We start from the raw sequence: 144,179 nt of genomic DNA on the forward strand, positions 1-144,179 counted from the left end.
TGGAAACTTTTTATTTCATGGTGCGGAGACCGCCAGCTCGACCCAGTCAATTGGTACAGTTCTGGAGTTCTTGCAGGCCCGACTCTCCACAGGGTTGACCCACTCCACCTTGAAGGTTCATGTGGCGGCGATATTGGCCTACCACACCTCTCCTGGTGGACAGCAAGTGGGCATAAATAAAAATAAAATAAATAAAAATAAAAACAGGGGTGGGGGCGATAAAGAAAGAGGTGTAAGTCTATAAGGTGGTGGAGTGGGCAGAGAAAGGGGTTTAATGAGAGAAAAGAAGAAGAGAGGAACAGGTAGAAAGAGGTGAGCAGAGAGGAAGATGGGAGAAAATGGAGAGGACAAGGAATAGAACAGGAGCATTGTTGACTTGGTGGTCAAGAACAACATCACCAGACACAAAGAAAGAGGCCTATGGAGATGTTGAGAAAGGAGCTTTTCAAGCATGGATTCAACCTTCTGAATTTTTCTCCTATGATGCAAGCGCAGCAAATATGTTGTGTAGATAAAATGCAATTAAATTCTCATTGAGATGTAAATGAAAGGCAAGATCAATAATTCAGGATAATTCGTTTATACAGCAAACACAGCAAACACACGTGATCTATATGAGATAGATATGTACAGTATCTCACAGAAGTGAGGACACCCCTCACATTTTTGTAAATATTTTATTATATCTTTTCATGTGACAACACTGAAGAAATGACACTTTGCTACAATGTAAAGTAGTGAGTGTACAGCTTGTATAACAGTGTAAATTTGCTGTCCCCTCAAAATAACTCAACACACAGCCATTAATGTCTAAACTGCTGGCCACAAAAGTGAGTACACCCCTAAGTGAAAATGTCCAAATTGGCACTGCCTTAACCCTCTTGGGCATGGAGTTCACCAGAGCTTCACAGGTTGCTACTGGAGTCCTCTTCCACTCCTCCATGACAACATCACGGAGCTGTTGGATGTTAGAGACCTTACGCTCCTCCACCTTCCATTTGAGGATGCCCCACAGATGCTCAATACGGTTTAGGTCTGGAGACATGCTTGGCCAGTCCATCACCTTTAACCTCAGCTTCTTTAGCAAGCCAGTGGTCGTCTTGAAGGGGTGTTTGGGGTCGTTATCATGTTGGAATAGAAGGGAAGGGATCATGCTCTGCTTCATTATGTCACAGTACATGTTGGCATTCATGGTTCCCTCAATGAACTGTAGCTCCCCAGTGCCGGCAGCACTAGCCCCAGACCATGACACTCCCACCACCATGCTTGACTGTAGGCAAGACACACTTGTCTTTGTACTCCTCACCTGGTCGCCGCCACACACGCTTGACAACATCTGAACCAAATAAGTTTATCTTGGTCTCATCAGACCACAGGACATGGTTCCAGTAATACATGTCCTTAGTTTGCTTGTCTTCAGCAAACTGTTTGCAGGCTTTCTTGTGCATCATCTTTAGAAGAGGCTTCCTTCTGGGACGACAGCCATGCAGACCAATTTGATGCAGTGTGCAGCGTATGGTCTGAGCACTGACAGGCTGACCCCCCACCCCTTCAACCTCTGCAGCAATGCTGACAGCACTCATACGTCTATTTACCAAACACAACCTCTGGATATGACGCTGTGCACGTGCACTCAAATTCTTTGGTCGACCATGTCGTGGCCTGTTCTGAGTGGAACCTGTCCTGTTAAACCGCTGTATATTCTTATAGCCTACGCCATCTTTATGTAGAGCAACAATTCTTTTTTTCAGATCCTCAGAGAGTTCTTTGCCATGAGGTGCCATGTTGAACTTCCAGTGACCAGTATGAGAGAGTGAGAGAGATAACACCAAATTTAACACACCTGCTCCCCATTCACACCTGAGACCTTGTAACACTAACGAGTCATATGACACCGGGGAGGGAAAATGGCTAATTGGGCCCAATTTGGACATTTTCACTTAAGGGTGTACTCACTTTTGTGGCCAGCGGTTTAGACATTAATGACTGTGTGTTGAGTTATTTTGAGGGGACAGCAAATTTACACTGTTATACAAGCTGTACACTCACTACTTTACATTGTAGCAAAGTGTCATTACTTCAGTGTTGTCACATGAAAAGATATAATAAAATATTTACAAAAATGTGAGGGGTGTACTCACTTCTGTGAGATACAGTATATATACATATCATAAAACTATCAGAAAAGTTTTTTATACTATACACAGTATATATAAAACAAAACTCCCTGTTGAAGAATTACAATAAACATGTATTTTCATTAGTGTATTTGTTCATCTACAGCTGACTATGTTTTATAATTATTAGAGAACAAACCTATAGATTTCACGTTAATATTTACTTTTAATAAACGCATTACTAGAAAAAAATTGCAGCGCTTCATTTTGCAGTAAAGTTGAACTGTTTGGTTAAGATAATTTTGTGTTTGGATGGCTGTGCTAATTGTTTTGAGAACAAGTACATTGCATTGGAGAAAAGTGTCAAATCGATTGAGAAAAACTGTAACAATAATAAAAGTGTCAGATTTCATTTTGAGTATTTCCAGGCTTTTACTGTCATTGAGATGAATGGCAATGCTAACAGATCACTTTCTCCACGTGTTAAAAACCTCCTGCAGTCTGAATCTTTCAAATGTGCGATTCTCATTACTAAGATTTTCTGAAACCCTGAAAATGTTGCATATTGACTAAGTGGCAGTAATGACACCTGTTGAGCATGTGCACCTGTCATGTGGTGTGAAGTTACACAAAGTGCTTTAGATCAGTTGTATGATTCAGACGACAGCTTCTGTCGATTTTGTGGTACAAGAAGCTCTTAATAATTTTCTCTCTTAATGAGACAACTAGTGGCAAGATAAATCATATTGTATTATTTAATTGTTAAGTATTTTCTCAGATATTAATAACTGCCTTTTACGTCAGTATGAATATTGTTTTCCCAGCATTTGCTGTCTTTTTAGGTGAATTGTAAATAAATCAAAACCAGAAGGGAATCAGCACAACATTTAGCCAGGAAGCTGTGATGTTCTTTCTGCTTGCCCTGTTAGAGCTGCATCTCTTTTTTTTTTCCGGTGTCCTGGTTGCAGGCAGAGCTGTGTGGCTGCAACCAGGTCACGTCAGGGTGGCCAGTTTCTTTTCTGCTAGATTTTCTTCGTTCTGTGGCTTCATCTGTATTCTCAGCTCAAGTATTTTCAAAAACGATCCTGCTAACAATGGAAGCACTGGCTGCACTGCCAAATTGCAAATTGTTTTTGATCAGTCAAGACAATTTTTGAAAACTTTAAGGGCATTAGGATTTTATGGACTGTATGAGCAAGAATCATCTGTAAGACATTGAGGTAAACATATGCATTTACATCTCACATGCTTATCTGGCAACAAACCAGTCAGTTAACATTCCCAAACTCTTATGTAAGTTATGGGACTCAGTTAAAATGTAGATGTCCTCAGTTGCCTTGGAAACAATCTCCATGGGACAGATTAATTAATAAATTACACTTGGCAAACCATGAGTGGAGGAAAGGCGTGATTTTTGCACACCATTTCTTTGTAGTATTCTTTTCATTTTAAATTGAATTAATTGAAAATGTGTTTCTGCAATAAATACCATATGCTGTAATAATACATATTCTGAAAAGCAACCAAATTATTTGTTATTTAATTTTTTTGTAAGGATATATTTGACAGATTGTTCTCTACAATCCTGAGGCCTAAAACCACGAGAAGGGCAGCCAAGTAAAAGGACAGAGATGCCCGCCACCATACCCAATGCATGTGTTTCTGACACGCAAGTCAGTTCATGTCCAAACATTCACATTGCCTTCAGACAAAAATGTTTGTTTGCATGCATTTTCCAATTTATTTTTCTTTCTGTCATGTAAAGTGAAAATAAGAAGCATGTTTAATTTATTTTGCTGTTTAACATTTTAAGCACAAACCGCTTTTCTGCTGGAGAGCAAGCCAGTTAGCTAAAACCTGCTTATAGAATCAGCCCTGGGTGTTGATTCAGGGGGGAACAAACTCAGTTGGGGTGACACATGGTGCCCCACATAGATGGCCACAATTGATATTATTTTGGGGAAATATCTAAAACAAAACTGCGTCATTTAATATAATAAAATTAGTATTCCTCAAAGGAAATGGTTCCCAAATGGATCTACCTACACCTAAAGAGCTAAGCAAGGAAACTTATTAGGCCAATATTAAATATTAACACACAATCATTAGTTACTAGGACAGAGACAGAGCATAAGGCTGATTTGGCCTGCCAAATGACTATGTTAAAAATTAAAGCAAGACACCAGGTCTAAATATATACTGAACTTATTATTATCATCACATGCAGGTTCAGACTGTCATGCACAAAGTCCTGTTTATTTTTCTAGGTCTGCATTTATAATTGATGACTTTCATAGTATTTCAACAATCTAAATAATGAACTGAAAACATGTACTGCAGCTACTTTGCCTTGAGGAGATGTTTGCAAAACTTGACTTTTTTAGCTATAGGACGGCACTTATAAAATTCAGAATTAAATTGAGAATTACTTTTACATTACAGTTCAATTTCTGAATTCTAAAATTCTAACTCTAATTTTTCACAAAACTTTGTCAAGTATAACTTTCTTTTAATTTTTTTCATAGCTTGACATGTTTAAAAAGCCCTGAAATGTATAGGTTTATCTGCCTTACAAACAGGGGCAATAATAGAATTAAAGAAACTATTTAAAAAAAAAAAATTATACACTATCAGTAAAAGGTTTAGGATCAGCAAGATTTCTTTTTTTAAAGAAATTAACACTTTTATTCAGCAAGCATGGATTAAATCGATCAAAAGATTTCTATTTCAATTAAATGCTGTTCTTTTGCTGTTCTTTTTACTCATAAAAGAATCTTGAATAAATAAATAACCATAAACCCTGAACTCTAGCATATTTTCACCAATTAATAAATTAACTTTCATGGACCAGGGTGGAAGAATATAGAAGGCTGCAAGATTCTTATTAATAAATAAATCTTTCATTTGACATTGATGCATTTATTTTTACATATGCATTTACTTATGCTTTTAATGAAAGATTTATTTATTTGTTTTATTTTTAATACTGCCAAATTATCGATTTTGAATTTCGCCCAACCCTGCAGGATAGTGTGAGGTTAGGGGTCTAATATAGAGTAATATGACGCTTATGAATTACATTCACTTTTATATCATAATCATCCATCTAAAAACATCTAGCATGAAAGGGACGGAGCATTAAGAGAAACCAGAGAGAAAAAACAAAGCACTCTCTCATATTTTACCCCCATATTCTCTACTTCCCCCACCAGTTGTACCATTTCCAAGTGGCAATAAAACCCACCAGCATCACTCAGTGTAATCCCAACAGAGGGATCCATAACAGCCCCACGCACCCTGATGTCAGTAAATGTACAACAGTGCTGTCTTTGGCATCGCCTGCCAGGTTGTATGAGGTCATTTAGTGCAAGTTGAGTAGACGTACCTCACTGACAAGGCATGTTACCTTTTTTATTTATTTTCCACATTCCCCTTCTTTCTTTTGTCCCTATGTGCTTCCCTTGCTCTTTCTCTTTTGCTGACTTACTCTCATTTATCCTCTGCCTTTTAAAGAGTGTGTCCTCTTCAGCTTCAGAGTTGGACTAACTCGGGCGACTCCCGTGGCTGTGAATAGATAGTATTGTGTTGCTAGGAGACGACTAAGATCAGTTAATCTGTGGATAGTGTGTACAGCGTTTGCCCTACCTGCCCGCTCTGTTGCTCACATCCTGGGGGATGAACCATGAACTGCTGATGACCCCCATATATGCATATCAGAAAATAAAAGAAGAAACAAAACATGCTGTCTTCTCCCTGTACAGTGATAGACACGCTGACAATTACAGATGCATCATATAGCTGTACCTTATTGGCTACTGCACTGCAAACAAATAATTTTTCTCAGTATTTTTGTCTTGTTTTCCAGTACAAATATCTTAACATTCTTAAGTCAAGACACATTTACTCAAAAAACTAAATTATTTAACATATAGTCTTGTTTCTGGAAAATGTATTAAAATGAAGTTAGTTTATGTTTAAACAAGTAAAAAATACACTATTAAAAATAAAGGTGCTTAAAAGGTTCTTCACAGCAATGCCATAGAAGAACCATTTTTGGTTCCACAAAAAACCATCCAGTCAAAGGTTCTTTAAAGAACCATCTCTTCCTTACTTTTTTATAATCTGAAGAACCTTCTTTCACCTCAAAGAATCTTTTGTGAAACAGAAAGGTTCTTCAGATGTTAAAGGTTCTTTATGGAACCATTTAGACAAAAAGGTTCTTCTATGGCATCGTGAAGCACCTTTATTTTTAAGAGTGTAGGAAAAAATTTACTTAATTTCTAAGGAATTGCCATTGGCAGATATTTGACCTTGTTTTAAGCTAAACTCACAAAATGTTGGTAATTTGTTTACAGAAAACAACAGACACTTATACTGGAAAACAAAAGACAAAATTATATATAATAATAATAATAATAATTATTATTATTATTAAAGTTATTAGAGACCTTTTTTTTTTTATCAATGATGGGCTATATTGGCTGATTTTTAATATTTAATTGTGTATCCCCTCTCCCCCCTTTACATTTTGATTACTTTTAATATTTTCAGTGTTTATTCTTCTCATACTGTGTCACAACCATCGTTTTAAACATTAAACGGATATCTGTATTTCATACTATACATTATGATGTTATGTTGTGATGCCTAAATTCACATTTATTTATTTTTTATCAATTTATTGTTTATGTAATCATTTATTTGTAATTGTAGTTTTTAGTGTTTTATTTTTTTATTTATACAAAATGGTACATAATTTAAACTTTTCAATAAGGTTAAATTTGTTAACATTAAATACATATAGCATTTAATAATCTAATGTTAATTTCAACATTTATTAATACAGTTGTAAGATCAAACTTGTATCTGTTAACATTAGTTAACGCACTCTGAACTAACATGAACATTTTTGTTAATTGACATCAACAAAGGTTAAAAAATTAGCAATGTTAATAAATGAGACCTTGTTATTGTCAGCATTATGGACCTGTCTGTGTTGTGTTTTGCTCCCCATGTGTTCCGTGACCCAGTTTCTCCCCAGTCTGATTGGTTATTTGATTCCAGGTGTGTCTCGTTTTGCCCTGATTATCCTGTCTTTAAAAGCCCCAGTTCTTTCAGTTAGTGTTTGTCGGTCCTTGAATGTCTTCCTTGCCCATGCTCTGTGTTTCCCTGTTGGATATTAAAGACTCTCGTTTTGTGAATCCCTCGTCTCCGCGGTCCTGATTTCCTTGACTCCCTGGTATTGTGACAGAAGGACCAACCGTAACCTCCGTTTGTACCCTGTGTTTTGTTTACCGTTTTTACTCAGTTTTTTGTTTCCGTTGTGTGTTTCCCTATGGACCCCTTCCTTCGCCTGGATTATCTCCTTCTCCTGCTGGAGCAGGGGGAGAAATCGCTTGAGGGCCACACCAGACTGTTCCTGGTCCTCACCACCAACCCGGACGACGTGCTCTGTGTGTTCTACGACGCCAGTTTGAACATTGCGTGCAGAGCGCTGTTGTCCGAGGATGGCCCTCGAGCAAATTTTGCCACCTTTGTGGAGTGGACTCTCTGATCTCTGTTCCCTGGCTGTTCCCAGGAGAATCTCGCCAGTTCCACTCTCGACCCAGTGCCCAGCCCACCATCTCCCCGCTGCACGGAGCGCATGCCTGAGCCCACTGCTGTTGGAGAGCCAGAGCCCGTCGTGACCGACAAGCCATCGCCACACGGGAGCGACAGTGCTGAGGATTGCCCCAGAGCCGTTGATGACGTCAGTCATGGTGTGTGAGCCAGCAACAACGCCCGCCACGAGGGAGAATGCTCCGCCCCATGCACCGCCGCTGAGTATGGCGCGTGGACTGTACCACAGCAAGGCAGGAAGGGCTACTGTTTCCCCGTTTAGCCCAGGGAGGGCCACAGATCCCAAGTCCAGCCCTTCTTTGTCTCCTGAGTCTCCTTCATCTCCGCTGGTCCCGTCCAGCTCTGCGCCTCCAGAGCGCCCCCCAGTGCCTGCTCCTCGAAAGGCTCACAAATGCCCACCCTCCCACCTACTCTTGCCTCCTCCGCCGCTGTCATCTGTCAGCCCCTCCGCTCGCCCTCAGCCCCCCCATCTGTACGATGCGAGCCCCACGGGACTGCCATCCTCCAGCGTCGCCGGGGCTGGAGTATCCCTCACCTCCGTCTCCAGCCTCCGAGGCCCGGACTCCGCCTCGACCCGTTGGCTCCACCAAGGCTCCTAGCTTCCCCTCCGCCGTGGCCCATCTGTTTACTGGCTCCGCCGGGCTCCCTTGTCTCTCCAGTTCCACCTTGGTCTGGCGTCAACCATCCAGCGCCTCGGGACTCCACTCCTCCGGCTGCGCCTTGTCACCTTTGGCTCCGTCAGTCTCCTCCATCCCCTCGGCTCCTCATTAGTCCTCGGTCGCCTGGCACCATCTGCTCCGCCTGGGCCCACCAGATCCTCCCTGTCGCCCTTGCTCTTCGGCTCTCCATTTCTGCCTCGGGCTCCTCCTGGCGGCCATTCCTCCTCCATGGCTCCTCCCTCTGTCGGCTCCACCATAGGTCGACACCATGGCTGTGGCCTGGGTCCAGCTGCACTCCTCCTGCTCCGGGTTCCTCCTGTCTCTTCCCTTGCTCCTCCCTCCTTTATCACCTCCCTGGTCTCTGTCAACCAGCCCCCTCCCGGGTGTCCGTCCTCCTTCTGGGCTACCTCCCAAGCTCCCACCCGCCCCTCCCAGTGTTGTATCTACGGTGCAAGGACGCACCTTCCGGGAGGGGGCGTATTGTCAGGATTATGGACCTGTCTGTTGTGTTTTGCTCCCCATGTGTTCCGTGACCCAGTTTCTCCCCAGTCTGATTGGTTATTTGATTCCAGGTGTGTCTCGTTTTTTCCCTGATTATCCTGTCTTTAAAAGCCCCAGTCCTTTCAGTTAGTGTTTGTCGGTCCTTGAATGTCTTCCTTGCCCATGCTCTGTGTTTCCCTGTTGGATATTAAAGACTCTCGTTTTGTGAATTCCTCATCTCTGCGTTCCTGATTTCCTTGACTCCCTGGTATTGTGACCGTTATAAAGTGTTACTGATTAATAATAACAGATATTTAGAGATTATCAGCCAAAACATAATTTCTGCCTAATCCAGATTTTGGCAAAAAATAAATAAACTGCAATATGTGTCCTTGTTGATAACAAACTCTTCACGTACAGTAGTGCAAGCAGTGGTTATTGATACTGTTCTCAGTGTCACTCTTCTGTGTTGGTTGCATTTGTGTTGGATGTTGCTTCTTACTAATACCACCTAATCTAACTAAAGCCCTGTAATCCACTTAAAATGAGGTTATGAGGGTACTGCTGGATCTGTGAGGATGCTTTTATGAGAATGAGTTTCTGTCTTCATGTACTGCTGCGACCTGTGCATCTCACATTGAGGAAACAAAAACCCATCAGGTGACTGCAAAGCACTTCACAATAAATAAATAAATAGATGGTGCATTTGATAGATACATTAATGTATTTGAAAGTCATATCTGATGTAGGGTCTTATAAATATTATCCATCTGTCAGATAAAGTGTAATGTGTCTTACAGATGCATTATGTGGTCACTCCATATCTCCTCCTTTGGTTTACAGTAAATAAATATTCAAAGTGCTAACACATGCGAACACACATACGAACACACACAATCACACAGTTCTTCAAATACGCCCTCGTGTAAATCCCCATATTTGCTGAGATCAGAGTTAGCTGCTTATTTGCTCAGTAAATGCAGCGCTCCGGTGAGCTCACCTTCCCTCAGCTGTATCCAGACAGCAAACACTGCATATCTTTTCATAGAAATCATAACCTTAGGGAGCAATCTACCTGCAAAAAAAGTTATTAAAAATCTATTTATATTGTCAAGGAAAATTTCTTTCCTCTTTGCCATTTGATAATAGACACCTTTTTAAGAACTGAGATATTTAAAAGTTCAAAAATCTATCTATGTTAACATTTATGTTCTCAAAACGTCAGCACAAAAAGTTATTTATACGTTGTTTATTACATGCCTTTTATGTCTAAAATGTTTTAGTTGTACACTCATCAAATATATATTTTTAATTTTACTACTCTCAGTAACATAATGTTCCTATTTAATATTGTTTGCAGTTTGTGTGTGTGTGTGTCTGTATATGTTCCTGTCTGTTTCACTGACTGTCTGTCGATCTGTTAGCAGTTAGCAACAAGTGAGCCTATACATATAATAAGATGCAAAATTTGCATTTTATGTTTATTGTTTTAATGTTTCCATTTTTTTACTTAAACCTACCTAAAGGCTGCTTAATAGGCTGACTATCATTATCAAAAAATGTCAACTTGTTTTCAGTGAACAGTGTCTTTATTTTCTGAGGCAATAATAGCAGTTATTTTTTAATTTTATTTTTTAACTAAACTGCATTTGAAGAGTTCAGATGCAAAAGCCTCTAAGTGCTGTCTGAAATTTTCTCAGGCTCCCATGCATATGTTCATTTTTTTCACTTTAATGGCAATAAAAAAAGAACCTATTCATTGCCATAAAAGTGAAATTACTGAACCTACACACATGAGCTTGAGAAAAATGCTAAATTTTGAAGAAAATTTCGAACGGCACTTGAAGGCTTTCATTTGTACTCCCATAAAATTGGAATTTAAAAAAATAAATATACCTTGAGAAATCCAAAATTGCATAAGAAGTCCACAAAAATGTTCCTCTGAAATGTATTGTTGTTGTTATCTATCTGTCTGTCTGTCTATCTATCTGATGGAACTTTCTTGTCGTTCAAATCCATGAGCTCGTGATGCCTCGCAGCGCGTATCTACTGTGCGGCGCGAGCTCCTTGTATGGAGCGACACGCGTGATGAAGATCGCTCGCAGATGGGTGGGGGGCGTGTGGAAACTGATCCGCCACAGCGCGCACAGTCTAAAACAGACTCTTAACGTACTGCCAAACCGGAGAGACACGGAAACGCCCCGCACCGGACTCCCCCTGCCAGTCTGCACATCTCTGGAGAAACATCTGAACTAATTCAACAGGGCAAATGCAGAAGTAGCTGGAGGGACCAAAAGCATCTGAGATTCATTTGTGGAAGTAACGGCGCTCATGGCGGCAGCTCGGCTGCTTTAGGAGGGTCACCTCAGTGGATTTTAGTGGGAGAAACTCGTCTGTTGGATGTCAGTCAGAAGAATAATGGATGCGCTCAGATTGTCCGCTGCTGTTCTTCTACTTCTGTCTTTATTCAGCTGTGGAAGCGCTATACAGTTCCCCGACTCCCATCTGTAAGTAGGCAGCACAAAACTTGCTATTATTGTTATGATTTCTGAGTTGTTGCACTTATTACTATCAACATTTTTTGTTGGCTATAATTTCAAAATACTTTTAAGTTTTTGTATTCCAAGAGCGGAAGCCACAAGTTGCGTCTTACTGGACACATTATTCGCTATTTTGGATACAGTTGTCGGTAGATACACAAGCGTCAGTCGGTCGTCTTTGGCGGCCGTTGCGTCGCGTCGCGTTGCGTTTCAGTGGCGGCGTGTTAAGTTAAAGGGATAGTTCAAAAAGACATTTAGGAGAATTTCTTTACTATGCAGTGACATTGAATAGTGACTGAACTGAAGATGTCAAGCCTCAAAATAGAACACAAAAATGACCAGAGATGGCAAAAGTACACACATCCTTCACTCAAGTAGAAGTACAGATACTCATGTTTAAAAATACTTTGGTAAAAGTAGAATTCTCACTCATCCAGGCCATCCCATACACCCATAACAAATTCTGAAACCACAAATAATTTTTTTTTTTTTGTATGGCCATCACATTTTAAAAAAGGTTTAAAACCTTAGGCTGGGGCCATGCAAAATAATTAAAGCTTCTCCATCGAACTGCATCTTCACTTCCATTTTCCTTTTCAGTCTCTTCATTTTCCATGATATCTCTCTATATGTTACTTTGTGTGTGTTTACTTTTTTCCACTAATTTTCTTGTACCTGTCAATTTTCCCATCAGCCATCTGCTGTTATGAACAGAACTGTATCCACCTTGTTGCAAAACAACCACCTCATTGTATTCTGTTTGCAATAACATAACTTTTTTTTTAGTTCAATTTAAAGTATCACATTATGACCATGTGTTGTTGTTCTATCTTATAATGACTTTAAATACTATATACTGTAGATTTAGCGAAACTATACTTTTAAATTGCCTAAATGTCAAAATTAGTACAATAATAATTACATCATGACAATATATTTAAAGGAAAATCCTAATACTGTACATGTTATTGCATTATCATGAGTCATATTTTTCTCTTACCAAAGTTAACCATGATTTATTACAGTAAAAGTATAGTAACCATGTTTTTTTTTTTTTTTTGGCAGATTGATTACAATGTTTTAATTTACAACCATAGTTTTACTACACATTTCATAGTTAGACTATAGTTAGTGTAGCAAAACCATGGTTTAACTATAACCATGGTTTTTGGTTTGAATTTTCATAAGGGTTGTGTTGTTATCTGCCCTAGCTCCCTCTCCTCTAAACGTATTAATGATGTTTTATAACATTTGTTTGCTAAATTACTACTGTAACTTTACAGTAGATAATAATGATGTCCTTTATCATACAGTATTTTGAGTGATGATAGTAATTTAGTTTAGTTTAGTTTACAGTAGGCTATTATTAATCATCTGGCTGCTACTGCTAAGAGTTGCTAGTTTAATTCTTAACTAAGTAAACAAACACGAAACTACAGCCTATTTACAGATGAATCTGACCTGCACTTGAAGTCATGAACAGGTCAGTAGTTTTGCCTCTCGGATCCACTCCATCCTTGAGTCTCTTGCATTGATTACTCTGATAGAAACTGATAGAAACCTTTTGGCGGAGACGCGAGCCGAATCGCGTTGCCAGTCAAGACTAACCGATTCATGATTTATTATAGATTTGTTATCCAATGGTGATCCACCAAAACTAAAGTAACGAGCCTGGTTTGAAAATGTGATAAGTCGAAAGTACAGATATTTGTGACCCTGGACCACAAAACCAGTCTAAAGTCGCTGGGTTATATTTTTAGCAATAGCCGAAAATACATTGTATGGGTCAAAATTATCCATTTTTATTTTATGCCAAAAATCATTAGGATATTAAGTAAAGATCATGTTCCATGAAGATATTTAGTGAATTTCCTACTGTAAATATATCAAAACTTAATTTTTGATCAGTATATCAGTATATTCATGCATAGCTAAGAACTTCATTTAGACAACTTTAAAGGTGATTTGGTCAGTATTTTGAATTTTTTGCACCCTCAGATTCCAGATTTTCGAATAGTTATATCTCGGCCAAATATTGTCCGATCCTAACAAACCATACATCAATGGAAAGCTTATTTATTCAGCTTTCAGATGATGTACAAATCTCAATTTCGAAAAATTGACAATTATGACTGGTTTTGTGGGCCAGGGTCACATTTGTGTAAAAATGTAAGGAGTTAAAAGTAGTCAGAAAAATAAATAGTGTAAAGTAAAGTAGTGATACCAGAAAAATCTAATTAAGTACAGTAACGAAGTATTTGTACTTCGTTACTTCCCATCTCTGAAAATGACCACAGATGTATCATAAAGGTAGTTTATATGACACGTTTACAACGTTTCTTGGAGATAAAATATAGGCAATATGTGATGAACAGGTGAAATTTAAGTTGCTTTTTCCTAAAATCTTGACCTATTTCTTTTTGGCATGTTCCGTCAGTGACATCCTATTTATGAATGAATGATTCATTTGAGTCAGACCTTTTAAATGAATCACGCTGATATCCCACCCCCATATAAAATGAAAGAATGAATGAATAAATAAATAAAGTATATGACTGTGGAATATATGTATATATAAAGGGGATATTATGCAGAAGAAAGTCATACAAGTTTAAAAAGACATGAGAGTAATGAAGTGATGCCAGAATTTGTGAGCTGTCCCTTTAAATCATTCATATTATTTTCATCATAAACTGTAAACTGTGTAATCTTTTAACAAATGAATTCACAACATGTTTTGTGGTTTTATAACACCAGCAAGGCTGCTAGTGCCAGACAAGTGGTCATCAAAACCTGATGTGCCACCTGTGTTCTGTGAGTTATTTTTAGTTGAGCAGAGCCTATCACGTGTCCATATTATTTCAAACTCAAGCATGTGAAACCTTAACTTTTTTACCATAGTCACCATAAGATTATGCATTAAAGCTTACCTTCAGATGCTCTACCTGTCCGCTCTCTTGCGAGTGTATCAGAGTTGTTCGTCCGTGCTCTCCATCCTATAGCCTCATTTGCTGGCATTAAACTACAGTTGTTGAGTTTTAGTGTGTTTTACAACATCTTCAAACTGATATAGTCTTTCTCTATGACAGATTGGACACAAGAACAGCTCAAGGCGTAGAAGCAATCATCTGTCAAACGCAAGCAATCAGATTCCACTCTTTGCTTGAGATTGTTTGGGGTTGAGACAGAATTTGGTAATATGTAAATCACAGTCTGATGTCCTTAGGCCTGTGTCTGATCTGTGTTGTGAGCTTGTACCTGATCTAACAAGTTAAAGTTGACATAGAATCAAAATCCAGTCTATTTACCTGCTCTTATTAGGAACGAGTTGTTGGTTTATGTTGTTCTAAATAGACAAAATCGTTATCTTCATAGTCTTTTGTCAAAATTGAATAACTTATTTTGTTTCTAAAATGACTTTCCTTTTTAGCTGACATCACAAATTCTGGTGCATTCTGGTATCAAACACCCATTTTTTTCAAGCAACAATCAAAACCCAACAGATAAACGGATGTTCCAACTTTCATTCCTTCTTGCTTATATCATATTTCACTGAGAAATGTCACATTACATAAGTAAAATGTTTTTTTTTTCTTTATTGTGGTCCCTCTTCCTTTCTTTCTTGTCATTCTGTGCCACTTTTCCTCCTGATCTGTGTGACTGCATCTTTGTGCCCAAACTCTAACCTCCTAATGCCAGAGCCTGTCTGCTTCATGCTCTGTGACTGCACTCTCCTCCCCAGTCTCCCCCATCCCTTCTTAGTGTCTTGTGGCTTTTGCTGTGCTGTGAGGCAAATGATTAATGTCCTCAGATCTGAGGCTGATGTCACCCGTTCCACCCCGAAAGCTTCTCGAGAGAAGCACAAAGCAGGTAGCACCTCTGTGCACTTTTGCCATTATTTAGATGTTATGAATTGTCATCTTTGCTTCTGTAATGGTTTGGGACCTGTCATCCTCCTCCTATTTAACTTTCATGGCTTTTATGTTAATAAACAAACTTTTAGCTGTGAACTTAAAAAAGTTTGCATGGCTTATTTTGAACTGAATTCATTTGCTTAATATTTTTATGCAAAAGAGTGCCATCATTTACACTACCATTCAAAAGTGTTAGTAAGATGCTTTAATGTTTCTGAAAGAAGTCTTTTATGCTCACTAAGGCTGAAATTATTTGATCCAAAATATTGTAAAAACAGGATTATAGTGAAATTTTATTACAATTGAAAATAACTGTTTTCTATTTTAATATATTTTCGAATGTAATTTATTCTTCTGATGGCAAAGCTGAACTTTCAACATCATTACTCCAGTCCTCAGTGTCACATTATGCTTTATAAATTATTCTAATATGCCGATTTGATGCTTAAGAAACATGACTAATTATCAAAGTAAATAAACACAAAAAAAATGTTGTGCTGCTTAACATTTTTTTCAGGATTCTTTAATGAGTAGAAAGTTTCAAATAACAAAAAATATAAATGTATTTACTGTAATTTTTGATCAAGATCATGCATAATTACTAAGTAAAAATAATTTCTGTAATAAAATAAAAAATAAATAAATCTTACTGCCACCAAACTTTTAAATACTGGAGAGCAAAGTACTTATTAAAACAAATTTTTACTAAAAGTGACACAAATGAACAATCACTGTTTAATTCAAACTGGCAAATGTCAAAATGCAACCAAACTTAATGCATGCAGGGGAAGAGGGTATTTTGGACTGTACAAAACCATTTTCCTTGTGCAAGCCTTTGAAAAAATTTAGTTGAAAAAAAATGAAACGTATCATAGTAGAATATTTTCAATGAGATGAATTACTTCTAAAAGTTCCTGAACATCTTTTTTTAAGCATTATGTATTAAAACCAAGAATAATTTCTTTTTACTGCCTTGACTGTCGATCAGGACATTGAGGTTGTTTCTCAGCACATGTGATGGATTCTTGATGTGATGGTTCCCAGTAATGTTTTTTCTTTGGATCTAGAGCCTCATGTTTCAGGTTTCTGGGCCTCTGGGATGACAGTACTGGATCGGTTAGCCTCTCTTCATCTTCGAATCACACTTCTACAACATTTGCCTCAGTGTCCTCGCCATGTTGCACTTTGACTACAAGCATAATCAAATTTCATGCTTAAGCAGTTCGATACATAGGCCTTTCCTGTTTCTAGCCTTATTCCTCCCTTCTCAGAGTGCAGAACTAGCATTATTTGCCCTTTGGAAATCAGCCGGCTCACAGTCTTTGTGGCGTGGGTTTAACTTTGAACTACGGCTCCAGAGTTTTAGATCTTTCCAGAAAGAAAGGTTTTGCTAGTACATTATGTGTTTGTGCTGTGCTTATGTGTTTAGAGGCAGTTTTTTGACACCTTAGTTCAGCATGAAGCCTTTTTGTAGGTATTTGCTGAGCCCTTTGAAAACAGCTGGGAGCTATTTTTGTCACTCAAACACTCAGGCAAAGTTAAAGCTCAGTCAGATTCAGGGTGAATGGCAGAGGACCAGAATGTCCCCATGTGTCTTTCCAATTAATATTCTTGTCCAAACTGCACAGGAGTTTATACTTTCTTTCCACACAAATACATTTATCTAGACATTCAATTGTTCTGTTCCATTCAGTTGATTTGTGTAAAGCTAATTATGAATGTCTAACTGTTTTTGGGAGAAAATTATATTTCTATTTATTTAATTATTACTTTTAAATATTATTTTAATTGTAGTTATTTATTTCTGTCAATATATATGAATTAAATATTTAAGAATGATTGATTTCATGATTTATGAATTTAATGAAGCTCTAAAATCACATTTATCTATCTATCTATCAATCAACCATGAATTTTGAATTTAATAAAGCTGGAATAGTGTGTAAACTCAAATTTGTTAAATGTATTTATTTTTTAATTTGCTTTCATTTTATATTTTATTTTATTATTTTGTCATGTTTTATTTAATTTTATTTTTCTAATTGAAAATTAGAAATCCCTCAGATGACTAACGGGAGTTTTAGACAGATTTAGACAGGTTTAGACAAATTTGTCCCCAGAGTACAGCTAAAGTAAACCCACACAGCAGCAGTCTTCCTGTTCCCATGCCCACATATAATATGTTCAGTCTAATTTTGTTTTTATGGTCATATGAGTGTCATAATTGTATGGTTTCAGACGTTTTTAGTAGTACCACAAAATGTTGATCTATCAAATAACGCTTGATGTTAATAACTGCACACGTAAAACAAATAGAAAAACTTAATGCTAATGGGTGAAAGTTCTTTGTTCAGTTCTGAGACATTGGGCCACGCTGAGGACTCCCAAACCCCTCCAAACCTTCCCCAAAAAGCTAACGGGGAACTTTGTGAATTGCTTGCAGCTGGCTGAATGCCAACCAAGCTCTGTAGAAGAAGCACATCTGCTCTCCACCCCTAATATTACTATGAATGTACAGCGCAGAACTCCACAGGTGACAGCACATATGCATTTACAGAGAGCTTGCTGCTGTTTCTGAGAGTGTATGAAAACTTGTCTGCGGGCTCATATCTCAGAATCCTTCCTCATGTGTGCTAAAGATACTTTAAATAACTGATCAGTCCGGCAGATCAGGCTATTTGTGAGAGCTTGTGGCTTTAAAAACAGGAATTAAGTCTATTGATTTCCTGCAGCTCATAAGTATTGCATTAGAATATTATTGTTTATTCTATATATACACAATTTTATTCAGCAAGGATGCATTGATCAAATATACATTGTTCCAAAAATTTCCATTTCAAACATATATGCTGTTATTTAAACATTCTATTTCCCACAAAAATCTTATGCATTTCTTGTAGGATCATGTAACACTGAAAACTAGAGTAATGCCAATACAGGAATACATTACATTTCAAAATATATTAAAATAGAAAACAATTACTTCAAATTGTAATGATATTTCATAATGTTGCTGTTTTTACAGCATTTGTATAAAAAAGCAGCCTTGGTGAGACCTATTTCAAAAACATTATATGTTATATATTATATTATATCATATGTTATATCATAGTAGAAGATTCAGCAGTGACTATTTATTTATTTAGGTTCTCAGTCTATGTCTGTATTAGAATTAGAGTTGTAATATAAGAAGTTATCAGTCACATGACATTTACGGCTCAGGTGATTGGCTCAAAAATGTTTTTTTGAACTGAGACCCAAAGATGACAGCATAAAGATCTTTTACTTCAGGGCCAAACAACTGCCATTGATTTTTTTTTTTTTTTTTTTGGATTAAGTGCCATTTGTATAACCGCAGTTTTACTTTAAATACTAATTTGGGGTTACCATATTTTAGCTATATTAACCATTGTTTTTTTTTATTTTAGTTGTAGCAAATTCATGGTTAATTTCCGTAAGTGAGGTAGACAGATTGATATCAATTTGACATTTTCCCCCACAAGGCTAATTTCACTGTTTATGACACTGACGCAGGAGAAGCTGTACAAAGTCCATAACGAACAGTGAAGGAGAGATGTGTGTGTGAATTTAGCAATTGGAGGGAAACAGTGGTCGGAGAGAAAACAAGTATATTTAAGATGAGAATAGCTCAAGGAATGAAAGTTGAAAGGGTAGCAAATTAAAAAGATTATCCGAAAAGCATGTTTTGGGCTGTCAGGTTGATATAATGTTATTGAATGAGGACTAAAAGTACATGTCAGTGTATGTTGCCATGGTTACTGTTTAGGGTTGAGGTTAAGTTTAGTTTAGGTTAGAATACGATATGTTAACTTGCATTGGTGAACTTGAGATACCCTGGGCTTAACATATATGTGCATCTTGACGTTTCAAAGACGTGTGCCGTAGTGAGACAGACAGATGTCCTGACCATGAGTGAAGGAAGGAGAAAAAGAGGGACAGAAAGGAGGAGAGATGTATTTGTGGAGACAGCCAAGCTTGCCAGAGGAGATTACTAATGTGTAAAGAAACCCTACACTCTCCTTGATGGACTCACTCACGCACATACACACACTCGGCCCGCTCTCGCAGGATGCACAAAGAGCATATTTAGATTTCGGTCTCACATTTTGCAATTCATTCTGACATAAATCAGTTTTAATCAGAAATTTCAATATCAGCACCTAAGGGAAGATCAGTCCCGGGGGAGAAAGATGCAAATTTTACAAGCTCAACAAGACAGGCATAGACAAAAATATTACATCCACAATATGTATATATATATATATGTATATATATATATATATATTATTGTAGTTTAATTCATTCCTTCCCCTTACCACAAAGACTGACCTTAAAGAGATAGTTTATTCAAAAATGTAAATTTTGACATTACTCACTCTGTGTTGTTTCAACCACAGAAGTCTTATGTTCTTCTTTGAAACACAAATGAAATTGTTTATAAAGCCAGAGAGATTTCTGTCTTCCCATGAAAATCAATTCCACCAAAATTTTTAAGATTCAAAAAGTTCATAAAGACATTATAAAAGTAATCCATATGAATTAAGCAGGTTTATCCAAGTTTTCTTAAGAGACACGATCATTTTATATGATTAACAGGTTTATTTTAGGCTTTTAGTCACATAGTGTTAACTTTGTCTTTATGAACTTTTTGAAGCTTTAAAGTTTTGGTGGAACAACTTCCAATCTCTCATGTTTTATTAATAATATCTTCATCTGTGTTTCAAAAATGATGATAGAATTAACATTTTTTGTTGAACTCTTTCTTTAAATATATAGTTCACCCAAAATTGATGTTTTGTCATCATATCATCACCCCAATTTTGTTCCTGAACCTATTTTCCAAAGAATGTCCAAGCTGCTCTTTGTCATGAATTGAAAGTTGAAGGTGAACTTTGACAGCTTAAATTTCCATCTAGTCATGACATACAGTATCAACAGAATCCCTTCAGAAGACTTGGAATATAGTGCATGGGTCATATGGACCACTTTAATGATACATTTATGCTGTTTTTCTTATTTTTTGGAGCTTTACTTCATATACAACAATTACAACGCGTGAAAACATTCAATGATGCTTATTAAGGAAATGCATTAAGAGTCGGGGGTGTAAACTTCTTGAACAGGATGATGATGTTGTTTATTTAATTTAAATGTCATATATTTTTTCATTTTGTACTGCCCTTCAGAATCTACAGTATATATAAAGTATTCATACCCCTTAATTATTTCTAGTTTTGTTGCCTTATGTTAAACTGCTTTAAATTAATTTTTTCCACATCAATCTACACTCCATACACCATAATAGTAAAGCAAAAAAGAAAAAAGAAAAGTTTTTAACATCTTTGCAAATTTATTATTAAAAAAAAAAAAAAAAACTTAAATGATTCCATTGCATAAGTATTCATACCCTTATCTGGGACAGTTGAAATTTAGCTCAGGAGCATTTATTGCTTGCAGATGTTACTACACTTCGAGTGAAACTAACCTGTGGCAAATTCAATTGAATGGGTATGATTTGGAAAGGCACACACATCTTAATAAAAGGTTTAACAGCTGATAATGCATATCAGAGCAAAGACCAAGCCCTGAGGTCAAAAGAACTGTCTGCAGAACTCAGAAACAGGTTTGCGTCAAACCACACTGGGGAAGAGTTCAGAAAAAAATTCTGCTTCATTGAAGGGTCACAGAAGCATATAGTCTCTGTTACTCTTAATGGAAAAAGTTTGAAACATCCAGGACTCTCCCTAAAGCTGGCCTCTTGGCCAAACTGAGCAATTGATGGAGAAGAGCTTTGCTTAGAGTGGTGACCAAGAAACTGATGATCACTTTAGTTGAGCTCCATGATCATATGTGGAGATAGGAGAAATCTACAGAAGGACAAACTTCACTGCAACACTCTACCGATCTGGGCTTTATGGCAGTGTGGCAAGACTCAATCCTCTCTTCAGTTAAGACACATGAAAACACACTTGGGAATTTAAAAACACCTAAAAGAACCCTTAGACTGTGAGAAACAATATTCTCTGGTCTGATGAACCTCAATTCCAAGCATCATGTTTGAAGGAACCACCTCTGCTCATCACCTGCAGAGTATCCATCCCAAAAATAAAGTGTGCTGGTAGCAGCCTCATGCTGTGGGGCTGTTTTTCAGAGGCAGGGACTGAGGGACACATCAGAGTAGAAGCTCAATGCACCAAAATATTGAAATAGCCTTAATGAAAACCCACCTCAGAGCATTCAGAACCTCAAACTGGGCAGAAGGTTCACCTTCCAACAGGACAATGAACCTAAACACACAGCAAAAGTGGCTTATAGACATCTCTGTGAATGTCCTTGAGTGGCGCAGCCACAGCCTGGGCTTGAACCCAATCAAATATTTCTGGAGAAACCTAAAAATGTGCATATGCCCCCATCCAACCTGACAGAGCTTGAGAGGAGAAGAGATGAGAAGAATGGCAGATAATTTCCAAATGCTGATGAGCAAAGCTTGTCACATCAAACAAAAAAGACTTGATATATAGTTAAGGGTATGAATACTTGTGCAATGTACTTATTTCAGTTTTTAATAAATTTATGAAGTTGTGGCAATTCTGTTTTTGTTTTGTCAATATGGTGAATGGAGTGTAGATCGATGTGGAATAAAAAGCAATTTAAAGCAGTTTAATATAAGGCATGAACATAAAACGTGAAAAAATGAAGGGGTATGAATACTTTCGAAGGCACTGTATATATACTCTGATCAACCTGTTCAAAAAGTGGGATGTGTTCAATAAAGACGTGAAAGATTATAATTGTTTTTGTGTTGTTAGCTTAAGTTTGCCAATACTTGTGACTTTGAAAATCAGAAGGCATTTTATGGCCAATGAATGTAGAAAACCAATGGATTCCAATGCTTTCACATTCTTTGTCTTGGCACTATATTTCTTTGTGTGCACGAAATGAGTGCCTGAAAGCACAGCTATGTGGGCTGGCTCCGTTTCAACAGTTTCTAATAATACAACAGTCTGTATTAGGAGAACATCCCTGGTCGTTCACAATGTCACTGTGACTTTGTCTGACTCCAGCCCCTCCCACCTTGGCACAGCGGGAACGAGAGCCGCGTAAGTCGTTCTGACGGTACTGTGCTGAATATAGCGGGCCAACAGAATTTGGGTTGCAGGTGGGTCACAGCGACAGCCCCATTGAACATTCTCCAGTGTTCTTTTATCTTGGGTGTCATCTCTGGTTAACAGAGCATGCAAATGCAGCACACTGTGTTACCTCAGTTAATGTGAGTTCCTAAGAACATGGTCTTATAATAGTCCTGCACAGATCAGTTGCTGGTAATGAATGAGTTAATATGAAATATTCATATGCAGCGTTAATTAAATTTTAGAAAATTGTGAAAATTCCAAATGATTTCCTTTATCATTGTCATTTTTCAGAGGGTTTACCTGACTCACTTTCTCTCTCTTTCACAAATTTCTCACATAGACACAGAGATAGAACATGATTTACAGCTCAGTATCTTCCTGAGTGTGATTGAATCAAACCTCTTCTGTTTAAGAATCTTTGCCACTGACAGGGACAAAAAGGAGGGAATACTCAAAGAATGAACTGCATCTGTTTTTAACATTGTTTAGTCGCACATGCATTCTGCATTATTTTAGTACTTGATTCATGAAAAAAAAAAAAAAAAAAAGCAGAATGCAATAGGTGGTTCCAAACTGGAGTTCTGCAATGTCCAGGAAATCCGATGGGATCTGTGGAAAAGTTCAGAAAAAAATTAATAAATACATTTTACGATTTTGATATTATGGTTTAATTAAACTCAGAAATCATGAGATTAATCACAGTTATTTTATATTTAATTTATGTCTATTGAAAGCCATAAATAAATAAATACATAAATATATGTAAAAATATGGCATTTGTTATTACCGTTTCACTAAATTCAGAAATCGTTAGATTAATCAGTTACTTTATATTTAATTTATCTATGAACAACCATAGTTTGATCAATAAATCAATAATAGACCAATTAAAATACAGTCATAGCCAAAAATATTGGCACCCTTGCAATTCTGTCAGAAAATGCAACACTTCTCTCAGAAAATTTTTACAATAATTGCAAATGTTTTGGTATTCACGTTGGTCGGCCACCTGGGTCCCTCCTGTCTCCTCCCTCCTTCGTCGCCTGCCTGGACTCTGTCTGCCCGCTCCCCCCTCCCCAGTGGAAGTATTACATAGTATCACGTGTTTTTGTTTGCACTGCAAAAACACAAAAAAACTGAGAAAAGTCAAACTTGATAAAATTTCACACCGAACTCAAATGGACTGGACAAAATTGGCACCTTGTCAAAATTGTAAGAAATAATTAATTTTCAAGCATGTGATGCTCCTGTAATTTGTATTTAGACACACCTGTGGCAAGTAACAGGTGTGCACAATGTAGTAATCACACTTGCAACCAGTTAAAATTGAGAAAAGTTGACTCAACCTTTGTGCTGTGTGTCACACTGAGCATGGAGAAAAGAAAGAAGTGTAAAGAGTTGTCTGTGGATTTGAGAGAAAAAATTGTGGAAAAACATGGACAATCTCAAGGCTACAAGTCCATCTCCAGAGATCTTAATGTTCCTGTGTCCACTGTGTGCAATATAATCAAGAGGTTTACAGCCCATGGCACTGTAGCTAACCTCCCTGGACGAGGACGGAAGAGCAAAATTAATGAAAAATTACAACGAAGGATTGTTCGAATGGTGGGTAAAGAACCCCGATTAACTTCAAAACAAATTCAAGCTGATCTGCAGACACAGGGTACAACAGTGTCAGCTTGCACTATCCATCGCCATCTGAATGAAAAGGGACGCTATGGTAGGAGACCCAGGAGGACACCACTGCTGATACAAAGGCATAAAGCAAGATTGGAGTTTACCAAAACTTATGTGACAAAACCACAATCCTTCTGGGAGAACGTACTGTGGACAGATGAGACAAAAGTAGAGCTTTTCGGTAAAGGACATCATGGCACTGTTTACAGAAAAAGAAATGAGGCCTTCAAAGAAAAGAACACAGTCCCTACAGTCAAACATGGCGGAGGTTCAAAGATGTTTTGGGGTTGCTTTGCTGCTTCTGGCACGGGATGCCTTGACTGTGTGAACGGTATCATGAAATCTGATGATTACCAAAGAATTTTGGGGCGCAACGTAGTGGCCAGTGTCAGAAAGCTGCATCTCCACCAGAGGTCATGGGTCTTCCAGCAGGACAATGACCCGAAACTCACTTCAAAAAGCACTCAGAAATGGTTACAAAGCACTGGAGAGATCTGAAATAGCCAGCAATGAGTCCAGATCTGAATCCCATAGAGCACCTGTGGAGAGATCTCAAAACAGCAGTTGGGAGAAGGCATCCTTCAAATCTGAATGACCTGGAGCAGTTTGCAAAAGATGAGTGGTCCAAAATTCCAGTAGAGGTGTAAGAAACTCATTCATGGTTACAGGAAGCAATTGATTTCAGTTATTTTTTCCAAAGGGGGTGCTACCAAATATTAAGTTAAGGGTGCCAATAATTTTGTCCAGTGCATTTTTTGGGTTCCGTGTGGAATTGTATCAGATTTGACTTTTCTTCTCTGTTTTTTTGTTTTGTTCCAATGCAAACAAACAAAATAAATGAGTACCAAAACATTTGCAACTGCAACAATTTTCTGAGAGAAGGGTTGCATTTTCTGACAGAATTGCAAGGGTGCCGATATTTTTGGCCATGACTGTATATCAGTAATAATTAAATAAATTTGGTATTACCGTTTCATTAAATTCCGAAATCATGATATTAATCACAAATTTTAATTAATTTATATTGAGTAATTTTGTTAAATAGACAACTAATCAGCTAATAGATAAATTCAAATAAATTACATTTGTTAAAATGTACTGAATTTGATATTACTGTTTTAATAAATAAATTCAGAAATCGTTAGATTCACAATTATTTAATTTATTAACAGCCCTAGTTTTATTTTTCTCTTCAGGTTAGCTTAATATTTTCAGGATAATATTTTACTTTTTTTTTATTTTTTTAATTCTTTCTCAGTATAGATCCTAATAATGTATTTTTATACATAGTAAAATATATCTAAAAAGAACTCAACTTGACAGAAAAGCATACGGTGTCAATTGATAATTGTCCTCTACGCATTCTCGCCAAACAACAGAGTACTATGTAGTCATCCTTTTTGTTTTTTCCATTTACAAATTTCACCCTCAGAAAGAGCAAGATAGATGCTGACAGACAGGAGAGTGAGAATGCCAGAAATGGAGCCGAGAAAGCGCTAAACAGATGAAGTGAGAGAGAAACAGCAGAGGGATGTGGCTTGTTTATTTCTGCTTTCTTGTGTCAGATTTTCTACTAGATTTTCCCCAGTGACATAATTAAATCCCACCCTATTCTTCTGTGCTGTACTTATATTCTGCCGGTATTTATTAGACGTTTAAATGACATCTGATTGAAGAGGTTTGACAAAGCAGCAGAGGTTGAAGCAGGTCAAACAAAGGTCATTTATACAGTACTTATGGCCTGATGAAAACTATGGACTTTTTTGGAAAACTATGCAGTGCATATGTTGCATGCTCCATTTTTGCATCCTGGCTGTCTGAGAGGTGGAATAGCACAGTTTCAGCTCTGAAGGCTTAAAGCTGAACTGCAGTTGTGTGAATTGAGCTCAGTTTTAGTCACTGACATTCTGTACACACCTGTTGCTTATTGTCAGCTGTGTTTCTGGTGTTTTCAACAGAATCCCAGGAGCATCTGTTTGTAGGTGTGAAGACTGTATAGAAACGTGTTTGTTTGGTATGGAACATTTTGACACCTGTAGATCCCCACAGCAATATAGAGTCACAGGTTTGCATTGTAGCAGAGGTGAATATTCACATATCTGCATTAATAACCTCAACAGCGAATCAAAGTGAAAATACCCCCCAAGAGTAGAACTTGTATGTTTAAAATGCTGAGTATTGTTATATAAAAATTTTATATAGTAAAAATTATTGTATTAATTAAATAAGCTACAAAAACAAATTAACATAACATATCTTCGGAACACAAATTAACATTTTTAACCCTGCATAGATAGCAATGCAACTACCGCAGTCAAGGCCCAGAAAGGTAGTAAGGGCATTGTTAAAATAGTCCATTTGACTTCAGTGGTTCAACCTTGATTTTATGAAGCTACAATAATATTTTTGTGTGCAAAGAATGACTATTTTAACATTGTCATTACTAGATTTCTGAGCTTGAGCTGAGTTGCGTTGCTGTCTGTGCAGGATCAAAAATATCTTAATTTGTGTTCCGATGATGAACAAAGGTCCTACATGTTTGGAACGACATGAGGGTGAGTAACGAAAGAATTTTCATTTTTGGTTGAACTATCCCTTTAAGAAATCATTTTTATTTTACGATACTTTTTCAGTCGCTAATCGAGTTAAGTGTCATTGTATAGTTCATGAATTAAATTAACTATTAAATGTCAATTTATTTCTTAATTTGAAAAGCAGTTTATTTATTGGCACATTTAACTACATACATGACCAATACATGGTAAACAATATGGAAACAAAGTATATGTATATAAATATGTACATATATAAATATTCATAACAAATGATGACTCTGAAGAAGAAATATGAATAAAAATTTGAATTTATCTCCCCAAATTCAGTCATCATTTAGGCTACTCACTCACTCCAATTCATAAGAATTAATTTATTTTCTTCTCCTGCTAATGTCACGGTCCGCTACTGTGAAGAACGAGGAGACGTGGAATGAATTACAAATAACAGTCTTCAATCCAGGAAACTCACACATAGCACACAGGGATGACGATAGACACCAGACAAAGAAACAGGGAACTGAACACTCTTTAAATACACAGACAATTAGGGACTAGGCATGGGCCGGTATGAGATTCTGACGGTATGATAACCTTAGATAAAAAATATCACGGTTTCACGGTATCACGGTATTGCGATTATAGCTCTATAATATGTTATTTTTAAATGTCTGGGTAAAAAACAACAACGTTTTTTCCACTGAACACAATACATTTTATTCTTAAGAAACATATAGAACATTTTGGAATGGTAAACATGTCAGGCTAAATAATTTATATAAATAATTGAATTCTTGTTAATTAAATTACGTGCAGTCACTTATGTGAGCCTAAACCTGCAGCTCAACAATAATCAGAACATAAATAAATTATTTTCTGCAAAAAAATAAATAAAATAAAAAAATAAAAAATAAAAATCCTTCTAAATGAAAAAAAATTGACAATGCAGTCACTTAACCTAAAGCTATAGCTCAATAATCAAAAACATAAATCAAAACAATTTCTGTAAAAAATGAAAAAATGCAGTCATTAAACCTGCAGCTCAACAAGGTTTTTGGAGATATGCTCACTTTCTACACATTCATCTTTCAGTCCAAGTTATGAGCGGTGAGGTACAAAGATGTATGCACATACACGTAAGGAGAGCGCGCGATTGTGTGTCTCACACACACACACACACACACACAGACACACGGTCTCTCTAGTCCGTATAACACTCAAACAGTGGCAAAGACACCTGAGCCAGCAGTTTGTTTCTTTTATAAATGACGTGATTTTGAACAGATGTAAACAATGGCAGGAGGCTTAAAATTATAGACGTGATACCAGCTAAATTTATTGTACCAAATCGCAGAAACGTAGTACTTTAGTCTGCTATTCCCCACTCTGTGAAGTAACGTGAGGGAGGAAACTAGTTGACGTTAGCTAGTTAATTAGGTATGTTATCTGCCTCGGTAGCAAGCAAAATAGTATTTATTTCAACACTGAAACAACCGGCGAATGGGTCTCTGTCTTGATTGAGGGTGAAAGAGGGAGAAATGAAGACGACACAGATATATCGTTTGTGTACGACCTGGAAGTATTTATTTAGCGATCGGCGCCAAAACGGCATCTGTACGGAACATCGTTGTGTACGGAACATGATTGGTCTACGTTACCCGAGAAATTCCCATACGGCAGACTTCGCCTTTTTCGACGGGGGGAAAAGTTCCAGGGATTCACCTCATTCGGCCATCATCCTACACACAGGTGACTCACTGACCGCTGTCCGGAGGAGGAGGGGTCATGTGTCTCGTTACGCTCTTCACTGCTCACAACTGAGGGAGTCCTGCACTTTCCGTCTTTGACGACACGTAAAAAAACTGTGCATACCGCAGGAACGGTATAACGGGAAATTTTAGTGGTTTTGAAACCGTTAATTTTCCAAACCGTGGTATACCTTGAAACCGGTTATCGTCCCATGCCTATTAGGGACTAACCACTAGACACACCTGGATTCAATGCACAATCAACAAGAGGGAGACAGAAACTAGGTCACGGAGCACATAGGGAGCAAAACCACAACAAAAACAGTCCAGGGGCATGACAGCTGAACACAAAAGAAGACATTTTGAAGAGTGTGGGTAACCAAACAGTTGACTTTCAAAAAGGTTGATTTTCCGAAATATTTTTCCAGCAGTTGTTTGGTTACTGTGATTAGATACCACCTTTGCGATAAGTTTGCGAAATTTCATCCTTAGCTATTTCATGCTAGAAATTCCATGGTCAACTGTAAGTATTATAACTGGAAAGTAGAAGCGTTTAGGAACAGCAGACCATGTAAAGTCACAGAGCGGGATCATCAAAGCATATGGTGCGCAGAAGTCGCCAACGCTATAGTTGATACGCGATAGTTGAAGATTTCCAAACTTCCACTGGCATTATCAGCACAAAACTTCCTGCTTTGTGAAATGGATTTCCATGACCGTGCAGCTTCATGCTAGCCTCATATCGCCACAATGCCAAGCACCGGATAGAGAGATGTAAAGCATGCTGCCTCTGTTTGGCAGTTTGACGGGCGAGTCTGGGTTTGGCAGATGCCAGGAGAATGTTACCCGTCTGACTGAATTGTGCCAACTGTAAAGTTTATTGAGCGAAGAATAATAACATGGGGTTGTTTCTCAAGGTTGGGCAGGGCCCCTTACTTCCAGTGAAAGGAAATCCTAACGCATCAACCTACCAAGACTTTTTGGACAATGCTATGCTTCTAATTTGTGGGAACAGTGGGAAATTCCAGCATGACCAACTCTGTATTAATGTCTGTGTATTTAGAATGTATTGTATTTAGAATGCCATTAAAGTCCCTTTTGGTGAAAGCCCATTGGTTTGTTAGCTATTGTTCCCAAAGTGCATTTTACTGTGATCGTCTTTTGTCACTAAATGTCCATGTATTTTTGTCCAACCTGATGGTGATTATTCTGTACTTGAACCAGCAGCACCTGTTGATCTGTGACCTTAATTTGGGGAGACCTTTGATGATTGAGGAGACCATTAAGAGGCCATTTGGCTCATATTTTAACAACTCACATGGTTCCAGACAGCTGGTCATGCAGTGACATTGTAGCGTAAAATGGAGCATGTTCGTTTCCTGTTTTTGCTTAACTATTTTTACAGACTCTAAATTGGTTCACAGTTTACAGTTGCAACATTCTGTAAAGGTCAGAATTATTAAAACTATTTTTACAATGAGTTGTTACCATTTAGTGCTCTAATATAAAATTATTGTCATAAAAAGCCATATATTTCCAAAGTATTGGAGACATGTAGGTCTAATGTGGCTCTGAACATAGAAACAGCACTCACTTCCTCAGGGAGTATAGTTAAAATAGAGAAAGAGGGCAAGAGAGAGAGCTTGTGTTTTGTGTGGTACAGTCTAAACCTTATATGTTAGCAGTTCCAGCCACTTTATTTCTCTCATCCATTATATATATAATGATTTTATGTATGTATACCATTCAAAAGTTTGAAATTTGAATACTTTAGAATTTTTTATTCATCAAAGAAAAAAAATATTAAGCAGCATACTGGCTTTAAGATTGATAATAATTAGAAATGTTTCTTAATCAGCATATTAGTGCGGGCCAGTTGGGAAAGGTTTGCACAGTTATTTTCACTTTCTCTTTCCTCTCTTTCCGCAGAGTTCACAGAAACTGATTGTTTCAAATTGTTTCCTGATGTAATTCATGAATATATATTGTACTGATTGTGAGTATGCAATTTTACAAGGAAATTAAGTCTGAAGTCTTGAACGAGTCAAAGCGTTTCTTAAACTATTTACAGTACGTAATGTTTTACAGCTCGCTGGGTCGCCCCTGCCCCCAGCTTCCCTTTCCAGAGGAGGGGGAGGGACCGAACGGGATCTTATCTCAATTTTCCATTCACTGCTCCAAGTTTCCGTCCCTCTTTTTTTTTCACCACATCCATTTTCCCCCAAGCTGTATAGCGCTATACTTAGCATGTATGTGCTCTGTTTTTATGGCTACTGTGGTGGTTATGATCATACTGCTGTTGTAATCTCATGAAGAGAGTTTCAATCGAATTTCATCAGCTAAACTAAAAGGGGCTGGTAGCCTTTTCCCGTCTTCATACGCTGTTGAATGAGCTACATTCTGGCACTCGTGATCCATAACAATGATTAGTTTCGATGATTCATCTCAAGGGATTAGAGAGAGGAATTGATTTGGCATAAGGCTTGTTTGGGTTTGAGCTTTTCTTTTTTGTGCACAGATTATTATTATTATTATTTTTTCTCTGGACAGAAGAACATTTAGCTGCTGTTACAGATGCAGATACGGATAATTATATAGCTGAAAATTATTGTATTTCTGTTTTTATTTATCATGTATTATTTGTTATTCAAACTTTAAAATGCATATATAATTAATCATTTAATTGATATATTTATTTCACCCTCAGCTGAACCTGTAATAAGAGCTATCAGCAAAACAGATCTGGCCAGCATATTTGCATTCTGGAGAAAGTCAGAGGTTTCTATGAACGCAATGGCCAGTCAGAGGTGTTAGTCAGTGTTAGTCAGAATCCACTGACCATTCAGAACACCAAAGTTTTTGTTCAAAGCTTAGTTTTCATTTTAATAATGTGTTGACACGATATAAGAGATTAATTGTGTAGTGTAGAGTGCTTGATTATAATGGAGCTGTGTGAGAAACTTTATCTCTAGATGACACAGGCTGATAGGTCTGCTAGTAGTCACATTATTAACTACACAGCACAGCTGATTGGTTTCCGTCACATGAACAGCCAATGAGCTTGCTGCTTAACATTCAAATACTTGACCAGTGTTCACTGTAGCAGTTTGCAGCACGTTTTCAGAAACCCTCTACCTTCCCCAGCTCCACCTGTATACACTGTAAAAAAAAAAAGTTGAGCCAACTTAAAATTTTAAGGCAACAAACTTCAGCAGATGAGTTTTCTCAACTTGTTGTTTTAAGTTTATACAACAAAAAATTGAGAATCTCCCACAAAAACAAGTTGAGCAAACTCAAAAATCTGCTGAAGCTGGTAAAAAATGTTTTTTTAAGTTCGCTCAACTTTTTTTTTTTTTACAGTGTAGATCTGCTATATTATATGTGTTGCAGTGGTATACAGTACATTACATGCTCACAACAGCATGTCTGTGGAGTGGATGCATTGGAAGTTTTTCGCAGCTGCAGCAGCGTGGCAGATCTATTCCGCCAAGACCAAATACATTAACATTGTCATGTATATTACCATGCTAATCTTTCTAAGAGTTGTCATGACAGAACTAAAATGAGTGACAGATTTATTTATTTTTTATTATAAATGGAGTGCTCTTTGCGCTTTTTCTAGGTTATATGTAATCCATTCAGAATTTGAATTTAACTCTCGGAATTGCAATGGTTGACATAGTCATAATAATTGCAGTGATTGACATAGTGATAGCAATAGGCGGGACCAATGTAAAAATAGTGGGCATGACCGAAAGGTTAATCTTGATTAATAAAAAAGTTAATCAAAAGGTTTAACATTAACTTATAGCTTACAGTGACTCAACATTCGTAGTTGTTGTTCAGGAAACCTACATTTAATGGTAATCCACTTACTTCAGAAAGGCTGTGAAGCACACTGGATAACAAGCACCACGCCATCATATTCTCTTATTCTCCTGACATTCCAAAATCTAATCTCCAGATCTAATCACCAAACTGGCACCAGATTCACTTCAAGAATGAAAAAAAAATGGGCATTGATGAGTTTTGCTGTAAAAGCAACACAATCTGAAAGTATATTATCTCTTTATATGGAACATAGACTTTATTCAGTCCACAAAAAGACTCTTCCAGCCTAGGGTGAAGTCATTATATACGTTAAAAATGATGTGAAACAAATATAATGTATTTAAATGGAAAACTGCAGTACCGCCGCACGACAAAACAAATACTTCTTTCTCAAGAGAAGTCAAATGAAGTGTCAGTCATCGAACTGCCAGTAGCGAATGAAATGTTGGGGTGGCACTCGGGGTGGCCAATCAGATGTCAAATGCTCCACCTCTGCATAAATTCTCTCTGTAGATTATATATTATATTTATGTTAATATTTATTATTCATGTAAAACTTATATCAAGCATTTACTCATGAGCCTATAGATGGTACTTTTTTTTTTGGAGATAACAAGAAGCACACATTCAGTAACATGTGAGTGGTGGTCTATATTAAGTTTACCTGCATGTAAGTTTAAGAGTGTGTGAGTGACACATATCTATGCAGTGCAATTGTTTGATACATTCATATGGCATCAATATGTTCATACCAGTCTTGCCTTAAGCTGAGGCCTCTGGTGGTTGGCCCTCATGGCTAAATATACTGCCTTTCCTCACGTGGTTCTTCTTCTCAGATTACACTGCTTTTTTTGTTTTGTTTTTTAAGAAAATGTTCCCACTAGAACTAGCCAAATTCATCACCCTCCAGCAAGAGGGAATTTTCAGCAGCCCTTGTTTTGTGTCTGCGGTGGTTTGTGTTTTATGCTGCGGGACATCTTGCATACATTCAACGTGCTCTGCAGCTGTGGCTTTGAGTCACACTGATAAGATTCATAGTGGTGGTGACAGGATAAGGACCTCGGTACGGATTCACTTACATGACACCCATATCCCACCCTTTACACCTCTCTCTCTCCCTCTGCCCCACACTCGTTCTGCTGTGCTTTAACGGGCTGCTATAGTGCCCTTAGAAGGAGGCGCAATGCATGTTGTCTGCTCAACAGTTTTAGATTTATGTTGAGTATTTAAAACAGCATGTGGCTGGTCAGCAGTGCTGGGCTAATCTGAGACTGCAGGGCAGGGTTAAAAAATGTATAATCATTGGTTTTATATGTATCCCCGTTCATGTCATAACAAATTAAGAATAACATCCTTTAATGATGTTGTTGGTCAGCCTAAATTTAAAGTTTTGTCATTTACTCACCATCATGATATTCCAAATCCATATAGCGTGCCACATAAGCCATATAATCTAAATAAAATGCTACAAAACTGACAAAAAGCACCTTTAATATGACTTGTGTGCTCTAATAACAGGATTTCTGCACGTCATTAAAAAGTCTTAATTAGTACTTCCACAAAAGGTCTTAAATCAGAACAGGTCTTAAATTCATAAAGTCATGGCATTAAATGTTGGATGCACTGCATAAATGAATATTTTCCTCATTATTTTTTGTCTTGTTTTCCAATACAAATAACATTAAATCAAGCGACAGTTGTTTGCAAAATGAAGATATAAAGTCTTGTTTGCTGAGACATTTAACAAAATTAATTGAGATTATGTGGGGAATGAAAGCTTGTTTTCTCTTTGACTTCAGTAGATTTTTCTGAGCCCATTGGCAGATATTTGTTCTTTTTTGAATCACAATCTCCATTAAACTCCTTCATTTTGATCAGCTTCACAGAAAACAATGACTCACGTCATTTTGCTTCTAAAGTAAATGTATCTTAATTTAAGATTTAGACATTTGCGCTGGACAACAAGACAAAAATGCTGATGAACAACATCAATTTTTGCAGTGTGATCAGAAGGTACAGTAAAAGCTATAAATTAAGATGACAGATTTTTAGCGATTATAAAAGGAGCACTCTTTGCATGCTTTCTAGGCTATATATAATCCATTCAGAATTTGAATAAAAGTTGAGTTTTTCATGATTCTAAGAGGACCAGCAGCAACATGGTGCAAAGCCATCCACATATAAATATGCAATTCACTCTCAAAATTGCAATTATTGACATTGTGATAACATGTCAGGAGTAGACTATATTTTTCTTTTGCACTTGAACCCATAAATACACACAAAATTATGTGTGTGTGTATTAAGTGAAATAAATGTAAACAGAAAGAAATTGGATGTGCATTATTGTATTGGATCCATGCATCCAGTCTTAAAGTAACAGCAGCCTATAAATACCTGCTGCTGTCTGTGCCATTTATGTTAACAAAACAACAAAACAAAGCTTAAAAAATAATTATAGTGTTATTATACAGTTAATTGTTACATTTCTATACCTGAATGCTACTATTTTATTTGTACCTTTGTTCTATTGTATGTATGTTTGTAATTTGTGCATTTGTTCTTTATTTCATTACTGACTGTTCACTTAGTAGGCTAGAGGTTGTTGCTCTAGTATCAAAGAAGTACTTCAAGTGTTCTTTAAGATGAGTGAGATCAGTAATTAATAACTAAATCTGATTGGTTCTTTGTGTTTACAGAACCCGGAAATGGGCGATGCAGATGCAGGAGGAGCTAGTGCAGTTGATTGACGCTGAGACCGGCATACAAGAGCTCCAAAAAGTAAGACCACACATTTGTTTTTAAGCACGCTAAGCAAATTTTATGCAGCTATGAATATTTTATATATTGCCACAAAATCAAATACAAATGTGAGTCACATTAGCTTGATAATTAGTATATATCCCAGCTATAGAGTGCTACAGCGGCTTTAGTTCCGGAAGTATGTTGAAATCCAGAAGTAAGTCCATAAATGAATTTATAACTACTGTAAAGAGTGTTGTGATGGAGACATGTTCTTGTTTTTCTTGAGAGTTTTCATTGTGTTTTATATATATATATTTTTTTTTTAATATTTTTGCATTTCTTTTATTGTGAAAATGTAATTTTTGTGTTTGTCATGTATGCATTTGTTGTGATTTGGCTGCTACCTTGGCCAGGTCTCTCTTGTAAAAGAGATTTTGAATCTCAATGGGACCTCCTGGTTAAATAAAGGTATAAAATAAAATTTAAAATAAATAAGTTGATTAACAAAATTGGAGCTTATAGTAGATCCTATCTCAGTTTTAGAAGTTGTCCTTAAAAATCTATTTCCCTGTGCATAAAATGAATGGGACTTGCTAGTGCAGTAGTTCTAGAGTTCTCTTTTCATGGATGAAGGAAAGTCGTGACATGAAGGTGAATAAATGATTACAGAATTTTCATTTTGGGTGAACTGGTACAACTTCAAAAGAAGCAAAACTGCATCAGTATCTCTGTCACCCAGTTTCAACAAAATCTTGTGCTGTACTTCATGCGGTTTGCCATTCTGAAAGCCTTTGTGTCCAAGGCCAAAGGCTGTGCGAGAAAGTCAAATAATTTCATCATCCCACAAAGCCTGCTGCCAGCTGTTAAGCTTGGTGGCGATCTTTAATGGTACATGTGGTCACCTTATGGGGGTCATGAAGTCCAGTGTTTTCTCTGAACCTAAGATTGTTCTGTTATTTATTTTTTTTACAGGACCAGGTGCACACAGTGATATAGTCACAATCTTTTATGGTGTATTTTAATGCCTCATTCACACTACTAAATAAATTAACAAGTGAAAATCACAAATGATCAGATCCTCAAACCTATACGGGATGTTTTATTAGGTGCAGCACAAAGTATATCCCTCCAACTTTTTTAATTTATGGACTTTTTGTATATTGATGGAAACAGTTAGAAGAAAGACAGAAAGTGATAATTGGTATTTTGGCCTTGATGTTAACATAACATTATATTTATTATATTATGTTTTTTTATTTGTTATTCTATTCCAGTCTTCTCAGCATATCGCCACAATCCTAAATAACTGCCTGTTTGGTTTAGCAATGTCTGAAACCTATACATTCTTACCAGCTTTACTGTTGTTAAATAGTTGTGTTTTGGGTAAATTACAGTACCTAGTAAAAGTTTGGATAGTTGTAATTAATCATTTGGATATTTATTTATTTATGCATTGCTTATCTGCCACAACCATTTTTACATTTGACTAACTCTGCAGGTACATTTTTAATAAATGCTATGCTGTCTTTCGAGGGGCTTAAACCCCTCTCTGTATCTTTTTCTCTCAGATTTTCCTGCAGTTTCGGAACCACTATAATGTGAAACAAAACAACGCTACACAGCTGGTGGCAAAAGCTGCACGTGAAATCGAGAAACTTCTTGCCAATCGTTCCAAAGCTCTAGAGGTAAGTAATGAGCATTATTACACATTATTATCTCATAATCCAAAACACACAGCACCTTTAAGGTGTTTTTGTGATATTTACACAGTGCAACTGAATATAAATTTTGGGTTATGCCATGCAAAGCAATGAAATTTGCTTTATATTCATGCATATTTCCTGTTGAGGTGTATTCCATGTGTCTCAGAATAGCATACTTAAATACTGCTTTTGTTATTTCATCTGTATGCATAAAATACCCAGATGATCTACTACAAAAATGGGCATTGTACAACCAAAACATGCTACATGGAATACTGTATCCCATAGTGCTGTGTGACATGTAATAAATTACTACATCAAAAAATAGTATATAGTGTAGTAGATACAATGTAGTATGCACTAAGCTAGTGTTCCAAACATACTCATTGTTTTTCTCTGCTCCGTTCAAACCCTTCAAATATTTTATATTGTTAGTAAATTAGATCTTGCAGAAAGATCCAGCTTGGATCGACCTGCATTGATCTAGCTCTGATAAAACCGGGTCCAGAATGTTGGCAGGGCTGCTTGAAGCTGAAAGTTAATTAGTTTGTCGATACACTCTGTCCTTTTGATTTTCTTTCTTGATAAACTGTACGCTGTGTGCCCTAAAAGATATGTTTCAAAAGCATTTTCCAGTAATGTATGAATAGAAATCATTATATATCATTATACAGGCTCATTTTCCAAGATAATGGAGAAATATTGCATGTTGTGTGTGCTTAAGCAGGCTCAGTCAGTGTTATAAATGTTTAACTCTTGCCCCTGAAGTGCAGGTGACGTATATGGCAGACTGTGTGGAGCTGCTTTTATTGGTCAGCATTAAACACATCACTGACAGCTCACTCTGATGACTGAATGAAAGTATTGACCTTTCACTCTCTCTTTCTCTCTCTCTCTCTCTTACTGTCTCTTTCCTTTTTTTCCTCTGCTGGCTCTCGTCTGTCATGTTTAATTGGTCTGAATTAAGTGCTCTTGTTTTAATGGATATGGAAGCACTGGTGTGCCTCATATGATGGAAATAACGGCTCTTAGGTCATTGGATCTGTAATAGCTGGCTGTGGTGTGAGGACAGCTTGGCTCTTTGCTTCTCTGTCCATTTGTGTGTGTGTATTTTTGGCAGATTGTCTCTACCTCCAGTTACAATGCCCAAACTGGTTGCTGTCCTCACGTCACCCCATTTAAAGTAGTCTCTATCCAGTGTTTTCCCTCTGCCGTCCACCAGCGCAAACACAGGTTTTCTTGTGTTCTTTGCTCTCTTTATCACATTCAGAACAAAAAAGATTTCAGTGACTCATTGGAGTTTCTTCCGCATTCTGCCTATAATTAGAAGATTCACAAGTACATTGGGTTTGGCATCTCTAGTGAATCAAGAAGAAAATGCAATTAAATGCAGCTAATTCAATTTTATTGTTAAGCACCGAAGCGTACTTGTTTAAAATGTTTACTTTTTGTTGTTGAGTATATTGACTTTATAGTTTTATTACAATAGCTGTTTTAAAATGTAATTTATTCCTGATGGCAAAACTGAATTTTCAGTACATGTAACATTTAATTCTAAGAAAACTAATTATTTTCATGAATATTATTATTCATATTTTATTTTATATTAATATGAATATATAATTTTAATATTTTCTAATTGTTTGTTAAATTAATTTATTAATTAATTTATTTATAGTAATAACTTTTTTCAGGATTGTTTGATGAATAGGAATTTTAAAAAAATTATATATATAATATATTATATATTTAATATTTTGTGGTCTTTTGTGGTCCAAATACGGTGACTGAAAGGTTCAGAATAAGACCAGAAATGTGTTTTGGCTACATTAACACACTGATTAGTGGCCTTACATGCTAAAATAAATCAGACATGCGACATTTTCCGTCTCTATAGCACAGCTGAAAGCTAAAGAGTACAAAAATATACAGACGGGACAGTAATCTTAGCAATTCATTTGCATTCTTTTAGCAGGCATTTATCCTTTAAGTCCTACAGCTCAGGAACATTATTTATGGAGTTGCTCATTCTCAAATAAGCAGCATAACAGGGTGTGAAGCTTTTGCCAAGGACAGTTGTAAGAGCACATCTAGACATGTTTATCAGGTATCATCTCACCCTTCTCTTGACAGTCAGCACACACAACTTGACTTATTTCTGATTTGCTTTATGTACAGTATATAGTCAGTAAGTAATTGTGGCACCAGCTCAGATTAACCTGCATCTAAAGTGGGCGGTGCTTGGCTGAATCACATTATCTCCAAACTCATCTACCAAGAAACATCTTATCAAAGGAACTGCTTTTTCTCAAGAACTCTTATTCCATAACAGGAATCCAGCTGTCATTATGATGATAAGCATATCTTGCCGATCATGTAATTCTGTTCACGTTCCTGTTGTTCTTTCCTGAGTGACCCCTCAGGCACAGGATGGCCACAGATCATGTCTTGTTCTAATCAATATCTGCTGGATGGGGCCTGACTGATCTGGAGGCCAAACGTGACTGTGGGCCGCTGTGGTTGGATTAGACTGATTGATTGATTGGCAGCTCAGTTAAGTTGATCAGTGGGAGTCTTTAATTTGGAGCCATCCATCAGCAGCTGTCTGCGCGGTCGATGCGAGTTAACGGAGGTTGCTTGACGTGCGGTTGGGATGCTGTGTTGTCTAACAGGAAACTGAAGGTGCTGGCTGCTGATGGAGACTGTGTTATCCTAAACGTCAATCAAATCACGTAAACAGCAAATATGTCTCACTCATGCCCCCCCACCCCCCCTCTCTCGACTTTATTCCAATTACAGCAATTCAGCTTACAAACATGAACCTTTCCTTGTCAATCTCTGTTTCTTCAAGCTCTCTCACTCTCCAGCTGTTTTCTGGACATCGCTTTTTTATCCTGCACTCTCAGAAATAAAGGTACAAAAGCTGTCACTGGGGCGGTACCTTTTGAAAAGGTACATGTTTGTACCTATAGGGTCCATTTTAGTACCTTAAAGGTACATATTAGTACTTAAAGTGTACATATTTGAACCTAATAGGTACAAAAGTGTCCCTTTTGAAAAGGTACCACCCCAGTGACAGCTTTTGTACCTTTATTTCTGAGAGTGTGCTGACCTTGCTATACACCAATGAATTTCAACTAATTTAAAGAGTATGTAATATTATAAATGGACCTATCATCAAATGTCTGTATATTTTGACCTTACAATAGTTGTGTTGGACTTATTTTATTTTATTTGTAGAGTAGAATTATAATAAAATATAATTTATTTCTTTGGAACAAAGACTTTGGAACATTTTTTAAGCATTCTTTCATGAATAATAATAATAATAATAATAATAATAATAATAATAAAAACTGTGTATGTATATATATATATATATATATATATATAATATATGTATATATAAATTCTTATTCATGAAATAATGCTTATAAAACATATAAAATATATATAAAAATATATAAAATAAATAACACAGAGTAGTACAAAAAAACAAATAAAGTCAGCACACCATGGCTCCAAAAACTTTGTAATGTTGGCCTTATAATAGTCGTTTTGGACTTCATTTGTTGACCTCAAGCTTTCAACCTTGTCACCCAAGGTATTATAAGAAAAAAAAATCTTTATTTTATGGGAAATATAGGTTTATCAGTAATTGCAAATCAGCATCCCTGTTTTATTTATTTTATTTGTGTATTTGTTTTCATTTATTTAGTTAATTTCTGTAAATTCGAATCTATTTTATTTTGATGTTTATTTCTAGACAATAACAAATAATGTGGTTTTAAACTATATTTAGACATGTCTCAAGTTTTGGTTACAAGATTACAAATATTGCAACCTCGTTTAAAATATAATATAAACTAATAAACACATATCATTAACACCTAATAAAATATTTATTTTGTTCTCTTGAGGACTTTTTTTTTTTTTAAAGTACCTTCTTTCAATGCCCATTACAATGAAAGAAAAAATAATGGCGTAGTGCTTTTTTTGAAACAGTTTTTACTCAGGATCACTACTAAATAAATTTTGTAAATAATTACAAAGAAACTGCAAGTAACAAAAAAAAAAAACCTCCAGTAATCTTTGTTTTATTTTCAACTTTGAAAAGTCTTTTTTTTACAGTGTATGAAATGAAGCTTAAAAATTAAATTAATGCAATTTTAAGAGCTGCCTAGTCTGTTTTGTACCCAATTCATGAAAAGTGTCATATGCAGATGAAACTAAATGCAGTAACTAAAACCTAATTAGTTTACCTCGTTCTCTACTTCTTACATAACCAAACTGAAATGGAAGCTCCTAGTGACTCATTTAGAACAGTCCACATATAGGCAGGAACTACACACAGATAACGCATGAGAGAATCAGTTTACACTGCTTTCCAGTGGAGTTTGATGTTATTGCTGAGATAAACCCACAAAACTTCACTAAGCATAAAAAGCACAAGATTTGAGAATAATCATTTTTAGTTTGATCTTTTTTTTTTTTTTTGATATTTTATACTGTACTTTAATTATTACATAAAGATAGTGTATTTTACTCAGCACCTCCTTTATGTCAGTGTATATGATGCCTTAAAGTTCTGTCTAGGTGGGCAGCTTAAGGTTTTGGAACAGATCCAGTGTGTTTGTGTATGGTAATTCAAAGTATCTGCATCCCTTTTTAGAAAGAAAGAGGTGCTTTCACAGTGATCTGAGAGCCCAACTGCTAAATGCTGCATCAAAAGGAAGAAAAATGAAAAGCAGGACAGAAAAAGAGAGAGAGCCACTTGCATCCATCAAAAGGGAAAGAACAGATGGAAAGGAAGGGTGTTTGTTTGCTCTCTCTTTGATATGGCAGATAAAACAGCAGCAGCCAGTTCCACCGCTCTATGCGCTGATTCTTAGACAGCTAAATATCATTAGAGCTTCTGGAAACTAGATTGCAGAATCTCATGGGCCAGTACTGTACACCAAATTTATCTGTAGGAGCCCATTCCCTCTCCTCTCCACACTCGTTTCTTATCCTATCAGTCTTTCTGTTGATGATGTGCAGTGAAGGGCCAAGGAGCTTCAGGATAACATCAGTAAACAGCACTGAGTTGTTTTGTAGGGTTTCAATGATGTACAGTTCACTCCAGTACAGTTGCTTGTTAACCTACTTCCTACTCTTTCTTCTTGTTTAAACAATAAATTATTCTTTTTTTACTTTCTGTTTCTCTTGATTAAGGGGAAAGGGCAGCAATAGTTAACTGGTCCCACAAGAATACAAAGGCTACAATACATACAGAGTATATATATATATATATATATATATGTATGTATGTATGTATGTATAGGCTATATGTGTGTGTGTGTGTGTGTATAATATTATATTGTATATTATGTAAAACTAGTAATACTTTTTAAATATTTATATAATTTTTTAAAAAGTTATGTTTTTGTATACTTGTATGTTATGTTTTTGTATACACAAATACAAAAATAAATAATACTAAAATAGTTCATATGTTATAATTATAATAATAGTAATGGGGAAAAATATATAATTTAAATATATTTATATATGTGTGTGTGTGTGTGTGTGTATATATATATAGTATATACTGTATATCAACCTGGTCTCATGGCATAAACGTAGGCTACCTGGGGGCACTTTTTAGCAAGACTGTTTTTACGTACCTTACTGCACGTTTCACCGCAGTTTGAAAGAGAAATGTCCACTGAGTGGCGCTAAAACATGGGTTCAATACGTAAACCCCAGCACATTTTTATTATGTTGATATAGGTACGTATTGCTGTGTTTTTATTACGTTGCTTCAGGTACGTATTGCGGCGGTTCAGAATTCAAATATCCGGGGACTGTTGCTAAAGGTTAATGCTCTATCGTGTTGGAAATATGCCCTACACCAAACCCAACCCTAAACCTACCCAATATTTGACAAATACAAAACTGATATAAAAACGCATTTGTTGATGCAACCATGCTATTTGAACTTCCTTATATGCAGATTTGAACTGATTTGTCGAACCGTAGTTACACGGGATTCGAACCGGAGCTCCTCACCTCTTAAGTAGCTACGTCTCCGTTCTCCGTGAGCTATCGAACAAACCTACCCTCTATGAAAACCCATAGATATGAAGCTGGATATGTGTGATGCTAATGTTCAAAAGCATCAGTTTTCAAATCTCCCAGCATATTAATATTGTTTTGAAGTCATAACATCATATTCTTCAAGTAATTGTGCGAAAATTACGCTTTATTAATCGAAACTCTGTAAATTTGTGTGAAAAGGAATAAAAGACGTCTGAGTTTTACTGCCTCTAGTGTTCATTTCTTTTGGAAACTGCAGTGATGTGTATGTACTTCGCGTCTCGCTAAAAAGTGCCCCCAGGTACGTTTATGCCATGAGTCCAGGTAGATATATAAAATAAAAAAGTTTTGTATTTGTATATTATACTTGTACTTGTAAAACTATACAAGATAACAAAAATAAATAATCAATTATTATTGTAAAAATAAATAATAATAGTAATAATGAAAAATATATCAAAATTATTTGTGTGTGTGTATATATATACAATTTATATATATATATATATTTCAAAATGTTAAAATGTTACTAAATTACTTTTATTATTATTTTAATTAGTTTTCTTGATCTATTATTTATTGTCAGTCCTCTGTCCTGTGTGTCATGTGTTCCCGCCTCTTGTTTCCTTATTTGGTCATGTTCCTGTCCTTGTTAAGTGTGATTATTAATTAAGTCTTGTCCAGCTGTGTTTTAGTAATTATCAGTGATTGTCATGTGTATTTAGTTCCTGCCTGTTTAGTTAGTTTTCGTCTGGTCTACTCGTTATTCCCCGGTGTTCCTGTCTGTGTTAACCTTGTCTTGTCTTGTCTTGCCCTGCCCTGTCCTGCCCTGCCCTGTCCTGATGTCATCATTAAAGACTATTATTTTGAAGTATCTCCTCGTCTGCGTGTTCCTCGTTCCTCCCTGCTGTGTGCACCGTGACATGTATTGTGTAAAACTATACGAGATAAAGAAAAAAATTATTATAATAAAAAAAATTGTTAAGATATAATTGAAATGGTTTGTTTGTTTTCTTTTATCTTGTATAGTTGTACATTATATATACCAGTAGTTTATATGAAATGTATAAATATATATTGTATAGCCTTGCAGTTTTTTATTTGCAAATCATGAAGCATCTAATGTAATCTATTTTTCCATTCCAACACTGCTTGTAGTCTTACTCAATTTCTATGAAAGTCTAGACTGACTGATTAGATTGTAGGAAGGAGAACTGCACCTTGGGAAATGTACTGAATTAGTCACTCATTGTAATGGGGAAGAGTGAGGACTTGAAGGACGGAGGAAGGGTATGACGTCAGATTACAATACCCATAAGCGTCCAGTGCTTCTCAGAGGACAAACGGCTGTCACAGGTACCACATGTCAAGTAGCCGAACTAATTGAGCAGCGTAAATGACTGTGACTTTCAAAACAGCTCAGAAAATAGGAGAGAGACCTTGTTTGTCTTGATGTTCATAGCAGGCTTTGTGTTATAAATATCCTGAGCTATAAAGCATAGTGGTCACTGACAAAACATTACACATTACAATCGTACATTATGCTTGGTTTCTACAGTACCCTTGCTCCATACAGTCATTGCTAAACTTAGCCATACCGCCTGTCTCCAAACAACAAATGTTACAAGAAACAAATGATAGAAGGCTCACGCTAACTTCCTGCAAACTCCATCAACCTAATATGAGACGTAATGAAGCACTAGTGTGAGAGCTGGCAGTAGTTAAAGTCTCATCTCAAGCAATGCCAAGCTGCATAATTACAGTACTGTCCACCCACAGTGGGACTGTACCGGAAGATATTTTCACTTCTGTTTAAACACCCTGTACTGGGAAATTTAATGGGATGTTACGAGCTTGGGTAATCTTACAGTTGATTCACTGATGTTTTTAGTGCGCTTGAGAGGAGAGAGGCTGATGGATGTCCAGTTGTTGAGGTTCAGATAGATATACTGTACACAAATGAGATTAAGTGTATAGAGTTATACAATGAATATGGAGATTTTAGCCTAAATGTTTTGGTGTTGGAAGAAATGCTAGAATGCATGTTGAAATCCTTGACGTTTAATTTCAGATTTGGTGAATTGGAGCAAAGTTTGCATTAATGTTGAGAAATGTTCTGAATCTGTAGATACACATGAGATCACTGGGACCTTTTTCACAGAAGCAAAAGAGCAAATTCTCTATTTGATCTTCATTCAATCTTATTGCTGCCCAGCAACATTAGTGTAATCACTTTCAGTTAATGAGCCAATGGCAGAAATGCTCTTTTAAAAGATGGATGGAGTGATAGACGAAATGCCATCAATATTTGTCTTGGTTGTACTGTTTCAAAACGTATGTGTATAAAATATTACTGTAGTACCCTCACAAATTTGTTAGCATTTGTTAAATTTGAGCTTTTTTTTGTTTTGTTTGTTATTAAATCTTTTTTGTTTTTAAATTATTTTATTTGTATTTTTATTTGATTATTATAATTTTTTTTTATTGAACTTTGTTTAGTTTTAACAGAATGTACTAAGGTATTTTCAATAAACTATCCTACTTTATTTTATTTTATGTATTTATTTATTTATTTTTTGCTTTGATTTTGTTTTGTTTCGTTTTTTGTCGTTTTGTTTTGTTTTGCTTTGCTTTGCTTTGCTTTGCTTTGCTTTGCTTTGTTTTGCTTTGCTTTGTTTTGTTTTGTTTTGTTTTGTCAGTGTTCTAACAACGTACTGTAGGTATTTTCAGGTTTTGCTATCCCAGTGGTGATGTTTGGTAAAACAAGAAACTTGATCCACACACATATACACAGAGCCATCTGTTTTAAAGCACGTTGTGGTGGTGTGGATCAGCTCCCTCGGCCTCAGGCTGGTCTTCAGTATGTTGAAGTGTAGTGCTGGACACCAGTTTCGTCACGTTGTGCTTGGAACAGTGACAGGTGGTGGATCCCCAATAAGCATCGCACTCTACCCACCTTGAGCCAAAATGGCTCCTGTTGCACTCTGGCAAGCCAGTACAGTTTACGCTGCCACAAGCTAACATGGCTCCAGCTCCCATCAGTCTTTGCCAGGCCGAACACGATGAGCATTATAGGGATCATAGTTTCTTATTCATAATCTGTGTTTACTCTGTTCTGAGAGGTGTGAAAATGCCTCGATTACCACAAACAAATTTCCACGTGCTTGTGTTTGTAGCCAGAGAACTGATGTCTACTAGAGAATCTTTAGAGAACTTCAGAGGTTTATGCTTTCCATGTTGTTAAGTCACATTCGAAGGGTTAACATATGGATGCTTTCCAGCAACTGTAAGAAAGACTTCAGCTTCACATTTTCATTTACTAAGCAAATAATTTGACCCTATTCATCTCATTTTGATTTGGCTGGCAGTCATGTTACTTGTTACAGGTCCAAGCAGGGAAGGCATTACGATTGTAGGATAAAATTGACATATTTATTTAAGGAAAAGCAGATATTTGTAGTTTCAATGCTGTGACTGTTTATTTTAATTCCTTGACCATTTGTAATCATATCTTATCTTCACTGTTCATTGTGACAAAAATGTTTATAAATGTTGAACACAAACTTTTGAGCACTTACTATGGTACTACCATGGTATTTTGAAATGCCTTGGAGTCTGGTAAAAAATACCATAGTATATGAATAGTACTTATTCAGGACAAGGGTATTTTTTAGGTTTGGGCAAGTTGTCACGTGTTGTTATTGTATACATTGTATTAATTACAATATTTGCTGATCAGTATTTGTGATATCTTTTACATTTTGCTATTTCATGAATTGTTTTATGTTTTATGTATGTTTTACATGTATGTTTTTTATGCATCCATCTTAAACCAGAAAAGGTAAAAAAACAAAAAAAACAAATGAAATATTCACTGGTGTAAAAAGTGTAACAACTACTTACTGTACCACAGCAAGAACTGATTTTTTTTTGTCCTCTTCTTGTTTAAGATGGTGTTTTATATACAGTATACTCTAGTTTAAGGTCAGTAAGATTTTTAAAATGTAAAAAAAAAAAAAAACACAGAAGTACATTAAAAAAAATCGAATCAAATATTATAATTTAAAATAACTGTTTTCTATTTGATTATATTTTAAAATGTAATTTATTCCTGTGACACATGGTTTTTCACAAATCAATCTGCTGATTTGGTGAATAAGTAACATTATTAATAATGAAAACAGATGTGCTGTTTAATATTTTATTATGCTTTTGTAGTGTTCTTTTTAGTACTTATTTAATTTTAATTTTATATTATAATGCAATTGTTACAGAGAATACTGTATACATTATATTTAGCAGCTGTTGAAACAAGAAAACAATTAACAAAAAAGAGACAAAAAGAGAAGTCAGATCCTGTTAAACTAACTGAGCTAAATGACACACATTCACAACAGCAGGGAGACATGACAAATCCACCCTGCAGCATTTCACGCCATTTCTTCCATCATCCCTCAACACTGTGGCAGGATTCAAAGGGTAATTGGCTGACTTTTGAAGAGCTTGTCAAGGCCCAACAAAATGTGGTTTATTTAATGGTGAATGTCGGGCTGTTACAGAGACACATAAGCCTGGTAGTTTTCTTTAATCCACGGAAAATGAATGAACTGGAAGTTCTGAATAGAGTTTTACTTTTCTTTAATGTTAAAATTCCCTCATCAAAGCAGAATCTACATATATATTATTTAATTATCGCTGTAATTAGTCATGTAATTATGCTAGCCAGAGGGAATGTACAAACCCAGTTTTGTTCATGTGTGAACATATGTGTGTGTGCATTAGTCCTTTGTTGATTCCCTATAGATTTTTTTTATGTCTTCTTGTTTTTTTGCTAAGTATTCTGGGAATTAAAGGCTAGATAGTCAGGAGCAGCAGATGTTTGTGTTCTCAGCATGTACAGTGATGCTCTGCACATCAGGTGTTTGTACCTGAGAGCTGCTGTACAAGACTGACTAATTAGCTACTAATGCATAATGTGAGTGTGTGCGGTGCTCAAAAAGTGCTGTTAAAGATGTTATCTCTTGTGCTGCTCTGCATACATTAGTAGGACAGTCGCCTGGGATTTCCCTTATTATTGTGTTGTTAGCCTCATTATGGCTGATACAGGTCTGACCTTTAACCTTACACTGTGCTTAGGTGAATTACTGTAAATATTATTAATAATAATAACTTTTAGTTCCAAAAACAGTGAGAAGAGAGTGTAATTATGTACTGGATTGATAAGCGGGGATTGGGAGATGGATTATATGCACATATACTGTATGTCAGAGGGAGGTCTTACTGTTTTCGGTGTGCAGTACTGGTGAAAAAGTAGCTTGTTTCGGCTTTTTAATTGACAGAAACATAATAGCATAGGTTTAATAACTGTATGTTCTTCAATAAAAATAATTGTTGATGGGAGAAATTTAACCCTCTGAGGTCAGTGAACACGCTGGTGCGTTCAGTAAAAAATGTTGATAACAGTGAAAAGAACTTTAAAAACTTGATTCTGGGTTGAACAGATAAGAGTAATATCATTCGAAAATGTAAAGGGTCTACATAATGAAATATGATGTCAGTTTATATGTTTTACTTTGAAATACTTTTTTTTAAATATTGAGGTTAGATTTAAATAAATAAATACATACATACATACATACATACATACATACATACATAAATGCTTAGTTCATTACAAAACAATCCAAAAGGAAAAAAAAAAAAACATGAAAAAAAAAAACGTTTTATTAAAAATAATACTTCAAATAATCCAAAAGAGAGGCACTTTATAGTTAATGGATAACACAGTGGGCCATAGGAAATGAATGAAAGAATGAATGAATTGATCAACCAACCAATCAATCAATCAATCAATCATCAATCAATAAAGTTTAGGTTTAGTTAGGTTTTGTTTATTTAAAAAAATAAATAATAATAATCCAAAAGAGATACAACTTATATTTATGGATAACCCAGAGGGCCAAAGGAAATGAATGAATGAATGAAGTTTAGGTTTAGTTATGTTTAGTTAATGGAAAAAAATAAAAATCAAATAATCCAAAAGAGAGACGCCTTATACTTATGGATAACCCAAAGGGTCACAAGAAATGAATGAATGAATGAATGAATGAATCAATCAATCAATCAATCGATGAAGTTTAGGTTTAGTTTATTTAAAAAAAAATCAAATAATCCAAAAGAGAGACAATTTATACTTATGGATAACCCGGAGGGCCAAAGGAAATCCTCCCTGGATTGTGTGACAGTAGGAGCCGGCACTAAGACAAACACACACCCTAGTCCTAATGTGACCACGCCACTGGGGTTGTTATGGCAACAGCTCATCAGAGTGCGTAGACCCTTGGGTCAATGTTATTATGGGATGTCTGAAGTGGGTGGAGAGGTTTCATCATCTAGCCATGCGTTACACTTATTTGTTCATTTCCCCTGGAGGATCGAGTGATTAAAAAAAAAACTGTATTTTTAGTCTTATTATAATGGGGAGACTCCGGTGGATCTTTAGTGTGGATTAACATCACAAAACTCTGAAATTCCACTATGTCCCTACAGCATAAAAAACCTTCAAAGCCATTTCACCATTATGCAAGATGTGCTTATGTTGGATTTAATTAGCTTTAGTGGCATGTATGCTCTTCTGATGTCATTTATTCTGGCAGTGGTGATATCAAGCTGATGTTTTAAATGTTTTATTGCTGCCTTCAAGTCATGTGAGAAAGATCTTACGAAGGTTACATGAATGGGACAACAATGGCAAATTGTAATTAGCAAAGGGAAACTTGGGGTTTTCTTTAAACGCTGACATTTTGAGTTGTTTTTTTTTGTAAAAAAAATTAATAGAATAGAAATAAAATAAAATAAAATTTGCTAAGAGTTTTACTCATTTAGAATTATGTGTATATATATATATATATATATATATATATATATACTGTATATATCAAACAAGTGAGAGAAAAATATTTTCTTTGTCATTTATTTGTTGAGAAAAATGATCCAGTGTTACATATCTGTGCGTTCCAAAAGTATGTGAATCTTTGCTTTCAGTATCTGGTGCAGCTTTTGCTGCAGTAATTGAAGGTAAAGTTTCTTGTAAATGCTGATCAGTCCTGCACAATAACATGTAGGAGTTTTAGCCCATTCCTTAGTGCAGAACCACTTAAACTCTGTGATGTTGGTGGGTTTCCTCCTATGAACTGCTTGCTTAGGTCCTTCCATAACATTTTAATTGGATTAAGGTCTGGACTTTGACTCATTAACTTTGTTCTTCTTTAACCATTCTTTGGTAGAATGACTTGTGTGCTTGGGGTTGTTGTCTTGCTGCATGACCCACGTTCTCTTGAGACTCTGTTCTTAAACAGATGTCCTGACGTTTTCCTTTAGAATTTGCTGGTATAATTCAGGATTCATTGTGCCATCAATGATGGCAGGCTGTCCTGGCCAAGATGCAGCAAAACAGGCCCAAGCCATGATACTACCACCACCATGTTTCACAGATGGGATAAGATTCTTAAGATGGAATGCAGTGTGTTCTTTTCTCCAAACATAATAACTTCTCATTTAAACCAATAAGTTCTATTTTGGTTTCAAACATCCATTAAACCTTTCTCCAATAGTCCTCTGGCTTGTCCACATGATCTTTAGCAAGCAATTTTCTTTTTGGAGAACAGTGGCTTTCTTCTTGCTACTCTGCTATGCACACCATGGTTGATCAGTGTTACACGTTCTGCTTTGGAGTGATCTTTGCTGGTCGACCACTTCTCGGGAAGGTAACAGTGGTCTTGAATTTCCTCCATTTGTACACAATCTGTCTGACTGTGGATTTGAGTCCAAAGATGGTTTTGTAACCTTTTCTAGCCTCATGAGCAAAATCAACTCTTTTTCCGAGGTCCTCAGTAATCTCATTTGTTCGGGACATGATTCACTTCCACAAACATGATAGATACCTGTTCTTTGAATAAAACAGGTCACGTGCTGACATTTGAAAGTGAAAGTGACAAAGTGAAAGTGACGTTACATGTGGCCAAGTATGGTTACCCATACTCTGAATTTGTGCTCTGCATTTAACCCATCCAAAGTGCACACACACAGCAGTGAACACACACACACCGTGAACAAACACCCGGGCAGCCATTTCATTGCATTGACTGAAAACACCTCTGCACAGATGGACTCTAATTTCACCTTTAAATTAACTGCTAATCCAAGAGATTCACATATTTTTGCAACGCACAGATATGTAACACTGGATCATTTTTCTCAATAAATTTCTCATTTTTCTCAATAAATTTCTCATTTTTCTCAATAAATAAATGACCAAAGAAACTTGTTTGATTGGGTTCTCTTTGCCTACTTTCAGGACTTATATGAAAATCTGATGATGTTTTGGGTCATATTTATGCAGAAATAAAGAAAATTCTAAAGGGTTCACAAACCTTTAAGCAGCACTGTATAATATTTTATATGTAACATCTACAAATATTTATATTATATGTATATATACACATATATATTAAAATGCAGTAAAAATTTTGAAATATTTTTACAATTTAAAATCAAAAGTGACAGTAAAGACATTTATAATGTTACACAAGATTTCTATTTCAAATAAGTGTTTTGTTTTTTTTAAGTTTTTGTTCATCAAAGAAACCTGAAAAATGCTCCGGTTACTGACGTAATCCCGGTTCCCTGAGATAAGGGAACGAGCGTTGTGTATGGGAGAGTTCCCTTTCGAACATTCACTTCATGTTGTGTATGGGGAACGTGTCCAATGGAGTCTGAATGTCTCTCATGCTCTGAATGGAGTTGAGAGCAATTTAGGAACATAACCATGTCTTGGTTTAAGAACGACCTTACAGTCGTTAGGCCCAAACTCAAGACACGAAGCACTGGTTGACAGTGCTTGCAAGTCACCCACTCGCTTAACCGACGTTAAAGGCAAGGAGGAGGGCTGTTTTAAGCTGTTTTAAGGGGTGCAAGCCAGCCGAAGTGAGCGGCTCAAAGGGGTGCCCGCAGGGCTATAGACAAGTCCCAAGATAGCACAGTCTGTGGGCGAGGAGGATTCAGCCCCCGTGCACCTTTCAAGAACTTAACGATCAGGTCGTTTCTGCCGATTGAGTGGCCAGCTTTGAGAGAATGGTTTGCTGCGATAGCTGCCACATATACTTTGAGAGTGGAGGGGGCGCGCCCCTTATCCAACAGCTCCTGCAAAAAGGTTAGCATGTAGGACACGTCACATGATGTCGGGTCCAAACTTCGTGCAACACACCAGTTAAGGAAGACCGACCATTTTAGGCTGTAAAGCCGTCTTGTAGACGGCGTTCTCGCCTCCAGTCTTGTCTTCTGAGGCAAAGAGGTCGACCTCTGCCCTCCCGAAGACTGACCAGATCTCTTGAACTGTTTGAGGATGTAGCGCCCATTCACCCGGGGCTACCTTGCCTCTGGACAGCATGTCTGCGCCAAGGTTCAATCTGCCTGGCACATGGAACATGTGGGGTGGAACATGGGGGCGCATGTGAAGCAGGCCCAGGGGAATCACAGAGGCGGCGGCCGCCATAAGGCCGAGCAATCTCTGAAAAACCTTTAGGGGGGTGTGTCGTCCACGGTTTGAGAGATGCCGTTAATCACTGAATAGTCAGGGATCGTTCTGGCGTAATCAATGCCCGCATTCGGGTGGAGTCTAAAATTGTTCCCAGAAAGACGGCACACTGTCTGGGTAACAGCTGACTCTTGTGCGGGTTGATAGTCAACCCGAGGTGCTCTAAGTGGCTAAGTAACAGCTCTCACTTCGTGAAAGTACGTGGGGTGAGAGACAGTTCAAACGGGAGGATTGTATACTGATAGGCCACTCCCTCGAACACGAATCTCAAGAATGGTCTGTGATGGGGGGCTATGTGGATGTGAAAATATGCATCCTTCAGATCCACAGTCAGAAACCAGTCCTCGGGACTGATGTGCGTGAGGATCTGTTTGACAGTTAACATCTTGAACGACCGGCGCATAAGCGAGTGATTCAGACATCTGAGATCCAGATTGGGTCTGAGCCTGCCATCTTTCTCTGGGACGAGGAAGTATCGGCTGAAAAAGCCTGACTCGCTGTTCGCTGTGGGCACTATTTCCGTTGTCCGGAACAGAAGTTTGGATGACGCCTCTGAAGCGAGGTGGCCTGCGAGCGAATTGGAGCGAGTAACCCTGACGAATTGTTTTTAAAACCCAACTTGACACTCCCGGGATGGCTGCCCAAGCCGTGAAACGGGAGGCAAGAGGTTTTATTTTGTCGAATGAGAGCTCACCGAGAAATAACGGGGAGCTCGCATTTATGTGAGTGTGTGAGAGAGTGTGAAGAGGAAATTTGATCTTTATAGTATGTGGGTCCGCTATCACAGCAGTAAAACATTTGGGTAAGCGCTGCACCTGCTGGATGTGACCTGCTGGAAACAAAGCTCCATCGCTCAGAGGTGTTCAGAGGGATGGAGAATGAAAGCTAGCTGTTTTTCGGGGCATTCCGGCCGAGGCAAGAACAGAACCCCTCCTCTTCCTCTCTAGCGCATCAGGATGGCTTAGGCAGCTCGGGGTCCAGCACAACTCATGGGTGGGGACCTTGACGCTTCGGAAAGGAGAAGCGTTTCGCTGTCCGGAGTCGCTGTTGCAGCCCAGGCTCCGCTTTGCATTGGGGCTGAGGCTGCGCCGGCTTTGCAGGCTGAGTGGCGGGATTCTTCTGGTGGCCCGCAGCCGCAGGGCCAGAACGTTTGTGGAGGAAGCGATGCAGTGCCTGCGACGTTTTCTGAGCCTCTGAAAACCTTTCCGCGAATCCGTCCACAGCAGGGCAGAACAGACCTTTCGGCGAGACCGGTGAGTTAAGGAAAGCCATTTTCTCAGCGTCCCTAATCTCAGTGAGGTTCAGCCATAGGTGGCACTCCAGCACCACTAAACTGGCCATGGTCTTGCCGATCGCCTGCGCTGTTGCTTTCGTGGCACGCAGAGCCAGGTCTGTCGCTGTGCGCAGCTTCTTGAAAGCCTCCTGGTGTTCTTGGCCAGACTCGTCCATGCTGCGGAGAAGTTTGGCTTGAAACACCTGGAGAACCGCCATTGTATGCAGCACCGACCCTGCCTGGCCGGTCGCTGCATAGGCCCTTAATAAGCTTAATAACTTAATAAGCAGCAAATTAGGAGTTTATTGAGGCAAAATTCATAGTTCATTAATGGTTTGTTAATAGTGAGAATTGGACCTTAAAATAAAGTGTGATAATTTTTCCTGATTTACATTTATGTTTGTTGCACCACAACTTCTGCACTAAACTCTAAAACACAATTAAGCTTCAGCTTTTATTATAAACTTCCACAAAATGAGAAACCAACTGTTTATTTGATCAAAGTTTCTCCACCTCATATATCTGTAGCGTCAAATGAGAATTTCTTAATTTGCTTTTAGTCCCCTGGTTATCAAGATTAATTTCACAAACTCCTAATCTTCAATCTCATTTCAAGGCCAATAAAAACTAAAAAAAAAAAAAAGATACATAAAGAAAAAGGCTCCAGGACAAGTTACAGGAATGGGATGTGAAAGTTCCCAAGGGAAATTAGGCGTACAGTGAGTTTATAGTACAGACCAGATTAAAAAATGATGCCATTATACTGTTATTAACCTAATCAGTTGAGGAGACCTGGACCGGACCTGAGTTGCTGTCTAAATTTAGATTGTCGTCACTGAGGGGTTTTCTCATAGGCAGAGAATCTGGAGTAAAGGCTGAATGCAGGTCAGTCTGAGAAAAATGTGTCTTCTCAACCGTTTGACATGAGGTTTAAAGCTGAGCTTCATTTTCCTTCATTAAAACCAACTGTTGACTGAATGATAAATAAATTTGCCAATTATATCGGAACTTTGTCATGTTAATGCATTTATTTGGTGTTATTAAGTGTCTGGATGTTAGCGTTTGATTCTGAGGCTCTTTTATTACATCAATGAAGCTCAACTGTCTTACCTAGGTAATCATATATGTCAGAACTAATGTTTTTTTTTTTTTGGTTCTTTTCTAATTTAAGATGGTGATTTATATACATTACAGTATACTCTATACAAAAAGTTTGGGGTCAGCAAGATTGTTCATTGTTTTTATATGCTCAATAAGGCATATAAAGACAGTACAGTAAAGACATTTATATTGTGGAATATTTTTTACAATTTTAAATAACTTTTTTCTTTTTGAATATATTTTAAATTGTGATTTATTTTCTGTGGTGCAAAGCTGAATTTTCAGCATCATTACTCCACTCTTCAGTATCACATGATCCTTCAGAAATGGTTCTAATATGCTGATTTGCTGCTGAGAAAGCATTTTTTACAATTATTTTCAATGTTGAAAACAGTTGTTTATTTCAACATTTATTTCAAATAGTTTTTTTAAAAATAATATTAAAAATGTCTTTACTTTCACTTTTGATCAATTTTATGCACCCTAAATTAATTTCTAAATTCAAAATTTCTAAAATTAATTTCTTTAAAAAAAATCCAAACGTTTGGACGGTAGTATTGGGCATATACTTATGCATTCTTTAACACTTTCGTCTCGTTCCGTGTGTTTGTAGGCGCTGGCGGTGGCTGCAGAGGACCTGCAGAAGGAGCACCAGTGGAAGGATGATCTTGACGTAATGCTTCACACATTCACATTTTGTAAACACTCTGAAACACACACACACACACACACACACACACAGGTTGAAGAAATAAGTCTGTGAATCTTTTGCCAGGGCATGTTTTCAATCAGTACTTTATTGGATAAGAACAGATACCGGACACATTTACACACGTCATCACCTTATTTAGATGGTGAGATAATCAATTGGGTTAGAAAATGTTGGCATCCTGGTCTCAGACCTTGCGTCTGTGGTATTGATTCATTTCAGGTTCCCACGGACTGAAATATCAATTCTAATTTGCAGAGAAATGGATGTGATGTCTGGTTGTCTGGTTATAGATTTGTCAGTCAAGTATTGTCTGAATGAGTCATCAAAATTTGTAGTGCAGCAATATTTCATTTCTGAATCAGACTAGGGGAGAGATTTGCTATATAAAATAACTTTTAAAAAACTTTAACTCAAAAAGTTTCAAAACATGTTTATTCAATGGTTGTAATCTGAATATTAGAGAGATATTAAGAGATTCAGATTATCACAACCAGTGGTGATTTGCCACAGTAATATATGTGATAGTGAGCATATATACAGCATATATATTCCTCATCTAATATTCACTTAAAGTTAATTTAAAAAACAAAAACAAAAAAAAACTGTTAAATGCATTTTTTAGCAAATCTCAAAATGAAAAATGACTTAGAAAAAAAAACTTTAAAATTAAAATTTGAAGATTTTGAATAAAAATAGCAAATGTTGCTTTGCTACTAACTGAATTATGTTTAAGTTTAAAAACTAAAACTGAAAAAGAAAAAAAATATAAAAATAAAGCTAAATAGAAATATTTAAAAAATAATAATAATGAAAATGACAAAAGTACATATCAAGATTGCTAAATCAAACTCAAAACTAAATCTGAAATTAAAACTGAAAATATAAAAATATAAGATACCGTAATTTGAAATATTAATAAATGCTATAATAGTATATATATATATATATATATATATATATATATATATATATATATATATATATATATATCATAGCATTTAAAACAAATTATGTTGTAATTTTTATTTATTTACACAAAATAACATTGAATATTTATATAGGCCATAATATGAAAATTGTTATTGGACAGTTATAATTTACATGGTACTTCCATGATATGTGTTAAAAAAATGCATTATAATGGTTTTATTTTTCATAGCTAAGATGTTACACTCATAGTGTGTACTGTAAATCAAACAAATGTGTGGGCGCCTTTTGTGTTCAAAAGTCTGTCCTGCCTGGAGCTGTCACAGCAGGTGCTTCTCTTCAAGCCTTTCTTATGGACACAATTGTTGTGACAGACAGAGAGGTTTTCTTTTTAGTTATTGATGGGATGCAGGTAGAATCATGTTAAAGACACAGTCAGCAAGGTCAAGAGTTTGATCCCATGCAGGCCTGACCTATATGTGCATGTCTCAGCGATTAGTGGTCTATAACCTAAAAAGAGTGTCTGCCACATGATTAGCAAGCAAGTAGGACAGGTGGCGGCAGCCGGTGATGATCCACTCCAAGGCAACTACATGTCAGACAGTGAGCTTGCTTGTTAACGCCCCACTAATGCTAGTCCTGACAGCGCCCTCACACTGTGAGGAGAACAACCCTGGGAGAAGACACACACACACACACACACCTAAAACAACATGCATCACTTCTGGGAAAGAGTGAGTACAAAAATTGAACCTTTTGTGAATGCACATAAAGTGTGACCATTTTTCCTGTTTTATGTTAGCTGCACCATGACTTAAACTAAACAACCACTAAACCCTAAAACACCATTAAATTTCAGCTTTTATTATAAACTTCCACAAAATGAGAAACACACACACCTAAAGCAACATGCACCACTTCTGGGAAAGAGAGAGTACAAAAATTGAACAACTTCCTTTTGTGAATGCACAAAATTAGGTACAAACCACACGTAGAGAGCTAAATGAAAACACTTGGAAATACAGTCACATTCAGATTCAATATACTGTTAGAGATGGACACTTTAATAAAAAATGCAATAAATTGATGATTGATAAAATATATTAAAACGATATTTTAATTCAAGTAAAGTCTCATATACCTTCTTTTAAATAAGCATGATTTAATGAATTTCCTAAATACTACTACTAATAATAATAATAATTTTTTAAAATATAATATAAAACCAACTTTCAGAAAACTATTGCAAAAATAGATTTGACCTCAGAGAATCACAAATTAAGATAAAAACACTTAAAACTATATGCAAATGCATATATTTCTGCAACGTTATGGGAATGTTAATTTGTGATCATGAAATATAAATCAGTATTGTGACAAAAACCTAAGAATGTTGAATTAATAGAATACTGGAAATAGGTGATTATGAAACATAAAACCTAAAAATAACCATTATAAAACTTTTTTTTTTTTTTTTTGTCTGTATATGTTTTATTAGGTTGTTGCACAAACCTACCCTGTAACCTTTCTGGAATGTTTATGATTATTTAAAAACAAACAAAAAAAAAGATAACATTAATAGGCCGCCCAACTAAACAAATAAATAAATAAAAAACATATTGAAACCAAACTATCCTAATATTAAACCTTTGATATTAAAACACTAAAGTCTTGTTCACTCTTTGTCAAACAGGTGAATGATACCATCTACTACAATGCCAAGGACAAGGTAAGGTTTCTTTTTAAAAATGCATGCTTGGATATGAACGAAACAACAAAGAAATGAAAATTAATTATTTTTTTGTTGTTTGAGAGGTTTATGCTTATTTTTATGTTCCTAGTTTGACATCAATGACACTGAAACACGCCAGAACCGTGTCAAGCTAGAATTCAAAGAGGATCCTGCTTTCAAACGGCCTGTTTCATTGAACACAACAGCAGTGCACATTCCCACTGATATTTACGAGGGCTGTGAGTACACACACATCTTCGCATGTGTTCTTTTTTTACTACTTTGCATGGTAGCTAAAATATCAGTTTATAAAATCAATCTTTCAGTGACAGCTCGGCTTTATTGCTGGGCGTCAGGTGTGGACAGCCAGAGGCTTGTGGAAAAACTGCAGACTAAATTTAGAGAGCAGCCCAGCTCAAACGCAGCACGCCTGGCCCCTGAGTGACCCCACAACCCCCAATATCCTCCAGCAAGAGAATAGCTCTCACTCACTGTCTCTTGCTTTAAAAGGTTATGGGTTATGAATGCTTTGAGGTGAGAAGGCTACTGTAGATCATGAGTAGCTTGTAGCTTGAGTAGATCCAAGATATTTGTTTCTTCATCAGATTTGGAGAAATTTAGCATTACGTCACTTGTTCACCAGTGGATCCTCTGCAGTGGATGGGTGCCGTCAGAATGAGAGTCCAAAAGCTATTAAAATCATCATAATTATCCACATCCAGCCGATTAATTGACATCTTGTGAAGTGGAAAGCTGTGTGTTTGTAAGAAAAAAATCCAACAAGACTTTAAACCATGGCTTCTGGTCAAAAGTCCATAATCCATAATAACGCTCCCTCCAGTGAAAAAGTCCATTCCCTGTTGTCTTCTCACATCAAAATCCCCCAACATATTTGTTTTGGACTGTTTTTGCTTGTAAACAGTGCTTGATCTGTGCATATTTCTCTCCTGATTCAGACGAGATTACTTTTTCACTGGAGGAAGCATTATTATGATTAGAGGACTCGGTTTGAAGTTAAAAATGTCGTAATGGTGGATTTCTTTTTAAATTAAAAACAGCTTTTTGCTTCACAAAACATTTAGTGTGTATTATTGTGATGTTTTTATCAACCTTTGGACTCTCAGTCTGACGGCACCCATTCACTGCAGAGGATCCACTGGTGAGCAAGTGCTGCAATGCTTAATTTCTCCAAATCTGTTTTTTCAATAAAGAAACAAACTCGTCTACATCTTGTATGGCCGAAGAGTGAGTAATTTTTTTTTTTAGCAAATTTTCATTTAAGGGTTAAGTTTTGCTCAGTACTCCTGCCTTCCAAAATCTCATTGGTCCCTCATAGCTGTATATTAAACATCACATGCATATGTTGGCTGTGATTTTATAACAAGTTGGTCAAATCGGCTAGCACTTTCTTAAGACACGGTGCATCATATTCTCTGTGTTGGAAGGAATCTGATCTCCTCAATGATGGGCTCACTGTGGCCTTGCGTTTGTGTGAGTGTTTCACAGGCAAATGAGTCTGATGTGATATTTGTGTTCTAGATGAGGAACGAAGCAGCCGCATTCATCATATGACTCATCTCTCTCTGTCCCGCTGTCTCTCTTTATCTACTTTTACTCACTTCAAATTACTCTTAGTACCTTTTCCTTTCCGCATGATTTTCTTGGTCCCACAGCATTGCTTAGTGCAACTCAACAACAGCCATTGGGTGAAGCTTTTGAGCAATATTCTGTTTTCCATTCAAACTGTGTTTTTAACTCTCTATATTTAAATATAGTTTATTATGTAATAATGTGGCTGATTATTCAAGTGTTTGTGTATTCATATGTGTGTGTGTGTTTGTGTTATTGGGGGCTCTAGGCTGTCAGTATGTTTGTGTCTTATTAAGATATGAATCTGTGCGTTTTGCCTCAACGCAGTGTGTCATCTGTCATCACAATCTCAAGATGGACACAGACATGCTCAGAGAAAGAGTGTGTGAGCTCGATGACGTGTCTGTCACATGGATCCCCCTGGCTGTGCTCGTAGTGCTCAGATTGGTTTTACTGTTGACTGTTTGCCCTGATTCATTTAAACCAGTGAAAGTTTTTTTGTTTTTACCACACATTTGGTACTTGGCAAGTGTTCATTTTGGACCCTAAGTGCCATTGTACAGTCATACACTTCCAGTTTATATTTTGTAATTGGACTTTGATCTTGTTATTTGTGCTGATTTTCCAGACAGAAGCAAATAGATATGACCAACAGAAAGAGAGAGATCTGGTTGTATGGATGTTAGCTAATAAGGATGTGTGTGGTGTCTAACCCTGCAGACCGACAGCCTGATGGATGAACAACAGGAAGGGGTGTTAAACCTCATCTAATCTGACCAAACACACACACACACACACACACAGTAGATGATTGTAAACAGCTATATACTCTCATTCACTAATGCACTTCCTTTAGGATAAGTAAATTATGATGCCTTCATGGACTAGTCTTATATAGATATATGCAACAGCCTTTACTTACAGTATTGACTTTTGACCTATAGAGTCTGTATGTATGTAAAGAGATGACGTGTATAGTAAGTGTGTGTGTGTGTGTGTGTGGGTGGGTGGGTGGGTGGGTGGGTGCATGCAGAAGGGATATCCTCTCAATGATTACAAGCTTTCATGATTCTGCACTGATCCTGCAATTTAGCACTCACTCCGCCACAGCACCACTATAAAGCTTATTATGTTTTCAGAGCTGTTTCTTCCCTCAGTGTGAGAGTTTGTTCCTAGTTGATGGCTTGATTTATTATTTATTTATTTATTTTACGGGAATTCCAGTCAACTAAGTGCAATTATTGTGTAACAGGTATTGTCTCTGTATTTTATTTGTCGATCATGTGATCATTTACATGCAAATTTATTTATTTATTTATTGTGATTTTTGTTTGAATTCTTCTAGGCAAAATTATTGTTACAGGTTTTGTCACTGTATTTCATTTAATGATCATGTACATAACAATTCATTGATTGATTGATAGTTTTGTTTATGAATTATTTTAATTTATTAACATAGAGATTGTGTCGCAAAAATAACAAACAAGTCAATTCCAGCGATTTCCAACAAAAATGTTTATGAATTTATGGATAGTTTGGAGTTGCTTGTATAATTATAATACATGTCATTTCTAGGTATCATTGCTTTTTTTCTATATAAAGGAAAACTTTGTAATAATAATAATGTTTGTAATACAATTAATAATATTAAATAATGCATGCAGAGTTAAATTAAAATTAGAAAATTCTAAATGTAAGTAATTATAACATGTAAATATAAATGTATTTCAATTCATTTAAAAAAAGGGCCACTGAAAGTATTGGCGGGGCAACTTGAAATCTGGGTCAGTTAAAAAAAGAAAAAAAGTGCTGTTCCTCTACTGACTGTAAGTGTCCTAAAAGGGCATGACATGGCAATTTCTAGCAATTTCTTTAATTTGTCTGTCCACGCTGAAAGTGAAAATGCAGGCAACACTACACAGTTTAAGCCAATCAGAAGATGTTGAATTTATGTGCAATTTTGAGGGACAAGATTTTTGGACCAATGAGATTTCAGCATGGGCGGGACTTTCTAAAATGACTGGTTAGGACAAAAACTCTGATTTAAATGGCCGATAGCTTGTGTATAGTTAAAACAAACTGTACAATAACTTTTTTTTAATCCTTTTTCCATACATATTGTTTACCATTGGCAATGAATGAGTATATCAGGAAGGACTGGAAGGAAGTGGTAGAAATAGAGGAAGATGAGATGTAGCTGCTGATGGACTCTCTTAAAGATGATCGATAGGGTCTGGTCTGCTTTTGAGTGATGGAGAAGGCCTGCATTGATTACACACCTAGAGTGGGAGGAGTCTTGATAGAAAGAGGAAGTGGGTGGCATTGGAGGGGTAGTAAAAGACGTCCCATGGGATCAATCAGAGGCTGTCAAGGCGGTGATGATTCTAATAATAATTTAGTATCATAATACTTAAACTAAACCCACAGAAGAAAGGGATATCAACAACTTTTTGGGGGAATGAGTCATTTGGCATCATGGGGAATGATGTCATATCTTTGCCAGTGCTCTTTTTAAGATGTTAGCATCACTCTCACTTACAGCAGGCATTGTGTCTATTTATGACATTCTCTGGAAAAAAGGGCCCAATTTTTCTATAATTCCATTAGAACTGCATTAGCTAATAGTTCACTTTGTTGTTTCCTCTACCGCAGTGGTTTATCACTTAGCATAACATGATGGGATCTGAAGTTTTGAGAGCCAGTTTATTGATTTATCCCTGATTTGGGGTTCATTTGAGTGTTTGTTAGAACAGAGCTCTCAGAAAACATGTCGGTTTATATTTATATGTTTGTAACAGCCACTATAATCCTGAATGAGCTAAACTGGACTGCGGCTCTGGATGAAGTCTTTAAGAAGAACAAGAGAGATGACCCGTCCCTCCTCTGGCAGGTGTTTGGCAGTGCAACTGGCCTGGCTCGATACTTTCCAGGTAAAGCCCCGGAATGAATAGGAACTCCATGTTATCAAGCACTTTCAATATTTACAGACATTCATAATAACACAAGAGACTACAGAAAGCACACAGACACTATATGTGCAGCCACTGCAGGACATAGTTACTGTCCCAAATGCATTTCATGTAGGGCTGCACAATTAATCTAATTTCTAATCGCGATTACGATTATGGATGCCACGATTAGCTACATAATCGATCAAAGCCGCGATTACAAAAATAAATAAACCATTAAAAATGCCCACTTGCATTATTCTGTGTGTTTAAGAGGTGTTTGCAGCGCGGGGTTTAACTAACTCAAACACATTGGATAAAAGACATTTAGTTGTGCATGATAGATATGTTAAACGCCAAAGCGGAACAAAATAGCGGTATTCGTTTGAACTGCGCGCCACACGGACCTTTTATCCGCTCGCCTCAAAAGAAAACAGCGCAGCGCGAGCTTAGTGCGCATTAATTTATTACAGTAGCCAGTCGCGATCACGCGCTAAACAACGCTGTGAAATCCAGTAAGGAGAAGCACTCAGTTCAGCGCAGAGTTCTCCAGTACAAATCACGTCTCTTTAATTTAAACTAGTTTAAAGCCAAATAAATCGGAGCTGTTATTCTCATTAACACTGATGCAGAAAGCAGAAGAAACAGTGCAACAACGATCCAGTTAGAAGACGTTTCAATCCACAAATCACCCACATTTACCATAGTTTTATTGTAGTAACACTAACGGTAACAATACGGTGGCAGAAAAATAGGATATTCATATTGAGTATTATTATACAAACCCGATTCCAAAAAAGTTGGGACACTGTACAAATTGTGAATAAAAACAGAATGCAATGATGTGGAAGTTTCAAATTTCAATATTTTGTTCAGAATACAACATAGATGACATATCAAATGTTTAAACTGAGAAAATGTATCATTTTAAGGGAAAAAATAAGTTGATTTTAAATTTCATGGCATTAACACATCTCAAAAAAGTTGGGACAAGGCCATGTTTACCACTGTGTGGCATCCCCTCTTCTTTTTATAACAGTCTGCAAACGTCTGGGGACTGAGGAGACAAGTTGCTCAAGTTTAGGAATAGGAATGTTGTCCCATTCTTGTCTAATACAGGCTTCTAGTTGCTCAACTGTCTTAGGTCTTCTTTGTCACATCTTCCTCTTTATGATGCGCCAAATGTTTTCTATGGGTGAAAGATCTGGACTGCAGGCTGGCCATTTCAGTACCCGGATCCTTCTTCTACGCAGCCATGATGTTGTAATTGATGCAGTATGTGGTCAGGCATTGTCATGTTGGAAAATGCAAGGTCTTCCCTGAAAGAGACGACGTGTGGATGGGAGCATATGTTGTTCTAGAAATTGGATATACCTTTCAGCATTGATGGTGCCTTTCCAGATGTGTAAGCTGCCCATGCCACACGCACTCATGCAACCCCATACCATCAGAGATGCAGGCTTCTGAACTGAGCGCTGATAACAACTTGGGTTGTCCTTGTCCTCTTTAGTCCGGATGACATGGCGTCCCAGTTTTCCAAAAAGAACTTCAAATTTTGATTCGTCTGACCACAGAACAGTTTTCCACTTTGCCACAGTCCATTTTAAATGAGCCTTGGCCCAGAGAAAACGCCTGCGCTTCTGGATCATGTTTAGATATGGCTTTTTGACCTATAGAGTTTTAGCCGGCAACGGCGAATGGCACGGTGGATTGTGTTCACCGACAATGTTTTCTGGAAGTATTCCTGAGCCCATGTTGTGATTTCCATTACAGTAGCATTCCTGTATGTGATGCAGTGCCGTCTAAGGGCCCGAAGATCACGGGCATCCAGTATGGTTTTCCGCCTTGACCCCACGCACAGAGATTGTTCCAGATTCTCTGAATCTTTGGATGATATTATGCACTGTAGATGATGATAACTTCAAACTCTTTGCAATTTTTCTCTGAGAAACTCCTTTCTGATATTGCTCCACTATTTTTCGCCGCAGCATTGGGGGAATTGGTGATCCTCTTCCCATCTTGACTTCTGAGAGACACTGCCACTCTGAGAGGCTCTTTTTATACCCAATCATGTTGCCAATTGACCTAATAAGTTGCAAATTGGTCCTCCAGCTGTTCCTTATATGTACATTTAACTTTTCCGGCCTCTTATTGCTACCTGTCCCAACTTTTTTGGAATGTGTAGCTCTCATGAAATCCAAAATGAGCCAATATTTGGCATGACATTTCAAAATGTCTCACTTTCAACATTTGATATGTTATCTATATTCTATTGTGAATAAAATATAAGTTTATGAGATTTGTAAATTATTGCATTCCTTTTTTATTCACAATTTGTACAGTGTCCCAACTTTTTTGGAATCGGGTTTGTAATATTAATATACTAAATATGTTAAAGGAGTAATGGAATATAATTACATTATTTTGTTAATTATTCTATCAGTTGATGTGGATTTGTAATTGACTGAATGTCTTTAGGCTACTGTTTTTCAATGCAAACACCATATAGTATAACCATATAGTTAGGCTACTTTTTTTTACCATGGTAATGAGATGCTGTACTTTTGGTTATGACCTACAAATGTATAAAATATGAGGCTGTTACAGTTTTCACAATGATACTGTTTTTTTTTCATAAAAATAAATGTACATCTGCATCCCAACTCAAGCTCCTGCTACTTATACCATGCATAATTTTACCTTTTTTTGCTTAAAGAAGAAACCAAACCAATGTATAGTTGACATTTGAGACTCAGTGCTATAGAAAAGCAATAAAAGTTTAGGAAGAGTGTTTTCAGCCTTTTTTATATACAGTATATATATTTTATATAAAAATATTGCATGCAGCTTCAAACAATGGCATAAATATGTTCAAAATAATCGTTATTAATAAACGCAATTACAATTTCAAGGGAATAATCGACAATTATGATTTTTGTCATAATTGTGCAGCCCTAATTTCATGTGAGGGTGGCATTTGGAGCAAGGACTGTAGACTAATGATAAGGACATAAAAAGTGTAAAGCAAAAGCTAGTGCACAGAACAGACAACACAGAGTGAAAGGGAATTCATGAGTGCTATATGACTATTAAATGACATCAGATTTCAGTTTTGAATAGTATAATTAATTGAAATTATAAGTGTAATGCAAGTAATGCTATTTTTCACCTCTTAGCTGTTGCTTCATTTTTTTTTTCTTTAGCATCAAAATAATATTAAATTGATTTTAATTACATTGTATTAAATTGATATTAAATATCAAACCTACATTAAATATTAAGTAAAATTGAATATTTTGTATTAAATACTTATATTAAATACCAAACCTAAATTTAAATTAAATATTAAGTAAATCAATATTAAGTAAAAAATAAACATTTAGTGTTAAATAATAAGATTATTTATTTGTTTGTTTGTTGTTTCTTAAGAGCCAGTACTTGAAAATGTTTTATCTATATTACAGGTCATAGTAATAACTTTAATCACCTCTTAGCTGTTGTTTAATTTTAGTAATGTTTCTATAGTATCAAAATAATATTCAGTTTATTTACAATAATTTTTTGTATTTTTATTAATTAATATGAAATATTAACCCAAAATTTTAAATTAAATGTTAAATCAAATTTAATATTTAGTATTGCATAAATTTTTTCTTTATTATTTATTCATTCATTTATTCATTCTTATTTTGTTCATACATCATAGGCCCGTAACACTAATTTGTACTTACACTAACTGTTACTTGAAAATGTTTTATCTTCTTCATTAGAAGTGATTATAGAAGGTTGGGAAGATAATAATCGTAATAAACCCATTATCCCACAATACCATCTGCTCTAGCTTCCCCTTGGGTTGACACGAGGAGCACACCAAACAAGATTGACCTGTATGATGTACGCCGAAGGCCCTGGTGAGCAGACCTGTGCTGCTTTAATTTACATGTGTCTGCTTATGAGAGAGATAGCAGGTGTTGTTTTTCTTCATTTTCTTTCTCAGTTGTTAGGCGTGATGTTTTTTTCTTGTGTGTGTTTGCAGGTATATTCAAGGTGCAGCTTCACCTAAAGACATGTTGATCCTGGTGGATGCGTGAGTGAAGTCTCTATGATTTACTGTTACACTTAATACACTGTACTCTCACTGACACAAACCCGGAAAGCTGCTCAAGCAGTCTTTCTCACAACTGATCCTGTTTCGATTTTGCACTTTGAGCAACTGGTTGATCAGCAGAATGTAATTTTTCATTGCGTGTGACACATCCCACGCTCTCTACTTAAAGAGCTCATGTTAGATCTGCATCAGAGTCATTTATCAACGTTAGAGAGAGAGAGATGCTGATTAAAGATTGACACAGCATGGCAATGCGCCAATGAGAGGTGAGAGTAATACACATGAAAAATCGATTTTTGCTTTTTTAGACTGAAAATCTTTGGCAGGCATTTAAATAACAGAGTTGTGTTAAATTAAGCAGTTTATGAATATAAAACTGTAAGCAAAAAAAAAGCATATTTTTGTTCCCATAATGTGCCTTAAACTGTTATTCCACACTTATTTATCATTAAAAATTTGCATTCAGAATGAAGAAGCACATTACAGGCATGCTTGGCATGTGAATACATTTATAATGTAGATGAAAAGTCAGTTACAGATATGACCCAGAAAAATACAACATCCATCAAAAAACACATTTTATCATGCTTAAGGGGCGTCTTTTGGTTACAAGTGAAATTAGCCTTGTTGTGTTAGAAAATATGGCCCAGAAGAGTTGATTCTGTTATTGCTCAGCCGTAATGATGATGGTGTTGTGCTGTCTGGGCGTTGAGCCCATTAGTGTAGATCAGCTTTAGCCAATCAATGTAGTTTAGCTTTATGACTAAACACTAAAGCCCACACACCTCCCATTGGAATCACAGAGTGATTATTAACCCGTAAAAACCTGATGCGGCATGTCAGTTCTGGAGACATTAAAAGCCTAAATGGGGTTTAGTCTTCTCTGGATGTGTTGTTGTTTTTTGTTATCTGCCAGCATTCAAACTTTTTGTGAGTGATTTTAGTTCTGTTTCCCCTCAGCTTTTATTTATTTATTTATTGTGTTGTCAGCTCTTTGGGCTATTCATAAATATAAGGTGTCTCTCTTTTGGATTGATTGATTTATTGATTTGCAATTAATTTTTTTATCTTTCTTGATTGTTGTCTTGCTGTCTCTCTATTTATTTTAAATGAGTAAGTTGTTTTCAGAATGAATGAATGAATGAATGAATGAGTCAATCAATCAATCAATCAATCAATCAATCAAAAAGAGCAACATTGACAATAACAGAGACATAGTCATTTCGTATAATTTTTTCCCCTCACCTCTTTAGGCTGTTCATAACAAAACATAACATAACATATAATATAATATGAAGTTATTTTCAGTTAGATGTCTATCTTTTGGATTTTTTTTTTTTTTTTGGACTTCTTTGGTCTGCCCATAACTATAAGTTATCTCTCTCTATATTTTGTTTTGTTTTGTTTTAGTTGTTTTCAGTTGGATTTTTTTTTCTTTTGGATTAAGATTTTTTTTCTGCCAAATCAAATAAAATGAGTGAAAATAATAAATAAATCTAATCCTAATAAATAAGCCTAATCTTTTGTAGCAAACTGTAGTGATTATATAGAAAAAGCATGTTCAAACTGTGTTCTAATTCTCTGTAGGAGTGGAAGCGTGTCGGGTCTGACACTGAAGCTCATTCGCACTTCCGTCAGCGAGATGCTGGAGACTCTCTCCGATGATGATTACGTCAACATCGTCTCTGTGAGTCTACAGGAGATATGTGTGTTGCTGAGAGTGTGTTTAAATGATGAACTCCTCTGACGCTCCTCAAAAAATCTTGATACCTGCTGAGTAGGAATAGAAAATTGGAGGGAAACAGAGGCATGGAGCCTCCAAGCATCCATAACGTCATAGTAAATTTTTTTGCGGTCTCAGTTAGGCACCGCTGAGGCGGCAGGCCAAAGAATTATTGATGTTTCCCATCCTCCTCTGCTCTAGACACTGTACAATTCATTTATGAAATGCATCGTTTATTTCATTTTCTTCGGGAGACTACTGACAGGAATAAAAATCACAAACTCTGTATTCTGCTTTTAAGTGAGTGAGTTGTTTTGTATATTTTCAATTAACTTTCTTCCTCCATTTCTTTAATACCTTCACGCTTGTATTTTATGGCCTGACTCCAGCTGTATGACGTTAGCTTGGCGTTAATGAAATTAGCCAGCAGTGCTCTAAGTGTATTGCTGGCTCTCAGCCATGGGACTTATATAGAGAACCCGAACAAAGCCTTGAATCTAAATGATTTCATAACAATCTTTGCATGTATGTGAGCTGCACCTCACAGATTTTTTACGGATAACTAACTACGATGCTTTTATACGGTTTCAGTTCAACAATTCAGCCAAATCTGTCGCCTGCTTTGAAAACCTGGTCCAAGCAAATGTTCGTAACAAGAAGATTCTGAAGGAGGCAGTCCAGAAGATCACAGCAAACGGCACCACTGACTATAAAATCGGCTTCAAGGAGGCTTTTGACCAGCTCTCCTCAGTAAGAATATGTAATGTAGCTGACCCAAAAGCATTATGAGACCATAATATCACTCTTTTTACCCTTCAAAATATTTACCTACGCAACAGCTTTTTTTGTCACAAAATTCTTCTTTTGTGATGGACTTTTTTTCTAAAAGTTATATAATGTGTAGCCTATGCATTGTATATATTGAGATCTAATCTGTGTAAAGGTAACTTTTTTAGTTTGTTGCGCCATCTTGTGGCGTACGCTAGTTATAGGCTACTGGAGAAAACTAGCAGCAATGAATAATAAAGCTATGGCATCACAGTACATCTTCAAGTTATATATATATATAAGTTATAGTATATGTATATATGTATATATATATATATATATATATATATATATATATATATATCTTTGCACTTTCAAAATGATTTGTTCCTTTTATAGATGAATGTTTCAAGAGCAAACTGTAACAAGATCATCATGCTATTCACTGACGGAGGGGAGGACAGAGCTTCAGAGATCTTTGATGAGTACAACAGTGAAAAGACGGTGAGGAACCACATGGACACACACACACACACACATTAATCGGGACGCGCCACAGACTTCTACTGTTTTTTATGTAACAGCTACTAATAAATACTATGCACTAACATTAACAGAAAACTTTTATTGCGTTTTTAAAATGTGTAAATATACACACTACCTTTTAAAAGTACAAGTCTCTTTTATTCATCAAGCCTGTATTTATACAGAAATACTTTTGTGTAAAAAATTCTTTTTTAAATACTAAAAAGTTAAAAAGAACAGAATTTATTCAAAATAGAAATCTTTTGTAACAATGTAAGTCTTCACTATCACTTTTTATCCATTTAACACAGCAGCACAACTGTTTCCAACACTGATAATAAAATCAGCATATTAGAATGATTTCTGAAGGATCATGTGACACTGAAGACTGGAGTAATGATGCTGAAAATTCAACTTTGCTTCACAGGAATAAATTATATTAAATAAAGTATAGAAAAATATTATTTTAAATCGCAATAATATTTCACAAAATTGATCAAATAAATCAAATAAATAAGAGCATAAGAGACTCCATTAAGAAACATTAAAAATCTTACTGATACCAAACTTTTGAACGGCAGTGTATATACAAACACCTGGTTTTACAACATAATCATGTCAATATCTTTTGTCTCTCTCTTCTGTCAGGTTCGAATCTTCACCTTTTCTGTGGGCCAGCATAACTATGACAAGACACCAATTCAATGGATGGCTTGCAATAACAAAGGTAACACTGAAATCTAATGCTAAGAAATTTGGAAGACTTATAATATATTATCACATACTAAGATTTCAATGTTTCCTGCAGGTTATTATTATGAGATCCCCTCGATTGGAGCCATCAGGATCAACACCCAGGTAAATGACAGTGCGTCATTCACATAAATGTGACTCCTGTCCAGCATCATATATGATAGTAACCAGCATCCTTTCCATGCAGGAGTACCTGGATGTGTTGGGTAGACCCATGGTGAAAGAATACAAGAAAGCAAAAAGTGTACAGTGGACCAACGTTTATGTGGACGCTCTAGTACGTCTAATGTTCTATATATCTGGCTGATATTAGGCTGATTCTTTTTTTTTTTTTTGTTATCAACTTTTTATTGTTTTTTTACACACAACATCATAACATCCATTCAAAACAAAAAACAAAAACAGAAAAAAAAATAAATAAATAAAAAAAAATAATAAAATATATAAAATAAAAAAATATATATAAGGCTGATTCTGAAGTATTGAATAGCTGTTGTGTTTGTATTTGTGTTGCAGGAATTGGGTCTTGTGATTACAGGCACTCTGCCAGTGTTCAATAAGACCATCACTAGGAACAGTCAAGACAAGAATAAGGTGGAGTCAGTGAATTGATGTCTTGTGAATCAGATGAACTGAAGTGGAACACGTTCTGTTGTAATGTCCTTGTTATCACTTGCAGGCCCAGAGCCAGTTGATTTTGGGGGTGATGGCCATAGACGTGTCTCTGGATGACATCAAGAGCCTGACTCCACATTACACTGTAAGGCGTGAGAGCGTGTGGGTGCGATCTGCACTTCTTAATTTACGACCGATAGTTTGCAACATTGAAGAGCTTGCACAAGCGTTGCATTGACCTGTAGCAGCTGGGTCATGTTACCAGTGCTGCTGCATTCCTTGTGTTTAGTAAATCTTGTTGTTTTTTTCTTTTGTTTTCAATGCAAATCAATTTACGATTAATCGCATCCAAAATAAAAGTTTTTGTTTTCATAATATATGTGTGTGTATTGTGTATATTTATTATGTATATATAAATACACACATACACAGCATATATTTTGAAAATATTTACATGTATTTGCATGTATATATTTATATTAATATAAATTATAACACATAAATATATTTATATATATATATATATATATATAAACGTAACATATTTCTCATATATATATATATATATATACGCATACATGCATGTCTGTGTATTTATACATACATAATAAATATACACAGTACACACATACAGTACAGGTACAGGTGCATCTCAAAAAATTTGAATATCGTGAAAAAGTTCATTTATTTTTGTAGCTTATTTCAAAAAGTGAAACTTTCATATATTCTAGATTTATTACATGTAAAGTAAAACATTTCAAAAGTTTTTTATTTTAATTTTGATGATAAGAGCTTACAGCTCATGAAAGTCAAAAATCTAGTATCTCAAAATATTAGAATATTTGCATTTGAGCTTCATTAAATGACCATCCCTACAGTATAAATTTGAGGTATCTCTTGTTCTTTAAAACTACAGTGATCCTGAAGACAATCATTGACACCCTCCACAAAGAGGGTAAGTCACAGAAGGTCATTACTGAAAGGGGTGGCTGTTCACAGAGTGCTGTATCAAAGCATATTAAATGCAAAGTTGACTGGAAGGAAGAAATTGAGTAGGAAAAGGTGCACAAGCAACAGGGATGACCGCAAGCTTGAGAATATTGTCAAGCAAAGCCAATTCAAACACTTGGGAGAGCTTCACAAGGAGTGGACTGAAGCTGGAGTCAGTGCATCAAGAGTCACCACGCTCAGACGTCTTCAGGAAAAGGGCTACCAATCCACTTCTGAAACAGAAACAACGTCAGAAGCATCTTACCTGGGCTAAGGAGAAAAAGAACCGGACTGTTGCTCAGTGGTCCAAAGTCCTCTTTTCAGATGAAAGTAAATTTTGCATTTCATTTTGAAATTAAGGTCTGGAGTCTGGATGAAGACTGGAGAGGCACAGAATCCAAGCTGCTTGAAGTCCAGTGTGAAGGTTCCGATGTCAGCGATGATTTGGGGTACCGTGACGTCTGCTGGTGTTGGTCCATTGTGTTTTATCAAGTCCAAAGTCAATGCAGCCATCTACCAGGAGATTTTGGAGCACTTTATGCTTCCATCTGCTGACAAGCTTTATGGAAATGCTGATTTCCTTTTCCAGCAGGACTTTAGCACCTGTCCACAGTGCCAAAACCACTTCCAAGTGGTTTGCTGACCATGATATTACTGTGTTTGATTGGCCAGCCAACATGCCTGACCTGAACCCCATATGGAATCTATGGGATATTTTCAAGAGAAAGATGAGAAACAGTCGATCCAATAATCCAGACGAGCTGAAGGCTCAATAGTGCCTCAGCAGTGCCACAGGCTGATCGCTTCCATGCAACACCTCACCGATGCTGGAGTTTGTGCTAAAGGAGCCCCGAACAAGTATTGAGTGCGTTAATGAACATACTTTTAAACATAACTTTACGTAACTTGAACTTTTCTGTTTTGCAAATCCTTTTTTTTTATTGATCTTAGGAAATATTCTAATATTTTGAGATACTGGATTTTTCACTTTCATGAGCTGTAAGCCCTAATCATCAAAATATGTGACCCTGGACCACAAAACCAGTCTTAAGTCACTGGGGTATATTTGTAGCAGTAGCCAAAAATACATTGTATGGGTCAAAATTATAAATTTTTCCTTTATGCCAAAAATCTTTAGGATATTAAGTACAGATCATGTTCCATGAAGATATTTTGTAAATTTCTTACCGTAAATGTATCAAAACTTAATTTTTGATTAGTAACATGCATTGCTAAGAACTTCCTTTAAAGGCGTTTTTCCTCAATATTTTGATTTTTTTTGCACCCTCAGATTCCAGATTTTCAAATAGTTGTATCTCGGCCAAATATTGTCTGATCCTAACAAACCATACATCAATGGAAAGCTTATTTATTCACACACAACTTGACACTTAAGACTGGTTTTGTTGTCCAGGGTCACATATAAACAAAACAACTTTTGAAATGTTTTACTTTACATGTAATGAATCTAGAATATATGAAAGTTTCACGATATTCTAATTTTTTGAGATGCACCTGTATTATGTAAACAACACTTTTATTTTGGATGCGATTAATCGCAATTAATCGTTTGACAACACTAATTTTAGTTTGAATGAGTTCGATACACATTTTATACAATAAAGTTAACAAAATGTTTTTTTTGTTTTTTTTTTACAGTTTGTTTATGTTTTAAGGTTGCACTGATATTTAAATTTTGGTTGATACTTATAAGCCAATAATTATTATCACATTGTTAAATTAACTAAATAAATGTTTTATTTAATTATTTCAATAAAACTAAAATAAAAAACATTAAACACTAAAATAAAAATACTTACTAATAATAATAATATAAAATACTAATAGGCCTACTAAAATACTAACTAATACTAAAACCAATTGTTATAAATGCTACAAGTGAATTTAAGCATCAAAACATAATGACATATAATATTATAATATAATATTATAATATTAATATTCGTTTTCTTTCTTTCTTTCTTTCTTGACCAAAGCTGTACATAAAATTACCTAAAAGGCAAATAAATTAGTATACAATTTGCAAATAATGCATTTCACTCACTCTTAAATAAATGCATAGATAAATCAATTTTAAGTCGTCAAGATCTAAATATAGATTGGAAAACAGGAAGAGAAGGCACTATATTTTATTTTTAATATATATTTCAATAGTTTTACTTTAACTAGGCAACAATATTTCTCAAGAATAGGATTTGTTTGTTTGTTTGTTTTTGTCTGCTGTGTGTTTGTGCATACTAAGAAGCAAAAATGAATCGTCCAAGCTTAAACTTGTGATGAACCCTTTGTGCCAGCCTAGTGGGAGTGTTTATAAACATTTCACATGCAAAAAGGTTAGCCAATAATAACAAACGTCATTTGCATGTAGCAGTCTTAAAGGTACAGTAGCATCACCCTTGTCTTTTGTTCCATAAAGCTCGGACCAAATGGATATTACTTAATCGACCCCAACGGCTACGTGCTACTTCATCCCAACCTTCAGCCAAAGGTACGACTCTCACTCATGCCATCGCTGTATTTTTCTTTATCTCTGTTGTTAAAAGTAACCATGTGTATGATTAGTTATGCACAGCTGAAGAACCTTCACTACAGGTTATGATGAAATAACTCTGGCCACCCACATGTGCAGAGGTCATCTGTCTTTGTGATAAATATCATTTGTGCAATCCAAACACAATTGTTCTGTTTAGTTCGCAGATGAAACAGCAAAGAGAGCATTTATTCAAAACACATGCATGACAATTAGTAAATGTTTAGTCAGTGATCCATGGGATTAGTGAACACTTTGTGTGGAACAAAGTAGATGTGCTGAGAAACAGTTCCTCATTGGGCACTTCTTCAAGGAAAAAGTGACTCATTGGTAAATATTTCTGTGCACAAATATGCTGTCCAGTATTGATTTATGGTATTACTTTGAAAGTTGTTGTTGTTTACCTGCAGGATCTCAAGTCTCAGGAACCCGTGACATTGGACTTCTTGGATGCAGAACTAGAGGATGAAGTGAAAGTGGTGGTGAGAGCAAACTTTTATGATGTTCTTTCTTATGCAAAAACGAATTTGTCAATACAATGAAAGTAAATGGGGTCCAAAACAACGCTGGATCCAACTGACTTTCATTTAATGGACAAAAACCCTTTTTCAAAATATCTTATATCCCATTAAGCTCAAAAAATCAGCGTTCAGATTCAAGCTTTCTTGTGTTAAAATGAATACAGGCTGGTTTGATTTGATCTTGTAACTCTACTTATGCTCTGTTGTACAGATGTTCAAGTTATAACAAAGTGGTTATCGAAGCATCAACAAACAGCAAATTTGACTCTCAGTCCTGTGTGATTTCATAACAATATGCTGGCTATAAAAATATCATTTTCTCACTTCACAACCCAAATTACTCATTTTCTCACTTGAGAGTGACTAAGGGGATATTAGATTACAGTAGTAAATCTCTTCGTTTAGTTGAAAGCAACACTCTGGGTCTGCTTTTGAATATCCAGTAACGTACTGTATTTACAGCAATGATACATCAGTGACACACCTGTCTGTCTGACTTCTTTCTGTCTGTCTGTCTGTCTGTCTGTCTGTAGATCAGAAAAAGTATGATAGATGGTCAGAAGGATCAAAAGAGATTCCAAACACTTATGAAGTCTCAAGATGAGGTAATCATGCATGCTTTAAACAGGAAGTGCTTCTCAGCTGGTTTTGCTTCAGAACTCAGTTTTTTTTTAATTATTATTAGAAGTCAAATGGAAACAATATAAAATTGTTTAAATTTTTTAAACATTGTACAAAAGCAACCAAAAATGGCTTTTAAATGTTTAAAAGTGTATTTATTGAATTTTATTATTAGTTCCTAAATATCTCTGGTAAAATTTTACTACACAAAACACATTCTATGTTGGTAGAAGCCATGTTTATCTTATTAAGCCATATTAATGTGTCATATGTTTCTTATAACAAATGACAGGTGAAATTGCACTAAAATGGTGCAGAGTTGGATTAGCCACACATCCTCCGACATAAAAAAAAAATAATAAAAATAAAAGGCGAACAAGCATAGGTACTATATTTTATTTTTAATATATATTTTATAGTTTTACTTTAACTAGGCAACAATATTACTTAAGAATAGGATTTTTTTCTTATCTTATTAATTACTTGTTTATCTTATTTATCTTATTAAGACATATTAACATATCATATGTTTCTTATAACAAATGACAGATGAAATTACACTACAATGGTGCAGAGTTGGATTTGCCACACATCCTTTGACATCAAAAAAATAAAAATTAAGGCGAACAATCCATTTGACACACTCTTAAATAAATGAATAAATGATTTTTAAGACATTACGATTTAAGCATAGATTGGAAAACAGGAAGAGAACAAATGACAGATGAAATTGCACTAAAATTGTACAGAGTTGGATTAGCCACACACACACACACACACACACAAAAACATTTTCTCCTCTCTTTTAAATGTTTTTGGGTCGTAACCCACCAGTTGAGAACTACTGGGCTATACAATACTAGTTATTCAGAAGTAAAACATAGATCAATAGTTCATTAAAGCACTAAGTGTTATTTTATTCTAATTGCAGCGTTACATAGACAGAGGCATCCGAACCTACACTTGGGGTCCTGTCCATGACACAGACTACAGGTCTGAGAAATGTGTTGTTTTTTTCTTATGTCTATACAAGTGAACATATGAATGTTTTCTTTTTATATATATATATATATATATATATATATATATTGCCGCTAGGGGGCAGTGTTCAAAGTCATGTTGAACAGAAATTTGACATTGTACTTATTCCTTAAAGGACACAGAGAAACGAAATAGAATAATTTGGGTTTGAGTTTAAAATCTCTTACCAATTTGATTTGATACATACGTGGACAAAAAGCTACAAAACTCCAATTTTAATTTCACAGGACGTTAATTTCTCAATTTGTGTACTGTCAGGAAATCTACTGCTTTTCATTCTCATTTATTTCTTGTGTCTTCTCTCTGTAGTCTCGCTTTAGTTCTACCTGATTACAGTGTCAGCTACATCAAGGCCACTATAGCAGACACCATCACTCAGGCCAAATGTAAGTACCATAACTCACATTCTCACACCTTTATCAAAGAGATTAGAATGACAGTCTCTTGGCCTCAGAGGCCAGAAGCCGTAGCATGAGCTCCTGGTTTTTATCCAGAGAGTCCCCTACAGCCTCTGTCCATTTCACATCTCTTTTTTGACACCCTCACCTCCTCTGGAGATGTAACAGCGTGGTTCCTCAGTTGTGGTTTGTCTCCATGAGCGTGCTCCAGACGGGGCGACGACTTCTTTAACGGCAAAAGGGTTTCACCTTGTGCATATTAGCCCAGGTTTTTCTTCCAGATGCACCTCTGTGCCCATGTTTACCCTCTCGTCCTCTCTCATGTGGCTTTTGGGAGAGGAAAGGGAATCTCAAATGCCCCTCCCTTCAGGAGAGCCCTCAAAGTTCCTGTACAATATTCTTATTCAAAGCTTCTGGGGTTGAATAAAATATTGTGAAATCCCTCATGTTCTTTCCTATATCTTGCCTTCCCCAAAACCTTTTCATTCTCTCTCTCTCTCTGTTTTTCTCTCCATATCTCTCCCTTTCCTCTTTTCCCTGTCTGTCTATAGCTTGGAATGTCTCAGAAAATTCCGGCAAGTATTTTCCTTCTGTATTTCCTTCATAGTGTTCAGTGATACTCACTAGAGATCGGCCGATAATAATTTAATAGAATTACCATTCAGATTTACGAGCTGCTTATTGTCAGTAAAGACTTAATTTAAACCATTTTATTGGCAGTATGAACTTCAATTAATGTTTTTTATTTTATTTTATTTTTCAAATTTTGCAGTAATATGAATTTTAGGATCTATCATTTTAGGATCTATTAATTTATTCAAAAATACATTAAAATGCAACAAACTGCAACAAAAATGTGACAAACTTTTTAAAATTATTTGAAAAATGTTTTTCTAAATCAAATTCATGTAATGATTCGAGTGAAGACTGATAATCGGAAATCATAAATCGGAAATGATATAGACCTAATGACCTATGAAGACCCTCATGACAATGCAATTTTCTTAAAATATCTGATAAGTTTTTTTTAAATGGCAGGTTGAGTTCAAGTAAAATGTCATGTGGTGCAACTTAAAAAAAATCATATTTATGTGAGTTATTCATCATGATATTGATGAATAACAATTCTTGATATTTGTTTAACTCTAAAAATGTTTATTTAAAATACTAATACACAGATTCAGAGTGTAAGGAAAATAGGTTTTTACTTTTTACTTGACGGTTACACCACTTGACATTTTTGGAATCATTAAACAAAAAAAAAATGGTATAATCTAGTTTTTCAAAACCATATGAAACCAAAATTTCTACATAGAGACATTTCTAAGAACTTAGCACATGTGTTTTAAACTAGATTTTTCCTTATCGGCCTATCTCTACTTCTAGCACCTGCTCTACACTTACAGTATCTATATCGCAGCCACCACAAAAAACAAAAAAATTATGCACAAACACACATTCGTTCACTCTTCTTTGTGTGCTTTGCATGTGTTTCTCAGCTGAGTAAATCAGTTTAGATGTGTTCTCTCTTTGCAACGTGTGTTTGTCAACGGTATGAGTGTCATGAAGTGTGACTATCACATTTACTCACCAGGAGTCTGACCAAGAGTCAGAATGTGTGTGTATGTGTGAGAGCATCAGGAGATATTTAGTAGATGTTTTCCTGGAGGTTTGGAAGGTGAAACCGCAGAGGACATGAGTGTGAGTCTTTGTGCTCTGAACCGGTACTTTTATCTCCTCCCCTTCGCTCTCTGAATCATCTGGATGCTTTCAAAGTCTCGTAAAGGGGCGGTTTAACAAAATACAGGCCTCGCTCTTTAGAAGGCATGTCCTCTGTGTGTGTGTTGGGTCCACGTGTTCATGTCCAGGTGCGGATGTGGTATGTGTGTGTCCCTTTTTAACTTTAACGGGACAGTGTAACTTCAAGGCGTCTAACGTTACTGTTCCGCAATAACAATCTGTACTAATCGCTCGTCTGCCACCAGATCTTGGCTTGTCCTTCTGCTAAACTATATTTTACATCCTTTAAAACCATATTTTACCACTTTTATTGTCTTTTTTCAACCTGACACCATCACAGAGATTGAGTTTAATGTAAATCAAGTGAAAACGCAGCGGCCTCAAAATGCATTTGGACAGTTTGCCCACATTGAAAAATGTCTGGATGTCGTTGCTTTAACAAAATATCAAACCAAGTGACATTCATTTTGAAGAAAGTCACTTATAATTATTTTCTGCATGAAATTTTTCCCTCCTTCATCTGTCATCTTTTTTGGCTCATGTGAATGCATAATTCATTAACGTTGCTTGTCTTTCAATTTACAACCAGCAGAAAACCTTAGATGAGAATGCAATATTTTTATTCAAGGCTTGTTCTGTGAATAAAATATTGGTGACCTTTGACCCCTGTGGTTTTACCCTGTTTCTCTGCCTCTCTTTGCCTCCTTTCCTCGGTAAATCGCTCCCTCCTTTCCCTCTTTGCGGCATTTGACCCTTCAGAAGAAGCTGGCAAGTACTGGTTTTCTCTCCTTTTGTCTTTACCTTCATGTTTGAACCTGGATGTAACATCTGACACATGTTTGAGTCCGTCATCTGGTTTCAGAAAGAACAAACATACTCACAAACATGCCCACGTGCTTACATATGTAGAAGAATGTATGTGGGAGAATGTGATGAATTTGAAAGAGACATTTATTTAATTAAAATATATATTATTATAGTGCAGAATCTCAACTTTGCTCTGAATTTTTCTTATTTAATTTTGTTTTATCGTATGAGATTATTTTGCTTTATTCTAATACGTTTAAAATCACTGTACATGTATATTTTGAGATAATAGATCAAATTTCTCATTTTGAACTTTCTCTGTCTGGGCCACCCATATGTGAGGTCGTGTGCCTAAACAGCAGGGTGTCACAGCAGATAACCGCATTACTAGACAGAAGCTCACAGACATATTTTTACAAGCTGTTGTGCAGCAGCCCGCTGTCTGTAGGGTTGTGTTTCACTGTCAGGTCATTTTGAATGTACCTGTAAGTTTTGGGGTCTGTTTTTATTCTGTATATATCTGTATTGTATTATTTTCTGCTCTGTAATGACAGAACTTATTTGAAATGTTCTTTGATCTCGCCGATTTCTGATTTTTTCATATTTTCTTTCAGTTTTTGAAAGCCTGCATGTGGACAGATTTGAAGAGTATGGATATACTTTAATAGCACCCAGGTCAGTTTCTTAAAGGGATAGTTGACCCAAAAATATTGTGATCATTTACTCACCTTCATGTTATTCCGATCTTACTTATTACTTTATTTCTGCTAAATGATTCTGTGAAATGTTCCTTTTTCATGTTTTAGAGATTACTGCTCAGACCTGAAAGCTCAGAGTGACAACGACACACAATTCCTCACAGACTTCATTGAATACATTGACATATATACCCCCAACCACTCAACATGTGAGTATCTTCTGCCGCTTTCTGGGCTGCTGGTTCAAATCCACTGAGGTCAGGGATTCATACTGCTAGTTTAAAGGTTCAGAGTTCATTTCCAGGGCTTCTCGGGGGGTAGCAAGCAGTTTCTAAGGACATAATCTTGATTAAAACGTTACTTAAAAGTAGTCACTACTCTTAGCTAAAAAAAAATTGTATGTTGTAAATATTGCAATTACATTAGGGCTGGGCAAGTTAACGCGTTATTATCGTGTTAATGCATTAATTAATTTAACTGCTACTATGTAAAAGGAATACTGCTGTAAAAAAAAAGCACCTTATTTGTTTAAAGTGTTTGCAAACCAAATGTTACTGCACTTTTGTTCATATAGCAGTACATTTAAATGAAAAGAGTGCGCAATACACTACTTTTGAATTCATTATTGAATTTTGTGCATAACAATGCGATTAATCACATAAAATTAATGCGATTAATCACGATTAAAATTTTGAATCGTTGCTAAATTACGCATTTTATTACATTTTTATTATTTTTAATACAGTATTATAAACATTACTACATTATATTACTAAATGATATCATTACACATTTCACTACATTTTTTAAATACAGAATTATAAATATTACTGCATTATGCAGTGTCACTAAATAATTTTTCAAATATATATATTTTAAATAAAACGTTTTTATCATAGTCTTATAAATATAATTACCGTATTGACCCGAATATAAGACAATGTTTTTTTTTCTTGGAAATACATCTGAAAAAACGCGGTCGTCTTATATTCGGGGTCTAGACTTTGACATGTCAGTAATACACCCACAACAATAGGTGGCGCCAAAAACGCATAAAACGAGTGTGCCATGAAATATGTAATATGTCGTGACTGTCATGTTAGCCCAGTGCTCCTCAAATCTGGACCTCGAGATCCACTTTCCTGCAGAGTTTAGCTTTAACCCTAATCAAACACACCTGAACATGCTAATCAATGTCTTCAGGATCATTAGAAAATCACAGACAGGTGAGTTTGATCAGGGTTGGAGCTAAACTCTGCAGTGGATTGGACCTCCCTCTGTAAGTGATTTTAAAACATAAGACAGTACCCAGATTTGAAGACTACAATAAGATTTCACTTCTACTCACTACTAAATAATATCATTCCACATTGTACTACTTTATTTTTAAATAGCTTCATACAATATTATAAATGTTAAATATTGCTATTTCAGGTTTGTCATTATACATTTAAAAAAAAATTCTGGCAAATAAATAAAGAAATATCTATATTTTAATTCAGTAATAATACTGAATTAAATAAAGTTCATAATCAAGAATATTAGATACAAAATAAATAATTTAGAATTCTTTATTCAAAATCTTCTATTCAAAATCAGACTACTTCTGCTGTATTTTTTTTTTTTTTTTAAACACCTCGTCCACATCAAAAGCAGTCCTCTTACACCTTTTCTTGATTAAATTAGGGTTTTTGTATTTTAGTTTGAATCTAATTATATTTATTGTTCTCTTGTTGACCGTGTTAATCGTGTTAATACTAAGTAAACCTCCTCCGGCACACACAGACACCCCCCTTCCCCTCACCTTCCTCTCCACAGGCCACTTTGATCTCATCAGGATCAGTTGGTGCTGCGGTAATCACTTGGTTTGGTGCACATGTGTTGAATGTGTAGGTTTGGCTGTAATACTTTATACCTATGAGCCCACCCCCCGAATTCTGCACCAATTACCCGGTGTGAAAGAGGAAAAGCAGGACATGTCACGGGGAAAAAGGAGAGAGAGAAAGAGACGATGTGTGCCAATACATTGGTTAAATTAAATTAAATTAAATTAAATTAAATTAAATTAAATTAAATTAAATTAAATTAAATTAAATTAAATTAAATTAAATTAAATTAAATTAAATTAAATTAAATTAAATTAAATTAAATTATTAACACAAATTAATTAAATAAAATATATAATTTAATTTAATTTAATTTTATGTTTAAAAAGTTGATCTCTATTTCAGATATCCTACAGAAATCCAACAGAACAAAAATTATCTCACATTAACCAACAGACAATAATTTTGACTCATTGTGTTGTTGTGTTTTTTCACTCAAGAATAAAACAAATCTTGTGAGCATAGACAGTCAAATTTTGTAACCAGCAAAACGCTCATTTCTGTGGCTGTTTGTCACAGAGGCCTGGTATTTTAAGTCCACGATTTCCTCGCTGTCAAACACAGGCAGATCAGTTGAATTGTGTTCTTGCGCTGCTCTCAATCAGGTCCTAATGAAAAGCATGCAGCGTGCAGAGGGGGACAGAATAAAGTTGTACACCAGCTGCTCTTTCTGAAGTGTGTGTGTTTTGTCGTAAAGGCTTTGCGGTAATGAACTGCAGTGCGATGTTATAAAACACTCTAACGTTCTGAACGTGCCCGCACCAAAAAAATGAAAAACCTTTGAACACTTACTGCCGTTTCATACAGCCGAAGAATACAATCGTGTTCCACGTCTCGGAAAATTAATCTGCGTGTTACTTTCCCGACATGTCTCACCGCCTCGTTTTTTGCATCGCTGTCTCGCTCTCTTTTTTATGAAGTTCTACTGCTTTATGACTTTGGCATCGGTTGCCTCAAAGGTCAGAATGTGGAGCCTGTTCTTACTCATGACCAACAGGTGTTTATGCATTTATCAAGTCAAAGGTGAAGCTTATAATGACGTAAAGCTTTGTTCTGTGCCTATTGATCTTCCATTAGATTTTGCTCCTGTAGTGTGAGAGCCATTTTGATACTTGTCATGTCAAAACGATGGTAAAAGGATGGCGAGATGTTGATAGAAGCCATTTTTTATATATATGTTTCCTCAGGTAATATGGATCTAATAAACAGACTGCTGCTGGACGCTGGCATCACGGCAGAACTGGCCAAACACTGGAACAAACAGGGGCAGTGAGTTGCACTGAATTATAAATGCAAAATACACAAGGCCAAGTAAATTTAACTTTAACTTTACTCTCCTCATGTTGATCCAAACCTCTTTCTTTGGTGGAACACAAAAGGAGATGTTTTGAACTATGTTCATGCTGCTTGTTTTCATACAATGAAAGCATAGGCTGTCAAATTCCAAAAAGAGCATCATAAAAATAGTCTTTTATGGTGGTATATTGTTATTTTAGGAGTTTAGCCACTGTATGCTTTTGTTGTATGGAAAAGAGCAGCATGAACATTCTGCTGAGCATCTCCTTTTGTGTTCCACAGAAGAAAGAAAATCACATAAGCAGCATAAATGATAAATGATGATAGAATTTTTCACTGAACTTCATCTATTTTATACAGCACTTTTTTCAGTCTAGTTTGTGGGTTTCAGGAATGAGAGAATCAGGGCTAAGTTTGTGGTGACAGACGGTGGAGTCACTAGAGTCTATCCTGCAAGGTACTGTTATATTTTAAAGCTTTAGAGAGGGAATACCAGGCAGGCCAATGGGATTCAAACTAAAATTATCGCTCTGTGTGTGTTCTGCAGTGCTGGTTCAGAATGGACTGAACATGCAGAAACATACAAGTCTAGTTTCTACAAGAGAAGTCTGGACAACAACATTTATGTATTTACATCATCGCCATATGCATTCAATGGTGCGTATGTGTTTGTGATTACTATACAGCAAAATCCCATTTTCCTTTTGGATTAATGGATTTTTTCTGTCCCCTTTTTATCAGAAACTCAAGATTCCATTTTAGTGAGCAGAGCGATGGACCTGAGAGTTGATGAATTCATGCTGAAGCCAGCAGGTAAGTTATAGTTTTGATATGGGAATATACTGTTGATAGTCACTGGGATAGAAAGATAGAAGAAAGCATGTGGTGATAAACAAATATAACAGCCTGGTCAAGTAATCAAACAGTATTTTCAAATTATTGACACTTAACAGAAGTGACCAGTTCAGAAATCTACCAATAGTGTAATTAAAGTTGATTTTTGTTTTGTCAGTGAATTTTAGTTTGATTGTGAACTGATGGAAAATTTAAATCTAAACTCATTTTGGTTTCAGTGGTTGGTGTAAAACTGGATAAACAGACTTGGATGGAAAGCTTCATCAACGCTACGATTACGCCCAAAGTGAGTGCAAAGAATGGACTACCTGTATTCATTTTAACTGTAGTGCAGGTTAGAAAGATGGTTGAGAATATTGTCAGTTTGATTTATCTCAATAGTGTCAGTTTGCCATTTGTATGAATTAGGTATGCAGTAATGAAAGTTATGGTTAAATGGACAATATTCAAATTCCAAAAAGTCAATTCGAAATCTAAATGCTACAGGTGAACTTTGTAATCACAACATTGTAATGCACCGTTTAAAAAAAACAAAAACTGATATTCATTTTGAGATTTGAATTTACATTTAACAGTGTTATTATTGTTAATGTTTTTAAAGATTAATTTCAAGTGAGCATTAGATGTTGTCAAAGGTGCTCTAAATGTAAAAAACGAGCATGCACAATTAAATATCCAATATGAGTCAGTATGTCCAATGTCCACTGATACGAGTAAATAAACACAAAAATCTCTAATATTGCCTGATAATATAGTTTTGATATTTTTGCGCAACTCTAATATGAATCTGTCTGTATTTTTACTCTTCCTGCACAGTGTGTTGGTGAAATCTGTGGGTGCAGGAGGGACGATAGCGTAAGATCATATTTATGTGACTACTTGTGTTAGATCTAAAGAGATGTTATTATCTATATTATATAAACTACTGTTTAAAAATTTGGAGTTAGAAAGATTTCTTTCATTTTTTTGCCCATTTTCATGCCCATCAAGGAGGTATTTATTTTTGCAAAAATACAGTAAAAACAGTAATATTGTGAAAAATACTATTCAAAATAACTGTTTTCTATTTTAGTATTTTTTCTCAAGAAACATTTCTTATTATTTTCACTTTTAAAAATGGTTGTGCTGCTTTTTATTTTTGTGGAAACCATGAAATCTTTTTCAGGATTCTTTGGTGAATGGAAAACAGCATTTATTTAAAAATAGAAATCCTTTGTAACAATGTCACTTTCGACCAGTTTAATGCATCCCTGCTGAATAAAAGGATTAATTTCTTTAAAGTGCCCCTATTATGGGTTATGAAAGGTTCATATTTTGGTTTTGGGTGTCCCCAACAACAGCTTAACATGCATGCAAGTTCAAAAAACACTTTAATTTTCTTATAATATGCATTTATTTTTACCTTATTTGCTCAACGACTCCCAAACGATTCGCTCAACGATTCATTTTTCCAAACTGCTCCTTTGCGTGATGCTAATCTGTGGTGATTGGTCGATTTCATTTAAAGCAGTGTTTGTGAGCGCAGTGCTGCTACAGCTATTTTTAACGCTCCAAAAGCAGCACCTAGTGGCAAAGAATGAATTTGCATTTTCATTCAGACCAATGCGAAAATCAAGTTTTCCCAGGTCTGCGTGCACAACAAGTGGGCGGGCAATATGCTAATGTTTCATGTTGACATCAACATGAAACGGCTTGGGATTCATTTTAAAAACGACTCGTTTCAAGGATTCAGAGTCGATTCTTTCTTTTGAGAAACAATAGATTTAAAACTTTGCAGGATGTTTTCATTCACTTAGAGCTGTGTTACACACTGCATGAAAGGTAATTTTCAAAAATCCATTAGGGGCACTTTAAAAAAAAAAAAAAACTTACTGAGCACAAACTTACTTTGAATTACACTAAGACTGTATTTATCTTTTTCTTTCAAAGAATCTGGACTGCTTTCTTCTGGACGATGGAGGCTTCCTTGTCATGACCAATAAGGACCTCTATATCAATAAGGTGTGCCTCTCTTCATATCCAATCACCATTTTGCTTCCATTCCACATTCCCCTTCTTTGACCCCTGGAGAGCGCCCACCCAACCCCACCTGCACCCCGCCAGCAACAGCAGTAGAGTAAATGTTTAAAGTTAGGCTCAGCGAGGGAAACCAATCAGAGCGGAGTGTGTGCAGGATAAATCACGGCCGGAGTGTTTGGCAGCAGGACTGAAGCCGAGGGGACCGATTGTGCCCTAAATCCCGTCTCCTCCCCTCTGTGTGGGCAGACTCTCCAGGGGTCGGCTAGGACCGCCAGGCAGACCGCACATTCATTACGGCTGTTATTGCATGAGGAGCGGCGGCTGTTCTGTACACTCTAGGATTTATATTGCCTTTGGACTGACTTATAGTCTCGGATGCACACACTTTTACATTCTTACGTGCAATACAAAGCTGGAAGTTAAGCTGTGTGTGTTCGTAACAGTAACCAGAACAGGGGCATTTTTTTTTTAATTCTGCACACACTCGCAGTCGGTATCACACCTCAGAGATTTTCTGGGCTCACAGACAACTCTTTCTTTGGTTTAAATTATGGTAATGCAGTAGGATGTCCTAATAAGATTAAAACAGATCCTATTGGCTCCCCTGAGCATGGTGGGCTCCACACTCTTTAAACACACAGCATGTAGTTCACAGCATGAACTTATTCAACAGATTAGTACGGACAGACATCCTTATACCCTGAGTGACACATGCCTGCTATGAAACTCAGCCAATGTTGTGAAATTTTGAATAAGAATTGCCACATGGAATTTGAAATGACAGAATTCAGCAGAAAGCTGTGCGTAATTATTCACTATTTAATTCTGCACATTTCCGTTTTAACACATTTAAACATTTTTGGTACACTTTAGTATAGGGACTAATTCTTACTATTAACTAGTTGCATGACTATTATTAACATATTGGCTGTTTATTAGTACTTATAAAGCACATATTCTGCATGACCATATTCTACATCCCTAATCCTACCCAATACCTAAACTTGACAAATACCTTACTAACTATTAATAAATAGCAAATTAGGAGTTTATTGAGGCAAAAGTCAAGGTTAATGGTTTTTTAATCGCGAGAATTGGACCTTAAAATAAAGTGTGACTGTATTTTTAACGATTCCACAGAATTATGCACATTTTCCCCAAGAATCAGTGTGGAAAATAGGAACTATTTTATTTTATTTTATTTTATAAAGAAGTACTTAGTCTTCCTACAAACTGTTAATAGTGGACAACTAATTCTTCAGGAGCAGATGTGTGTATTCAGAGCGTGGTTCTTTATACTGTTTGTAGCTCATCTCAGGACATCTGCAGACCAAATGGCGAATAAACAAACATTTCATTGCGGGTTTAAATGATGTTAATTGAAAACAAAAATAGCTTTTGTATACTTTATTTTTCAGTGGTGAATCTTCACAGTATGTGCCTGTTGCTTTTTAAAATGCAGGTTCATGAAGGTTATTCTTTTGGGGCATTAAATTATCCCCAGAAGTAAGCTAAATCTGAAAAAAAAAGCCTTTGAATGTTCCTTTGGAGATGCCAGCAAAGTGAAATCCAGTCATTTCAGTGGGAAACAAAATTTTACATAATGGGAAGAAATTTCACCTCACAGATTTCACAACAGGATTTAACAAGTTCGTCACATTGACTGATAGAAGGCTGCTTGATTTGAAAGTAACTGTTTGAGCTGTGCGACAACAGACCTTTTTTATCTGAAAATGTTTGCTGAAATTTTGTAAATGTGATTTTTTTTAGTCTGTAGTAATTATTATTATCCCTGTGTAATAACAACAGAAGTATATGATGCCCCCGTTAGTAACTGTGTGTGTGTTTCTGAATCGTCTTATGTTTTCAGATCGGACAGTTTTTCGGTATGATTGACCCCAGCCTAATGAGGAATCTGATTAACGAATCCCTGTTCTCAGTCAACATAACCTACGACTATCAGGCCCTCTGTGAACCCACCAAAGAAACTAAAGCCGCAGCTGGTCTCAGATCAGTCTATGTGGTGAGTTTAATTTTCTTTGAATTCATTTCAATTTCTTAAGACAAAAAATAAAGTCAGTTTATAATATGTTTCACTCACAATAAAATCGTATCCAGTAGTGGTTTGCGTGTTATCTGAAAAGTGTTTTGGCACCTATAAACAAATATTTGCTTACATAGCACATTTTCCACTGACTATAAAGCTTAGTCATGCGATTAGTGAACTTTATATTATTGTTCCATATCACACTGATAAGTTAGCCTCACGATACTCTCTCTGATCTGTGTGACTTGAACGATTATGGCCTTGTCTTACATGCTGACTAAATCTCTCACAACACACAGAGTCAGCCGTGAATCATCACAAAGAGACACTTCCTCTCTCATGCTAATCAGAGCAGCGTGTGCGGCAGCTAATGGTCCCCTGAGCTCATTCGTTTAGCCTTGTTTGTGGATTTATGCTTGCATCTGCTGAGCTTTCGTCTAATATCTCCCGTATTGTTTGGCACCGGGTCCTTTCTGTCTGGCAGGGTCGTATTAGGGCCCCCTGCCAATAAAAATCAGGATGTTTTGGTGCTTCTCAGCTCCGGATATGCAACTTGCAAAGTTAGAGAAGAATGTCTGAGAGAATAAGAGTTTAAGGTGCCAACATCTTAGAGTTTGAGTTTATGCTTATTTTAATGGGGGTGATACATCACAAGGAGATTTTAGATGCCCTTAATGCTTCCAGAAATGTTGTGTAGATTTAAAACATGTTGTTTGTCCCTTTTAGCCCACCATAGCTGACATCCTGAACATTGGTTGGTGGGCTTCTGCAGCAGCCTGGTGAGTGATTTAACTTTCTCAGTTCACACAAAAACTGAAAATCCATTGATTATTAACTAACCCTCATGTTCCGAACCTTCCTTCTGTGAAAAACAAGAGGAGATATTTTTAAATATTGTATGTTTTACAAGTAAATAGGATTTCAGTGTTGTTTTGGAACCCAATGACTTTCATTACAGCATATGGACAAAAGCATTGTAGCATCTTTTGATTTCTCCAGGTCAATATTGCAGCAGTTGTTTGTCAGCATCACATTTCCTAACTTGCTTGAGGCAGGTAAGATCTAGACATTAGTAATTCATTGCTATGAAACAATGATTAAGCCACTGCAATTTGGCAGACGCCTGTTTTTCTTGTCAAAACTACAGTGCTAATGACAGCTAATGTTGAATTCATGTACGTACAGAGTGTGACCATGTATTCTATTTCAGAATGTCAAAGACAATTAATGTGATGGAGCACGGTGTAAATTTTGACTGTATAGAGATTCAAATAAGCATTGTAGCTCATGGCAATTGAATAGCGATTGTGTTTTGTTCACAGCGGACCTAGATGATGATCTGTCTGAACTGCCATCTAAAGAGAGTTGCATTAAAGAGCAGAAACAGTATTTCTTTGAGAACGATGAGACAACTTTTAAGGGGACCATTGATTGTCAGAACTGCTCCAGGTAAGACTTTTATGGAACTTGGTCATGGAACTAAAATGATTTTTATCTCTATTCATTTATTTACTTTTTAAATGATTGCTTATTTAAATTGCATCTCATGTGACAATAAATAAATAAATATAAAAAAAAAAAAAAAACTAAATTAAAAATGCTGTTATATAATTCTGTAACTTATGTTTTCTCTTTATTTAGTTGGCATATCAAACTAATTGTGCCCATTAGTTTGTGCATATTTTTGTGTTTTTGTTTTCAGGCAGTTCATAGCTGAAAAGCTTCTGAAGACGAATCTGGTGCTTATTGTTGCCGACACAAAAGAACCGTGTTGCCAGGCTGATGAAAAATTTTTCTCCCAGGAAGAAAAGCCTTGTATCCTTCATTCACGTACAAACAAACCTGCTGTTTGGTATTGAGATACACAATGATGATTACTCATCAGGTCAGTGTTTGCATTGGGAAGGAAATTCAGAAGTAACTAGAAGTAGCTTTTCCAGTAAATGCATTGCGTCTTACAATTTCACGCAAAAACACACATTCTGGAAGACTCTCTCTCTCTCTCGCTCTCTCTCTCTCTCTCTTGCTGACATTTTAGGTCATTTTAGTCAGTTCATTTGAACAGCTGATGTCAATAAACTGGAAAAATGGTTGACCAGTTCTCAAGTCATTACCCAACTTGTTTAACTCATTAAATGTCCCATTTTCCTTGAAAATACGTGACTTGTAGAGGCTAAGTAGGTTGCAAAGTTTTATAAAACTATGCAATGCTGGTATTTTTGGTACTTTGATAAAAAACCAGCAAAACTTCCTCGGAGCTCCATAAAAAAAAAAAAAGGTTTTGCTGCTGAAGAGCTAGACCACCAGAACTAGACCAGCATAAACCAGAATGGACTAGTTTTTTTTTTTCAGAAGGAGTGTATTTCAGTCCAACACACTTTAATGTCAATTATAAATGTGATTACGTATTAGTGAATTGGTATCTTATTAATTCGTACAAATTATTTCGTACAATCGCATTCGTGAACACTGTAAAAAGTGATAAGTTGACTTAACTTAAAAAAATTGAGGAAACCCATTGCCTTAAAATTTTTAAGTAAATGATAATTTAAAAAAATAAGTTAAGTGAATTGTCAAGTTCACTTACTTTTTTAATTGATTTATTATTATTTACTTAATAATTTTAAGGCAACAGATTTGCTCAATTTTTTTAAAGTTAAGTCAACTTATCACTTTTTACAGTGAATTTTTGTACGATCTGCGTACAGCCCACTGACTGTTGGGTTTTCTTCTAAAAATCGTATGTTTCCATTCAAATCACATTATACAAATTTATACGAAAATTGCCACCTCGGAAAATACTTACATTTTCGCATAATATCAGATTGTGCTGATATGAATCCTGAACTTGGTCTCACAGCTCCAGGTCCAGATCCCTGTGAGATAGCCCAGAACCCACGCTATAGGAAAGGTCCGACACAGTGCTTTGAAAACAACGCAAGTGTAAGTCACCCAAACACCTCCTTCCTGCAAAAGCCTACGACAGATTGAGACCAAACTAGCAATCAGCATGACTTAATGTGCATCATGCCCTATTCTTCTAAAATGGCAGGTCTTTGCTGCTCTCATTTCAGTCATTCCCTGAGATCTGCCACACTGAGACTCTGTATGAGAATCACTGAGTCATGATCAATGTAAAGAAACACTGATATTTGTCTCTGTGTGATAGATCTTGGTTTGGGAGAGCTTGGCTTTGTTTGACGTTTTAATCTCACACAAACACATATTTCATGGCCTAAAGAATGTGGACACCTTTTTTAATTAACTGGTTTGTGTGTTTCAGATATGCCTGTGATTAACAGGTGCATTAAACCAAGCGTATAGTTATGCAATCCCATTTTTGAAGACATGAAGAGTCTAGTGTGGAAGAATTTGACTGGCCTGCACAAAACTAAGACATGAACCCCATTGAACAAGCTTAACTTCCTATTCATGATTTTGAATTTAAATGTTCACTGAGAACATATGAGTGGGGTGTCCACATACTTTTGACCAATCTTTATCTAAACACACCTACTTCCTGCTCTGGATTCTCTCTTTTTACTTCAAGTATTAACGCTTTTTGGCTCAAGCACTTGTTCGTGTGTTGCTTAAACTTCTGACTGTCAAACATTTTTCTGCATGACTCTTCCTCTCTCTTTCTCTCTTTCTCTGGTGCTGTGTATTTGGCTGTATAATGTATGTTAGGATGAGGCCATGTGTAGGAGAAATGCAGGCTCTCCACTGCTTTCCTCTCTGCTCATGTTACTGCTGCCAGTGTTCATGTGCTGTCTCGGGTCAGTCCATCTCTCGATCTCCCTCTATCTCTCTCTCTCTTTGTAATTATTTATTTATTCATTCATTTATTCATTTATATCAATTTATCTTGTCTGCCGAATTAGAAGTAAATTCACCACACTTATGTGTCACTTTTGTTTCTTGTATGTCGTCTTATTCAAGTTTGCTTAAACGGCTTTCTATGGAAATTTCTTCCTTTAGTGAATCAGCTGCTACAACAGCACAGGCAGTTTATGCACAAGGCTATCAGCAGGCACACTTCTGTTCTTTTTATCTGCATGTTCCACTCTGATTTTGTTTTCTGTTTCTGTCTAATTCAGATTAATATCTCTCATGCATTTAATTTTGCACAAGTCAAAATTAGCTTAGCTGTTGCTTCTTACAGCTTGTTAAACTGCTGGTGTAACTCTCATGCTTGGCTAATTCACCAGCTGTAATGAATAAATGATTAACAGCATAAGCATATTTATTCATATTATTTTAAAAAAAAATGATTGTAGTGGGATATTGTACTTTTATGGTGTGTTCATCTAATGTCATAAATATATATACTGCCATTCAAAAGTTTGGGATCAGTATGATTTTTAATGTTTTTAAAGGACTTTCTTATGCTTATCAAAGATGCATTTATTTGATCAAAAATACAGAAAAAAACACTGTAATATTGTAAAATATTATTGCAATTTCAAGTAACGGTTTACTATTTTATGTAATTTATTCTTGTGATGCAAAGCTGAATTTTCAACATCATTACTCCAGTCTTCAGTGTCACATGATCCTTTAGAAATCATTCTAATATGCTAATTTATTATCAGTGTTTTGCTGCAAGTTGTGCTGCTTATCTTTTTTTGCTTGTCTTGTGATACTTTTTTTCAGGATTCTTTGATAAATAAAAAGTTTAAAAGAGCAGAATTTATTCAAAATAGAAATCTCTTTTAACAATATAAGTCGTTACTATCAGTTTTTATTGATTTAACACATACTTGCTGAATAAAAGTATTCATTTCTTTCAAAAAAATAAATAAAAATACTGTCTCAAAAATTGAACGGTAGTGTATATTGTTAAATTGTATGTATTTAAAACAATGAGTTTAATTATGCAAAAAGAAATTGTGGAAAAACTATGTAGTAAATAAAAACTTTATAGTTGTTGATTATAATATTGAACCTGTATTTGTGTATGTTTTAATATTTTTTATTTAATATTCTATATTTAAAATATTATGTAAAAATATGCATAAGATAATTATGGAAAAGGAAACAAAAAATAATAATAGTAATAACCAATACATATTTGTATGTATTTAAAAATTTTTGCAATAAACTATATTATCTATTGTCAATTGAGAAAATCAATGGATTTTTTTACTTCTGGAACCCCAATTCCGTGCTTTACTACAAAGTTTTCTTCTTATCCTTATGGTAATTCCCACACTACAGTATGTGATCACACCATTAGTTCCCCAGCAGACTTATTGGCTTTCTCTTGCTGGCAATAGGAGCAGAACGAGGATTGCGGTGGGGCATTGGGTCTGAGTCCATCTATCGTGTCCATGGTCATCCTCCAGCTGCCGCTGCTCTGGCTTCTGATTGGACGAGGACACTGCCTCTCGTGACCTCAGCATAGAGATGCCACACCCCTTTACGATACCAAAACGGCACCACATTTGAACGTTCATCCGGACTCCCACGCTACAACCCAGCACATGGAGGGAGAGGCTCTGACCCAGGAAGTACAAAACCCAAGCCGCGATCACTCACAGCCTTTGAGGTCAAAGTAGGTCGGAGATGATAAATGAGCAACGACCTTTGACATTTGACCCGTGAGGTCAGACTCTCTCCACATGAGCGACAGGGTGGGCAGTCTTACCTGGGTGGGCAGACCTTGACACTTCATCGTCACTTCGCTATGAAGAAACGTCCTGTCTTTAAAATGAAAAAATGATCCAATCACAACACTGCCAACCAAAGTTTCGCCCTTTACCGGTGTGATGCCTTTTTTAACCTATTTGTCCTTCAACATATTTACACGGCTAATTCCTCTGTATTACAAACTGTTTATATGTGACTTTTATGGTTTGCCCTGCTGAGATCTTTAATGGACCCCTCCGGGTTGGGTCAAAATCCAGCCTTGTTTGTGGTCTGCAGCCCATTACTGGAAAAAAAAAAATGGACAAATGAGCTTGTGACCCGATGCAAAAGTCTCGTTTTTCCCAGTGGTCTCCACCTCTGTGCCTCGGGAATATCGGTTTCATTTCCAACTGCCGTTTCGAGTGAACAGTCCCTCCCTCCATTTCTCCGTGTGTACCTGTATTTGCTATTTTTTAACGGCCCATAGTGCATTTCAAATGTGCACTGCTGCCAAACGTTACCCTGTGTGTGTGGTCTTGCTGTACTTTGCACTTGATGCCAAGCAGGTCGTGTGGCCAAACAGCCCTTTGGTTCTTATTTAGGGCTTTTTAAATGACAGCCAATTCGTACCGACCTAAAAGCTCGCAAAGTTATGCATCCTGGCTGTGAATATGACAAGAAAGCCCCGCTGTTGCATGTGTGTGTTTTGTTTTTTTGGTGCATTACCTGTTTATTTTAGATTTGTTTAAGTTATTGAAAATGAGCAAAGGTTTTTCTGCTGTATGTTTAAATGTTGATTTTTATGTGCTATATTTAATGTATGTGTGTGGATATGCAGATGCTAAAGGGTGAAAGGCATTTATGACATAGTTGCTCTTTCCCACACTTTAATATCATCTGGAGAACTCGAAAAGGTGGAAAGAAAATTATCTAATGTTTACAGATATTTTGAGACACCAGAGAGTTTTTATAAGAAATGTTGCCCCTGGTTGTGCTGTCTGAGTCTCTGATGTGTCGTTTTTCACTTTAATGTCAGAGGCAGAGCTCTGTCAGCCTTTCTTTCCTGTCAACGTGCCTTGATGTGAATGGATTCATATTAAAATAAGCGAAGGAATATCACAATGTGAAATCTGACCCAGAGAAATGTAAAATATCGGCATTCTGATCTGATAAAAAATTAAACTTCCGTCCCTTTAAGAGGTCCTGACTGGATCTTTGTGCCTCATTGAAATCTGGGCCATAATCCAAAATTTATGGAATAATTAAGATTTTAAGAAGAGACAAGAAGAATTACGGAAGCCCTGGACTGCTCATAAAATGAAAGTTTTTAAAATATTTGTCAGTGTTTTATTTGTTTAATAATAATAATAATAATAATATGTTTTAATAATTTATGTGTAGTTTATTTATTAATTGTATTATTATTATTTGTTTTAAATACAATTTTAAAAAGTAGTTAGAAAATTATGGAGAAAAAGAAAAAGGAGAAGAAAAAAGCTGGGAAGGAGTCTGCATTCTGTATATTTTTGCCCAGTTTGTTACAAACAGCCAAATCTTGTGGTTCAGAGCTTCTGTAAATAAATAAACATAGTTATTAAAAAAAAAAGGGGGTGGGGTGACTCCAATTACAAATGATTACCTGTTACATGAATGTTATGTCTGTAAAAAAGCAAAGCATTTATTTATTTATTTTTCTATTTAAGCATTCGGTTCAAAGTTTTGAAGAGGAGGAGGGATGTCTAATGCTTAGCCAATATATTCAATACTGTATTGATTATGACTTATGATGATTAATTAATAGCAAACAGATGATTTCTGCAAGTGATTAATGGCCGCTGAACCTTATTTGCATTGTTTTTGGATTAGTGTATACATGTACAAAGTCATTTGAGTCTCTGTCAGCACTGATTACCATTGTGTTCTTTCTCATTTTAGAAGCGTAGACAAACAGGAAATTAAAAGACATGAAGACACACAACATCAAATGAATTTTAGTGAGCAACATCACTGCTACTTTATGCATAATTTCCTCTGTACACAGTCAACGGTTTTGGTAATGCACCTGAAAACAACATAATTGGACTTTGTGGATTTGGCTTGCGTTGAAAAGCCATTTTTTTCAAAATCTTTCCATGATTCATCACCGTAATCAGACAAGCATTCTAGAAGTGACGTGCGTTATATCAGTGTATGATTAAAAAAAAAATGCCATAAACATTGTAGTTAATTGGCTGTCAAAATGAGAAATTATTGAAAACATCGCCAGTTCCAGACCGTTAACTCGACGAATTACCCACGTTAATTCCCAGCAAAGCTAATGTCATCTTGTTTATCTATACTAAGCATAAAGTACATGTTTTTCACTTCCTCTACCTGTATTTTAAAGTGCCATAGAACTCTCAAACTGTTTTTCCGGCCTATTTGTTCTTTAAAAGCACACGAAATCGGCCTGTGACCAGTATTCAAACCTTTAACATAATCTTATCTCTTCCTTTAGTCGGCATTTGTTGCACTGGAAGTGAAAACTAAGCTGTGTGTGCGTGCATGTGTATGTGTGATGCTACAATATTTGCCTCTGTAGATGCTGGAGTGTGTAAAGTAACAGATTACGGCTCTGTTCGGAATAGCATACTAGCATACTATTACTATATTCGCAGTATGTAGTACGTACTCTATGGACAGTATGCAAATTTTCTATTTAGGAATACAAAATTCCTAGAAGACCAACTATTTTTGCTCAAATATGCAGTATTCAACAGCACACTGCATGAAATACTGTATCCCACAATGCACCCGACTTGACCTTCGTTTTTTAGTAAACTGACTGCAAAAATGTACATATTTATACAAATAACACATTGTTTCCCATCTGATGATTTTACAATGTAGCATTCTGTTTGGAATGTTTAGTGTGGAATAATGTATATTTTTTTAAAGAGACAGAACATACTGCGCAGTATTCAGTATATACTGTAGTATGCTAATATTCCATTCTGGACGCAGCCTAAAGGTCTTTGCACACTGAGTCCGAAATTTTTGCATGTTAAAAAATAAATAAGACCACACGTTGTGTCAATCACGTTTACATACTGCCTCTGAAACATTCATCCGTCCTAAAAAAAATGGATTGGGTTCGATTTTCTGTGTTTTTCGCATTCGTAGCAAGCTTTTTGACTGAGCGTGCAAGGTTTCTGTGCGTGATGATGATGAATACGAAAAAACGCATACAAAAATTTAGGACTCAGACCTTAAAGGTGCAAAGACCTTAAAGGTACAATCGCATTTAGCGAAATTTTACAGGAGAAATCCAGTTATTTCAGTTGGAATCGGTGCGATCTTGAGCCTCGCATGAGGACGGATGCAGATTTTGCTAATTTTTGCTGGCTTTGAAAGTGAGCTGTGCTTCGTTACACTGTTGACAAAGGACTTTTTTTTTTTTAAATCTCACTGAAATTTCGTTAATGTGACCTCACCTTAACATTCACTGCCTTTTTCTTGGGGTGAGAGCTGCTGAACCCAGACGTATCCCGATCCTGACGGTCCAAGCTAACCTTAACCTTAAATGTCAAAACTGATTTGGGACCAGTTTTTGAAAGCATTAAGGGTCTCCAGTTTCTGACAGAAATTGTTTACAGGATACCTTAATAGAGGTGAAAGTGTTTTCTAGAATATCAAAAAGACAGATGTTTAGGGGAAATATGAGATCAATTCATATTATTCCTCAGAAAATACTGAATTAGATTTAGCAACTTTGTCCTTCAGACAAACTGGGATGAAGAAAGGCTCTCGCTTAACTTCCTGTAGACTGAGCTCAGATGCTGTCACCTCAGGAACAGAAAATTGCAAAGTGTGATTTAAAAAGCTGGCGTTTCGGTTCTCTGTCTCTCTGGTCTGTGTGGGTTTTGATCTCTGGAATTGTCCAATAGTGTGAAGTGTGTTTTAAGTGGTCAGTCAGATCCTGCTGCCTCCACTTGCCTCCTGGCTGACCGTCAGTCTGCCTCAGTCAGGGTTTAGGAGGACTTATCCCTGGGCTTATTTTCAGTCCCCCTTAATTTTACTGTCATCCAGTGGTTTGCATCTGGTTTTGCTTCAGGAACCAGATTTTAAGTGGCGACCCAAACAATACCAAACGTAACCTGTATGTAGTCTGGGTTGTATTTTTTTCACTACGCATAGTTTTGTTCATGGTTCTTGAACAATTTCAAATGACCGTGTTGTCATCGGCCTAATTTGGTTAAATAGCTTCTATTAAAATGACAAATTAAATTACAGCAAGATATTTGACGTCAACTACAAAAGATATAGGAAGCGTTTACTCCTTCCTTTAAAAAGCTGATATACAGACGTACAGTCTCTTAATGTGTCATACTGTATTTTTTTTTAATAATTAAAAAAAATAATATAATTATTATATATATATAAAATTTTATTATTTTTTTAACCAGAAATTTTGGCAATTTTTTATGTTTTTTTGGATGAATGATTAACACAAAGGTATACAACAGTGCAACCAACTGTAAGTTCATCCCTCACAGCATTGTTTTCTTTCACTTAAAATTAAATATGGCATTGACCTTAAGGTCCATGCAAGATTATATGCTGATTAGCATTTTATTATTTGCATTTAGCAGTTTTTCTTTCTGCGGTCCGTGACCCTCAGAGCAGACCTGTGGCCCACCAGTTGAGAACCACTGATTTACGCATAAGACTCTTGTGAATCTTGATTTTGAGTTATTTGATTTGCCTGATTCAGGCAGTCTGTATATTTAATTAAAAATAAAAAAATAAAAAATAATTACCTAAGGCAGAAATGATAAAAAGCCCACTGTTTATAATCCTGGAACTGTCTAAAATTCATGTCCAAGTATATTCAGAATAAAACCTTTATCATCAATGTGAGTGTTGCTGTGTCTTTTGCCTTGACTGTTTTGACCGTGACAGATTTCTGTTTTTCTTCTTTTCCAAAATCACTTCTACTTGTATTTGTCCTGGTGCCAAAACATTTTTCCCCATGTATGTCAGAGGGAAGTTGGAGTCTGCAGTTTCTCTGCTCTCATGTGACATTCTTCTGTCATCAGCGAGGACTCAGACCGAGCCAACCACAACATGGCCCGCGAATCGCTGAAAGCCATCGATATTTTCACACAATGTTATCTGACTGCCATCGCTTTTCTATTGCTCCATCGCCATATGCGCTCGCTCGCCTCTGATTTGACATTGAAGGCCTCAGTAGCATTTCACCTTGAGTTTGAATGTGAAACCAGCAGCATGCAGATATACAGGGTCGTTCATACATTTATTGGCGATATTAAATGGTCTCCTTCTGCGATGTGTGGTATACTACGAGACTGTTAAAACTCACGTATGGTACTTCAGTGCTCCGGGACATTTCAAATAAGTTCAATTACAGTCCCCACAGTGTTTTTGTTTAATGAAAGGCCCGTTTATATTTGCGAAACCGCTGGGGGAAGCCTTAAAAGGACACGTACGATATAAAATTACATATTTTACAGACTGGAGGGAGGAAATAAGCTGTAATATTAACGGCTGAGGCATTATTAAAGCTGTCAGTCTCCAAATGCTGCCTGCTTAAGAGAAGAAATGTAAAATATTTTGTGGACTGTAAAGCAGTATCATAAATATTTGATTGTGCATCGGAATTGGTGTGAAAAGTGCAGTGGGTACTGTCTGCAAGCAGGTGTGAGACGGATGAGATCAAAATGTGGTCAAGTCCTCAGCAGTCTTGGCACAACATTTTGCCTCTCATACGTTACTTGCAACACAAACAGCTCATGTGATTCTTGTCAGTAATATATATTTGTCTCACGAGATGCCATAGAATGGGTCGATACAAGAGACAGAGGTGCCAGATGTAGAGATTGATTTTAAAGTCAACATGAAATCACTATTGGCCTTATTTATACACATTTGTGTGTTATTGTGAATGCTTCACCAGTGTATGATTTTTCAACAATTGTTTGTTTTTGTTAATCAGTAGCCAATTGGCACACTGTAAAAAGTGATAAGTTGACTTAACTTTAAAAAATTGAGGAAACCCGTTGCCTTAAAATTTTTAAGTAAATGATAATTAAAAAAAATAAGTTAAGTGAATTGTCAAGTTGACTTAACTTTTTTTTTTATTATTATTATTTATTGCCTTTCTAAGGTTACCAAGAGTGAGCAAAGCAGTTTAATGCCAGGTTATGACAATAATAGCAAATGCTTTTCTATTGGGATTTCTCAGAAGTGCTCTTAAATTTTATTTATTTTATTTTTACATCTCTGTTTTATTCCATGTTTAATTGAATTTATAAACTAAATGTTTATGTATAAATTCATAAATTAAATATTAATTTGCTCTCTGCTTTGGCAAACCGTGGATGGAAATATGTGATTTTCAGATTCACATTTATCGGGCCAGTTGTAAATGCAATGTGCATTTCCATAAGGATTCTTCAGAAATGCACTCAACGTGTAATGTAATTTAATTTAATTTAATTTAAAAATAATTAAATATTTTATTTCCTTTATAAATTAAATTATTCATAAATTAAATAAACTAAATTATAAAATTAAATTGTACTGCCTGACATTAGCAAAATCCTTTATGGAAACAGTGAGAAAGAGTGGCTTTATATGTGATTTGCAGAATTGCAGTTATGTGGCCTATTGTAAATGCAATGTGCATTTACATTGCCTCAAAGATGCTCTCGAGATTTTATTGAACTGAATTTAATTAAATAATTCAATATTTATTTACTTCAATTCTGCAATATTTTATTATTTATTTAATTTATTTAATTAATTAATTAAATTTATAAATTAAATGATTTATCTTGTTGTCTCACTGTAAAAAGTGATAAGTTGACTTAACTTAAAAAAAATTGAGGAAACCCGTTGCCTTAAAATTTTTAAGTAAATGATAATTAAAAAGTTAATTGAATTGTCAAGTTCACTTAACTTTTATTTTTATTTTTTTGTTATTATGTACTTAAGAATTTTAAGGCAACGGGTTTCCTCAATTTTTTCAAGTTAAGTCAACTTTCACTTTTTACAGTGTAGTAGTAGCAAAATCAATGGAAAAAGGAGAATGGATTTACATGTGATTTGCAGAGTCACATTTATGTGGCCAGTTCTAATTGTAATGTGCATATTCAATCATATAACAGTCCATTTGATCATGACGCAAAAAGAGTAAATGCGATCGCAGAGTAAACATCCTTGTATCGTTCATACATTTATTTATTTATTTTTATGACAGGGCCTGTGTGGATCTGTTGTTGTTAAAAGCTGCTTTGAATAATTAAGTTAGTCATTCGCTTTTTTTTTCTCTAAATTCTTCGTCATTCTTAGACTCTACAAGGCCTTATTTCACAATGAGCTCTAGACGTGGTGGCTCTCGAATGGAACGTGTCCTTATGTTTTTCCTCCCTTGTCACCACATCGACCCTGAACTCATAAACAAAAGTGGACAGTGCACAGTAAAAACTAAACATGCTCACTGTGCACATATTTCAACTGGACATAATTCACAAGTGCCATCCACAGCCATATTCTATCTCTTTCCAGGGATTTTGACACCAGCATGGTTTAGTTGTTTGTATTAAAACAGCATGTTTCCTCTCTAAACATTCTAGATGTTGCACATTCGATGTGCATTTTTAAAAATAAGGCTACATTACAGAGTCCAAAACATGTTAGTGGTTGCAGCCAAATCAGACTGACTAGCATGCAAGAACACCATGTCTGATTGTGGCGCTTTGCTCCAGCAGAGATATTAGCCTAAAGTGTCTTTTCTCAAGGTTGATGTTGGACTGTTGGTATTTGTGGGGACTAAAAAGTAGCAAAGGACCAAACCTCAAGATTCAGATGAGGGTGTCTCATTCTTGCAAGCGGTATTTCTAGGTTTGCGGTTGAATTTCGGTGGGGTTAAATCTTGATTGCTAAACAATTATGTTTGAATAAACTACAGTTTGTATGTTGATCGCTTCTGGTTATTAGATGGGAGGCCACTTTATTTCCATTATAAAGGCTCACTGATGCTTTATGGAAAGACAGTGGTTGCTATTTTTCCAGAACGCCTCCAGACAGATTCTGGATATCCAAGAAAACAGCTGTCTGTTTCACAGCACGTTTAAAGAAATTTCAGCACTGCCTATCGCACGAGTTAGTGTCTACTTTGTGTTAACAGTATCTATCATTATTTTTACTCTGCAAAAATTTAACAATCTAGCTGAACTGAATTGAACCTGAGAGGTAAAGTTTGGGTTGTGTGCTTCCTGTCATATTCTCGTAGCTTCATAATATTGCGCTAGAACCACTGATGTCACATGGACTATTTTATCGATGTCCTTACTACCTTTCTTAAATTTCATCAAAAATATCTTAATTTGTGTTCCAAAGATGAACGAAGATCTTATGGGTTTGTAACGACGTGAGGGTGAGTAATTAATGACAGAATTTTCATTTTGAGGTAAATTATCCCTTTAAGAATATATATTATTTCAGAATTTTGAGTAATTGTGCATGACTGTTAATACTCATGCAAAATGTAAAATTGTATTAGCTTTCCTTATGGTATTGACATTTTCAGACTGAGGAGGAAATTAAATTTTTAAGGACTTTGGAGAATATATGTTAGATGTTAAATAGATGCCCATAGATGTTAAATTGTCAGTGGATGTTTTTAAATTAATGCTCATAAACGCTAACTCTGTTCTTAATTTGTTCACAGAAGTCTTTGTAAACATTTAATGTTTGCGATGTTTGAAACCAAGCTTTCGTGAGAATCACCCATGAGCTGGCTAGTACATACGCACAGCAGAGGATGTAGAGGAACTTCCAGGTGCTGTAAACAGTTTCTCTGTTCCGTAGTCATTTCTGGAGAGAAACCACTACAATCAGGAATGTTTAGATGCCAAGTCTTTCTTCTGGGTGGGTCATTGGAAATAAAAGGATTGCTTTTTAGATATTCATCTTATTCATGCCCACTCCCCCTACACACATGCGTGGTCCATACCAGCAGCTGTAAACTCCACAGACCCCCTGAACTGTGTGACTGTGACTCACCTGCGACTCATTTGAGACACGCGTTCTGAAAGCGGGAGTCTGGTAGCGCTCTTGCTTTTCATGTCCTTTCATGTCCAGCTGTCTGTTGTGAAAGTGATTTGGCCGCCGCACGCAGCACAGCCAAACACAATAACTTCTCACAGATGTGTGTAATGTCCGGCTGAACCCCACCACAAAGCCAAAGGGAGGCAAAGAGAGGGGAAGCAAAGTTTTCAACCATCACTGAAACTATAGATGCTATAATGCTACATAAAGGCTGTCGCAAAACTTAGAGCATTGGCTTGATAATTGCTAATGGCTAATTAGAAAGCACCTTAATCTTAACCTCACCAATGAATTAGCCACCAACTGAGCAAAACATAAAATTGTTACCATAAGATTGGTCCTCCCAGGTTGTGACATTGGCATGTAGCTAAGCTGACAATTTGTTAAGCACATTATTAGCCATAGTTTTGCCACTGTTCGAAAACTCATGGCAGTAGTTTATCTTCATACTTTTTGCTGATGCATTTTGCTCAAATGTTGACTAAAATAGTTTCTGAGAAAGTAGTGTAGTCATCGCAGGTTCTGACACTAGCATGTAGCTAGGCTAACGATTTCTAGTACAGTATTGCTTGAAACAATACATTAATGTATCAGTTTAAACAGTTCATTTTAGTAATTCATATTAATTTTCAGAACTCAAAATCTGTTCACAATCGGAATTTCCTGAGCTCTATCCACCACATTGTCAATGCTAATATATGCTAATAATACCATGGTAATGAAAGATTATCATATTCATATACTTGATGGTATTATTAAGACATTGTACTTACAGATGGAACTTCAATGAGAAATGTCTAAAAAAAAAACATGGCCTAAATTTGAAGTAGCATGCTAATCTTAATTATTTCTGCTAACAGTTTTCTATTGGTCATTGTGTCAAATTTGCATGACTAGCTGAACTTGTTCACACTTTATTTTAAGTTCCAATTCTTACTATTATTAACAAATCATTAACTACGACTTTTGCCTCAATAAACTCCTAATTTTCTGCTTTTTAAAGGGGTCATATGATGCTTTTTTAAAGATTATTATTTTGTGTATTTGGTGTAACAGAATATGTTGACATGCTTTAATGTTCAAAAAACACATTATTTTTCAAATATTGTACATTATTGTAGTTCCTCTATGCTCCACCTCTCTCAAACGGGTCGTTTTCTACAGTTCCTCCTGATGCAAATACACATGATTTCTGACGGGCTGTACACTCCGCTGTGATGTGACCCTGTCTCTCTCTCTCTCTCTCTCTCTCTCACTCTTTCTAACACACACACACACACACACACAAACAAACCGCGATTAAGATAGCTGATGTGCTGTGATGTGACCCTGTCTCTCTCTCTCTCACATGCATACACACACACACACACACAACGTGCAAAACTCTGCATTTGAACAGTCAATAGCAAATACTTAAGCTAATAACAAAACATACTTACAGTCGCCGATTCAGAAGCGCCAGATTGTCATAGCAAAGTCAGAATTACCTCCTCTCCTAGGTTCACGAAACGGTCGTCCATAATAGCTGGGTTGTGCTGTTCTGTTGTAAGTAATCTTAATGATTCCTAACTGCATCTACTTTTGGAAGGCCAAATAAAGTGCTTTTGCTTTCACATAGAAGCACTCAGCGTCTCCCTGACATGGCTGCATCAACACTACTGCGGTTACTGAAACCACGCCTTCTTTCTTTGCGTGAACATTTGGGCGGCGTTCCGCAAATATTTCCACATTGTGACGTAGACATGTAGGGACAAACTAGTGTCTTGAATGAGCCGTTTTAAGGGGGCGTGGCAGAGTCTTAACTTTGATAAAGAATATCTCTTTGGTTTTGAGACTTTAGTCTTTGCAATTTCAGGGATCTTATCTATGCACAAACAGCTTGTAACACTCCAAAGAGAAAGGAAAACTTGAAATCGCGTCATATGACCCCTTTAATAGTTAGTAAGGTAGTTTAGGTATTGGTTATAGGTATTGCTAAAATTTCCACTAAGTGTGGTCTCTCAGAAGGTAGTATGTGTGTGTATGCAGCTCTTCTGTTGGGACCTGCAGGTGTGGGATGGAGTCTGTGCAGAATCAGCATTTCTGAACACAAACTCTTGACTCACAATAACACAATGTGTTTTGTAGCAGGAAGCAGTGATTGTGATAATGATCTTGTGACATGATAGGGTTATTAAAAGTGTCTGCACGATGTGAGATGCCAGGCAGCTGCTTGAGTGTTTAATCTCTCCATGCTTTATGTTTCAGCTGAGGAGTCACTCTGCCCCGGGGATGGTTTATTTATGCACACAGATGCTCTTTTATCCTCTTTCAAGTTCTGCATCTCAGTGGCATCTTCTCCTGCTGTTCCAGCGACTGGATTCAGTGTGTGTGGCAGATGGAGCGCTGGTATGTTTTCTGTGTCCTTGTTGGCGTCACTCTGGTCATTGCCCACACTGGATTTAGCTGACCCAATGCTACCCCAAAAAAAGTCAATTGGGCCTTTTGTGCACTAAGGATTCCAGACAGACCTAGACTGATAAAGTCACAACAGAAGGAGGGAGATGTCTGGAATCAGTTTCCTCATTTGGATGCCAACTTCTCTTGTTGAAAGAGCAGCGCAAAAACATGGTTTATCACTGTAGAAGGTTCTCTAACACTGACCTAGTCCTGCAAGACTTCTCCTCCAGACTTTAAATGGCCATTTTTCATTTGCTAGGGTTTATTTCCCAAAGCATTAAGGGAAAGGAACATCTGTTGGTCTTCATCATCCATCCAAGTTCCCATCCCAACAAAAGTGCAGGTATGCAGTGTAGAAAAAGAGGTTCTTTGGAGCTCAGATTTGACTTGCTGGGGTTGCTCGTTTACCTTGACCCCTTACCCAACACCTCGACAATAGAGCCTGAGCCTGATACTATGTGCAGATATTAACACTAGCATTAGGATTATTTGCTGAGGCAAAAACAAACAAGGGGATCTGCTGAGAGGTTTGTAGCTTGTTGGAGATGAGAAGGGGTTCATGCTGGCTGATTGGTCACTGAACCCATGAAGCCAACTGACTGCTACTGAGAAGATATAAACTCTCCACAAAGCTAGTTAACACACTGTTTGTCACCCAAAATAGCTGACACACGGTTTGTCTAATTTAACAACAGCATGATGCTAGCAATGCAAGACCATAGGTTTGATTCTCAGGGAACATACTACCAAATATGTCTGCCTTGAACACACTGTAAAATGCTTGGGCTATAGTGATGCACCAATTCACTGGAAAACCGGACTTGGAAGCACTGAGACCACCAGACTTAGGACAACTACCTTCAACGCTGCTTGTATAACATAAAAGTCCATGTAACGATATATAAACAATATATATATTAAGTGATTATATGTATTTTAAGTAATGCTGCCTTCAATTGGTTTGACTTAAAAATGAAGGTAGCACTTTATTTTATGGACCAATTCTCACTATTAATTTGCATGCAATTTATCAGCATATTGGCTTTTTATTACTATATAATTACTATATAGTACTTATTATATAAAGCACTTATTAATGCCTTATTCTGCATGACCATATTTTAGATCCCTTAATCCTACCCCATGTCTAAACGTAACAACTACCTTAATAAATATTAATAAGCAGCAAATTGGGACTTTATTGACACAAATGTCTAAGTTAATAGTTAGTTATTAGTGAAAATTAGCCTTAAAATAAAAAGTGTAACCAAAATAACATACAGGATCAAACACATCTTAAAAAATGTTTAATAAAAATAAAACTCTGATTATATTAAATTTTGATTATATCTTTCAGGTCAAGTTTTCTGTTATTAGACCTGTTATATTTGTGGTTTCTGTTCATATTTTTGGCCAGCATTTACAGAGTATTTTAGCTCTTTTTTTTTTTGTTCAGTGAGACTAACAATGAAAATCTGTTTGTAGGCCTTCAGCTTTACACCCTTAGTGTCCAAGCACACATGCCAAACATCTTTTCTGGTGGAGGTGTGTGTGTATTTGAAAGGCGAGGGGGTCAAACTGCGGTCCAGGTAATTTGCTGCCTGTGAAACTGAAGTCCAGCACCCAGACCTGCATGAGGGGCTTTTGAAAGCTGTAGGACATCTATTAACACCTGTCTCCTGCTTTCTTCTGTCGCTCACCCTCTCCCTCTGTGTTCTCTCTTCCTTGCTAATAACTCCACTTAAGACACCGCAGTCACTCAGAGTCCGGCCTTGAGCGGTCTCAGCAGGGTGTCGGGGTGGCCGTGTGTCTGGAAGGGTAAAGCAATTTATTTGGGCTTGTTCCCTCACACGTGGAGCCACTTAGTAAGCAATGAGGTGCCAGACAACCTCACAGCTGCCACAGCACCAGGGCTCCAGCCCTCCACCCTTTCCAGGCCAGGGCAGGGTCTTTTCTTTGGGCTCGATTTCAAAACTGTAAACCAGGAACTGGAAGACAACCAATAAGCAAAAGGGATTGAATCAGTCCACCCTACTGAGATTTCAAATAGTTTTTAGGACACCCTCATCTGATTTAGTTTCATTACTTCATTACCTTCTCGGAACATTTTCTTTTTTTCCTTTTTTTTTTTTTTTTAATGTGTAGTTTTCAAATTTTTAAAGTAGTTTAATTTTGAAGTTAGAAACAGGTTTGTCCAATCAAATGTCTCCTGAACTCCCACTAATATCACCTGCCTCCAACAAACATATCAAGTAACAAATCATAATGAATCAAGTGTGATGCAACTAAACTACTGTATATTGGCTATTTGGAAAATAAATACTAGCTCTCAATATGTCCTGCCCCAAGAGATATGAAGAGATATGATGTGATAAACATTTGTAAAGACTTGTTTTGATCCATTTGAGACCAGAAGACAAACTTATGTAAGAAAGAGAAAATGCCTCATAAGTTTATCCTTGAAATTCTTCATTGAGTCATGACGACAAAACAAATTATCCTCTTAACATTGTTTAGTCCACTGTTAAGTTTATTTTTGCTTCAGTGAAACTCATTCATTTGTGTCCTCGCTGACATCAAGTTACAAAAGTGTGGTCAGTCCACTTTCTTATGTTTTCATGTGTAACATTGTTATCTGGGGAAAGCACAAGCCGCACCGATGTGATCTGTGGCCGGTCGCACGCGCACCAGGGTTAAGAGACCTGCTAGTTTGTAATTGGATTTATGTGCAGGAATGCTTTTCCAAGGCGCGACTTGTGAAATAACACGCCATCTGCTCCCTATTAGACTGTGGGACCAATGCTCGCTACACAACAAGCAAGGAAAGCCCCAGACGTGTAGATTCATAGTGCTGGAGGGCCGCTTTATTACCGCACAAGGGAGAACAGTGGTTCTCTGACTCACTGTTCAATCGCTGCATTTTCTCTGCTAGGTCTGTTCTCTCAGAATGCATTTGTTCTTAAACTCTCTGTGAGAAACTCTTACCTCTCTATTGTCAAATTCCTTCTAAAGTTTATATCCATCATATATCTATCACTGTTTTATTGCTAGCTATGTTTTCAGCAGTTCTTGCTAAAAGGCAAGTATCACTATCAATATCGTTTACCTTAAGTATTAAACTTCAGCATGCAAGATGTACCGCACCGTGCATTACATGCTATGTAAACAAACTTACGACTTTCTAAAGCAACATTCTAACAACCACTCAGAGCACCTTATCAATGGCGTACCAGCATTTTTGGATGGAAAGCCAGCGGTTTTCCAAGTTCTTTATAAAAATGTAGTTTTTAATATTAAATCTTAAATCTTCCTCCTCACTGTCCATTCTTTTTTCATGTCTCATCTTTTCTGCTGCAATTCTGACTTTAACATGAGGAGCAATGAGAAACAGTGAGAATGAGCGTAAGAGGGCCAGAGAGAGTTGGGGCAAGGAGGCCGTTACTTTGACAAGCTAAGGTCAAAGGTCTCAGAAAGGAGATCATACTAGCGATTAGGCCCCTCGATGAGGGTTAAAACTTTAGTCCCACTAGGTAATGGTACTTGTGCATGTGTGAAAGTGCATACAGCAGGATGACAGACCCCAGCCTTGGAGAATAAGGGTTCCCCTCAAGCCACTAGAGCGAGGACCCACCCTTTCCTTTCGCTAGTTTCAGAGCAAGTCCATATTGCAAGACTTATGTCGCAATGGTGTGTGTTTGTGCGTATGTAAAATAAGAGGTTGTGAGAGAAAAAGCCCAAGTGTTTGACTATGAAACTTAATGCTTGAGGATAGGCGCATGTAATTTATCATTTACCAATTTTGAAAAACATGTTTTTTGTCATGTTGACAGTACAATACCCTTGAGAAAAACAAGTATATTTTAGCATAATTTTAAAAAGAGTACTTATAACGGAAATAATATGGTTTAAAATATATATTGAAGTATAAACTGAATGTGATGTTTTTCAGACACTTAATTGCATGCTATTTGCAGTTAAATTTAAATGTAATGTGCAGATAATTGACCTTAAGAGTGCTTTCTTTATTTGTGTATTTATTTTTGACTGACTTAAGTGCATCTTTATATGTAATTTCATAATTACTTCTACTGTCTTTAAAAAATGGTAAAAGTGATGTGCTGACAAGCATTTGCACAATGTAACAAATATTTGTTTCACTTATTTTTTTATGATTCTTCTGTAAATCTGTAGCGCTAATTATTATTGTACTATTTATTTTCATGTCGTATCAATATTTTGGTAAATATATAGGTCAGGTAAATTTTAGAACTTCTATAATTCATTATAAAACATTGGTTTAGTACAGATAAGTTATTGTATGTTTTTTATTTATTTATTTATTTATTTTAATATTTTGCTTTTGCATGGATGGGAACATTCTAGAAGTTTCTGTAATATTCTGTAATATTCTAGAGCATTCTGGAACATTCCAGAACATTGTGGGACTATTCAAAAAAGACAAAAATCATCTTATGTTCACTTATGAAGTTTTGGAGGACTCACTTTTGGTAACCGTTTATGTTTTTGTTAGCTTGGTATTATGCATGCACCATGTTATTTTTATGCATGAGTTGGAACAGATTAGCTTGTATAAACTGTCAATGTTTCAGGGTCAATGTTGCTTTTTTACAATTGTTTTACAAACAAAAATAAAAAGTGGCAGCACATCGTCACAATAAAAACGCCAACAAAACATACTATAGCACAATGAAATACTTGAAATATGATGCTTGTAAAAAGAACACATGGCTACTTAATGGCTATAAATGGAAAAAGATGCTTTTTGAGACTTCTACCAGTAGGGGCAAACTGGCCCATTCTAGCCAGCCAAACCTTGACCCCTTGGTGGTAATTCACTGGTACCAGACACAAAGCTCTAATCCATATTTTACCTCAGTCTTGTTCTAATCTGTCTCCAGTGTTTTAAGAGGCCTGTGTTGTCCTAATGTGACTCTGAGACCTCTGTGCTCATGGTTTGCTTTTCCTCCCTTGATATCTGAGCTTTTTCTTTGTCCAGCTGCAATATAACGTCTGAAGCCGAAGCACACACTCTCCTCTGAGGCGACAGCACTCACACTGATGAGGAGCGTTTGAGCAAAGGCAGTGATGGAGATAGAAACTGTTTGGGAGTGTGACAAACAGATACAATCAGAAAGAATAAGAATGGCAATTAATGAATGAGACAGCAAGAAACAGAGATTGTAGGAGTGGCTGAGGTTCAGACGGGAGTTCTGATGGTACTTTAATGAAGTGTTCTCTAAAAGGAACAAGCGTTTTTGGAGCAAGATCACACACATAAACTCATTGACTCAATGGCTGTGCTGGGACAGAGCCAGAAGGTTATAGCCACAGTCAGCAAGATAAAGGAGCAGAGGAGTGAACGGAAAACTTGAAGGTCATTTTATGAGGAATATGTGAGTGGTGCCTGCCCAGGCTATTGCTATGAGCTTGCTAGGTGGCAATCCCTACCCCTAAATTAGGATGCAGTCACATTTAAGTCACAGTCATTTCATTAGGAATCTACAAGATTGGGAATTTCGTATAAGGGCGAAAGATTTCCCCATGCAAATTTTGAATTGGGTTCAAGGTGTTGGTCATGCTAATTTAGTGCAGACCAACAGAAAACGTCTTGGTGTTAAAGTGACTTCTGTGTGAATGGTGCTTCATTACTCGTTTAATAATAGACCTTGGACCTGCATATTTTGCAGTACCTGCTCCTTAAAACTCATTAAACTAACTTGATGTCATTTTTAATATTATTGTATTCCATTATTGCAGATTTGCATAACATTTTGAATTATTTTTGTGAATAATTCAATTAAGTAATATCCTAGTGACAAGCAATTTGTATGTCTACTAAAACGAATGTCATAAAACACAGCCAGTTTTTGTCCCTATACTTTGTACAGTATGGACAAAAAAAAAAGTTTTTTGGAAGTCAATGGGATCTGAAACTGTTAACAACATTCTTCCAAATTTATTGCATTTTTTTGTGTTCCACAGAAGAAAAAAAGCGTACACTGTAAAAAGTGATAAGTTGACTTAACTTAAAACAATTGAGGAAACCCGTTGCCTTAAAATTTTTAAGTAAATGATAATTAAAAAAATAAGTTAAGTGAATTGTCTAGTTCACTTAACTTTTTTTATTTTTTTATTATTATTTACTTAATTTTAAGGCAACAGGTTTCCTCAATTTTTTTAAGTTAAGTCAACTTATCACTTTTTACAGTGTACAGGTTTGGCTTGGTGAGGGTGAGTACAACGGCTATCATGACAGACTTTTTTTTCTCGTAATTGCGAGTTCATATCACGCAATTCTGAGAAAAAAAAGTCACAACTGCGAGATGTAAACTTGCAATTGTGAGAAAAAAATGAGCAGACTCATCCCACTGAACAGCTGTCACCCTGGAGTGTGATACATGACATGGACAGATGTTCTGACAAATGGGACTGTATCATTATCAGTTGCTCAATAAAGACCCTTTCATCTCATTGTAAAACTAGTACATTTCACAACAAATCCTGCAGTGGAAAAGGGCGGAATTCATTCCAATTGTGCAGCTTTGTAATGGGCTTCACCAGGCCGAGCCGCCCATGGGGATTGGGTGGTGGTCGAAGCCCAGCCTGATGTATTTAAGTCAAGGCATTTAATCTGGCCACTTTCTCCCCAACAGCCCCGCAAGGCACAGCTCTCTCCCTCTGACTGACACGCTGACACCTGGGCTCCACCACTGCCGGCTGGCCAGCATGCCGCTTGGGCCCACCTGCTCGCCACACATACCGCAAAGCAAACATTTCAACAGTTAGGCTGACTTTAAAAGCTCCACGCGACTTAATGAGAAAGAATCCGAGGTCTGCGTTTCACCTCTTTCTATGTCTCTCTCTCGCTCTCTAGAGGGCATTTAGAACTGCCCATTAACGGCCAAAGTGTGGATTTCCTGTGAAATAACGACTGTGCCCTCCACATGGTTCGCGTCTAAATACTCAAGAACACTTAGTTAAACATGAAGCCCGGTGATCAGCAATCGGAATGGGATTGCTTCCAGCTGTGCCACTCCAACCAGCATCCAGAGCGGGAGATTCTTTCTTTATTGATGCTGTAGCAAATATGGCATATGTTGGCTTTGCTGTGGAATAACAGGGTGGGTGTGAAGTGGTCAGCCATTCGATTACTCCCAATCCCCTCACCATGATTTCACTTTCCGATTGCAATCAACCTATTCTGTGCCTGGAGGTGACCTGACAGAAGACTGCTTTAGTCTCTAGGATCGCTTAGCTAGGACTGTGCTGTAACTCCTCAGAAGTCCACTTTGTTTCTGGAATGTTCTGGTTGATGAATAAGAACAGTGAACAAGAACAGACAGTAGTAATGTTAAAAGCCAAAGGGTAGCTGTCTCAGATGCACTTTTTAGGGACTGTTTCGTTTAACCATCGGTGCAAGCATTGATACTGGTGATGAATTACTTTTCCCTCTTAAAAGTGTTGCAATATAGCAGTGCTGAATTTCAAGTCTGCAATAATTACAAGTAAATATTCCTTAACTTCCCATAAATTATGTGAAAATGCATATCTTAGGAAGGTCAGTTGCTTATAAAATGCCTTCCCAGCAGTATGTTCAACTGAGAGCCCCCTTTTATGTGCTATAAAGACTTTATTCTATTAATTACTAAATTAGCTCTGATGTGTGAATAACATTGAAGGGATAGTTGAACAAAAAAAGAAAATTTTGTCATCAATTACTCACCCTCATGTCGTTCTAAACCCACAAGAACACAAATTAAGATATTTTTGAGGAAATCCGAGAGCTTTCTGACCCTGTATTCTCATAGTTTCATAAAATTACAGTTGAACCACTGATGTTACATGGACTATTTTAACAATGTCCTTACTACTTTTCTGGGCCTTGAACGTGTCAGTTGCGCTGATGTCTATATGCAGGGACTAATCCTCTGTGTAATCATACTGTAATCATAACCAAAAGACCCGTATGTAAGTTGCCTATCTGTATGTTGCTCATCAGGCAAGTTTTATTTACGTTGTACATATGTATAGCCTATTGTAATGTGTCCCTGCCCCTATTTATAACTTTGTTTATTATTAATTTAGTTTTCATATTGTGCCTATAGCTATGTCACACAAACGACGAACAAAGCAGATTTTAATTACAAGAAGTTCCACAAAACATTCACACCTAAAAAGTTCATTCATTATTATCATTAGTCATCATTCACTTAATACACACAGTTCATGGCCAGACTGCATGTCTCTAATGTGGTTATCAGTCAAAGCTCTAGGAAATGACACGTTCATCAGTCTATGTATTGCTAAATCCCACATCCACATCCAAATTTAGGATCAAACTCGCCAATAAATGCTAATGCTGTGCGTGCGTGCGTTTAGAGAGAGAGGGAGAGCGTGAGTGAGAAAGAAGAGAGAGAGAGATCGCTGCGAGCCGTTTCTGGTCATCACTCACACCAGCAGCAGCACCAGCTCGGACCTTATAAACTCTCCATCCCAAATCCTGGAATATCAAACCGAGAATCATGAAGTCGGACATAATGCGGATTTATCAAGTTCTTCTGTGCGTCTTACTGTCTGTGGATGTGGGTGAGTGACCAGCGCGTAACGCACACGTGAAGCCGAAGTGCGTTATTGATTAGTAACTGATCGTGTTTTAAATCGTTTTGAACACAATGCAAATATGTCACTGTTAGACTGCTTTGAGAAATAATACATAGATTAAACAGAAGTTCATCAGGTTATGCATTCATAACTACTTCATGTTGCCTTTGAAAATAGGCTAAGTGATGTGCTTGTTTATAAATTCATTTTGAGGGTAATGTGATTCTAATGATATTGGATATTATTTTGTGTATGTTCTGTATTTAAGACTCTCTTTACCATGGTGATCTAATTCCTTATTTACTGCGGTCACAGGCTACTAGTGGAACTACAAGCCAGTGTCATAACAAGAAATTAAACAAAATAACAAAAATATTCGAGAGGATTCTTCCTCTGTCTTAAGGAGATCTCGTATTAATGACAAAGTACACTGTAAACTCTCACTCTCAATGCTCTTAAATTGGGTTTAATTAAACTTTATTACCTTTGAATGAAGTTTAATTGTTGCAAAGTGGTTACGACCAGTAGGTTACGACCAGCTGCAAGTTCATTGCACTTTTCAGCCACTTTGAATGACTTTACTGATGAAGAAACTTAAGTTGAAACTCTAAACTCTTAGAAATGTGAGATATTATTATAAAGATGACATTTTAACAGTGCATAGTTGAAACTATGGCCATTATGGTAAATTGTTGGATGGTTAAGGATTGCTGAAAAAGGAGCTCATCTTTTTCCACACAGAGTGGCTGAGGGGTTCGTTTGAGTTTAAAACAATTTAATAAAAACAAAAAACATCCTCCCAGTTTTTGGGTGGAAATCTAAAAATACAAATAAACAATCCAAGGGGTTTTTAATATATGTTTAGGAGGCCATAGTTTTCAAACTGTCCCTATTCACACTAATGTATATTTGGTTTGGATTTTACACAAATCCATTGACCTTTTCTCATGTTTCAGTCTCATAAACTGAAGCCTGAGGGTGTTACATGCATCATGTAGTGATGGGCTGGTGTGGCCTAGTGGTTAAAGATCTGGACTGGTAGGTTGTAGGTTCAAATCCCAAAAGTGTTAATCTATTGTATTTTTTAGCAAGACACTTTTCTGCAGTATCATCTTGAGAGAGCCTGAAATTGTAAATGGTTTATAAAAGCGCCAACATATACACTGCTTTCAGTCCTGTTCCACTGAAGAAACTGATGCTGAATAACAGTGACATGCATCGTTAGATGCACTACAGCAATGCAACAGACCCTTCCCAGAGTGCACATTTCCCGCAATGGGCAAAAGCACATATGGGGTGAATGGACTCTTTAAAGCGGGCGTTATCGACGTGCTGTGCAACATCTGGACAGAGCCATTTCTCCCATATTTCACCATTGCAAATATTCACCGGACCAGATGTGCTGCGTAAACACAGATCGAGAAGTTCTTCAAACTTTCACTGAAGCTTTAGGAAAGGAAAGGACATTAGTGAGTCAGACTGAAACCATTAATGCTGATGTTTCTCTGATGCCCGTCCTCATTGCTACCATAAACATCATCCCGTTGTTATTTAAGGAAGAGATTTAGCCAAATCTAATAAGCAGGCTTGGAGATAAAGATGCCCCCGACAGGCCAGAAAGAGGAATTTAAAGGAGTCTAATTGGGGCGCTGAAGGAAAAGATCAATGTTTGAGGAGCAGCTCGATGAAATCCAGATGTGTTCAGATGCGGCCCAAACATTAATAATGTGTTCTCACCAAAACCACTTCAGCCACAGGAGTTCGGCAGGAGATTCGCCAGCACTGCGCGTGTCTGAAGCAAACTGAGTGTTACCTTACACCGCTGATTTTCAACAGTTTACCAAATCACTTGATAATCAGGGCACCGGGCCCAGGACTACTGCACAGAGCAGATCCAAGTTCATGCCCGTGCTGAGTGAGATAACGGCATATGGGAGAGATGTTAATACTTCTATTATCAGATTTGAAGAGGAATAGTTCACCCAAAAGGAAGTGAGCATGCCTGTCAAATGTAAAACTACATAAAATTAGACAAACTTGAAAGTCAATAGATTTTTGTGAGGAACATACTGAAATTTGAGTTATTATTCATTGGTAACACTTGTGATTCAGTGATTCCTAAAACAAATTGATTAGTCCAATTTGTGAGCGACTGAAAAGTTTTGAAGCAATGATCTGGTCAAGTTTAGTCCCAAATGCCACCCTAAATGTGCAGTCACATTTATTGTTGCTTAATTGGTGACATTCCAATAGGAATACATGTGATATGGAGTTTCTTCTCAGGGTGAATAAGTTCGCCACACACATTTTGCTCATGTTCAAGTTGGTCTCGCAAATTTGCCATGCTTGACCAACAGCATATCAGAGCTGTGCTTCATACATCTCTACACTACTGACAATGGAAACAAAACCTGCTTTTGTGTCAAGCCTGGAATTCGCTTAAATTTCACTGATGTAACCTTAAAGGCCTCAATATACTCATGGAGAAGTTCTTTTTCATTCTTCGCTTAGGATAAAAAGAAGTTTGAAATACCTTTGCAGTAGTATACTATAAGTCAGGGGTGCCCAAATCTACCTTCTTGCAGAGTTCAGCTCCAGCCCTGATCAAACACAACTGAACCAACTAATTAGGGTCTGAAGGAGCAGTTGATAATTACAGACAGGTGTGTTTGATCAGGATTGGAACTGAATGCTGCAGGAAGGTAGATCTCCAGGAACAGGGTTGGGCACCCCTGCTGTAAGTGAACATCTCGACTCTACCTATAGTGTTGAGAGAAGCGTTTGGATGAATATGTAAATATGTGCTGGGTCCTTTCCTCACACTTTTCCAGCTCGTGGCAAAGCAGTGTCACTTTAAATGTTTTTATTTTTGCTATAAAGCAGCTCTTCAGTATGTTTGTGATTTTACTCTCGGAAATCTGACCTTGTTGGACTGAACAGATGAAATGAACAAAAAAAAAGAAGGCGGAGCCATGAACCAATCATAGTTTGAAGGTGTTTAACAGCAGACCTTATTTTTCCGGAGAGTTAGATATGGCAAGCTGTTTCAAACTCCCAAAACAAACTCCAAAGAAACTTTGTTTTGGCCTGATTTTGTTCAAAATGAAGTTAAACCAGTTTGTTCTTAGCTTTTTCTTGAAGGATATGAGATTTTAAAGGAGTAGTTCACCCGAAAATGAAAATTCTGTCATTTATTACTCACCCTCATGTCGTTCCAAAACCCGTAAGACCTTCATTCATCTTCGGAACACAACTTAAGATATTTTTGATGAAATCCGAGAGCTTTCTGACCCAAGAATACTTTTTGTGTGCAAAGAAAACAAAATAATGACTTTATTCGATAATTCAAAAAGTATTCTCAATGTAACATGGACTATTTTAACAATGTCTTTACTACCTTTCTGGGCCTTGAACGTGTCAGTTGTGTTGCTGTATATGCAGGGTCAGAAAGCTCTAGGATTTCATCAAAAATATCTTAATTTGTTTTCTGAAGATGAATGAAGGACTTACGGGTTTGGAACGACATGAGGGGGAAGTAATTATTGAGTAGTTATTCCTTTAAGCCCTTACAGTAGTAGTTTGCTGTGGAGTCCATATTACTACTAATTAAGCAGAAGTGTGCTTTGAAGGTCTGCAGATGGGTACTTGTGAGCAACCTTGTGAAACCTACAAATGCAACATCCTTGTAGAATTCAGACGGGCATCCAGAAGCCTTAAATACACATGAAGTGCATGAACTCTCTGACTCAGTGGTTCGGTTCCTGCTGTTCTCCAGTTAAAAGCTCACTGTTGGGAAGATTATCCGTGAATAATGTCTTACATTTCAGTGTGTTCCTCACACAAAGGTTTCATATGATTCATGAGAGTTGTGTAGACTACATTGACAAGACAATAGGAGACGATAATGACATAATTTTAAAGGGATAGTTCACCCAAAAATGAAAATTCCGTCATTAATTACTCACCCTTATGTCGTTCCAAACCTGTAAGACCTTTGTTCATCTTCAAAACACAAATTAAGATATTTTTGATGAATTCCGAGAGCTTTCTGACCCTCCCATAGACAGCAAAGATCCTAACACGTAGCAAGGAGATCATTAAAATAATCCATGTGACATCAGTGGTTCAACTGTAAATTTCATTATTTTTGTTTTGTTTGCGAACAAAAAGTATTCTTGTAGCTTCATAAAATTACAGTTGAACCATTGATGTCACATTGATTATTTTAATGATGTCCCTGCTACGTTTCTGAGCCTTGATCGTGTTAGGATCCTTGCTGTCTATGGGTGGGTCAGAGAGCTCTCGGAATTCAGAAAAAATATCTTAATTTGTGTTCCGAAGATGAACGAAGGTCTTACACGTTTGGAACGACATGAGGGTGAGTAATTAATGACAGAATTTAATGACATTTTTGGGTGAACTATCCCTTTAAGTTTTGGGTGAACTGTATGGTCAACATTTAATAGTACAGATCAGAAAATAAAGAGTGTAAGGAAACACTAGAAAGAAGATGTTTTAGTGTGGGAGTTACAATGTGGGCTTTGCACATGTATGTAAGCTGACTTTTGGAATGTCCTCGGACCACCAGAGTGCAGTGAATCATGAGAGTCTGGGCCCCACTAACTGGCCTCTCAGTCATTTCTGCAGATGAGACTGTCATGAAATAGAAACGGAAACCTGATTTTGCTAATGTGAAAGGATGTAAATGCTGATGAGTTTAGTTATGTTTACTCTGCTTGCTTTTGTTTAAGACCCTTTGACATCAAACCCAGCAGGCACAAGATGTCAATATAACGTCAGGTTCACATTGGACATGACGTCGGACAGACGTTGCATTTTGGTTAAGAAATTAAAATCGGGTTGACGTCAGTATTTGACACCAATTTAACGTTGACTTAACATTGCATTTTGGTTTTACAACCGAAAAACAACAAATATCAATGTCAACTCGCGTCGGTATTGGACATCAAATTAACATTGACATTAGATGTTGAATTGACATTGAATTTTGGTCACTGGATGTTGCAACCAAAATTTAACCAAATATCGACGTCTTATGACATTATGTGCCTGCTGGGAAGAATCATTAAAAGAATGGGTCCCACTTTATATTAGGTGGCCTTAACTACTATGTACTTACATTTAAATTAATTATTTGATACAATGAACTTATTGTGTACATACATGCTTTTACATTGTACTTATATTTTTAAAAATACCTATATGTAGTTACATCTGTAATTAATTTCTGCAATTAAATTTATAATAACACTGTTGACCCGTCCCTTACACCTTAACCCACCCTTAAACCTACCCATACCACCAAACCTGTCCCTAGCCTACCCGTATCCCACCTCAATAGTAGCAAAAGTGTTTTGCAATACAATATGACCACAATAAGTACATTGTACTTATTTTTTGATGTAAGTACATAGTAGTTAAGGCCACCTAATATAAAGTGTGACCAAAGAATGTATCACATTTTATGCTTAAAAATATTAAGCAGCATAACTGTTTTCAATATTGATAATAATAAGAGATATTTCATGAACAGCAAATCAGCATATTAGAATGATTTCTGAAGGATCATGAAGACTGGACTAATGACTGCTGTAAATTCAGCTTTCAAAATAGAATAAACTGTTGTTTTAAATTTTAATAATATTTAATAATATTACTATTTTATGTAATAAATGTAGCTTTGGTGAGCATAAGAGACTTTCAAAAAAATATTAAAAAATTTACAGACCCCAAAATTTTAAATGGCAGTGTTAATATTGTAAAAATAATTAAAAGCACGATTTTAAAGACAGGTTACAAAGAGGATGATCATTTAAATTTCAATAAAACTAAAATGCAGGCAAGTTTTTTTTTTTTATATGTAGCCTATTAAAATGATTTAAACATAATACTATTTAAAAAGTTATTTCACATCACATTGCTAAAGAGGGTAAAATCTGTCAAATTATATCAGTTTTAAGTCACATAGACACAAATTTGGCACAAATGGTACCATTTCCTCAGAATGACCTTTCTGATAATGTGTGTGACAGCTCCCACATGTATGAGATTACGATTGTACATGTACGTGTGTGTTTTAAGTATCTGCATATGTGTTTGTGTTTAATCTCCTTGTCTCTTTTGTTCAGAGTGCAGGAAACAGACATTGCAAAGGTATCAGAAAAGTGAAAACAGCCGGCTGCTTTGTACAGACTGTCCGGAATCTCCTCGAATTAGGAATCTCTCGCTGGATGACTGCGCACACAAATGCAACAAGAGCAAGAAGTCCTGCAGGTGACACAAGCACATGTAATCATGGGATAGTTCACCTAAAAATGACAATTCTGTTATCATTTACACACCCTGATGTTTCTTTGTTTTTCTTTGGAACAAAAAATAAGATATTTTGAGTGTTTTTTTGTCCATGCAGTCCATTGAAGTCAATGGTGACCAGTGTTGTTTTGAAATCCAGTCATCCAGGTTTTTTACGACATGAAAGTAATTCAAATTTTTGGGTGAACAATTGGTTCAACAAATGAGACCCTCATCTGATCCAGGTGGATCTCTGACCCAACAGTTGTCTTTAGTTATCTTGGTTTTCTCTATTTGCCTCCTTACAGGGCATTCTACTTTGACCACATAAACAGGAAATGTCACTTACTTCCCTTTGACCGTTTCTCTGAAGGCGCAAAAAGAGAGCGAAAACCCAATTACGACCTTTATGAGAAGAAAGGTAAATATTTGCAATACTTTTTCGAAGAAGTTCACTCACACTTGACTTTTTACTTTTATTTCTTCTAAAGTTTCCTGGAAACGTTTTCTTGGAATACCGAGCAAATGCCAGTCATGTTTGTTTAGATCACTGGTTTTAAAGTGTGAAATTACTGCTTCCTATGTATAAAATCACCTCTGTCATTGTAAACAACACAAGCTTGAGCCATTTGGCGGCAAACAGCAAACAAAACATAAAAAATCATGACGATAAGTGTTGACGTTAACAAGATGCCGTATGTTTATGTTTCCAGCAAGAATCGACAGTAAAACTCGTGTTTGGAGACTTAAATCTCCTCAGGATGTCAACGAAATGTGTAATCTGTAAACAACATTTATAGTTTCACGTTATATGAATATCTTTGTGGCGTATGTTTTCCACAGACTATGTGAAAGAGTGCATCATTGGGTCAGGTGTCAACTACAAGGGGAGAAGATCATTCACAAAGGCTGGAATTACGTGTCAAGCCTGGAATATGTCCATCCCACATGAACACAAGTAAAATTTTACTTTAATAATTGAAAATGAATGAACCAGAAAGCTTTTTATTATTCATTTATAGACAGGCACCAAATAAAGTACCCCCAAAAATTGGTCTCGCCCAATAGAAATGCATTTTGGGGAGGAACAAGGCGCTGACATGCCGCATTGTGACATGTCTTGATTCCTTAGTGAATCGGGTTCTACAACAATGCAGCCGGTGCATTCAAATAAAGTACAAACTATTTAAAAGAATATAAATAGCATATCACTTCTATTTACACTTTGTGTGAATAGCATCTATCACTGTTTGCACTTGTAAACAAAATGCTAATTGTTGCCATTTACACTGTGTGCAAACATTATCTAACAATATTTATACTCAGAGTAAATAGCATTTAAGTTCCGTTGACACTTTGTGTAAATAGCATTAACCTTTTTATCCACTCTGTGTAAATATCTGCAGGCAATAAACAATGCAATTCATAGTGAATTCTCACCTCTGACTCTTAAACCGTTCACTCCTCTGCAACTCATTCTCTCAGTAAACTTCTCATTTGCAACTTTCATATGGTCTCTGACAGCTAGCAATTTTCGCAATAGTCTTCGCTGTTCCTAGCGCAGACTCAGCATTAGCTGTTAATCGTCGCCAGCATGCTGTCTGCCAATTGCTGATTAGTCTAGACTGCAGATGAGATTGCTTTCAGGCCTGGTCGTTTCAGAGTCATCATTCTGACAACAGAAGTTAAGTGGGACTGTACGGAGTGATGCCTTGACTGCGTGAACACGAGCCAATCTGGTTAATGTGGTCAATTGTTGCCAGGTCCTTGTTAGCCAAGATGTTATTAGCTCTATGAGTTACACCACTTACAAGCTGTATAAAGATTTTAGAGGTGAGAGAATGAAAGAAAGATAGAGAAAGAACGAGAGGAGGAGGATTTATGGACTGAAGTCATGTTCTGTCTGCCCTCCAGCTGAGCTCACAAAGCCGCAGACACATTAAAATATGAGCAGCATTCGAGACTAGCGCACAGATGCTAATCCAGACCTTCTCCTCCCTATGGATAACAGTACTTTCCGACTTCGATTCCCTTCAAACCTTTTTCCATGTGATAAGATCTTTTTCCTCTCAATCTATCCACCAGCACAGTGTGTCCACCTGCCCCATCCATTCGGCCAAATGGGGAGACAGTAGAAAATCATCAGAGAGAAAGTGATGAGAACCAAGTAAATCTTTTCTGAGAAGACAAAAAGCGCAAGCCCTTTTTCTACCAATGAGGTGTTGGTGCTGGTTCCAGAACCGGTGGCCAGCCAACAGCAACCTGCTTCCCAGAAATGTCTCTTTATGAGATGTAAACGTTTTGTACAAACACAAACGAAAGGTTTCCAATAAATGACCAGTTTCCAACCCATATGACCTCCTGGTGTTGTAAATGGGATTAAGGAAAGTTTAACATTTTCTGTTCAGATTGCATTCAGAGTGCGAGAGTGTCTGTTGGCAGCCAGAGAGAAATAGCTGGCTAACATCTGTTAGCACAACATCATTAGCTGTAGAGATCTCAGGCCTCATGTGGAACCAGCCACAAGATCCAGATGCAGGAACACAGTCCATTCCAGCGCAGCACGCCTTTCGTAACCCAGTTGTTTAAGCAATTCATTTGCTCTGCATGGATTTTGTTTAGATCGTATCATGATTTGGTGCCATTCTAAATTATTTTGATGTTTTAGAAGCAACAGGAGTTTCCCAGATCAATTCAAAGGTTTAGGTTGACTCAGATTTAGATAATCAGATAGCATCTGTTGGCGCACAATGTGCTTGGTTTACATGGTTGTTAGCTGGTCCAGGCTGATTTAGATGATTGAATCAAGTCAACCTGGTAGAGCAGTGGTGTCCAAACTCAGACCTGGAAGGCCACTGTCCTGCAGAGTTTAGCTCCAACCCCAATTAAACACACCTGGATCAACTATTCAAGGTCTTACTAGGCATACTAGAAACTTCCAGGCAGGTGTATTGAGGCAAATTGGAGCTAAACTCTGCAGGAAAGTGGATCTCAGTCCAGAGTTGAGGACCCCTGAGCTAAACTCTGCAGGGCAAATTTGAAGGTACCTGTGGAAGACCATCCATACTGCTTATTGTATATAGGATTGTAGGACCTGGTCGACCAGGGGTGTCCAGTCCTGCTCCTGGAGGGCCACTTTCCTGCAGAGTTTAGCTCTGACATACCTGTTCAGAATTATTTGTAATCCAGAAGACCTTGATCAACTGATTCAGGTGTATAAGGTGGCCCTCCAGGAGCAAATATTGGACACCCTTATAGTAGACCGTTTTGGTCAACCTGTAGAATGTAGACTATGCTGGTGTGGACCTCTGCTGAAAGACCACCAGGTTTCTTAACTAGCTCCATCAGGGAGCCAACCAGCTTCACTGGGAATGACCATGCTGGTCAACCAGCTTCATCTGCTAAGTTTTGCTGTTGAACAGCATGGCTATACCAGTTCTCAAGCTGAACTAGGACTAGAACTAACTCAAAATTCATACTTGTCTAAGCTGATCTTTTAGGCTAACTGAGCTGATTTATTCAATCAGTGTTCCAAAAGACCATGTGTGTCCAATCCTGCTCCTGAAACTCTGCAACATTCTTTTCTAACCTGTTCCAATACACCTGGAAGTAATCTTGAAGACCTCGATTAGCTAATGTGTTTTTAAATAGAGCTAAACTCTGCAGGACAGTGGCCTTGCAGGAAAAGGGCTGGACACCCCTGAAAAAGAGCTGGTTGATCACAATGACTTAATTTTAAACTGTTTTGCCTCTCTTATTATCTCTATATATTGATTTTTCAGTTTCAAGCCTGCCAGACACAAAAAGTTTGACCTGCGTCAGAACTTTTGCCGAAACCCGGACAATGATCCAAGTGGACCCTGGTGCTTCACTGAACTCACTGAGACTCGGCACCAGGAATGTGGACTGCCCCAGTGTTCAGAAGGTTAGAGATGACCTCTTCAATACTGTATATAATATGTGATTTTGTGGCTGTGCAAATCTGTATTTGAGAATACCGTGTGTCAGTATATTTGTGTTTGATGTACTGTCTGCATGACAGTGTGTGCATTTGGTGTTCGTAATACCTGTGTGCATGTATGTTTGTAGTGGAGTGTATGAAGTGTAATGGGGAAACATACAGAGGGCCCATGGATCACACAGAGAGTGGGAAAGAGTGCCAGAGATGGGACTCACAGAAACCTCATAAACACACCTACCAGCCTCACAGGTACACATTCATATGTACACACACAGACACACACACACACACACACACACACCAATTGCGTGATTTTCAACATGCTCATCTGTTTCTGTATTTATAGGCATGTAGGTAAAGGCCTGGATGACAACTACTGCCGCAATCCCAATAATGATGTGCGTCCGTGGTGTTACACAATGGACAAAAACACACCATGGGAGTACTGTAACATAAGTGTGTGTGGTATGTTCACTTTTCCACCTTTCATTCTATGAAACATTTGCATTTGAGTTTTAGCTGTATTTTTGTTTTTGTTTTGTTGTGATATTGTGACGTTGTGTTATGCTGTGATCCAAACATCTCTCCATTTTATGCCTGATTATATTATATTATGTTATATTATATTATATTATTCGAATATTGTATGTTTTGAGTTTAATGTTTCTAACGCATGTGGAGGAAATCACTCTCCTATCACAGATACTTGTATGTGTGTGATATTTAGTTTAGCCTAGGGATTGTGTACAGGTGCACTGAATCGTCATAAATCTCGTGGTTCAAGTGTTACTCCTGTATTTCATCCATGGTATGTTTCTAATGGAAACATTTTTCAAATGCTGATGCTTGGAATTCCTAACATTCCCTCTCTCTTTCTCTTGTTCAGACTCAGATAATGATGTGAAAGTGGAGGTGACCACCTCTTGTTTTCTGGGTCAGGGAGAGGGTTACAGGGGTACAGTCAATGTGACCCCTGCAGGTGTGACCTGTCAACGCTGGGACGCCCTTTTTCCTCACAACCATTCATACACACCTCACAACTATAAATGCAAGTGAGTCATGCTACACTTGTGTTTTTCAGGACGGCTCAGCATGTTTCTGTGTGGTTGATAAGGTGTTCTGGTGATTGCTAGGACTTTGTTAGGTAGTTGCTGGGTGATATAGCTAAAATATATAAAATATTAAAATGTGTATTTTGTATATTTCGGTCACACTTTATTTTAAGGAATGTAGAATGTGGCCATGCAGAATATTCCACATGAAGTACTAATATGCAATCTATATGTTAATAATAGGCCCCTATATTAAATGGTTACCCATATTTCTTACAACCTTATGGTGAATCTTACTTACCACCAAACAGCTACTGAAACCAGTTAGATTCAGATTATTTGACGAAATAAAATAAAATACAACAAAAATTGTAGAAGGCATGTTTTCTATAATGCTTCTTGCTAAATGAAAATTTCCTCAAAATATACAGTACAGCAATATTTACTGCATTCATTTTAAATAAACCTTTTCAATATATAAAACATCACATGGCAAAATATAATTTGAATAATTTAGTCAGAGTTTTGAATCAGTGTGACAGTTTTATTTCTGTTTTAACTCTGTCATACAATCATTATGATGCACTCTTGAGGAAACTTAATGATCAAATAAAAAAGTACATTGAAATTTCACAATGATGCTCAATTTTATGATTCCAGGAAAAACACTACAAATATACAGTATTGTAAATATTAAAAAAAAAATAAAAATAGCTCCAGTTGCTAGGTGGGAGCTTACTGGCAAAAATCAAAGTGTTTTTTTTTTTATATTCTAGCCCCTAGTTATGGGCTGATCCTAGGATTTGATCCTAAATCGGTCCTAACATTCTAAAAAAGAATAAGCAAGAAAAATATATATGCAAAAATGATTTTACTAAATTGTGTCCCACTCAGGGATCTCAGGGAGAACTTTTGCAGGAACCCCGATGGCTCTGAAATTCCCTGGTGTTTCACCACAGACCCAAAAGTACGCAAAGCTTTCTGTACCAACATCCCCAGATGTGATTCAGAGAGCTCTGACAGCACAGGTGAGCCCACACACACTTCTTACACACTTACACTCATCGCATGGCTAGGAATCATGAACCGTGTTTAACCACATAATGAAGTGTGTTGTTCCAAAATGCTTAGCTCATCATAATTTACAAGAATTTTAATGATGAAAGACAAAGATGTTTTGCGCACAGGCGCCATCATGGACGTATGGAGACTGCCTGTAAAGCTCTGGCACCCAGCTCGAGTGTGGTTTTGTTCTGGGTACCCTCACATTCCCCTTCGTCTGTGTCACACAAGCAGTCCTAAAAGAAAAAGAATCTTCTGTACAAACTGTGTAATCCGTCCTGTTAGAATAATCTCTTTTTTCATGAATGTTCCAGCTTTGTGTTTCAAAAGACACATTTCTCACCAGAAGAGTCCCTTTGAGGTTTCAGGTCAGAGAGACAGGGCAGTGCCTCTCTGGATTCACTCAAACTTCAGTCAGATGTTGGCACAGACAAAAGCTTTTTTCCCTTACATGTTTGCCAACCACCAATTGTAAAGTGGCCCCTGACGTGAAATTGGCCCTTCCCCACTAATAAAATGCTATTTCAAACATGCTTACTTCATGACAGCATGGATACAATCAGCAAATCCATAAATAATCTAAACACGGAGCTTTGAATAAGCATGGGTTTTACTGAAGGTACATGCATGTGTTTATACATGTTAACATTGTTTGTGTTATCCTTACATCTGTTTTATCTGTGCCCTAGAATGTTATGAAGACAACGGCGAGAGTTACCGTGGTAATTTGTCGAAAACAAGATCTGGTATTCCTTGTGGGCTGTGGTCCGACCACACATTCAGGTACATGTTTCCATGAAATCACTGAAACCATTTAAAGCTGCCATGTGTCATTTTTTTCAAAGTCAAGATACTTACTACTTACCAATGTACAAAGAAAACCACTGGCTGCCATTGTCTGAAATCATAAGTAGGGAACATGTAATCAGTTGTGATTTGGACTAGTGTCTATTGTGAATATTAAACCGCAAAAGACTGCTATTTAAATATGAAGCCTGCATGGTTTGTGTGTATCTGTGTGAATGAGTCATGCAGGTTTTCACTACAGCCTGACAAAATAAAAGTTTGTTTTATCTTGAAGAAATTATGACAGACATATATTACTATTGTACAATAGAATATAGACCTTGTAATAATAATACAGTTTATTAAAACATTTTCACAGAATATCAAACAATTTTTAATTTATATTTTGATTTATACCTCTGTTATGCAGCCCAAAAATAAAAGCAATTGTAAATCGTTCATTCTATTACATTAATATAATAAATAATAATAAAATATTAATAAAAATAAATAAATTCTGAAAAAATATCCAACGAGCCCTGTTAAATTAGGTTTATTGTAAAAATGTAATAAAGTGATAAAATATTTTTGAATTAAATTGATTAGGCGAGTTTTTGATTATCAAAATTTTATTAAAACAATAAACTGAAATAAAATGGATTAAAAAGTAAAAAATAAAATTGAATTGGGGGTTATTTCACAAGGCCCTAATAACCTAATTGGAAACATAGTTACATCAAATAGAAATTCTATTTGATGACACAATGGAAATTTTAAATAAAAACAATATATTTACTTTCTTAACAATAGATTTATAATAAATGTTTAATTATATGATAATTAGTCTTCACAATATCTGTGAAAAAAATATATCAAGGGAGTATGTTCCCTCCATTATTCAAAATACAGTATCAATCAATGTTTGTTTCTTAATGACAGATTTCTAAAATTTTAAGAAGCTGTAAACACTTTCAATGCTAATCTGTTCCAAAATGTAGTTAATTATGCAATGTGTTTAGTGAAAAGATTCAAGATGACTGGCAAACGAGTGAAATGTTGATATAATATACTACACAAAATCAATTATTCAATGCTCAATATGAAGTAATCAATTAAAAATAGCAAAAAAGACTGTTTTACCTGAAATCTGTGTATTTTATCCATAATATTAACAGATATTGTGTATTGAGTTTTGTGTCATTCATCTTGCATTGCCTGTACTGAAATCAGTTGTGAGTGTTTTGTGCTGTTACATATTGAACACTATTTTTATGGCACCTGACTATGTAGAGCACTTCAAATCAAGGCCCAGGTGTGCTTCATTTACCACGGACTTCCACAAAGTCTGGTAATGACAATAACGTCATGCGGACAGTGTGCGGACCATCATGACCACGGACGACCGAAGTATACTTTGGGCTTTGGTCACTCACGAACGATGTTCCATTCCAGTTAGGATGCCGTCTTAGAAGGCAGTTGTCTATGTAGGCAGGGAGGCAGTTCACAAGGTTTTGAAATATTTAGCACTTTTTCTGCAACTTTACTCTCTCGTGGGTTCCTGTTGACTCTTGGAACCAGTTTTCTTTGTAGAAGTCATTTATTAGCAGTGATGTTGAGGTTGTTTTGAAAGGCGGTTATCAAGCAGTATTACAACACTGAAAGAGAACTGAGGCAGTGATAACAAACAGAGAAGGGAGAGATATATATTCATCACTGATACACTGAAAATGCCACACACTGTTCCACGGGAGACAAATGCCCCATAAAGCAGCTCGCTCAGCATCCTGTAGTCCCTCAGCTCGGGCTAAGCTGTTAACATCACTTAATTTACAGGAATTTTAAAAGCCAAAATGGCACAGACAGATGGACATGTTGCAGGAGTGACCTCTGATCCCAGGAAGTGCTGTCCCCCGCTCTCAAAACACGGGCAGATCAAAGCCAATCAGCTTCTTCAAATGGCGTCCAGCCAATGAGTCTGCCTCACATGGGGTCGAAAGGTTGTCTCTGAGAAAACTCAACGTTGGCTTGTTCAGCGGTCACCGGGGACGAGAAATTACCTCTCCACTCTATCACTCTTTGCTTCCTATACATTTTTCATTCTGGGTTTTCAGTCCCTGCGATCCGAGGGCTGTCTGTCTCGCTCTATGATTTATTTTCTTGGTAAGTCAACTCTGTAAAAGTCGCTTGGCATGCAGTTTCGGCCTGGCTTGTGTGTAGCCTTGAGGACAGGTGGTGTAATACGCAGAGCTGCAGCGACTGTACTGAGTTCATACTTTGGAACTTTTATGGGTGCTGGAGGGATGATATTAATATGATTCCTTCTTTGAACATCTTGTCACACAACGACATACGAGTCAACATTTCCATTCCTCTTGTGCTGGCCTGTTTCTCTGAACTGAGTAGCTGATTTCCTGTTCTTTGTTTTTGTGTGTGTGTGTGTGTGTGTGTGTGTAGGAGAGATTTGCAGTCAGCGAAGGCCAGCGCGGGCTTAGAGTTGAACTTGTGCAGGAATCCAGACCGAGATAAGCATGGGCCATGGTGTTACACGTCCAACTCCTCCATTCCTTGGGACTACTGCGGACTAGAGCGATGTGAGTTTCCTACTTCCTGTTTCTGTCCTCTTTTTCCTGGTTAAAAGACCAGCATAGACCAGCTTGAATCTTCAAACTGGTTCAGGCTGGCTTCTGGTTTGGTGTTTACTTGGTGAAGCTGGTTGTTCTATCTTTCTGTCTCTGTCTGTCTGTCTGTCTTTTGTTCTATCATTATGTCTGGACTTTTTCCTGTACTAGTTAAAAACTGCATACTATATTGCAAAAGTATTGGGACACCCACTTCTAATGAACAGGTTTGACTACTTTAGTAATTTACATGAGTACAAATGTTTAAGCATATAATGATATTCTATTGAATTGTGTGCTTCTAATTTTATAGGAACAGTTTGGACAGGACCCCTTTCTGTTCTAACATGACAGTGCCTCTGCCCAGCTGAACACCTCTGGTGTGACTTTAAATGCAGACCACTTCCAGAACTGTTGCAACAGAGATGGAAATACAATTTTTAAATACTGTACATGAATTATGTTTCCATCTTTGTTGCCACAGTTTTGGAAGTGTCTTTTTCTGTTCTAAAGCAGGGTGGTGTCCCAATATTTGTGTCCATATACTGTATGTACAAGTCATTGGTGTTTGGTGATGAGTTTTTGGTTCAAGGTCTGCATTTAAAATCACACCAGAGGTGTTCAGCTGGACCAGTCATGTTCTTCCACGCTGACTGAATCAATCGTTTCTTTTTGAACTTTGCCTTAAACACAGAGGCATTGTCATGATAGAAAAGGCTCCTGTCCAAACTGTTGTTATAAAATTAGAAGCACACAATTCCCTTGAATATTATTATGTGCTTAAACATCAAGATTTGTACTCATGGAAATTATTAAAGTAATCAAACCTGATCATTAGAAGGGGGTGTCCCAATACTTTTGGCAATATAGTGTATATAGCTCTACATATATAGTTAGTTATATTAATTCATTCAATATGCAGTACGTTTTCCACTTCCCTCAATTCCTTTCCTTGAAATCCTACATTCTACAACCTCATTTCAAATTCAGAAATCCAGTTGGAATGTAAAACACATACTCAATTGAATTCTGAATGGCACACAACTCTGGTTATGATGACAGACAGGGTCTCGACCTCCACGCCAGGGGTATTTTGTCATCATTTGTAGCTTTCAAAGCCTGTTGGATGTTATGGATTGAGTTTGTGTCAGTGGATATTGTCTCCTCAAACGAGGCGTCACACTATAATGCCAGACAGATGTAATCCTCTTCATCTTTGTGCCCATGCAGCTGTGTCACTGCAGCTGGATTTTTATAATTGTGTTTCATTCAGGCACATTTGTGATGGTCTGCTAGTGCATGTTGATGATGAGTGAGATGCTGTTTGTGTAGGCTTGGCATTCAACATCATAATAGGAAACATGTTCTTCTGGGTATAGTTCCATGATTATATTTAGGTTTATCCAAATTATATTAGATTCTTTTTACAACCCGAATTCCGGAAATTTTGGGACGTTTTTTTAAATTTGAATAAAATGAAAACTAAAAGAATTTCAAATCACATGAGACAATATTTTATTCACAATAGAACATAGATAACATAAATGTTTAAACTGTGAAATTTTTACATTTTACGAACAAAATGAGCTCATTTCAAATTTGATGCCTGCTACAGGTCTCAAAATAGTTGGGACGGGGGCATGTTTACCATGGTGTAGCATCTCCTCTTCTTTTCAAAACAGTTTGAAGATGTCTGGGCATCGAGGTTATGAGTTTCTGGAGTTTTGGTGTTGGAATTTGGTCCCATTCTTGCCTGATATAGGTTTCCAGCTGGAGTTTGTGGTTGTCTTTGATGTATTTTTCGTTTAATGATGCACCAAATGTTCTCTGTAGGTGAAAAATCTGGACTGCAGGCAGGCCAATTCAGCACACGGACTCTTCTACTACGAAGCCATGCTGTTGTTATAGCTGCAGTATGTGGTTTTGCATTGTCCTGCTGAAATAGTCATCTGGAGGGGAGCATATGTTGCTCTAAAACCTTTACATATATACCTTTCAGCATTCATAGTGCCTTCCAAAACATGCAAGCTGCCCAAATCATATGCACTACCATCAGAGATGCTGGCTTTTGAATGCTTGGCTCCTCTTTAGCCTGGAGGACACGGTGTCCGTGATTTCCAACAAGAATGTCAAATTTGGACTCGTCTGACCATAGAACACTTTTCCCCACAGGACACGACGGCGCTTCTGGACCATGTTCACATATGGCTTCCTTTTTGCATGATAGAGCTTTAGTTGGCATCAGCAGATGGAACAGCAAACTATGTTTACCGACAGTGGTTTCTGGAAGTATTCCTGGGCCCATTTAGTAAAAGTCAATGACAGAATCATGCCGATGAGTGATGCAGTGTTGTCTGAGGGCCCGAAGACCACGGGCATCCAACAAAGGTCTTCAGCCTTGTCCCTTACGTACAGAGATTTCTTCAGTTTCTCTGAAACTTTTCATGATGTTATGTACTGCAGATGATGAGATTTGCAAAGCCTTTGCAATTTGATGTTGAGGAATGTTGTTTTTAAAGTATTCCACAATCTTTTTACACACTCTTTCACAGATTGGAGAGCCTTTGCCCATCTTTACTTATGAAAGACTCTGCCTCTCTAAGACATCCCTTTTATAGCTAATCATGTTACAGACCTGATGTCAGTTAACTTAATTAGTTTCTAGATGTTCTCCCAGCTGAATCTTTTCAAAATTTCTTGCTTTTTCAGCCCTTTGTTGCCCCCGTGCCAACTTTTTTGAGACCTTTAGCAGGCATCAAATTTGAAACAAGCTCATTTAGTGGATAAAAGTGTAAAATTTCTCAGTTTAAACATTTGTTATGTTCTTTATGTTCTATTGTGAATAAAATATTGGCTCATGTGATTTGAAATTCTTTTAGTTTTTATTTTATTCAAATTTAAAAAAACGTCCCAACATTTCCAGAATTCGGGTTGTAAGTTTCAACAATATCACCATTTTATTTAATGAATGTTTGTCTGAAAGTTTTTTAACAAGGGGTAAAATGTACGTCAAATGTTTCATTATAATATTCTGTTGCTAGTTTTGAGTGCAAACTAACATTTAATGTCTTTATTATTCAGGTAAATCATTGTTATTGGATGACCATCAAAAGAGTAAGTTTAAATAATTTTTTTGTTGTTGTTTTTTAGCAGATAATAACCATACAGTGGTTCTCAATTGGTGGGTCGCTGGCCTCTTGTGGTCACCAAAGAAAAAATGTGCTAAATGCAAATAATAAATAAAACACAGAATAAATAATATAAAAATTAAATAAATATGAAATAAAACATTTAATCACTATGCAACAACTACAGCACAAATGTCCTATTGATTTGTATAGGTTGATTGATTCATTTGCTTTGCTTTCACAAAAAATGTACATAATTACATTTACATTTACATTTTTGTCAGCCTGTTATTAATTTTGCTTATTATGTACAGGGCCTGTACAGTTTTTATGTTCAGCGTAAAATCTGGGTCATGAAACCACTTGACTATGATATTCTATAGTGCATATACAATATGTTTTCAAAAAGATACATATTTTTATTGTGTTATCTTTTATACTGTATGTCTTCTTTAACAGTTACTTCTTTTGCTCTCAGCAGGTGGAGGACCAAAACCATCTTGTTTTATACACAAAACCACACGGATTGTTGGGGGGATGCAGGTGCAGCGGGCAGAGGATGGAAGCTGGGTGGTCAGCATTCAGAAAGGGTACACACATCCTGTTTCACCAGTATGAACTATTATGTATAATCTAAGTCAACCTAAGTAATTTAAAGCAAATATGAAGATAAAAAGAATACTGTGTTTTAAACAAATATTAAATATACACAAAAAAAATGGCAACATCTGAATTAATGGTTTTATTCAAGTCAAAATATTATATAAAATCAATGAAAGAATTATTTCATTCATGACAACTCATGACAATAGTTTTAGCATGTTAATGGACATGGCAGTGTTAAAGTATTTGGTCTTGGCAGACTAGATCTGCCATGCACGCTGCTGCAGAGAAAGTATGGATCTGATCTAGGCAGATCTAGACAGGTGGAGCTGGGGGAGGTGGAGGGTTTCAGCAAAATCTTTTAGCACGAGGACCAGCTTAGAGCTAACTGAACCAGACTATGTAAATATTGAGCAAGCAATATCATAGACTTCAAAATCAGCAGGGGCCATTTGACTTGTGCCATGTAGGAAATTATGTGATTGCTAGCAGATTGCATGTAAACCATGTGGAGTTTCATGACTGAACTATATATTTATACCTACAAAACTAAGTTCATAGGTTAAATCAGGTAAAAATCTATTTTAGGTAACAACTGCAGGTTACAACTTGCTACAATGTACAGTATTGTGATATAATTTAAGGAAAAGTACATTCTCTGTTGGAAAAAAGAAAAAAATGAGCATAACTTCTAATTTACAAAATCTCAAATGTACTTATTTGGATTGCACATGCTGAATGTCTTATTAAAAAAGGTTAAATACATTTGCATATATGTGGAACACTAAAATATTGTTTATAGTTACATTTTTTTCAAATTGGAATTATGATTTAGGATATTTGGCTAAAATAATATGTTTTAGTATCTAGAAAATTCAGAAAAATATGTAATATTTATAGCTTGGGGGACAGTCACGACACATTCTGAATAATTCTCCTCCTGCAGGAACAAACATTGGTGCGGTGGCTCTCTCATCAGAGAGGAATGGGTTCTGACTGATCAACAGTGCTTCTCTACCTGGTAATCCTTCCATCCAACACATGTAGCCACTATTATCTAGCCACTCTCTCTTGTCAATGCAACCACATTTGAGTTTTCCTCATTCTTAGGCGTGCATGATTCTGGCCCATCCCGGCCTTGTGTTCCCATCTGTCAGTTGATGTTTTCTATGAGACATGCGGGTCCAGAGTTTCCGGTTTAAGAGAGAGTAGTGACAGATCCGCTCGAGTTGTGACTGATTGCTCTCTGCTCTGTCAGTGGTGCATCTGTTTAGACTCTGTGTTCGGCTGCATGATATACGCCTGTGGATCTGCTTCAGTGGCATTTGAGTGAAAACCTGCTGGCTCTGTTTAGTTTGAGAGGGAAAAGGGGGACAGAAGGAGAACGAGAACGAGCGTGTCTGGCTTTTAGATCATCTCTACATTCCCCAGATCTGCTCCCCGGTGGGTTCAGCTATCTTATGCTTCACATGAAGACACAGGCTGGGCTGGACGCTAGAACTGACCTCTGCACCTTGATCAGAACTGGAGATGACTTTACCAGGGATGCTCGCCAACTTACATATCTCACACTTGTAGAAAGTCTTCTCCGCTCTGTCTGCGATCCACATCAGATTATATATTTTCAGAAGGCTCAAATGACTTATCACCATTCTACTTATACTTAAGTTGCATACTTTAGTTGTAATATAACTTCTGTACTTGACATATATGCTTACATATAGTGTTTCTTGCGTGTTCCTCAGCGTTCCTGACCTCTCGGAGTACAACGTGCAGGTGGGGCTTCTTCATCTCAACGCGTCCACCAGCACACAGGGTCTCCGGATCGCACATGTGGTCTGCGGGCCCGAGGGATCCAACTTGGCCTTGCTCAAACTCACAACGTAAGTGCATTTATCCATCTGCTCATTCATCTTCTCATCCATCCAACCATCTTTATGGTAACTCATAGTCTTATGCCCAGGCCTGCCCCTCTCTCTGAGCATGTGCGAACTGTGCTGCTTCCTGTCGCAGGATGTGCTGTCGCAGAAGGCATCTACTGCCTCATGTACGGCTGGGGAGACACTAAAGGTACTATTCTATTCTATTCTATTCTATTCTATTCTATTCTATTCTATTCTATTCAGCAACACTGTCTATGTTTACATGTGCCCCATTAATGTGATTATTTCCAATAATCAGAATAAAGACTTATTTGTAGTAAAATGTTTTCATGCATATTTGTCAAATATTTTACTTATTGCTGAATTCTTAATCGCTTCAATTCGATCAAAATCTCATTATGATTTTCTAAGCAAATGTAATCATTGTTAAATTGTTCATTTCAGTTTTATTTTTGTGTTGAAAACCTAAAAAAAAGTATTTTAAATAATTACTACATATTTCTCTGGTTATATTATGCAAAATAAATAGTAGAGTCTGAAGAGAATTAATGAATAAATGAATATCAAAGGTGCAATTGTCCATTTTCATTATTCTTTACTTATTCCATTCTGTTCATCTCTTTTCTATTGTACTGTGGTATATTCAATTCTATATGAACAGAATTCAAATATATGTATGTTTTAGGCTGTCAGTGTTAATCAATGAGTTTGTGATGTTTTTTTTTTACATTAAATAAGGTTGATAATATTACTATTTACTAAGAATTACTAAGAATCACTATTACTTTTTCTGACAGCACTAGCTATATATATATATATATATATAGGTGCATCTCAATAAATTAGAATGTCGTGGAAAAGTTCATTTATTTCAGTAATTCAACTCAAATTGTGAAACTCGTGTATTAAATAAATTCAATGCACACAGACTGAAGTAGTTTAAGTCTTTGGTTCTTTTAATTGTGATGATTTTGGCTCACATTTATCAAAAACCCACCAATTCACTATCTCAACAAATTAGAATATGGTGACGTGCCAATCAGCTAATCAACTTAAAACACCTGCAAAGGTTTCCTGAGCCTTCAAAATGGTCTCTCAGTTTGGTTCACTAGGCTACACAATCATGGGGAAGACTGCTGATCTGACAGTTGTCCAGAAGACAATCATTGACACCCTTCACAAGAAGGTAAGCCACAAACATTCATTGCCAAAGAAGCTGGCTGTTCACAGAGTGCTGTATCCAAGCATGTTAACAGAAAGTTGAGTGGAAGGAAAAAGTGTGGAAGAAAAAGATGCACAACCAGCCGAGAGAACCGCAGCCTTACGAGGATTTTCAAGCAAAATTGATTCAAGAATTTGGGTGAACTTCACCCAAAGGAATGGACTGAGGCTGGGGTCAAGGCATCAAGAGCCACCACACACAGACGCGTCAAGGAATTTGGCTACAGTTGTCGTATTCCTCTTGTTAATAAGCCATTTCTGAACCACAGACAACGTCAGAGGCGTCTTACCTGGGCTAAGGAGAAGAAGAACTGGACTGTTGCTCAGTGGTCCAAAGTCCTCTTTTCAGATGAGAGCAAGTTTTGTATTTCATTTGGAAACCAAGGTCCTAGAGTCTGGAGGAAGGGTGAAGCTCAGAGCCCAAGTTGCTTGAAGTCCAGTGTTAAGTTTCCACAGTCTGTGATGATTTGGGGTGCAATGTCATCTGCTGGTGTTGGTCCATTGTGTTTTTTGAAAACCAAAGTCACTGCACCCGTTTACCAAGAAATTTTGGAGCACTTCATGATTCCTTCTGCTGACCAGCTTTATAAAGATGCTGATTTCATTTTCCAGCAGGATTTGGCACCTGCCCACACTGCCAAAAGCACCAAAAGTTGGTTAAATGACCATGGTGTTGGTGTGCTTGACTGGCCAGCAAACTCACCAGACCTGAACCCCATTGAGAATCTATGGGGTATTGTCAAGAGGAAAATGAGAAACAAGAGACCAAAAAATGCAGATGAGCTGAAGGCCACTGTCAAAGAAACCTGGGCTTCCATACCACCTCAGCAGCGCCACAAACTGATCACCTCCATGTCACGCCGAATGGAGGTAGTAATTAAAGCAAAAGGAGCCCCTACCAAGTATTGAGTACATATACAGTAAATGAACATACTTTCCAGAAGGCCAACAATTCACTAAAAATGTTTTTTTATGAAGTATTCTAATTTGTTGAGATAGTGAATTGGTGGGTTTTTGTTAAATGTGAGCCAAAATCATCACAATTAAAAGAACCAAAGACTTAAACTACTTCAGTCTGTGTGCATTGAATTGATTTAATACACGAGTTTCACAATTTGAGTTGAATTACTGAAATAAATAACTTTTCCACGACATTCTAATTTATTGAGATACACCTATATGCATATATATATATATATATATATAAACACAGATGTTTTTCCTTCCTTTTTCCTTTGAACTAGTGCCGATATAAATAATAGTAATATTATAATTCTATATTTTAAAATATATAATATATAATTCATGTATTTTATATCAATTATAAAATAAAATATATATTATGGTTAATCTACACTACATTATGAACTTAATTATTTATAGGAATTTGCTTTGTTAAAATGGCAGATATAAAACATAGAAAAATATATAAAAGCTGAAAACTCTGGTCTTCAAAACACAACTCTAGAATGCATTTAGATGGTCTTGATAATAATCCCAATGATTTATGGCATCTTTTGTTCGTGTTTGTATCTTGTGGAACAAGAACAAGATACACAAATATTTAATCTCACTCTATTTTAATCATCATTAAAATACATTCTAGTACAAACTAAACATTCTTACCTCATATTTAACTCATTTTCCCAAACCCGTGTTGAGTTATATAGACACATAGGGCCAAATAAATAAAGATAATTGCTTTTGCATTCAAACCTTTCCAGACAATTACATTTCTATTAAAACTGACCCTTTGAGCTCTCTGTTAGGCACAGGTCATGAGGGCAGTCTGAAGATGGTGGGACTTCCAATTGTCAGCAACAAGAGGTGTTCCCAAAGCCACAAGGGTATTCTGCCCATCACAGAGACCAAAATCTGCGCTGGAGGCAAGAGAGACCAAGGCGTTTGTGAGGTACGAATCAGATCTTGGTTTTTGAGGAGTATCGTTTCAGACGACGATGTTTGTTTCGTGAGAGTGACCTCTATCCTTATCGATTCACCTCTTACAGAAAGACTACGGTGGCCCATTGGTGTGCCAGGAAGGAGAGAGCAAGGTCATAGTGGGTGTGAGCATCAACGGCCGCGGATGTGCCGTCGCTAGGCGTCCTGCCGTCTTCGTCAACGTGGCCTTCTACTCTGAATGGATCCGCAAAGTCTTCAAATACTATTCAGACTTGGAAATAAGTTACTAGATTATTATATTTTCCACAGATTTGGTGAATAGAACTAATGGTGCATTGCGTTTTTTAGCATCTACAACATGAAGACCATGGTTGCTGTATGATTTGTATACAAACAACTTGGAGGCCAGAGTTTAGCTTAAATTAAAACCACTGGAATGGAAAGGTTGCAAGACAAGAATATCTGATGTTTTCGCAAACAAACTGTGAAAATCAGACATCAGACATTATTTTTAAACCAACAAATGGAGGAAATGACAACTTCTGAACTCTCTAGAAGTTTGTTGTGGCTGGTGATTTAGCCCTTATAAATTAAGGACAGATGTATAAATGACGAAAGAAAAGCAATTAGAAGAAACTGTGGTGTCAATCCATATAAACATATTTGTCTCAGACCAGAGCAGATGTTCTAAATGTCATTCCCTGGAGATACTTGAAGATGGCAATAACCCAACGTTTCCAGACAGGACGGAGCTTTTGTTTTCACTGGGGTGCATTTTTCAGACATTATCACTTGTTCACAGATGAATTTTCTTCATTGTATATCATTTTGAAGGCATTTTAGGTGCAACTTATGTTCTAAACCACTGTTTCCAAAACACCATTTTCAACATCAACCACTTCACAAATCGGCAGTCTGTATTCATGCCTCAATGGGATGTTATCACACACTTCCAGAGGGGTTTAGTGACATTCTAATGTTTCGCACCTTGCCTTACTCCAGTTTGGAGCGTTCTGTGGCTCCTTTGGGGCTGTTTCGTGTACTGCACTCCAAAGAGTGTGCTAATGTCACATCCGTAGGTCTTATAGATCTGAAATTACAAACATCTGAAGTTCTTTCCTTTCACATGGTGTAATATATCTGTCGAAATTTTATACGCAGTTTGCAAAGTATTTATTTATATCTTTTATAGATCGACTGAAGTCATGGCATTTCATCCTCCAGAAGTGTTTATTGTGTTTAATCTGGCGTGTGGATTTGAAACATAACATTTGTAAACAAAACAAACGGACGATATGTCTTTAAAGCAAAATATTGGGTCATAACAGTGTTTCGACTCAAAGACTGCTCCCCGAAGGTTTATAAGCCGCACATGTGTGTGTCGCCCATGTGGAGGGTCTTTTAATTCCAACGTTTAGCCAAGAGTGCAAAGATACTTCAACAAACTGCAGTACTAAATAGAGTAATGCAGTCGACAACAGGCAGGGTAACTGTTTTAACTGTTTATTGCGTTTTTAATACGAAAATTTATTTTATTGTAAATATTATGTTCGCTGTGTATATAAGGTGCCTGTTTTTTGACATTTTATCACTTTTCACACTTGTTTTGTATTGTTAACACCGGTTTTGTGATTTTGTGCGCTGCTGCCATCAATGGTCTTAATATTGAATATCTAGGCTGCTGTTATTTTGAACACTATTTTTATAGACCGTTTTGTATTTTCAACTTTTAAAATGTAAGTAAATTTACCTGTGACATTTTTTGTTTTGTTTTACTTGTAGATAATTAAAACATTTTAAAAATTTTTTTTTTTTTTTTTTTTTACATTTGTAATGTTGCAATTCCTACTCACCAGTTAACTAAAACTAAAACTATTAAAATTGTTTTTGATTATTGAAGTAAAGCTAATAAAATATTAGATAAACTTATTAGATTAAAAAAAGTGCTTTGGCAACTAACTGAAATAAGTTGAAGTACTAAAATGAAAAATAAAGCTAAACTGATGAAAATAACAAAAGCACGTATCAAAAATGACCAAAAATTTAATATTTTTAATATTTTACATAAAAAAGACAAATTCAAAATATTAATACATTTACATTTATGAATTTTGCAGATGTTAATAAAAATGCATTTAAATAATAAATGTAATAATATTAATAAATTTACGCATTTAGCAGATGTATTTGGTGTAGTGCAATGTGTTTATGTGGTTTAAGGTTAAAAAACACATTATTTTCCACATACTGTATATTATTGTTGCTCCTGTATGCACCGCCTTTCTGAAACGCATCGATTTTTACAAAGTTCATCGTTCTGAGAAGCAAGGCGTGCTCTGATTGGCCAGCTATTTAGTGCGTTGTGATTGGCCGAATACCTCAAGCGTGAGACGGCAATGTTACGCCCCTTACCGCATTGTGATGCCGTGTCCCGGCATGACGACACAAAACCAATAAAACCCATTATAAACGAGGCATTTGTTGCATCCAGTGGGACATAATTACTGATTATAATGACTTATACTGTCTTTTTAAGCGTTGCGTAAACATTACCATATCTGCATTTGTGATCGGAGAAACGACAAACAACAAGCACTACTCTACACAGCTCAAAACTCGTGTTTAATTCTTTATATAATAAAACGTACTTACAGGCTGTGAGTCAGAAGCGCCGGACTGTCCTTGCAAAGTTGGAATTGCCCCACTTTATAGAAACAGCCTTTGTGCAAGCCAGCATTGTAGGCTACTCTTCCAGGTTCAGGAAATAGTGCTCCGTAAAATGTGCTGCACACACTCAAATATTTGGCTTGAACTGTTCTGGAACAGTGTTGTAAATACAACTTAACCACTGATTTGTAGTTGTGTCCTCTTTTGGAAGCCCAAACAAAGTACGTTTGCTTTCACAACGAAACACAGCGTATCCAGGACATGGCGCCAGCGGCAGCAACAACACTACAGCGAGAATAATAGTTCCGCCTTCTTTCATTGCATAAACATTTGGGTGTTTTGCAAATCTCCCCACACCGTGACGTAGACATGTGGGGGCGTTTTGAGACTTAAGATCTCTGAAGTTGCAAAGACTTATCTATGTACAAACAGCTTGTAACACTCCAAAGAGAAAGGAAAACTTGAAATCGCATCATATGACCCCTTTAACAAAAGCAATACTATAATACTATATAAATAATACTAAAATAACACTGCTATTAAATGAAAAATGGCTGATAGTTTGATATTCTAATGTTACTTTCCATGGCCTAATGGTTTCCATTTGCTCAGATCTGATGTTTCAGCCAACCAAGTGTGTGTATTGATTTGCTTTCAGCAGGTTGTGTTCAGACGAACCATAGCTGACGAATACAACCCTCTCTATGGCCGATACAAAAGGACGTGTGAGGAAAAAAGGTCACGCAGACCCAAACCAATAGTTTCCCATTTCCTTCAGGGCACTTAAATCAGCAGGGGTCAAAGGTCAAAGTTCGAACTGTTGAAAAGCAAACTGAATTTATAAAGTAGTTATTTGAGTCAAACGGGAGCAGACAGACAGTATGTTGAAGCAATCATGGATGAAAGTCAGGAGAGCTTTCATGAATAAGCTGTTTCAGCTCCAGCTCAATGATAGATTTTTGCCGCCATGCGAGGTTAAACTAATACACCTGATTCAATTAATCCAGCGGTGGCTGATTATTGTTGAATCAGATGTGTTAGTTCAAGACTGGAACAAATTATGCTGTTGCGGAATCCCAGAGGACAAGAGTTGAAAACCACTGGAACAGACACAAGACGTCTGATCTTCTATAGGACTCCAATGTACAGTAAAACACAGAAGTTTTGTGTTTAAATCAAGAGAAAACCACATTTCCACTCGAAACTCTCTCTGAGAGTAATCATTTGAAGTAATTTCTCTGCTTCAGTGGTTTGTTAACTGCCCATATAATGACTCTCTTCAATCTTTTATTTATTTCTGAGCATCTTGTTCATGAATGGTGCATATTTCCTTTATAGAGGTTTCTACTGCATGTTCTTCCTAATTTTGAAAATAAACACTACATCTTTAGATTAATTGCATTTATATTAGAAATAAGCCCGTGAGTTTGACCTCTGCATGTTTGTCAGCGTTGTCCAGACTCCCTGCTATTGCTTGAAGCATTCTGGTTTGTGTCCAAGTGTTGATCTTGTTCATTCACCGTGTAGAAGTATGTGAGTTTAGGCCAATGCTCACAGGAGAGATTTCTTACCAGATGAACTGACAGAGGTGGTCTGAGAAAGAGAGAGTGTGCGCTAAAGTACTAAGTATGTAGTGTATAAGACATTATGTAAGTCAGTGCAGCTACTAGTGCCAATGGCCTCAAAGGCAGAGACAGCCAAAGAAAACTGGATAGCAGGGCTCTTGGCGAATGTACTACAAACTGTCCACTAGGACTTTTATTTTTGTTGTGCACTCTGAAAAACACCTATTTCCTAATTTTGTAAGCTTGAACTGATTTTGCTGCTAAATGTAGAATAAAGGGGCCCTGACATATTACTACACTGAAAAATTCTTAATGTGCATTTTTCAGCTACACAAAAAAAGGTACAAATGCTGTCACTGGGATGGTTCTTATCCAAAAGGTAAAATTTTGCACCTTTTATGTACTAATATGTACACTTAGATACTGCGTACCTTTAAGGTACCAATATGGACGCTTAAGGTACAGAGGTGTATTTTTTTTAAAAGGTACCATCCCAGTGACAGCTATAGTATAAAACATTGAAACGAGACAGATTGGCTTTAGAAGTGGAATCATACTAAACTTAAAATAATCTTTACTTAAATGAAAAAAATTGTGTTAAAGAAGCATAACAGGTAGCACTTTATTTTACAGTTCTGTGCCGCATGTATACTATGTACTTATAATAGTAATTCCAATAACTAGGTAATAACTGGTACTAACCCTGAACCTAGCCCTAAACCATGTAGCTACCTTATATTACCAAAACTTTCTTTTAGGTAGGTACACTGCAAGTACATGTAAAATAAAGTGCAACCGCATAACATTTATAAAAACTTATACAAAATCTTGGATGAAAGATACACAAAAACATTATGCTATGTAAATTATAAAAATGTCTTCAAAGGTCATAATTTGCCCTCCTGCACATTAAGGCCTTAAAAATTCTTAAATCTGAGCCTAAAATCTTCATCTTCATT

The 144,179-nt window shown here is 36.6% G+C and overlaps 2 protein-coding genes across 2 annotated transcripts; both read left to right on the forward strand.

Moving 5' to 3' along the window:
- The first annotated feature begins 11,005 nt into the window (after window positions 1–11,005).
- On the forward strand, window positions 11,006–99,122 carry cacna2d1a (calcium channel, voltage-dependent, alpha 2/delta subunit 1a). The gene is made up of 38 exons (XM_058772487.1): window positions 11,006–11,382; window positions 34,991–35,072; window positions 36,605–36,721; window positions 55,400–55,459; window positions 58,119–58,154; window positions 58,267–58,396; window positions 62,546–62,677; window positions 66,537–66,606; window positions 66,732–66,782; window positions 68,391–68,490; window positions 69,118–69,276; window positions 69,694–69,798; window positions 70,468–70,546; window positions 70,628–70,677; window positions 70,760–70,849; window positions 71,089–71,166; window positions 71,252–71,332; window positions 74,615–74,686; window positions 75,139–75,210; window positions 75,783–75,854; window positions 76,802–76,863; window positions 77,221–77,297; window positions 80,471–80,531; window positions 80,663–80,763; window positions 83,628–83,709; window positions 84,128–84,193; window positions 84,284–84,393; window positions 84,478–84,549; window positions 84,810–84,877; window positions 85,408–85,446; window positions 86,521–86,592; window positions 88,481–88,633; window positions 89,384–89,436; window positions 89,657–89,712; window positions 89,980–90,106; window positions 90,360–90,472; window positions 91,518–91,600; window positions 93,934–99,122. Exons 1-38 carry the CDS (start codon window positions 11,276–11,278, stop codon window positions 94,048–94,050), a joined length of 3,255 nt encoding a protein of 1,084 aa, XP_058628470.1. The 5' UTR covers window positions 11,006–11,275; the 3' UTR covers window positions 94,051–99,122.
- Window positions 99,123–114,244: 15,122 nt separating this feature from the next.
- hgfa (hepatocyte growth factor a) lies at window positions 114,245–140,739 on the forward strand. The gene is made up of 18 exons (XM_058773439.1): window positions 114,245–114,445; window positions 120,610–120,754; window positions 121,081–121,193; window positions 121,616–121,730; window positions 124,555–124,697; window positions 124,862–124,982; window positions 125,080–125,198; window positions 125,620–125,785; window positions 126,680–126,813; window positions 127,537–127,630; window positions 130,088–130,224; window positions 133,333–133,365; window positions 133,858–133,969; window positions 134,929–135,003; window positions 135,728–135,865; window positions 135,946–136,052; window positions 138,856–138,998; window positions 139,096–140,739. Exons 1-18 carry the CDS (start codon window positions 114,382–114,384, stop codon window positions 139,276–139,278), a joined length of 2,142 nt encoding a protein of 713 aa, XP_058629422.1. The 5' UTR covers window positions 114,245–114,381; the 3' UTR covers window positions 139,279–140,739.
- Window positions 140,740–144,179: the final 3,440 nt, after the last annotated feature.

The sequence above is a fragment of the Onychostoma macrolepis genome, chromosome 04, assembly GCF_012432095.1.
Source record: "Onychostoma macrolepis isolate SWU-2019 chromosome 04, ASM1243209v1, whole genome shotgun sequence".
In the NCBI taxonomy this organism is placed as follows: Eukaryota; Metazoa; Chordata; class Actinopteri; order Cypriniformes; family Cyprinidae; genus Onychostoma; species Onychostoma macrolepis.

Coding starts and splice junctions, on each gene's coding strand:
- cacna2d1a (XM_058772487.1), top strand. CDS start 11,276: ATGTCAGTCAGAAGAATAATGGATGCGCTCAGATTGTCCGCTGCTGTT. Junction 69,277..69,693: donor CTTTTGACCAGCTCTCCTCA/GTAAGAATATGT, acceptor TTCCTTTTATAG/ATGAATGTTTCAAGAGCAAA. Junction 86,593..88,480: donor AGGACCTCTATATCAATAAG/GTGTGCCTCTCT, acceptor TTATGTTTTCAG/ATCGGACAGTTTTTCGGTAT.
- hgfa (XM_058773439.1), top strand. CDS start 114,382: ATGAAGTCGGACATAATGCGGATTTATCAAGTTCTTCTGTGCGTCTTA. Junction 114,446..120,609: donor CTTACTGTCTGTGGATGTGG/GTGAGTGACCAG, acceptor TCTTTTGTTCAG/AGTGCAGGAAACAGACATTG. Junction 135,004..135,727: donor CAACAGTGCTTCTCTACCTG/GTAATCCTTCCA, acceptor CGTGTTCCTCAG/CGTTCCTGACCTCTCGGAGT.